Source organism: Coloeus monedula (genome assembly GCF_965178545.1).
Source record: "Coloeus monedula genome assembly, chromosome: 2".
In the NCBI taxonomy this organism is placed as follows: Eukaryota; Metazoa; Chordata; class Aves; order Passeriformes; family Corvidae; genus Coloeus; species Coloeus monedula.
Window position 1 is genome coordinate 25,272,476 of NC_138782.1, and position 143,371 is coordinate 25,415,846.

The 143,371-nt window shown below is 40.6% G+C and overlaps 3 protein-coding genes across 9 annotated transcripts; 1 reads left to right on the forward strand and 2 right to left on the reverse strand.

Annotated features, from left to right (window-relative positions):
* Positions 1-43,530: 43,530 nt before the first annotated feature.
* On the reverse strand, positions 43,531-47,900 carry NENF (neudesin neurotrophic factor). The gene is made up of 4 exons (XM_082277042.1): positions 47,716-47,900; positions 46,540-46,600; positions 45,517-45,620; positions 43,531-44,953 (listed from the first exon to the last, which is right to left on the reverse strand). The coding sequence occupies exons 1-4, from the start codon at positions 47,878-47,880 to the stop codon at positions 44,777-44,779; spliced, it is 507 nt and encodes a 168-aa protein (XP_082133168.1). The 5' UTR covers positions 47,881-47,900; the 3' UTR covers positions 43,531-44,776.
* Positions 47,901-49,461: 1,561 nt separating this feature from the next.
* Positions 49,462-68,802, forward strand: PACC1 (proton activated chloride channel 1). Of its 6 annotated transcripts, XM_082276697.1 has the most exons (11): positions 49,462-49,732; positions 50,377-50,424; positions 50,804-50,910; positions 52,462-52,954; positions 53,362-53,458; positions 54,945-55,154; positions 57,182-57,336; positions 58,169-58,311; positions 63,483-63,627; positions 66,598-66,702; positions 68,145-68,802. In XM_082276697.1, the coding sequence occupies exons 4-11, from the start codon at positions 52,940-52,942 to the stop codon at positions 68,304-68,306; spliced, it is 1,032 nt and encodes a 343-aa protein (XP_082132823.1). In that variant the 5' UTR covers positions 49,462-49,732; positions 50,377-50,424; positions 50,804-50,910; positions 52,462-52,939; the 3' UTR covers positions 68,307-68,802. The 6 variants fall into 6 exon arrangements, with proteins under 6 accessions (XP_082132823.1, XP_082132825.1, XP_082132826.1 ...); XM_082276699.1 differs by lacking the exon at positions 52,462-52,954; XM_082276700.1 differs by lacking the exons at positions 50,377-50,424; positions 52,462-52,954 and having other exon boundaries at positions 50,821-50,910; positions 53,299-53,458.
* A 2,188-nt stretch (positions 68,803-70,990) lies between these two features.
* PPP2R5A (protein phosphatase 2 regulatory subunit B'alpha) lies at positions 70,991-113,729 on the reverse strand. 2 transcript variants are annotated; one of them, XM_082276809.1, is made up of 13 exons: positions 112,903-113,729; positions 95,643-95,839; positions 90,460-90,561; positions 85,424-85,516; positions 83,345-83,475; positions 83,082-83,141; positions 81,764-81,872; positions 79,310-79,363; positions 76,163-76,213; positions 75,337-75,456; positions 75,125-75,252; positions 72,916-73,017; positions 70,991-72,192 (listed from the first exon to the last, which is right to left on the reverse strand). In XM_082276809.1, the coding sequence occupies exons 1-13, from the start codon at positions 113,051-113,053 to the stop codon at positions 72,060-72,062; spliced, it is 1,431 nt and encodes a 476-aa protein (XP_082132935.1). In that variant the 5' UTR covers positions 113,054-113,729; the 3' UTR covers positions 70,991-72,059. The 2 variants fall into 2 exon arrangements, with proteins under 2 accessions (XP_082132935.1, XP_082132936.1); XM_082276810.1 differs by lacking the exon at positions 79,310-79,363.
* Between the last annotated feature and the right edge of the window lie 29,642 nt (positions 113,730-143,371).

A 143,371-nucleotide genomic window follows, 5' to 3' on the forward strand; every position in this document is an offset into this window, starting at 1 on the left:
ATCCACTCATTTTTGTGTGGCAGGGTGAGCACAGGTGCACATTTCCTGGTTCTTTTATTACAGTGGATTTTGATGCTGTCTGAATTATTAGTGGATTGTTTATTCTCGAGAGGTGAAAGTAATTGTGAATATTGGTGAAACACTAATAGCATATGAGTATTGTAAGCAAGTAGCCACACTAGGAATTGGTGGTGTGAGCAACTGACGAGTTGTGTAAATTGACCTTTACCTGTCCTTTAATTTTCCAGTGCCATATCAAGCTAGGTTGTTAGGTTGTCCTTTAATTTTCCAGTGCCATATCAAGCTAGGTTGTATAGATAGGACTTAAATTCATGTCAATATTTAACTTCCAACTTGAGCTGAGATTACAACAAAGCCAAATCTAACATGGAATTTCAAAGTAGCCTGTAAGAGAGTGTGTCTCTTAGATCAAATAGTAAAGGTTGATCTGACATTCCAGTCTCATCCATGTATGGGCCTTTTGAAGAATTAAAGTATTAATTCCAGTAAACATAAAGGCAAAACCTAGGGAAGTGAGGGCACTGATCATCCAAGCATGTTGAAGACTACAAGGAAGTGTAGTTATAAATTTGATTTGTTAATCTTGTGTAAGGATTCAAATTGTATTGTTGTTGTAAAGAATTGTTGTTGTAAAAGTTTCAATTCCATTGAGCTTCCGACTGCCCAAAATAGACCATTTTGCCAGCCACCTCTGAGCTGTGTGCTGCCCCACCTAGATCTCTGCAAGTATCCCAGGAAATTATTCCAAAACTAGAACAGGCATGTCTAGATTATATTGCAGCCAGTGTTATGACTGCATTTATAATTACTGTGAGTTAACATAATTCTTTCCTTTATGAGGACAGCTCTTGGAGAAACTTCTCTTTGATTTTATTGTTTCTGTTGGTGTAAGATAAAAGCCACTCAGACTGAAGGAGTATAAAAGCTTTTTCTTGTGAAAAAGAATGGTATGCCAGTATGAACACATCTTACATGAAACCAAAATGTAAGTCAGTTGCAATTCACGCTTTTAAAATTCTAAGCGATGATGTATACAAGAGGTTGTAAAGTAACTTTAAAAAGGACCTTATGATGCATGCATCTTGTGTAATTCTGGACATTCTAATTACAGAATTATTTTTGCACATACCCAGATTTAGTCATATGTAGATCAACTGTAGATAGCTTTGTAGATGTTTTGTGGTAGGGAGGTGACATAGCAAGCAGTATAGAATGTAAAACAGAAATGGGCCATATAGAATTAATCTTTACTGTTTAACTTAAATTCATAAAGGATTTAGTTACACTCTTAAATTCACTCATTCTCAACAAGCAAGAATTTGAACATCACTATTTACAGTAGAAAAAAGAGGCTCGTTAGAATACTAAGTGACCTGAAGTTTTCTAGTCTAAGTATCATTTAATCTAAATATACCTATCAATGGCTCAAAAAAAGTCAAATGCACACAGCAGTCTGGCTTCATGAGAATGCTCTTCTGGGAGCTATCGGTGTGCAGAATTTCTATTAGTTTCCCATGTGAAAGTGATCTCTCTCTTCCCTTAATAGCTGAGCATCTATATCCATGGCCACCCTCAAGAATCTTATTTTACCTCTTGGCTCTGTGCACTGGGAGGTCCTGTTGGTGTAAGTGAATATAGCTATGCCCGGGAAAAATAGGATTTCTGGATTCTTGTTGTTCCCTGTGCTGGATGTACAGTGCCTGTTCTTTTATTGCTCTGAATGCTGAACAGACATTTTCTTCAAATATTAATCCTGCACAGATAAATCTTCCTCCTAGGTCAGCAGGAGTGTTCATGGACAGGCTCAATACTGTTCTGCACTTCTACTTTTAGTTACTGTTTAAATGGCCATCTATTTTACCTGACAATGTTAATTTTTCACATGAAATCAGGCAGTTCTGTTCCACTGATATCAGTTCGGGATTTAAATATTTTTCTTAACACAATGCGTTATACATTATTCATAATTATAAAGTATAGTTACTTAGTCAAGTACCTCTCAAAATATGTACAGAAATGCTCAGGGTAACCATCCAGTAATTCACCATGTGCGCCCATGCTAATCTAAAACCTTATCTATTCTGCCAGGTTTTTCACAAAGTAATCAAACTCACTGTATTTTGCATAAAAGATTATTTGGGTTTTTAAAAAACCACTGTATTGATATCCATTCTTTACCAAGCTGGTGCTTTAGATGAGCTCCAATCATACAGTTTGGTAACAAGTAATTTATTTTATGCCTATGATATTTTCTATTGGTTGTAAATTAAATTTATTTCTCCCATTCAATATTTTCTATATGATTTCTAATCAAGGGTTTTCTCATGAAGAAAAAGAATCCAGGGAAGTTATTAAAAATCACCTGGCACAGATAATGAATTTATTTCCTTATAGTAGGTGTTGCCCCATATTGTCACATGCAAATGAAACATTTTTTACAAATGATTGATTATTAGAATGGCAGAGCATCTTACAGAAACAACAGTCATTTACAGTAAATATTTAGTTTTCGGTCTTGCGTTTTAGTGAGGCTGTTTGGAAAGAAAACAAGTATTGGGATTTTGTGTGACTCACTGTGGTAGGTAATTCTTAATCTCTGAAGGATATACATTCTACAGTCCTTGGAAAGTACACTGTTGATTGTATAGGAATTGCTTAATGCATTCCCAAACACTTGATTAGTAAATAATGCTCTACCTAAGTGAATGTTGCTTACAGAGAAATTCCATGCTAGGTATGGTATACCACAGACTGAAATGTAAATGAGAATGTGTTTTGTTTTTCTCCAATCTGTGATCTGGAATGACAGCATAGAATGGAGTTATGTGCCAGAAGCTCTTGGTAAAATCCAAAACCCCCACAAAATACATTTAGTTTCATGTTTTGTTACGCATTCTGTATGTGAGCAATGCTCATCCATGCTTGCAAATCTTTTAAGAAGATGTCACTGTTATTACCAATGTGGATGTCTGGAAAATGTATGCTAACTAATGGATACAAACTTGCAGAGGATGTATTTCTGATGTTGAAATAGTACAGTTAATGAAAATGCATGGTTTTGTGTCAAGACTAGCAAAAATGTAATTATTTAGAGGCAGGGTTGCGAATTATTTTGGTGGGTTTTGGCATTAAACCTGAAGTTAAGTTTGTTTCATGAAGCAGAAAATCTGCTTTTGGAGTGAAATATATGTAAACTTAGTCACAGTATTTCCTCTCACTGCCAATCATTCTTATACCATGTGTTCTAAACTAAACAGTCCAGATTCCAAATGAATGCTGATGTCTACAATACAAACATCTGCTTTATCATCCTTTAATACTGGTGAATTATTTCCTCTGTTCAACTCTGAGTTGTCTGTGGAAAAATGTTCTATCTATGAATTGATTATGTCCCATTTTCCTTGGTTACTCTGGCTGCAGCACAGTTCTTCACCATGTAAGATGCCATGTGGGTATTTTAAATCAAGCCTTGCTCTGTTAATAGCATTTAAAGTTGTTACTGCTTTTGACAGGAGTGTTTTCAGGTTTTCATAGGTGAATGTACTAAATAGGTTTTTAGGTTTTTATAACCTGCTTTGTCTAGTTGAATAACACATTAAATATATTTTTGCCTTCTCTGGTTTATTCCTCCTCCTCTAATCCTGTATTGTCTGAAAGTTGGCTGTAGAAACCTCTGCTAAACTTCTCCTAGAGTGACTTTCTTCATGAAAGTCACATCTCATATTTAGTTGCTTACTTCATCAGGCTTACTTGCTTAAATGCTCTGCTCTGTCAGTGCTTAACAATTTAATCCTTTACAACACTTAAGTATTGCATCACCCATGTAAGATTTAAAAAGCCAGTGACCCGGCTGGATAAGTCTAGGAACCCCATTTCTTTGAGTTAATGGAAGTTCTCTCGGACAAGTTAATTTTCCCTCCTGTTTTTATTTATGGTTTGAGCCTTTGAGAGTTTGGAATTTTCTGAAAAGAACTGGAAAGAGGGGTTCTCTGATAAACATGAAGGAGGCAGGATCAAAGTTTATGAAAAAGAGTTCTGCATAGAATCAAATACAAGAATTCTATTGGTTTATTTGTTGAGGTTTTGTATTACAGTTGTGAGATTAAATTCACTCTATCAAATGAGAAATAAATTACAGTCTCCTTTTTGTGCAGATCTGATATCCTTATGTAAGCATAGATCAGGTCTTTCTCTGACCTCATACCCAGTGGTTTTTTGGTCACATTTTTTGTTTTCTGCCCTGATTATATATTGAGAAGGATATCATTACACAGGCTTTCCAAAAGATTTCCTTTGCAATGAACTTGCTGCCAGGCCCCTGACAAAGATCAGTAAATGTATTCAGCTATATTTATTAGTTCAACAGTATGATATCAGTGACACTGTCTGAGCAAAGTAAGGTCTAACACTCAAGACAGTAGCATTTCTGACTACAATGTCTTGATTTTTTTAATGAAGGCACACTGTTTATTCCAAAACTTCAAGGAATATCTTCAGTATAATTTTGAATTTTTCAACTGATTGTCTTTATAAATGAAAAATCTAGTTTCTGTTAAGTTTATTTAATTTTATTTTATGTATCTTAGCTCCTTGGAGCATTTTGAGGTAGTTAAGAAAGTCAGAAGCCACCACACAAAACAGAAAAACAGGGACTTGTGGTTTGGGAATAAGGAATAATGAAAGTAAAGAGAAGTAATAGTTGCTGAAATGGATGAAACTGGGATTGGTGAAATGAGGATTCTGGTAGGATTTTTTTGTTGTTGTCAGAAGACACGATATTTCAAATGTAAAATGTTTTGTTAGATTGAAAAGAATTCTTGTCATCTTCTTGAGAAGCAGATGAGCTGCTTCATTTAATTTTGTTTTCCAGCCAAGCAAGCAAGAGCCTGAGGGAAATATGAGGATACACAGTTATTTCATTTACAAAAGTGCAGCTATTATGTCTTTATTTTCAAGGCCTCCTTGTGCAGGAAGCTTCTGCATTTAAAGATCAACATTCACTGCTTCATGTGTCCCAAACTAGAAAATATTCCACACCGGGTGTCTTGTAACATCTTGCAGTGAGACAACTTTCACATTGCTCCACATGCAGGGTTTCATTTTGCCACTGTACTGTGGGCAGAACTATTGCCAGTAGCCAAACTGTTTGGATCAGGAAAGTGCTTAGAAATCCATTGAGCTGCTTGCAGGTTAGTCGAGAATTGTGGAGCTGTATATCCTGTGAAGCTGCATTCTGCTATTCCAGTCCTTTTTGCCAACACAAATGGTTTTATGTGGACTGGCTTACTGGTAACTCAGTTATGTCAGATATGTTTCATATGTCACATTATGCTTTACTGTTGTAAATAACCCATTTCTGACTTGCTGGGTGAAATGGCTGAAAAATATCAGCTACCTCTGGCTTTAACTGCTTCATTAGTGTCAATAAAAACTTGGATTAGAGGCATCCACTGACTGTCTGTGTTGTGGGAATTGGTATTAGAAATTCAGTATTTGGAGTTTATGCTTTGGGGAAGGTGCAGTGGGAAGCTGTGATACAGAGGTGCCTTGGAAAGAAGCCATTTAGGGTCAGCAAAGATTCTTTTCAAGGTTGTTAATCTCTGTATCCCTGAACTGTGTCTACACAGCTGCCTAAATGATTTCTGCAGTTTCAGCTGGAGTATATTCCCCAACCAAAACACTTGTGTGATGCAGCTGTCACCATTTGCCCCGTGGATGCCCACCTTTCAGTTAGGGCTGAAGTAACCTCCGGCTAACTTCTAAGATAGCTGCACTGGTTAAAATTCTTCATGCTCATGTGCTTCAGTACTAATTAGGCTTTTGGGCTTATTAACATTATGATTACTGCATTTTGTTGAGACACAGGGCTGTCCCCCAGGAAGTCTATCTGTTGCATTACAGTCTTGCCTAAGGCATGTTAGCCTGACAACTGTATTGCTAGAGTTTGGAGAATTTGGTGTAATCAGCTATTGTTGCTAAAATGTTTAATTCTGGAATGTAAATGTGAAGGAAGACTATGAAAGATGCATAGTTTTCTATTAGACATTATTAAATTTCAGTATTTTTAAAAATTCATACATGCAACTAAAGATACATAATCATACCTTGTTCTTTTTCATTTTCTCTTGAAAGTGCTCATGTATTTTCCTCCTCACTTAGCAGTCTCAATTTTTCCATCACAATGGCATGTTCACATTTGAGAAATGTCACATTTTTCAGGAGAGCTTGCTTTTTTTTTTTTCTCTCAGAATACTTGTATCTTACCCACAGTTTGTCTGGTAGCTCCAGAGAACAGGAGTGCATGAGCTAAAACAGCCCATTACAGTTCAGCTCTTTCCAGGGTTCATGTTCTTTGGTGAAGAACCACAACATGATGAAGTATTTTGAGGTTAGTGTGACACTTGAAGGCTGATTTTTTTTGTGATGAATAACAGGTCCAGATTTTACCATGAATCTGCCTGTTACAGAAATCTGTGACAGCCCATTTTGCCAGTTTTTGCTGTTATCACAACCCAGGTGTACAAGACTAGGGACTGATCTCTATCATGCAAGATCTTATGGAGTATGTCATGTGAATTAGGGTAATATCATTTTGCTTCTCCAAAATGTGCACTTGGCTGGAGAGACTTGAGAGAACAATGATAGATGTTCCCTGCTGAACACAAGAGGAGATAAATACTTAACTAAGTGCCCAAGCCAACAGCATAATAAAAAAGGAGGCACTTCAGTTTCCTAAAGCTCAAAATACTTTTAAGAGCAAATTCCAAACTCTGAACCACTGGAGTTTGTGTAGTAAGTGTGACACTGACATTTTGTACTGCCCATGATGAGATGAACCCACAACCTAGAGCATTGGCCACGCCTACTTGTCGTGTATTTTACCTGAATCTACCTATCTTGGATGTGTCTTTTTCATGTGGGAGAAGAAGTTAATCTTCATTTTGATACTCTGTGTAGGCTGCCAGTCCTTTCACGGCCATATTCATGGTGGACAGCTTACAAATAATGGAGTGGCTGTGGGTGATGTTTGTAGGAGGTGTAACATCTGTGGGACAAGAAGGGGTTCATCACCTTGCCTGTGGCAACAGTGAGGTGGTTGCATTATGTCTGTATGCGCTGTGCATGTCAATTTTCCATATCCCTGATTAAATCTTTGTGATTTAGCCAGAATAATTTTAAACTGCATGAGTAAGAACCTTTCTGCAGTATGCATTTTTAAGTTCTCTTCAAATAGAGAGTTATTTTTGCCCTTTGCTTTTTATTTTAATGGTTGCCGAGGTTAATGGGGTGTCTTGTGTACAGATTTTAATGCTGCTTTTATATGGCTGCAGAAAATAGCTTAGACACACAACCCTTATACTTGTAAACCTGAGGAAGTACAGGATCCCTTGGACTTACAGGCCAGTTGCAGTATGTAAAGGATCTTCACTCAGAGCACTAAAATTTTAATCTTTTCAATATTTGCACGTATTGTTAGAGGTGCACAATTTCCAGCTTTTGCCCCTCCCAGCCTTGTTATGATGTGCTGTGAGCTGAAAAGAAGAACTGATATCCCCCTCTTGGGCTCTCTTCCAGCAGTGCTTAGGTCCTTGGGAACAGACACATTTTTCCCCTGCTGTTTGCCTGCCAGTTGTTTCCCAGCTCTTTAAATCACAGCACTGAGATGCCAGCAATCCAGATACCAGAGATTCTGCTTCATTTCTCCCAGGCAGAAATGTGATTTGGCACTTACCTACCTGTTCTTTGCAACTTTTTAAGACACCTTAATTTGATGTATTTGGGATTTCTGTAAAAGACTTCATATGCTGTAAATGAAGATGTATGATCTCAGAAACAAGGGTCACATGTTTAATTGCAAATGACTTGGGTTTACTGCATTCTGGTGTAATTTTGTGATGTCCTCACCCAAGAAACAGCACATGATTATTTGTAAGCTTGCCATCCCTGGGAGGAAATTTGATAAGGCTTTCAGGATCTGCGATGTAAGGCCAGTAATTGGTGTGATCCAATAAGGGAGAGCTCTGTGGTGGCATCACTCGAGAGAGTAAGCGTGGTGTGACTGCTGCTGCTTCTCGGATCATGCTGCCTAATGAAAGATTAATGACGAGATGATGCTCTGTAACAAACCTCTAATACTGCCACCAGGTCACAGGTTTGATTTGAACCAATCAATACAGTTCACTCTCGTAAAGGTAGCTAATGACAGCATGCTTATGAGAAATGAAATGGCCTGCAATCTAAGACAGCCTGCTCGTTCTCAGCTTTAAAGAAACAGTATTCCTTTTATAATGTAATCTAAACCTTGGGAAGAAAGGAGAGTTTAAATTCTGAGGGAAAATGTTAAGAAAACTTTTATTAAAAAAATGGGACTCAAGAAGGAAATCCTTTATATTAAAAATAAATTGGAATTAAAACTCAATGAAACATGTTGGAAAGAAAAATGTCTCATATTCTTAGAGTTAATAGTATCTGAAAGAGAAACGAGTTTGATTTGACTTTGGTGTTTAAAGATCAGATCTACATTTATGTGTGTGTTCTTAATCCTTAGAGTGACTCCCTTGCCTATGAAAAGCAGGGGTCAAGTCCCCCGCTGTGTCATATTGACCCATCTGAGGAGAAAAAGGAAAGAAATTGGAGTATCGTTTTTCTTCAGGGCCAGATAAGTCACAGATGTAACCTAGTGAGTATTTTTTGAAAAAATGATACCAGCTGTATTAATTCCAGAAAATGAGTTTAGGACACAGAGGAGGGTCTGTATTCAAATAATTCCCTCAAAGATAATCCTGTGAGAGACTGAACAATCTTAGAATTAGGCAGAATGAGGAAACTCAAAAAGTTTTTCAAGATTTCAAGATTCAAAAAGATTTTCAAGTTTTTTTTCTGAACTTCTGTCTAAACCCTTTGAAGTAGACTTTGCATTCTTGCTTTCATCTAATTAATAATATGCTGTCAAAGTGTTGGCAGTAAGTTACTGTAGCTACACCTGGAGTACGATACTGTAAAATATGAATAATGGAGCTTGACTTTTGAGCTCTTGATTATGATACTTCAGCTTTCCAAGATGCAGGATGGGAACTCTCTACCTTTCTTTAAAAAAAAAAACCAAACCAAACCCCAAAAAACCCCCAAACTCCAGCTCGAATTCTCTAATGAAATATTCTGATTTTCATAGCAGAGTAGAACTGTTGTCCTCTTGGTATGAGTAGGACCATACTGACCTGGCTTCAGTTACTTCTTAGGTACAAAATCATATACTAAAAAATCATGATAATATATTTCCTAGATGAAAGTATTATTTGCTTAGTACTTAGGATATTTGTCTCTGTGGTACTTTCATTCTAGGTTGGTAGCATCATAACCTTTGTAAGTGTTAGCATTATTATCATTAACAAAGTTACATTCCTAATACCTGAGAACAAAATTGGAATTGTCACCAAAAAGATCAATTTGTCATCAAAATATCAGTACTGGAAAGTACATTAAATGTAAATAGGATTTTCATGCTAACATCATTTCCCGGGAGCACAGATGCACCAAACCACTCCCTTGCAGTGACTAAGCAGTGTTTGGTGCGTAAGGCATATTCCTAGGATCTGAATAGCAATTCTAATAGCAATTTCAGACTTGCATTTGCCACTTTGACACAGTTGAAAGAAAGATATATCTTGCATTAGATGACATTTCTTACTGTTTCGCTTTCTAGTTTTCATCATACAGTAGGGGTGAGGACAAATTAGTCACCCCTCGCTGCAGTCTGAGCATCTGTGCTTCAGTCACTGGAGCTGTATCTGTTCTGTTTGATGTCTTCCCCTCTGTATTGATTACATTTTCTTTCCAGACTGCACTGTGATCAATTCCTATCGCGTTTCTTGGATTAACTTGGATTTCTCATCTTTTCTATTTCCATTTCCTTTTTTCTATTCCAGTAAGTACTTTAAGTTTTAAATGTTTAAATAGAGCCTCTTTCCCATAAAGCCTGGAATTTGCCAGTATCCCTTCTTACAAGAGGAGCATGCTCTAACGGTGAACAACCTGAGAGATGGACATTGCTGTGTTTTTATCCCAGCTGATTTAGTTTTGTGGCCTTAGGAGGTCTCTACCTGCCAGGAGAGCCATGAGGATTAACTGAGCAGGCAAAGTGCTGTGTGATGCTTAACATTGTCTGACTAACAATCAGTGTACATTTACTGCCAGTCCTGAAAACAAAGTCTGTGATGTTAGCAGGTGAAATTGTTTGAGGGGGGGTTTTTTTGAGTGGTCTTGCCTGTAGAATGACAATAGGATTCCTGACTCCAGCAGTACAAATTCATAGTTGCACAGACTTCAGGGGAAAAACTGACATTTGTGTTTCTCCTTGATAACTGGTATTTTTTCTAAAATTGCCTGTAACTCTTAGAGAAAAATATAAGTTTATCTGCCTTTGTGAGGATTCATATTGAAATTAATTTCAAGCTTGTTGCTATCCATAGTCCTGGAACAGAAGATGAAAAAAAAGAAGAAAAATATGCCAAAACTGATGTCTAGAGAAACAAAGTAGTACATAATGCTGGTCATTTTAAATTGTAATAATTGCCACATAAAGGATATTGTAAAAGAAATATTCCAAGTATTGAATTTTGTCAGCTTTTCTTTCATAAGAATGATTTATCTGTATCTTTAGTGTTTATCTTATTTTTATTACTGTGTCAAACTTCTCTGTAATTGCACTATTTTGACTTCATTTTTCTTGAATATGAGTGGCAAGATCTTGCATTATGTTTCATTCTGATTAGCACTTTGTATCCTGACACTGTCTTTCCTGGCAGCATCCCACCCAGAATATCCTACTGTTCTTTGTGCCCCGTCACAGTGATTGCTCACAGTCATCCTCTGATGCACTAAATATGCCCTCTTCTTTCTCCTCATTTGTAATTTTCAGCTTGTCACAGGAATTCTCTCTCCTATATGGATGACCATGCACTTTATCTAATTTCTTTCTGTTTCTGTTACTGCAGAGTTCTCTGCTCTCCTTTGGTGTGGAACACAGTCTTTCTTTGTACTAACAGCTTATCACAAACCTAGTTTCTCTGCCAAGGTCACAAGGGAAAATATTAAATATGTCTCAAGGCAGATACTTGATGAATTACCCTAACAGTTTCTCTCTAGCCTGATATTGAAATTGTTTGTATGGTTTTCTCTTTAACCAGAGCTGTAGAAATATAAGAGCATATAATCCAAATTTTCCTGTTAAGTTTATGCGTGGATCTTAGATTTTATAAATCATACTGAAGCATAAAAATGGATTGCCCTACAGTAATCAGAGAAGTCTCTGAGAGCTTCTAGATGTTCTTCAGGTATCTGCAAAACAGCTCCACTCAGTCCACTGTGCCCGCACAAAGATTTCCAAGCCAAGCATCACATTTAAGAAAGCATCTCTGCAATTGTTGCTTGCTTCCAGTCTGCCCCCTGGGTAACCAGGGCTGTGATTTGGAGCTGCCAGGGGTGGCATGTGATTTTAAGCACCTTTCAGTAGCAGAACAAGCCAGTGTTAGTAACTGAAGTTCAGATTATGGTGCCCATATGTACATACTCAGAGCTTTATCTAGTCAGGTCTGGAATACTGCCAAGGATGAAGCATATGTAACCTCTTTGGACAACCTGCTCCAAAGTTTGACTGGTGAACGATGTTAATTCTGAACCCAGGCTTGCCTGAGAATCATTATAATCATATCAGTGTGCTGTTGCTTAGGCCTGATGTACTTAAGCTAGCATGCTTAAATATCTCTAGCCCTGTGCCCTGATTTATATCTAAAATAGGTAGGCCACCCAGAAATTTGACCAAGTTATTGGCTGTGGACTGACAGTGAGGCCTCTTAGTAACCGGATATTTGAGTCTGAGCACATCTTTAGTTCATATTTTCCAAGGCAACCTCCTGCTTCTATTTGGCACATGATTTGGGAAATATAAATCAAATAGTTTGGCAAACTCTTTTTCTGATGTCATTCACAAATGAAGCGGATGTTTAAATGATCCTGTTTACCTTTGCAATTGTAGCATAAAAGGTGAAGATGGAACCCCTTTAAAACTAGCCCCTGAACATTTTGTTCTTGAGTTTCAGCTGAAGCTGAAACTTTTGGAAAACTTGCCTCTGATGTCAATGGGAATGATATGGGGCATGTTTACAGAATAAAAGCGTTATGTTGGCTGTTATTGGTGCAATGTGTATGAATAAAAAGGGTTTATCTCACTAAATGTTCAGAAGTTTGCCTGAAATCACTTTCAATATCCTTTCTTGTTCTCTATACAGTAAAGTATGTAATTAGGGAACATGTTATACAGCAAACTCAGTTTAAAAAATTGATTTTTAAAGCATAAAAGAGGCAGTGACTGAAGTCCTGCCAGGCTCTATCAAATACTCACATGTATTATATTGTAAACATAATATGGTTATACTGTATGTTGTCATAATAATTGGCAATGGTACTTGAGTCAGTCATTAAGTGCTTTGTTCATGTGGTAATAGATGACAAGGGCTACAACATTTGTTGGCAGCAAAGTTGCTTCCCTATCTCTTTCTCTTCGTAAATTGGTTTCAGAATAGTTTTGTGGTTTTTTTTTTTCAAACTGACTGTCTTAGTATCCAGATGGCTTTATCTCTTTTTAATGAGATTTGGGATATTTTCCTTACGAGTGGTGTTCACTCAGTGCTGCCACAAAGGCTGCATTCTTCATTTTTCTTAAAGCAGAGCACTGTGACGAGAGGGAAGGCTCAGCAGTAACCCACAGCACAGAGGGGTGGATTGAGATTCAGTGGGATCCAGGGCTGAAAGGTAGCCCAAGTCAGGAGAGAACATAAAATATTAGTCTGGAGGCCAGCAAATAGTTTTAGATTCGTGCTAGGAACAGCCTAGTTAGTCCGTGTAGGCTTGATTCCGTGATCCTAACTCATGTAAGCCATGTTAGTGGTTTTCAGCAGGCTGACATGGGATGGGAGCTATTCCTTGTGAGTAACTGGAAAAACTGCCCTATCCATTTTGCAAAGGTTCTAAAGGAGCAGTCAGAATAGAGAACAATTGGGAAATGGGCATTTTTCTTGCAAAAACTCCCAGAGGGTTTTTTTGTTATTTTTTTCTGTTAGTTGCTGGAGTTTCACAGAGCACAACCCTCTTCAAATTATTTCTTTTATGATCCTGACCACACGTAGGACAGGGCTCTGCAGGATCCTGAAAGACAACTTGTGGTGCTTTCAGCATTCACAGTAGGCATTCATTTCAGTTGTAAGGGAGTGAATGTCACCTAACACAGGTTTAACAGCTGAAAAAATGTTGTCTGTACCAGCATTTCACCTTCCAAATTCAGACTATAAGCCTTAACTTTCTTAGCTTCAGACTTCTGTTAAATCTGCACCAGCACACAACCTGTGCATCACCACTCTTTTACCTTTATGCATATCTTTCACTTTTTGCCAGTTTGAGTCAGCTCTTCCTGACTTGATGTAGTCATGTGCCTTTACCCTTTGCAGGCTCTCATGCCTTTTCTTGTGCTGTTTATGTCCCTGTCCTGCTGTCTCTGTGTCAATCATTTTCCATCTCATTTCTCATTGTGTACCACTCTCTGTCTCAAAGCCCATTTGTATCCATTCTCAGTGTCTTTGGACTTCCAGCTGCAGAATTCCACCTGCATGTACCACTAGTTCTGCCAGCAGGACAAGAGTTGCAAAACAATCAGTTCTACAAGGATGTCTTGTTCCTACAAAGCAGACATAACTTGATTATGTTTTGCACTGATGTGTAGGATTTGGCTTTCTCTGTTGTCTACACGGGCATTCTGGATCTGTAAAGCTGCTGCCAAAAAATCTGAACCTAAGGCAGGGCTTATCTGAAGCTCTAACTCAATCCATAACAATATCTCAACAATTTCCACTTAGAAAGCACACAAAGGAACATTGTAATGTTTTTTTCAACATTGTGAAGATTTTATTTACTGGTATCTGATGAAATCGCGGGTTTTTCTTACTGATACGTAGCAATATGTGCATGTGTAAATTCTCTGGCACAGTGGATTCTCATCTTAGGTATAATGATTGCAAACTGCAGTTGTCCCAAGTGCTTTTCTCTTCAATATTCTGACTGATTGTTGACTAATCCATATTTTGAAACAAAATTTTCTCATAAAGAATTACAGATTATGACATGCTAACAGGTCCTCCCCCTACACCAGTGCCCTGCACAGTAAGATATCCATTGACTGCATGGGATCAGAGCAGAATCAGAACAGGAGAGTTTTCACAGCACACAAGGGAGCTGAAAGTGGTTTTTCAAAACCATTATGAATTCTTCTTGGTGTACTTTACACCCTGTGAGGGGAAATCTTCATGCAACAGCGCTCAGTACTGTAATTGGGACTGATTTAGTTTGTACTTTGATACAAAAGTTCTATGTTTGCACATTTTTTTGTGACTTTTGTCCATGCTGCAGCTTTAGCAGTCAGCCTTTATAAACCATGAAAAATCTGCAGGTAGGGCTGTACTTAGCCACACCTCTTACTCTGGAGGAAATGGCAGAATCTGACAGAAAAGTTTCCTGTACTGGAGCCAGTAACCAGAAGTTGGGCCTGTTTATATCCTCTACACTGGAAAATTGAGAAAAGGGTAGTTTTGCCATTCCTGAGATTCTAAGGTGATGTGCTTGAAAGCACACAACAATCTAGCCATAGGAAAATTGCCTCTCCAGGTGTTTTCCAGCTTCATCAAACCTTGTAGCAAAGAAGGAAAGGAGCACACAGATGCAGCTTTTCCTTGATGAGTCATCTTATTTATTACTATTCTCCCTTTGATAAAATTATTTGCAAAGAAGCTTGAAGCTCTTGTTTTCTTCAAAGCAGCACTGTTTATTAGAAAATGGAAAGATCATGTGTTGTCTTGTACATGTATATCTTACATGAGAGATCATGTAAGCTGCCACTTCTTGCACATTGGTGAATTCACACCTACCTTGTTCTGGAGGCCGCTCAAAGGGCAGGTACAGAGTTGGAAGGCATGAATTGGGTGCTGCACCACTTTGGAGGCATGCTGAAGTCTTTGTCCTTCATAGTACCCTACCCTTTCAGCAAGGGCTGTGGAAAATGTTGGCTGTCATCCTTTAAACAGCACAGTGTTTGCATTTCCCTTGATCATCTGTCCCAGAGCAAAGTTCAGTAGGTTGAGGAAGTGTTGTTTCAGTGCAATTGATCTAAAAATATATCAAAAGGAAGACTACTGTATATGAACAAATCATGGAGAGGCTTTGTATAGGCTTGTTGATATCTGTAAATACATAAAACAAGGAAGCAGCAGCTTATGACATGGTTATTTCTGGAAAAGCGGAAGGTCCAACTGTTATTATTAAACCATGCACAGAACCAAGCAGTTGCTCCTGAAGAAATTGTGCATGGAATTAACCCCAAAATTAGAACAATTTCCGCAGGGTTATGAACACTGCTTCAGATCTTGCTGCTGCAAATTGATGTCAAATCACATATTAATGTCAATGGGATCAGGCTTAGGATTTCCACTTGGGTCTACCTTCAGCCTTTACTTTTAATAAAACCCCTTACTTTTCCAGAGAATAACTGTTCTGAAATAAGCGTGAGGATCTGAAAATCTTTAGTGAATTCTGAGAGATCTCAACATAGAATATTCCAGAATTTTCACCACAGGGAAGTGGTGTCAGCTCAATTCTTCAAACAGAGAAGAATATATTTACAGTATCCATGTGGGGAAAAAAGCAGGAAGAAACTACTAGGTTAATTTGCTGTCTGTATCATAGGTCATTATTGCCCAGCTACCTCTGTACAAAGTATTTTATGTTCAGCTGCAGTAGTAAGCAGGCAAATACACGCGCACCTACAACACTCAAAAAGATATCCAGCCTTGAAGACCTCAGGAAGTGAAGATCCCACTGAGAATTTGAGAATTCCTATGGCAATTTCAGCTATAAATAACTTGTTGTTTGATAGGCCATGTTTCCACATGAACTTTGTGTTTACACTAAGTAACCATTAGGAACCAGCATTTTCTGTTCTAATAAGTCAAGCAAGTTAATAATGTTAACAAGTGAGTCCTTTCTTCAAACATGTCACTGTAAGACAGTTTTCAAATAATTTCATCTGCTTTTTTAATGTTTTAATTCTATTTTGAAATCATTCTTTCTAAACTGTGAAACTCGATATGGTGATTCACAGCACGTTTCAGCAGTGAAAAGGCTGGTTTTGCTTTTTATTTACATGTACAAGGAATGTATTAGGACTGATTTTTAGTTTGTTTTTTTAGCTACAAGGTCAGCTGTTTGTCACCTGTATTTCTTGGTACTTTTCAGACCATATGTTTTCCAGGGAGAAGACTTGGCTGGTGGTGGAGCTGTTATTTCTACTCCCCTTGCAGTTTGCTGTATTAAGACATGTTTGATTAGCACTGGCTCAGTTTATTAAGTGTTCAAATTGTTCTACATTACTATCTTCATCTTTCATCCTCACAGTTTTATTGATCTCACAAATCTTATTATCATGGATGCATACATTTATTTTCGTCTCACAAAAGCCCTAGAGTTTATGTTGCAAGTCTCCATTCATTATTACTTTGTTAGATCTTTCAGTTTTCAGTTCATTTAGTACATTTTACTGATACTATTGTGCCAGTGTTCATAATGAGAATGTCACACCCTATTAAGTCAACTGCTCTCCACAGATATATTGCAAATATACAATTACTTTCATCATCCAAATACTTGTCTCATCCAACAATGCAAAGACTTGTTTTACAAGATCTGCTTGCCACAAAACTGGGTTCACTGGGATGATATTAATTATATTCCATCACTTCCATTCCTTATTAAATTTATAACAGCTTTATTACCTGGAAGTAAGGTCAGACTCACTGTCCATTAGCTCTGAGTCATCCTGCTGGCCTCTGTTATTATTGGCACAACATTAGCACTTTTTCAGTCGTATGGGATTTCCCTGGAATGCCTTAATTTAGTAAAATAAACATGATTAGCTCTCAAGTCTTCTCTGTCTTAGTTCTTAGGTGTGAGGTAGGTGAATTGGCTGACTTTAAAATGTTGATTTCTAGTGCATGTTGTATAACATCCTGCTTGGTTACCAGGGGACTGGAAAATAGTTCAACTTCATCACGTGACATAAGAGCAGCTGCCCAAATATGGAATAGAAATATTTCTAAATATGTCTGTCTCTTCTGCATCACTATTAAAAGTTTTATCTTTTCCATCTGGCAAAGGGTTTCTATAGCTGCTAGGGTATTGTAGTCTTGGTAAGTTTGAGGGTTTTTTAATTTTTCATTTTACATTGGTGATGTCAGCTGTGGACTTTCTGCTGATGTTTCTAACTTATTGTTGTTTTTCCCTTTGTAACTCCTAACTCGTATGGAGTGTTACTGTTTATCTTCATTATTATGTAGCACTTTTTATTATGAACTTGTGCTTGCACTTGGATAGTGAAAGAAGACAGCATTTTTAGGCAAAATTACTCTTTTCTTGACTGTGGAATTAAAAATTCATGACCATCCCAAGATTTCTTCTTAAAAAACCTTCTCACTTCTGACTTTTCTACATCAATTTCAACCATGATTTTAATTACTCCAATGGGATTCTGAACTTGCAGGGTGCTGACAACTGCAGCACATATGTACCACTTTATGCAACAGTGTCACACTCATCTTGTCCACTCATTATACCTTGGTGGAGTGGTTTGTTGGGTTTTTTAGCATTTAAATCAAGTACAGCATTGTGCAGTGTTCACCAATAATAATGGCATCATTCTCTTGGCATTGGTGGTAATTTCATGATGTCTAGTTCATTACCTCTTCCAATTTCAGTACATAAAGGACTGAAAAAGCCATCTCTTAACACTCTGCCATGCAAGTTGAAGTTTGTCAGAGACTGAGCATGTACTGGGTTTGCTTTCTTACTAACTTCCTCGGGTGTTGCTACTGTAACATCCTCCTGCCTACTCCAATTTACCTCCAACCAAAAAGAGCTAAACCCTTGCACTTTCCACTTTTTGAGTTTTTCTCAGAGGTAAGGTTACCACAGGGAATGCATTTTCATAAAAGCCCTGTTAAAGAGGTCTTCCCAAGTCAGGCACTTGTTTGTGTGTTATCCATCTGATCATACTTACTCTGAGGATAATGTCATCTGTTCCAGAAGTGATGTCGCAGAAGTGAGATTTCAGATACATTTCATCACAACATTATGTTCTCTATGCAAAATGTTCACCAGCATGCCTTCCACAGTGGTATACCATGGATGTAGAATCTATGATTCTTACTAGCAGAAGCCAAAAATAATTCTTTTTTCTTTGGTCTTTTTATACGACAGACCCTCCTTTCAGTTTAGTGCATTTTGCCTCTGTGGCTCAGACTCCCACATATCTGGAGGATGTATCAGCAATTTGTTCCAAACCAGTGTATATTTTTCTTCTTTTAGAATAGTGTGTAGTAAATTAAAAGGGATGATATAAAGGGTGTAGAGGGAGCTATAGCATCCAGCTGGATTGTAAGTGATGTTGAAGGCTGCTCCCAGGAGTAGAGTACACTGCATATTTTGCAGTGAGAATTCAAATTTAGTCAGCTTTCTGAAACAATGGCTGTTCAGAGGTGATAAACCAAAAATGTGTCTTGGACTTACCTCCTTGCCTTAGTGTTTTAAATCAAATGCCCTCCCAGGTCAGGGCCCAGAGCACAGTTTTCCCCTCTGACTTTCTCTTTCCTTCCTGAAATATAATCATCACTGTAGGTTCTCCTGTCTCCTGTACTCCCAGGAAAAACTGTTTCCTTAATACACATACATTGCAATTAAACCTCTAAAACATCATTTTAGTAATAATTATTTTAGTAATATTCCTGATTAAACCTGCCAATTAGCACAGACAAAGAGGAAACTAGAAGTAAATAATTACTTCTTGCAGTATGTTTTCCAATCCAGAATACTCATATATAATGAGCAGAGGAAAAGATAGTTGGCAAAATTGAATAGTACCTCTTCTTTCATGGGCTTCCAGTATGGTTTCTAACTGAGGAAGGAAAGGAACAATAACCAAGCAGAAATAGGATGTACAAAGACTTTTAAATGCAGGCTTTTATTTTCCTAATTCTCACCTATTTCATACTCTGTTAAAGGGGTTATTTTCTTATACATACTTACTCTCATGTTCTCCAGTGATAGAGACTAAAAACTTAATGATGCCTGAGTGTCACACATTTACCCTGTGGTCTTGATGTGATTTGTCCAGATCATGTTGCTAAGGAAATCTTTAGGGTCTCGTGAGTACATATGAACACTTATTTCCTTCCTGAATGAAGATCACAGAAGGACTTTCCGTGATAAACCAGTACAGTCCTACTGTAGTAGCAGTGTTATGTTTGACATGATAAATGCAGAAAAAGTACTAAGAAAGAGTCACAGTGGTTGAGCCACAGAGTCTTTCTGAATCCAGACTTGTTTGGATGTTTTGAAAGAGAAAATGGAATTGCCACATGGTTGCTGATTACATAGTGACTGAATTGTTTGAAACTTGTGTGCTTTGGGAGTCTGCAGCTGGGAAATCCCCAGCATGTGACTGGTACAGCTGTGTTTGATAGTGTGGTTAAACTGTGCTGCAGGCCTGAGTATTTCACCAAATTGCATCTTCTACCTGCCTGTTGCAGCATTCCAGTAACTGCCAAACATTCCTTGTCTTTCAGAATTTGCATCAGGGTTTGAACACCTGAGCTGCTTGAGCTATGCTGATCTTTTGTTGATAAAGCAATGGGGAAACAGAGTCCCAAGTGAGGCAAAGGCAAATTTCTCATTAAGGGTGAATACAGTCACTTTCAGTCATCTGCATTTGTGCCACACTGCCAGAAGATATAACTCAACCGTTAGGAAAAAGGGAACTTCTGGACTTCTGCTTTTCTTCAAGCTATTTTGGTGCTTATCCATCCCCATCTTGATCCTGTGTTTCATCCTCCTGTGGCATCTTGTCAGCAGTGGACATGGTGTGTTTGGGATGGGAGCTCTTTGTTACTTCCTGGTATAGTGCCAAGGATAATGAGACACAACTCCTTATGGGGTTTTTAGGACTTTTTGTAGCACAAATCCAGTATCCACTACTGGTTCCTTGGTTGACTCATTTTGAGCCACTGTGTTGTACAGTGTGCAGAAGCCTTGGCACTGGGTGGTGCAAACTGCCACCACATTCCCATGGCAAAAGGGAGATGCCACACTGTGGCTCTGAAGTCACCCCTCAGAGGCCCCCAAGACAGGCTTCTAGCTACTTCCCTGGCAATTTGGATCTTTAACTACTGCTAACCATCCCTGTGGTGACTTCCCCTGATAAGTAGTCAGTCTTTTTCACACTTCTGCCACTCCTTGGAGGTTTCCTAACACTCTGTGGGCTCCACTGTCTCTCCCAGAGAAGAACCCATAGCACCTGGTAGCAACCAGCAAGCTCCATGGCATTCCAAAGAACCACCTCTTCTGGAGTTTGGGGTACCAATTATGTGGTCCCTAGAACACTGTGATCATTGATCAGAGCAAGCTACTAAGAAATAACTGATCTGATTTAGAAGAAAAAAAAAAAAGGAGTGAAGCACCAGATGACAAAGTCTTTCAGACTGTGAGGAAAATGCACCATTTTTGCACTGTTTGCAGAATATTTGCAGGATGGTGTCCCTTGAAAATATATTCAGCCTTTGTTTCTCAGATTTACCATATATTTCTTTCACATGTGTCATGTCCAGGTAGAATCCAGTGGGGCTCTGATGTTCCTGCTCTATCTCAATTCTGCTGGTTTGGGGTTTGGAGAAAGGTGCTGCTTTAATCTTTCTGCCAAAGCTTTGCATAACATTTAAAATACATTCTCCTCTTAGTGTGTATCATCTTATGTTTCTAGAGACCAGGTAGTCCTTTTTCTCTGATATTTAATTAATTATTTCAAAATGCCTAATAGAGTGTGATATTGCCAGTAGCTTCCTGGAAGGATTTTGGTCATGTTTAATTTTATGCCTGAGATTTTTCACATGTGGTGGCAAAAAAATCTGTGGTGCAATACTGTAGCATATTAACTTTGCCTTCTCTAATTCTCAGGATAAGTTGTGTTTGTTGATAAAGTTCAATCTTGGTGCTCAGGGTTGCTTGTTATCAGCTTTACACTGTAAAGGGCAGAAAGGAAAGTTGTACATATGTGTTGTTACTTTTTAAATATAGAACAAGATTATCTGCAGACTGGTATATGATTCATATGATATTGTTCATTTTTATGATATTTTCAGAAAACTTATCCCTTTGCGAGGCCTTTAGGTATTCTCTGCCTTCACTCATTTCATAACAAAGAGCAACCTATGCTTTAGTGGGTCTGGTTAAGTAGTCAAAGGGTAGCAAGAGATGACAGAAACATTTGAGAAATGCAGAGCATGTAGTAAGGATTAGCACATTAGCAAAAAAATCATGAGATGAGCTATTATTATTCCCCCAATTTGTTGGTTCCTGGTTTCCATATGTTATTAATATTCCTCTGTATTTTGTTTGAGGAAGTAGTCAGATGAAAGGTCACAACTGTTTTAGGAAAGTGGGTGAATCATATACTGATTCACTGTGTAAAGGCATTCCTCTATTAGTTTACCATCTGTTCTGTGGAAACATAAATTACTAGAGATGAGGAGGGCTGCACATCACTTAAGCAGAAATGGTGTTGCAATATAACCTGATGGACTTGAACGGGAAATTGTGCAGTTCATTTAAATCACACGCTCAGTACAAATTTAGGCTGCATCCCCCCGCCCCTGATATTTGACATGAAATTTAGATGGGCAGGTATTTACTAGGCAGAAGGAGGATGCACGAGCATGCCCAGTGCTTTGGTCACGAGATGGAGAATATGCTCCCTTCAGACTTTCGTAATCATATGCAAGGGTTGTAGCTCTGTAGCCTCCCCAGAGTCACACTGGGGTCGGGGTCTTTGTGACAGGTCATGTGACCCAGAACAGCAGTTTTGCTCTTTCTTTCCCATCACTTGCACTGGAGATGGGAAAACTCCCACAGCTGAGGTCTGAGGAAGACAGAGAGGAGAAAATCACATTGCAGACAAAAATTTGGTGCAAAATAATCACCAAAGATTGTAGTCAGGATGGTGGAAGAGTCTGGGTTAGTTTTGTTTGCTTTTTCTCTAAGATTGTCCAGGGGCAAAGTTGACATGTTTTTAAATGCCAGATCTGCTCAGTCATTTGGCAAACGTGTCTACTTCTGCTACCACCATATGATATAATGGTGGGATTTAGCTGGCCTCACGTGCTTCACCACAGCCTGCTGGGTCACTTGACAGGATGAGGAACATAATATGATAATCAGGGAATCTTGTCTTTCTTTGCTTTCCCCCCTCCAAAGCAGACAATTTCACACTTGTAGGAAGGTGCTGTGCTGGCAGTTTTGGGAAGTGACGCGTTGTCCCCCGAGCAGGCAGCACACACATGGTTACACCACACGCTGATCCTGCGCGGTGCACACTGCATGCCTCCCTCATCCTGACAGGATAGCAGCCTCATTCCCACGTGGAAAAGCAACCTTTAGGGCTGAAAAAGCACATCAGGCCAGCTTAGGCATTTAGCCTTTGTTACTACACCTTCTTGCCAAGACTAGCAAAACTTTCAAACTGGAGAATTCCTTGTAATTTCAGCTAGAGCAGGCAAGAGTCCATCTTATCAATACTGATGGAAATGTGAAGGCCCATCTGTTAGAGGTACTGCCTTTTACTTGAGGCAACAATTCTCATAAATCTTGTAGTACAAAGCTTTAAAACTGGCTCATACAGCTGCAGGTGCAGCTGTGATATGGGCAGGAGGCTGCATGGGCATTAAGCAGTCCCATGACCTGGTACTGCTGCATGGAGTGAAGTAAAGTGAGAAACAGTCCTGATAGAAATGCAGGTGAATCTGCTGTAAACTACTTGGAATCCCAATCCATGTTTAGGATCCTATCCAGGAAAGTACTGTTGACCTTCTGTATAGGACTCAAGCAACAGAAAGCCAAGCAATTTCATTGATACATTTCTGGAGTGAGGCCTGAGTTTCTTCTAAATGACAAGTTTAATTACAGCTCCTCTGCTCTGACCTTTAGTTGGCTTTATGTAGGCATCCAGGCTTGCAAGTTGTACATTGTACAAAGGGAGTTCGACTTTGGTTTTCTCTTACTACACCTACAAGTGGAATGCCAGTCTGATGCACTCAGAAATGAAAATAAACACTGAGCAGAGCAAGCAGAAGCACTGTGGGACCCAAGGGTTCAGTATAACTTCATTTGTATAATGCCATCCTGAAGATTGGTTTGGGGGTTTTTTTGAAGCAGAAATAAGTCTAAATAAATGCACTTTGCAGCCTTTTCTCTTCAGATCATATAGGATTAATTTATGTGGAATTGAGCAAATTTTGTAAGTTTTACAGTGCATATCTTTGGAATTACTTTACAACACGTGTTGAGCATTGCTTCATTCTAGCAGCCACTGTGTTTTCTGCAGCTAAACGAAGGCTTTAAAACCTGATTTGGAATATGAACTGACAAAACTGCGAAGAGAGAGAATGTCTCTGTAAAATATCTGTAACTACTTACCTTCAAATCTGCAGGCATTATGCAATATGGGATCATAAATGTCTTATCCCCTCTCGATAGGCATGGAGCTTATATCTTTTTGAGATCAAAATGTACAATATGCAAGGGGAAAAACTGGAACTGCTTATTCCCCCTCCATTTTTTTTTTTACAATTATTTGTATAAAATCTCCTTTCCTATGACCATTTTAAGCTGTTTCATGTGTGACTGTATGCAAGGGGAAGAAGCAGTTGAGCTAGTGAGGTGCTTTCCTGAAATCAGGAGGTTTTACTGATGCCCTTTATTTCTTTTAATTTTATGTTAAAGAAATGATACTGTGTTTTAAAAGATACTTAAGCATGTCATCAGTTCTGGGAAAAAATTAGCAGAGGCTACTTGGATGTTTGAACAAATTGTACTACTGGGCAATATTAAGTCATCTTGAGCAGGGGAAGCGTGTATGCAGAAGGAGCTGGGTTTGGGAACTTAAACAGAAAAACCACAGAGTGAGTAGGAAGCTTATCTTGGGTAAGAGTAAAGAAAAGCTGAGCAAGAGCTCTCAGAGCAGCATCCTGCTTTACCAGCGGGGGGCACGTTCAGCCGTCTCATTTGTTTGATTCTTGCACAGCTGGAAAAGATCTGACCCTGTAAAAGGGCTTGTTAGTTTTATCTTGAAAGTAGAGCTGATAAATAAATTGGAAGGGGGGAAAAAAAACAAACAGAGTAAAGTCAGTTCTTGTTTCTGCCTTGTCTGTGTGGGAGGTTTCTCACCCTTCGGCTGCAGTGCAAGTACTCAAGGAGGCTGAGTACCTGGAGCTGGCACAGCTGAGAGGCTGAAACTGTGGTGTGGAGCACAGCCTGGAAACAGTGTCAGACGCCTCCTGAGAACAGTCTGGCTTTGAGGAAAGTTCCTGTGCTTTCAGCAGCAGAGCTACATCAGAAGAGTCCCACTCCTTCCCTGGCTGCTCCCTCCTGTTCCTCTGCTGTGCCAAAGGCTGATTCAGCAACCCTTGCAGCTGTGCTGCGAGTGATGGGGTGAAAAGCCCAGTGAGCAAGGTGGAATGCCTTGAAAATTAAATTAATACTAGTTATTAGAACTAACAGTTAAAACTAATTTTTTTTTTTTTAACTTAGTTAAAGCAGCACTCTCTTGGAGTTAAATTCTCTATCAGTATTTTCTAACTGGAAAAACCACCTGAGTTTTGGCGAGGTGCTCAGGTTAAAATGTTGAGAGCTGAGTAGTTTGACTGGTGCCAAAGTTAAATGTGCCTCCTCAGTGATTAATGATCAGGCTCAGCCTCCACGAGAATGTGGTTTCACAAGCCCTTCTTTCTCACAGTAGTGTCATCTGTGTGTCACTTGTTCCTGCCTGCTGCCACCGTCACCTACATATGCACTTGTGCCAGTGTAACAGTTGATGTGACTGCACAGTGAATTAGATTGGGAAGCTAATTAATTCTTTCTAAAAACCTTTTTTAGGGGGAGGAAAAGGGGTAGGAGAGGTTTATTTTCCTCAATACAGTTCAACATGTGCCTGTACCAGCAGTTGTCCTGGCACAAGTAGGGCTGTGGTGTAAGGTGAAAGTAAACAGGAGGGACCGAGTTGTTAAAGCCAGCACTGTTACTGAAATGTTTGTGAAAATACATCTTGTTCTGGTGCAGAGCAGCAGGAAAGAGGATGTCTTCTGGGAATTTCTGGGTTACATGTGGTTATTTTGCCCAGAACAGAGACCTAGCTCTGAGTGCCCGTGGATTCCCGTTCAGATCCCTTTTTTCTGTAGCAGACTGAATGAGAATCACCTTGCTTCTAAATTCTGGAAGAGCATGCTGTGCTAGAATGGAATGGATGTGAGTTTATTCACTGGTAGAGAGAAAAAAACCCTAACCAACCTGCAATTTTACTGTATAATACTGTTGATTTTTGGTGCAGTCATCTCATGTCCTTTCCTCTGCTGTGCCCTGGGCGCTGCTGCCACAGGAGATGGTGCAAGTGGCCCGTGGTGCTGCACAGATGTGTGTCCCTTCCAGGCATTGGCCTCAAACCTGCCTTTCTTTGTGCTGTAAACCAGCCCTCCTGGACTATCTTCTTCACTGCACAGCCTGTGCACTCCTTGCCTGGGTATCTCACTACTTGCCCTGAACTTAAGTTCGCTCAGGTACAGAGGTTCCTTGCCTTGCTTTTTCCCCGTGTAATATAGTAAGATTTTACTCCTTATCCAGTGCTTTCTACTTAGAGTTCTCACAGCTAGGTATGCACCTTCTCATTTCTTACAGAGGAAAATAGATATTGGTGAATATAACAGCTGGATAAAATCACATCCTGCTCTCCATCAGGGTATGGAATAGTTAAATAGCTGTCCTGGCTTCAGGCCACTGCTCAAGTCATCTGCATTTTAACCATTCCTTCTGGCAGCTTGATTTGCTTATTTTTATATTTGTAGATCATGTTTCTGTGGTACGTGTTTTTCTTCAATATAGATTGTGTCATTAAATAAAGTTACTGAGAGACAACCAAATCCTGCTGTATGTCTGCAGGCATCTTGTACTGCATACCTGAGACCACACTCACCCATATCGCTTCTGGTTTTCCAGTCTCAAGTTCTTCCTGTGCTGCTACTGCCAAAGCACACAGTGCTGTCCATATGCAATGTACATAGATACCTGCTAAACCCCTATGACACTGTGAAGCTCCCTTCACCTGGGATATAAGGAAACAGGCTCATCTCAGAGTCAGAAATCAAGAGGAACCTGCATGTTCAGTGATGTGATTCAGAAACCTAAGTGGGATCAGACTTGTGTCGTATGACACAATGAGAAGCTGATGATATCAAAGAATAAAGAACAATAATTATCCCCTGCTATTTTCTGTATTAATTTTATGATGTGAACTCATTGATCCCTTCAGTTGTGTCCATGGTTTGTTAACTGGTCAACTGCTAGAAGCCTTTCTCCAGATTTTCCTCAGTTCTTGGGTAGGCAATTTTCCCATCAAAGTTGATGCCATTTTGCCAGAGAAAAGGACCAGTAAAAAAAAGAGTGAATTTTAGAGTTTGTGCCACGTAGCAGTTCTAAGAGCCTCTAAGACTTCTGTGTAAGCCCCAGGCAGACAAAGCAGCAAAGCTACCCCACCAGCCCTGCCTGGCACTCATCCTCACACGCAAAGTTATCTTTGCTGTGGTTATGTGGATGCGCCTGTCCATGTCCCAGTGAATCAGCAATGTGCCGTGCTTTTCTGCTCCTCACTTGACAGCACGAAGCCCTCTATCTTGAGGTTGCCAGATTCCTAAAGTGGGTTGCAGCCAGGAGCCTCCCCGGCCCGCAGGGAAGCGTTTCCAGGAGGTTGTGTTCTGCCGCCTTCTCGTGGTCAGGGATCTGCTTGCAGCCTTCTCTCCAAGGCAGGCGCTGCCCGGCGTTGCCCTCTCGGTGCTGTCCCTGGAGGGCAGTAGTGCTGTTCTGGCTCTGGAAAGGTTGCCTAAAAGAGACTAAAACATTCACGAAGCAAGTCCAGAAGAGAACCGCGATGATGCTCAGAGGGCTTGGAGCACCCTTCCTGTGCAGACAGGCTGTGAGAGCTGCGGTTGTTCAGCCTGGAGAAGAGAATGCTCCAGGGAAACCTCATTGGCCCTCCAGTACTTAGAGGGAGCCTATAAAAAAGAGGGAGAGCAACTTTTTACTCGGGCAGATAGTGATAGGACAAGGGAGAACAATTCTGTACTGAAAGAGGAGAGACTTAGATTAGATCTTAGGATGAAATTCTTTAGTGAGGCACTGGAACAGGTTGCCCAGAAAAGTGGTGGGTGCTCCATCCCTGAGAGTGTTCAAGGCCAGGTTGGATGGGGCTCTGAGTAACCTGATCTAGTGGGTGGCATCCATGCCCATGCAGAGGGGGTTGGAACTAAATGATCTTTAAGGTCCTGTCCCAAACCACTGTAAGATTCTATGATAAGTTCTTAACGGAGGAACTGTGTAGTCAAGTTGATTTGAACTGTGATACTGGGACTTCTCTGACATAATACAGTTTCAGGTTTAGTTTTAAGGTTTGGTTGGCTGTCTCAGCCATCATTTCTGTTGTTCCTTGAACTCTAATGGCAGAATACTTGTTGGAAAAGTACGGAATATCAATTCAAGGGATTTGAGTTATTGCTCTGTTTCAACTGTAAAGTGCTGATGAAACTTTAGATGTAGCTTTTTTCCTACCATTTTCTGTATGGAGAATGGAGTGACAATAACAGCTCCTTTATCACCATGTTTGGGGGTTGTTGATTGAAACAAGGTCCTCAGTGCAAAGAGTATGTGGTGTAAAAACGAGTAGTATATTTCCCAATAGGATAGGACTCAAGTTCTTTCAGAAAATGAATCCTGTCTGAGGAGTGGTATTTTTTAAATGCTTGCACAAAATCAGGGTGACCTCATGCCAAATATACATCACCATTTTTAAGTTGTTTTTCAGTGAATTCTTACCACAAAGCAAAAGAAAACTAAGGAAAAATATTTACTTTACTTTCCATGTAGGCATATATTAGAATATGTTTTCTAATATGTTTGGACCTAAGTGATTAAATAATTAATTAATCAGTTGTTGATTTAACCTTTAAATAAAAAAAAATCTTTTGGGATAACTAGGAAGTAATAATAATTTCATTACTGTCTGGTATCCATCTAACCGTAGTGATGTACATGTGAAAATTCTACCAATTACCCTCCTGATAATTAATAACTCTTCTAATAGAAGAAAATTCACATGCTTTTTTTCTGCGCTCCTCCAAGGGAGTAAGTATAGAAAAAACGTTCATGAGTATTGTCTCCAGCCAGTGTAACTTTTTTCTGCAGAGGAGCAATATCTGAGGCACTTTAGATCACCAGAGAACAGCAATTATGTAAGACTTAACGATTTTCATGAGTAAAGATGGATGAAGAGGTGCCTCTGGTTTTGTCTCTCTTTTCAGAGGCCACTGTTCAGGACTCAGCAGATGGACAAATCCTCAGCTTAGGTCATTTGAGTGCAACTGGACAGTGAATTTAACACTGATCAAAGCTAATTCGAGAGGTGGCAGATTTGTGCTAAATGCGCTGTAGCTCAGCATGTTGCAAAGTGTTGCTATAAAATCATCCGTGATGGATTTGCTGTGGAAGAAATAGCAGGAATGCAAGTGCTGCACTGCCCAGACAAACCACATCCTTCTGTGCCTGTGCCCTGTCCCAAACAGCTGCTTGCATGGCTGGCTTGCTTTGGGTGTGACAGCTCACTGACATCCAGGGCTTTGAGTCCCTGAAGAGTTGCTTAGCCTTCAATACACGTGTGGTTCCCACCTGTGTGGATGTGATGTCCCACCCTTAAGAGTAAGGAAGCACCTAAGATCCATAAATGCTCGTGGGCAAAAGGAATGACAGAAGTCAGAGGGTCTGCAAACAATCAGAAAGTTTTATTAGTGAGTTGCACACTTGGCATGGAAATTGGTGTGTTGGTCCCTGACCTACTGTGTAAGCCCATGGTTTGGGTTTGGGATAAAGGGGTGGGGAGAAAGGGAGAGATTAATTAAAGAGGGAAAAAGAGATCACCAGTCCTGGTTCCAGCATTGATTCCTGTCTGTTATTAATTACTAATAATTACTGGGTATGTCAGTTTTCTCATAAGTAGCATATCCTGATAATTTTGGCTCATCCTATCATGTTATCTGGTTTTACCCTATCAACTGTGTACAGTTTTCTCCTTAAAAGCTCTTTAAATACATCCCTTAATTGTATTCCTAACACCTCATCCTGCATTGTTACCGGTGAAGTCAGCAATTGCCTGCCTTCACTTCTTCATTAGTATGGAAGACTTAGCCCATTCCCTACTCTTTTCATACAGATCTTTCAAGTTTGTAAGGGTCAAGCCCTTAAAAAAATTCATTACTTAACATGCAGCAGTGACAAAGTTGATTTTTCCAAATAAATTACTTACAAATTAATATTGCTAATACTGAGTAAAAAAAAGTTATCCCTGTTTCCCTTCTATTTCTTCATGTTGTCTCTAGATTTTTGAGTTTACAAGCCCTTTTGTGCTGATTTATACCTCTGAATAAGCTATATTTTTATATACAATAAATAGTTTTGATACAGCAGGAAAGACATGGAATTTTTAATAACAAATACTGTAGATACCACTAATTTCTACTAGTAAAGTTAATAATTTGTTTCTCCTTGCTCTTACATGAAGATCAAACCACTTAATACTAGGGTTTACAACTGATTCTCTGGAATTTTATATCAGTATTAACTGGGAACTCTATTTACTATGCAGATAAAAATAAGCAGTACAAATAGAGTTAAGGTTAAAGAAAATATTTGAATAGAAGATAATAGATGTGAAAAGTACATGTCTGAAGGGCAAAGCATTGGAATGAGATCCTGGGTTGACACAGAACGTTGTAGCTTCATGGAAGTTAATAGACTCAGCCCAATTCACATGTAGAGCTCAGAAACAAAATAATGAAGTTAAGCCTCAGAGAAAAAGGGAGAATTGGGGGTGGGACTTTGAGAATGCAGTGAGGAACTCTGTAGGTTGCATGAAAAATACACAGCAGAGATGAAAACAGTGCTTCAGCCACTGGAATATTTTTTTCTCTGTTTCTGTATGTCTGGTAGTTGGCTCACAAATGTTTTCTTACGCACGCAGGATCATGGACTAGCTAAGAAGGATGTTGAGTTTGTCTGCAGTTCTGTTTTAAAATGCACTTAAACGGTGCAGCCGCTGGATGTCTCTCTTGCTCCGCTTTCATGGGCAAGGACCGGCCTTTCAGGGCGACGAGCCTACATCTGGGAAAGATAAATGGGTCAGTGTGGGAAGCCGGCTGCTCCCTGCTGCCCAGCTGACCGGGGTGATGGGACACAACTTTCAACACAAGAGATTGTGAGGTATCAGCAAGACTAACAGATGAGAAATGCATTTTTCTTCCATTACAAGAGCACTTTTTACCCGCCCTGTTCTTCTCAGTTGTGCTCTGTACCACTGTACTAAAGCTGCTGCCAATAACTGAATATTATTTGAGAAAATAAGTTAAAATTGGTAATGGCTTTTGCAATAATTACCATATGTAAGCAAGTACTCTGTTAGGCTGGATTGAAGAAATGCACCAGGTAAATGTTCTTTTTTCATGCCAGGGGTTTCTGGCCCAGATCTGTTAAGCTGGGAGCAACTTCATATAAACAAGAACTGGATTTCCCTTTTCTGGAAGAGTGTGCACTCTCTGCTTTCCCTGTTCTGAAACAGAATTGAGAGAGACATATACTCAGAACTTCCAATGAAATCCTGCTCTGGAAAAGTAGGCTTTAGGAGAGACTTTTGGTTCCCTGTGTGAGCCAGGGGTACAGGACCAGGTCTTTGTCCTGCTCAGCTGCAGCATTGCTTAAGCAGTGGAAATCTTTCTGTGTGCACATTATCAGCTCTTGTTTGATGGAGGCATCAAAAATACATGAATGCAGCAAAATGCTTCAGAAGTTCTTTGGAGGTTGAGAACCTCAATGTGTCTGACTTGTGTAGAATCAAAGAGTTCTGTACTGCTCCACAGCACAGAGCTCTCAGATATGTGGAATACAGGGAGTGATGCCTCAGGCAGTGCTTTCAGAAGGACCCATGAAGGTGACTGCAGGGAATTTTGTGTTTCAGTGATCTAGCTAGGCTAAGGTGGGAATTTGGGGTTAGGTTGGAATGTAATATCTCTACATTTCAAGGTAATGTGATGACTAGATAATTTTCTCCATTCCTCAATTCTCCATACTGTTTTCAGAAAGTTTCATCTGTATATTGTGAAAGAGTATGTTTCCTTATATTCATCATTTATGTTTAGTTCTTTAAGTTAAAAATTACTTAGATTACAAATTCTTAATGCTAAAAGTCTGATATATTTCAGAATTTTGCTGGATTTTTTCCCTGTACATATTTTTTTCAGTATATATGAAAGGAGTTACATAACTTTTTACTTTGGTGGTTGGCCAATATTTGAGCTCCTCTAGTTTATTTATGTCAGAAATGTTTATACAAAGTGATATATCTTTGTGTACATTCTTTGTAATCAAAGTAGGATTAAACTGAGGTCCTGTTTTCCTGAATGTAGCAGGAAAAAAGACAATAGGAAACAGCTCCTTTGGCTGTAGCCCAAGCCTCCCTTTTCAACCAGGGCTGCACTCAGAAAACCCTCGCTCTCTTTTTTCTCTCTTTGTGGTAATTCAGGATCATTCTACAAAGTGCTTCATTGGTTTGGGGTGTTATCTTACCTACATTTGTAACATTTCTGACTGGGCCACACAATTTTGCTAAAACTATATACACACACTTTTGTGTTTGCATCCACATGGCTCAGATGTTTTTTTTAATTTGCTTGTCTTGTGGCTGGTGCTTGGGAGGCAAGTACCTATTTGTCTTCATCTTCTGTTGGCCACAGTTAAATTTCAAATCCATTTTCTTCTCTAGGACTACAAACCGGTTTCATTCCACTGCATTTTCTGTTGGGTTTCTCTGAGGCTGTTCAGGAAAACAGGCAGGGAAAGAAGTTTTGGTCTCTCTTATTTCCGACAGCGGAATTTAAGGAATATCAAGAGTGTTATTTAACAGTCTAAATTAAGCACTGAACAGGGGAGGTGCTCACTGCCGTGTTCTTAAAGTCTGGGGCAGACAAATCTGCATTTTTCTCTATTGAATATTTAAAGGCCTTTAGTGCTTCTGGGTTTTAGCTTTTCCAGGCTCGTCTTGAGAGAGACATTTGCCTGATCCTGACTACATATAAAAACAATAATCAGAAGTGGTTATTCAATGCAAGAGCCAGATTGCATGGTTGTTATCTTAGACTGGCAGTGATACCCCTGGAGAGCTATTTGATTATGTAAATTAGCATGAAATTAGAAAATTATGTTTACTTTGAATTTTTGGGGGGCTGTTGGGGCTTTTTCCCCAGCAAAATCAAGAATAAGCATCATCAAAACATATGGTTTGTTTCTATAGCTTTTAGCTAGATTTAGCAATTGCTTCAGGTTCATAAGTAGATATCTCATCTGTATGTTGCAGCAATATCTGTCAAAACTCCCAGTAGTGTGGATGTCTTAATGCTCTTCAAAAAGAGAAATGAAGGGAAAGGGATAACAATGTACACAGATGTATAGTGAAGTACAGACCTCTGAAGTTCCAAAGGTTTTTTTTAATCAAAAGTAAATGTCCATTTAATTCTATAATTGTGGAAGAAGAGTGGATCTGTAATTATGTTCATAATCAGACAGGTACTTTGTTGGTGCTTATTCTAAATAATGTAAAATATGTAGGTTTTTGAGCAGCATAGAAAAGATGAAAGTTGATAATGTGGGAGGTTTCTGTGGTCTAGGGAATAGAGGGGGGACTGAGTTCTAAAATAGTGAAATTCAGCATAGCTCAGTTGGAGCTCTGTATTTCTATTGATGTATGCTAGTTGAAAATTGGTTTATGATTTCACGTTGCATAGAAACAAAGCAAACAAACAAAAAAGTACTGTTATGAAAGCATCCATCTAGGAAAACATTTGGGGAAGAAAAATACACTGAAAACAACACTCTTTCTAAATTAAATTTACTATTACATATAATAAAGTTTCCTAGTAGGGAGTTCCTGGAAAATGTGGACTGAAATGTGAAGCAAACTGTCAATGCTCTTTTAGCTGCCTTGGTGGTATATTTCCAAGAACTAAATTTCTTAATTTTTTTTTCATTACTTCTAAAGAAGCTTTCTAGAGAAAAAAAAACATTGCTTCATAACCACCTGGAGGAGCATTTGCTATGATTGTTTCCAAAGGAGCAGCTTAAGAGTTTCATAAATATCAAAGTTAATAGGCTCCTAGAAACACGGAAAATTGCCTGTAGGTGATTTCTACTTATACAGAAACAGCTGCTCTTGGAGCTGCAATCTTCTCTAAACTTTCTCTCCAGGCCTGTTGCCTATTACTGCATAGTTTGCTGTCCTGCTCCTGCTTCCTTTAGCTGTTTTGAATCAACAGTGGGCAGAGCGATACTTATATGAAATGTACTTGAGGGTAAAACATGATCTCACAAATTACAGAAAATAAACAATATTGAGTGTAGCTTGTGGCTATAGGCAGATCAGAAACAGTCTAATGGGAGCACACTGGTTTTTTGAAAATGCAACAGCTATGCCACATTGTATAAAGCCATAGTTATGGCTGGATTTGAAGAAGAGAAAATCTTTCAAAAAGTGGCTTCCAGAAGGAAGTCTGAGAAAAAATGTTTTTCTTGTATTGAGCTGCTATTTGGTATGCAGTAGGAGATGCTTCTCCTTTCTTTTTGCTGCCTTTTTTTTACTCCCCTATAATTATGATTATAATTTTAATGGTGTTAAGGCGCTTGATAAACAGCTTTTACTAAAAATATAAAATCATTATTTTCTGCATAAACAAGATAATATGTATATGCCTCATAACAGTCATACTTGGAATAAGAGCTCTTTCCTCTCCTTGAAGGTGCAGGAAAACCTTATCATTATTAGCCAGCTCACAGAATCATGCTTAGGGAAAGGATGTGCAGTATGAAGAGACGTGCTAGAAAACTGGGTCTTGCTGTTGGGATTTCAGGCTTGGAGTCCTGGTGGGCTTTCTGCTGCCAGAGCCTTAAAGCAGCCTAAAGGCAGTAGAGTTGATTTTACAGAAGGCAGCAGGAGGCTGAAACAAGGGTGAGCAGTGCTGGTTTGTAGCATGGGAAGAGTCTGGTGAAAGCTGCCCTCCCCATCAAGACTGAGCTGGTTCCACCCAGGAAGGGCAGGTGAATTGTGATTTAATTCACAATATTGCATCCACACTTGGGATGCCCATTAGATACAAATGAAGAGGCCCTTGCTCTGTTCTTCTCTATTGTTCCATGTTTTGGTAATGTCATTTTATGTGTAGACAGCTGTTCATCATGTTAGATATTTGTATTTCACATTCCTCACGTTTCTTACATTCTTTGTTGGTGGGGAAGAAACATTCATAAAGTTGTGGCAAGTTTCAGAAGTCTGTTATCTGAAGTTTTAGGTAGCAGCTTTTATACAAACCTTTATTTTTGAAAGCTACCTCTGGAAGTACATCATTGCTGTTAACATCCCTGGGGGACTGGTTCCCTCTAGAAAATAGCTGTATGCCTCCTTAGCAAAGATGATGATGTAGTCTTGATTGAAGAGTGAGCTATTAATTCCCTCAGCCGTTGCTTTTTGACAAATCCATCCCTGATTCTCTGTTGCAGGGTGTAGAGTAAAATAAGGAAAAAACATTTCTCCTCCTTCAGGCAGCAAGTAAGCCTCTCCCTCCTTCTGTCTGTTCAGCTGCAGTTGAACAAAAACCATCTCACGAACTTAAAGGAGAAATACAAGCCAGTACAGATTTCTTCTAATCACTATGTACAATATAAAATAATATCTAATTGCCAGCAGTTCACTCTGAAGCGTGGGTTTCTTCTTTCCCCACCTCACTAGTCTGAAATACCAAGGCAGGAACCAGCCACACACTGAGGCTGGCTCTGCACTTCTCTTATCTGCTGTGGCTGTCAACATCAAAATTTCTGTTATCTCTCTCTTGTAATTATGGGGGTCCTTCTTTCCTCTTCCTCTCTTTTTATCACTGATTCTTCCCTCCTCCTCATGTCACTATTTTGTTTTCTTGATTCTCCAACAGCTTTTCAGTTTGCCCCACACTGGCAGAATGGAGTCTTACTTTGTATTTTGTTCTGCCTGATTGGGGAAGCTGAAACTTAGCATCCCTTGGACTTCTCCAAGTTGCTGTGTGTAATTGAATTGTCTAGAGTGTTAATCATAATTGGATTATTCTGACATTCTTGATGCAAAAAGATGTACATTAAAGTAATAATGTAATTACAGAATTTGCTTTGCAATGCAAAGCATGAATATATTTCTTCTTAGTGACACTGAAATTATTTACTACTCCCAATATTGATATATTGTTTTGACAGATATGCAGTGGGCTGTGAGTAATTTTAAGGTGGCACAGTTGATTCCATGCCGCTTAAAAGCAAGGATTTCCCCCCTCCCCTTTTGCCCCATCACGTTTTATTATTAATGGACACATTTGAATTGTCAGCTTTCTCAAAACCTTGGTGTATTGGCTGGAATGATTAGATTAATTGTTTAACCATGTCATTGCTAACTAGGAGTACTGAACACCCTCTTGCTCTTGCTTTATCTTTTCCCTAGTAGTTCTTCTGGGGTTTATTTATCCTGTTAGTTTAAATATAAGAAATGCATGCCAAAATAGCCAGTAATGTGGAAATGTAGGCTTCCAGGAGCTGTGTGGGCTAGGAGTAAACTTTTGACTTTGTCTGGAGGCAGGATGCTAAGGCAGCTCAGCTGGCAGGTTAATGGTGATTGTCATGAATATTAAATGGCAGAACCAAAACAAAACTCCCAGAGAGACACTTATGCACAAATCTTACAGAGCAACACAACCAGCTCAGACAGCTGGCTCTCTGTAGGCTTTCTTGAAAGAAAACAGTGCTCAGGCATATTAGGATGATTTTCATAAACCGGAAAGCCAATTTGTGATGCACTGTTTGAAAGTTAGAGGCCTTCACGATTTACAGCTTGAGGCAAAAATCTGTTTTCTGAAGTGGATGAATAACAGGTAAATTATATCTGTGCTGTTCTCCCTTGGAATAAGTGCTTCAGAATATTTTTGAGTTTTGTGGTGTCTGAAAATGTGAAAACAAATGTGTACAAGCCTTACTGTTAAAAGTTCATACCAACTCTCTGGTGTGCAGGTATAGTCCCACTTTTCCCTCTGAAGTTCCTATAATCTCTTTTTGTTTTGATTTGGTTTTTTGTTTAGGTTTGGGTTTTTTTTCTCTAAAAAAACCCCACATTGCAGGGTACAGAATAATTAACTACACTTGGGCTTGTTTCTGTTTTGTGATTTGTCCCAGACAGGGTAAGAACTTGCTATTCACAGAATTCCTCCTCTGGCTCCTGTGGTGTAAAGCTACCTCCTGCTACATGGAAAAAATTGCAAAAGAATTAAAATTCAAGAAGCCTGGATTTATTTGAAGTAACACCAACATAGATCTGGGATGATTCCATTAACAGCACTGCAGTCATGCTGTTTCTAAAAGGATATCTAAAGGTGAAACACTCTCTAGGGCTTCGAGACTAATCTTTGTTAAATTTTTAAGTTGGGATCAGATTCTTGCACATACCTTCCTCGACTTTTATGGTTATTTAAATTTATTCTGACTCAATGTGACGTTCAGTGATTTCCATACTCCAAAAGGAATGAGCTGAAATAACAGAGGTTTCCTCAGAGAACTGCATGTAGGCATGATCCATTTTGTGGTGTTATTCTGAGTATAAAAAGATAAAGTAAATCTAAACTATTTTTAGGTGCAATGAGTGGGTCTAAATGAGTTGATGGAAAAAGATATAAATGAAAGGACAGTCCAGTTGGAGGAAGTTATGGAGAGTAATGCTTTTATATAAACATTCTACAGAATTCATTTGGCTTTCCAAACTCTACCTATAAATCAAGTGCTTTCCAGTAGCTCATGGAGACCTCTCAAGTCACACGGTGCTAGCTGTCTACTTCTAGTTCAATTCCATCGAAAACAGAATATATATATATACATATATTTAAAGTAGAATTTTAAAAGTATTTATGTAAATAATTGATGCAGGTATTCCAGTGGTTATTATGTGACTACCAACAGTGTGCACAATGAAAAATACAAGTTCCCAGCTGTGAAGAAAACACATTCAGTGAGATAATTTTTCAGCTAGTACCAGGAACACCCCTGATTTATTTCTGTTGTTCTTAAATCAAACAACCTAGTGGAGGAGTTTTTTTAAGGGTAACATAAACCAGATATATTTCAAAGACTTAGACTAGTTTATATTTGTGTTTTCACAGTACCATGAGGAATTTACACACACTCCCTCTGCAATAAAATGAGCTACAGTATTGTAGAATAATAGTTTGTAACTATTTTCCTATGTATTAAAGCTTCCCATAAATACCTATCACTAGGATCAACATGGATAAACCATACTCACTTCAGCTGAAAGATGAAGCACCACAAAGTGATACCTCCTTGGAGTGAGGAAAGTAAAGTTAAGAGTTCCATAAAGTAGCATTCTTGATACTATAGCCATCTTGGGATCCCACCAGCCCAAACGTCCAGTCAACATTACCTTCCTCAAAAGGCTGAAAGTCACAATAGGGATAAAAGTCACAAGGAATTCAAGGAAAACACCAGCTTATTTAACAGCTAGGAAACCTATCATTAAGGATGGCAAAATTGTAGTGAAGCTGAGAACTGCACCTTAATTTCTGCGTCCCAGGTCACCTCTTCATCGGCTAAACTCCAGCCTTCTTTCTTCAGCTGGAATGGGCATCATTTAAAGGGAAAATGGGAAAAATTGAGAAGCTATGGACTGAATAGCAGCAGTGTGATTTTCCATGAATCCAGGCACCTGCAAGGTATCAAAGCCAAAGGCATCATATGTTTGGAAAACGAGACTGAGGTTGTCAAGCAAGGAGCCAGCAGGATGAGCTGTTTAACTCATGCTGATTTCCCCAGAACTGTATCCAAGGAGGATGTCCCACTTCTCTGTTTTCAAGTTCAACCTTATCTCTGAGTGCATCAGCAACTTTCACCTCTTCTGAAACAGTACTCTCCTGTGATTTATTTATAATCTCCTGCTTCTTCTTGTAAGTAGTTTCACTCCCCTTCCCTCTGCCTCACATCGTTACATTCCACTGCTACGCTGCTGCTTCACATAGAAACCTTTCAGCAGTCTATTTTCTTCCAGCTGCAAGACATGCTAAACTCAAAGGAGACCACTCAGAGGAATGGGAAGGAATTTAGGGACAATATTAATATTTAATGTGTAGAATCACAGAGGCTCAGCACATAGACATCCCTGCTAAGCTCATATTCTTAAAATCCTTTCAAGTTCACTAAAATGGATAGGTTGGTCTTTTACACATATTAATACTAGGAGTTGTTCAGATATCCCTACAAGCTCATTTCTGCCTATCATTTTTGTTGTGTCAGGGTGTTATTTGTGACCTGTTCAGTTTATGAAATACATGGAATACAATATGTTTTAAAAGACTGTAAGAATTGACTTTGTCTAAATTGCTAGATCTCTCTGTTGAGTGCCTCAGGTGCACACGTACATTTGTCTTTGTGTTAACATGAAAATACTTCACAAATGCCTTGAAAGTCCTACTGCCCTATTCTTAAAAAGTATTGCATAACTATTTTAAAGTGCAGAGCATGGTTAAACAATAAATAAGAAAAATCCATGAAATCCATGAGGCATTTCCAAGACATGTTAGCTAAGAATGTAATCTCAATTTCAACATGCAATCCCTCTGATTGCCACTTTTGCCTTAAGTATACTTAGGTGTGCTGCACAGTCCAGCAGTTCACACTTTGCTTTTTTGTGGAACAATATTTATTCTTAATAGTAAAGTTTGTAGGAGTTATGCTCAAACATAAAAATTAATAAAGGTATGAATGAAATGAATAATTTTGAGTTCACCTGGACTTTTCTGTGATCATTACCAAAACAGCTCTGCAGTGTAAAATAAAGGCTATGTAGCCACAGCCCCCAACAAGGCAAATAACCTTCCTGGGATACTCTTGATCTGCCACTGCTATTTTGAATCAGTTATCAGTTTAATCTATAAAGTTACCCTCCAGGCAGTGAATTGCTTGGTAACTAAGTTCTGTGTATCCAATACAAATGATTTTAGAATCCCTGCAAAGCAGCACAGAACAAGACAGGAGGAAGTTTTCAGTCATCACCTAATTCTGTCTGCCCAAACTGGTTGAAACAAGTGCTACCTTTAAGGAATTTTTTTTTCATTCGAAGATTTTGCTGTCTACAAAACAAGGGTGAAAGGCTCTAAGTTTCAGCTCTACTTTCAGACATTCCTACTAGCTTAGGCCTGGTTTGAGTCAGTTCATGTGTTTGACTCTTTGTACTCCACTATCTGTGTTGTCGTAATCTTTAAAGCCCCATGAGATATGCCAAGAAGTGGATTAAAATTTTCACAATGCAAGGGTTAGACTCAAGTCTTTTTCAAGGCTTTATCTACTGCCTTTGCACAGTATGAAAAAACTTTCAGCAAAATCTGGAAGGTAAAATATAGACACGGGGACGATGATTTCTTTTCCTTTTTCAGAGAGGTTTTTCTAAGTAGAGGGAAAATTAGGTCATATTTTGATTTTTCTTGACTGGCTTATCTCCAAGATGGCCTGCACCCAGTTTCTTCTAAACTTTTCACTTCTCAGAAGGATAATATGTCAGAATGATAAAGAGTCATGTCAAGAAGTACTGCAGAACATGGCAATCTGAACATTCATCAACAGTACAGAATTTCTGATGGCAACGGCTACAAATAACTTACAGGAAACAGTAATAGAAATTGTTTATTCAAGAGTACTTCCTGTGGCTCTGCAGTTCATCCAGGTGCACAGGCTCTATTTTTCACAGAACATTAATCTCTGGTTCTCTTAGTTTGGATTTCTCATCAACAGATTACCCAAGCCAAGATCTAAGTGTAAGTTTTGTAAACAACTAAACCAGGACTCACACTTTCTACTGAACAGAAAGAAAAAAGCTAAAGCAGAAGGTGTTATGTAAAGACCAACAGATGGGTAAGGGTACAAGTTTCCATTGTTATCATTGATCAGATTTGACAGAAGCTAAAATAGGAAGCACTGTTATCAGACCTGCTCTGCCATTCTACCTTGCCAGTGTAAATCGTCCCAGTAGCACACTAAGATAAATTCTCATTTCCCACGTATTCTGTTTTTTGGGTTAGGAGTTTTTTTGGACATGCCAAGGTCAAAATCATGCCTATCCTATTAGAGTACTTCTAGCAGTGATGCCCACCTATCATACACTTAGTTCTTTGATACTCTGACTGAATAGAGGGGGGAAAAGTCACCTTTTGATGTAGCACTGATTTTTCTACGAAAGCAGGCAGATAATGTTGTACATTATAATTGTCTGAACTGGCATTCACAGAGCTCTGAGTGAAGTGCTACAAATCTAAAAGTTTTGTGATTTTTTGTTTGTTTCAAAGCATTCACAGACAAGGACTAGTTTGAAAACTGCCATTCTGTATACCATGTAAATAGCTTTCAGGTTATAGGTTCATGTGCATTTATATGAATATTACTTATGGGGCACAGATTTGTCATATAAATTGCATGGTTTGTGTATTTTTCCTGTATTGTCAGGAAAACATTAGGCAAAGGCATAAATGGATGATGGGTAACAAAGTGCATGACTGTCATCACTTACGTCAGTTCTGGGACTTCAAGATATCCAGTGTTCATCTGAAAATATGCAAATACTAATCACTGCTGCTTAGCACATCTTCCTGATGTGCAGCTGAATCCTTCTGAATGGCAGCTTTTTCACTCACAGAAGCAGTCAGATGTTTTTTCACTTTTTTTCCTTTCACTTCAACCAGATCAGCTGAAAAATTAGCATTGGGTTTCCTATGTGAATCTTTCCACATCTCTCCCATTTTCTCTTCAGCAAATGCAAATTACATTGAGCCCATTTCAGATAAATATATTCATCTATAAGAGACAGAATACATATGTGAAAGTCATCTAAACCATTTTTTCTTGTTCTACAGGTTCTTGGGAGTCTTATAAGTGAAAACTACAGCAATTAATACCTTTCCAAACTAGCATTTGTTGAATATATTGCCTGATAGTGGTTTTGAAACAACAATCAAAGGAGGTGATTTACAAACTGTGTTGAGGCTTCTCCCATTCCAAAGCACCATCCTTAAACAGATAAGCATCCTCTTTAAATTTTTACTGAAACATGAAATTCTGGCAGGTCTGACAAGTGCAGTCTGAAATGTGATCCTACATTGATTCCTACACTGATGTTGTGACGAATGCACAGGCATTCATACAGGTCTGTACTATCAAACCACAAAGTTAGTAGCCTAGGCTGCAGTTTTCAAAAGATCATAAGGCCTTTTCTGCAGAAGAAAACTTATACAAAAACTGATTTGTTTCAGTCAAAGAAAGACTCATATTTTGGCAAAGGGCTACAGAAAAGTGGTGTCTATATCCACATTATGTGGAAAAATCTCAGCTGCTCAATCGGCAGGATTCAGAGTCCCTGCATTCTGGTAAGTGGTCTTGTTTAGATTAGGATGCAGTAACTAATAACACATTCTTAGTAGGATTTCTCTTCACTGCAGTCTCTACAGCTGCAAAAAATAAAGATAAAACTTTGATTTGCATTTCATAACCCCTTTATTGAATTTTTGTAGAATTTATCCTGTCACAAATGTGTTAGGATCAAAGTGAGGGACTATTGAAAAGAGTGCCAGGTGGGAAAACCAACGCAGATTATGCATCCTTTAGGTGAATGAACCCATCTGATAATTAACATCCTGAAGGGTAAACTATTACTAAATACTAAAGTAAGGCAATTCTTGGTGCAGCAATTCATTAAAACCTCACACCACTGTTAAGTTAGCAAGTTGCATGCTGGAAGCAGCACAGCAAAAATAATGACATTTGCAATGTTATCTGGAAGCAGCAAGCAAATTGAGAAGAAATTCTACACTCTCCAAAGGAGGTGTGGAGTAGGAGGGCTACAACAGGGCTTTGCACAGCTTGCTTGCTTTGAGTGCAATTTATAGGTCATGAGGGCACCTGTTTCACTGGAATAATACAGAGGTCAGGGAAATTTAGCTGCCTGAACAAAGCAGCCAGAGCAGACAGTTGGCTTTTAAGCAAAATAAATTTCAGGCCACTGGCAAGTAAAACAACCTTAGACATCAAATAGTGTCGTTAAATTAACACTAAAAGAAATACTGTGGTACTCTGAATGCATTTAAAGCCTTATTGTTGTAACACTTCTATTGAGTGGGAAACCCAAGTAAATAGCCTAGGAAGTGATTAAACGTGAAACCTTCAGTTTCCAAATGGAAATAAAACCAAAAAGGAAATGTTTTGCATTCTAAAATGCACTCAGTTGTGATAACCTTGTCTTTAATAACAGAAAGGAAAGACTAAAGCATCTCCCTGACAGACACAGGTGAGAGCAGGTTGGATTTGCAAGGATCTTGCATTACAAGAGGGGGTTTAATATCACCATTTCCTGTTGCAACAGGAGCATTTCCTCACTGAAAAGAACCTGAAATTTAGTACAAGTAGAAGCTGAGCTACCTGCTTTGACATCAGCAAAGGTGACTTCATAGGGAGAACAGGAAAAGCAGGGAGAGAACAGGAACACTGAGTCACTCAGCAGTGATGAGCTGCAGTCGAGCTATAAGGGGTTTCTTTTGAAATGCAGCTGGATATCGTGATCCCAGATGAAGCAAAGACTATTACAGTAATCACAGCAGCACAACGACTGAAGCTGCCCCATCAGGAAGCATGCAAGGAAAGGAGAAGAAGGGCAAAATCAACAGTAGGCACTGAAAAATTATTTCTGAAATGCTGGCAAACAATCAAACCACCATTACCACCAAACCCACATGAATTCCCAAAAAGACAACACATATTATCAAGGAGCAAATTCCCAGCTGCTGTTGGTCTCTAATCAAAAGGTCAGCAGTAATAATAATAAATAATAACACAAAATAATTATCTGAAGCAACAGTCATTTCTTAGATGCTGATTTATTTTTTCTACCCAGAGCACCATCGAACAGCAGGGGGGGCCCATGGAGTTCCTCCTGCAAATGAAGTGGTCTAATGGTAAGACACAAAACAAATCTAGTATAAAACCTGTAACATTGTGAAAGAATGGGCAGATACACAGAAACAGCTTTTCTAGTTATTCAGCTGACAGGCAGCTGTCCCTGCAAACTAGAAGGTGGAGAATCATCTAATAAAATCTTCCATTCATAGAAAATCACCAAAATGCTTAAGAAATAGAACAACACCACAGAATCGTATTTTTATTGTATCTGTATTATTAATACAGAATTGGGAATAGCTGCTTAGTTTTTCCCATATCAATCAAAATGGTGACAGTGACAGATAAATCCACATATGGCACAACTCACATTCTACTTAAGTTAATGGAAGTCAGTGGTTAGTAGAATTTATACAGCTCAGGCCTTTAGAGTCCTCTTGTTGCTGAAATGCTGCAAATCCCCCATAAAGGGGATCTGCTTTCACCCTGCAGGATCTGCAGTTTTATATCAGATTAAGAGGAAGAGGAACATGGCACTGCATGCTTCATTAAAACAGCAGTGATGAAGCCAGAGTAAGAACAAAGAAAAACTAAGAGACATAAAAAATGACAGCTGAAATTGTTAATATAAAAATGCTAACAACATCCACAGGACACTAAACTGCTATAATAAACTTGTGCTGTAGGAGTATGTGGAAAACAGTGGGCTATGATTTCCTCTTTTAGTCAGAGAAAGATTGGAGGAAGGTAGAAGGAAATCATCATAATACAATATAGACATCTTTGATAATTATTTTTAAAAATTAAAGTGTCATTCATCCAAACCTAACATAATAGTCTTATTTTAAATGTCACAGTATTTCTCATGTGGAAAAAAAGATTTCTTTTTCTCGGTTTACAGCTGTAGGCTTTGCAGAAATACTCCACAGTAACTGCATTTGAGGAGACTGAGTGGCTTTATATTCAGTATTCTCAAACCTATCAAATATTAAACCCCATAATGCTTTTTAAAAGGTAAGCCCCTATTGCACCTGTCTGTACTTGTGATACCTAAATTCACATGAAGCACAGAGAATTGATGTTAGCTTGTCCAAATAATTCATTTACACTTTTCCAAGGAGTGGGAAACAGCTTGGGATTTACAAAAAGACCAGTCCTATTTCAATTAGTAAAAACTTCCTTCTCTCTTCTAAGGAATGTAATTTTACATTATACACTTTTTTAAGAGAGAAATCCAGGCAGGAAGAACTTGCAGGTTAAATAATTCCCGTAATTCCCAGCAAACAGCCCAGGTGTATGACACTACTATAGCTCTGTTTGTTTCCTCTATGCTATGTGTGTACACACACCCATTTTCTGAGCAGAAAACTGAGTCATGATAGCTAATTGTAGTAATGAACTCCACAACAGAGGGAATTTATTTAATATTCTGCTGTGCTTCTCCCCAGGCGTTCTCTAGGTACAAAAATGTTCCTCAAAACTCATCTTTAATGCTGAAATGTGGCTGATCTTCAGGTTTAAAGTCCAGATTGGGGCTGCCATCCTCATTCAGAATGCGCCGAGAAGTATAGCCAACAATTGGATACTTGGCTTTATAAACATTATTGAAGATGTCATCCAGGGACTTCAGTTCCTCCTCTGTGAGTCCTGTCTAAAGGAAATAGGAAATTGAAAGTCCTGTCTCAAAGAAATAAAAATAGAGATATTTACATGGGGGTTTTTTTAATGACTACTGTAAACCTTAGGGTCAGCTTTTGGGCTTACACTGCAGAGCATGATGAACAAAACTGATAGCATAGCCTGTAATTTTATTCTTTTCATTCAAATTCAGCCTTGACAAAACTTTAATGTGTGACAAAACAACCAACAGCCCACCACCAGAGCTAGCATCCACTGCCATGTCAGGATACACCAAACCAGCTGACAAAGAAAGGATTTACTGTCTTTGTGAGCATCTTTTTAAAGAGGAGGTGATTTCCCTTTTACACGCTTACAGAATTTGTATTGATTCCACAAACGCAAAACTTTCCTCTTGAAGGCTGTTAGCACCTTTCATGAGCAGTATTTTATGTATCTAAAGAGTACTAATGGATTTTGATTTCAAATATGTGAATAGACTTATATAAATACAAGCAATTTAAAATCATCACTCATCATCTTGCATAATAATAAAAACTTGCAAAATGGAATGAAACTGATGGCTCATTTTCTTACTGTGTCATGTGTAAGATCTGCTGGATCCAGAGACATCTTTGCAACTCCTCTGGTTGAGTCTTTTCCAACCAAAGCATTGTATGGGGCTCCTTTTCCATAAAATTCTGTCAGATTAAAAAAAAAAAAAAAAAATTCCAGTGATGATCTGACAATGTCCAGGGTATGTTCAGCCCCTACCCTTCACCAGCCTGTAACATGTCAGTGAACTGAAAGCAGCAACTCAAGTCTAAGATTCTTCTTTCCAGAACTGACTTTGGATTTCCTACTTTTTGGAGTTATGCAGCTGTTGAACTTCCTAAACTGCATTCTTAAAATTTACCTATTATTTAGGGAGTTGTGCTTTACATTCTCATGAGATGTTTGTAGACTTCAGAATTTGCAAGCCTTGTCTAATTTAGGATTTGAAGATCAGCCAACCCAACGTGTATGCCCAGACAAGGTTAGCATAAACACAGCAACAAGCCATTAGCTTACTTATGATGAGGCAACTGTCTAAGACCCTCATGGTCCCTTCAAACTTTTTATAGCAAATCTGGATTAAGTTGCAGGAGTTCAAATGAAAACATTTGTAGTTCTTAGGGAAGGCAAAAACAGCAAGGGGAGTGAACACAGGCACAAAAGGAACAGATGCAGCTGCAGCAGTGTTGATCCTGTACAGAGCCATTTGGGTACGTCCATGTTAGCTTTGATCCGCTCAGTTCATGTACCCAGGGCAATAAAATGTGGTAGCAGCAGCTTCCATGTGGCCTGACCCCAAATCTGGCAAGGACTCAGGGGTCTGGGCAGGTTTCTTCTGTGTTTCCCATGTTTCTGTCAGCAGTGCCCAAGCTACCTGCAGAGTGCTGGCTTGTCTGTCAACATGTCATAGACAAAACCTTGGTGGGGGTTCTTTAAAAGAGGAAAAAGTGTATTCCTTTTGTTGCAATTGAAGTGCAGGCTTCCAGTACACTGGGAATATTTAAAAACAAATGACTGAATAATAATATGAAAGCAAAGTAGACAACAGAGGAGAAGCACACTAACCTTTTCCAGAGGTGACATCAAACACTACTCCCTTCACTGCCAGGTAGATGGGCTGTCCTTCCTGGAGACAAAGCCATCAATTCATCCTCAGCACTCAAGCACAGGCAAAAAGCAGCTAGTTTTAGCTGTGAAATCCACAAGCTCGCAGAACACAAATTCTCTGTTGTATGTTTACTCTCATTATACCACCACACACATTCCCTCTCTCGACATTTCTTGCTTGTGCTTTAAACTGTCCCCAGCATTCTTTGAGGATTCATCCATAAGCAATGAGAGAATCTTTTTAATCTAAACAGCACAACCATAGAAGACATGTCCCTTTTGCAAGTCACCTCTTGTCTGCACACTAGTCTGCTTGAAAATTGTCAACTGCATCTTTCTATCCCTAATGCAGATGGATATTGCCCAAAATAAAAGGGTGTGTGGCCAACAGCATTATTTAAGAAAAAAAGATAAATACATAAACACACGTAAATCTGATCAGCTGACATCTGCTTTACTTAATAAGCCAGTGCTTCTGCTTTGTCTTTTATACATAAGATGTAATTTTAGTCAGACATTGGTTAGTCTCTTTAGACTATCTAGAGAAGACCCCGAAAAAGTCAGCCAGCAAGTGTTTCAAAAGAGAAGCAGATATGTATCAATACAGGACTTTATCATTTTGAATCTGAAGTTCTGCTGAGACTTTTGAGTCACAGGAAGCTGAACACTGAGTTAAAATTGTCTTGTTATTTTGATAATCGTGGGTTTTTTTTAAAAAAAGGGTCTAAGCACATGGTTTAATGAATTACAGAGAGAAAATTAACTTTGGCTCCAGCTCATGGTAATCTGAAATTCCCTGGCAGGAGCACCTTGCCAAACAAGCAGCGAGCAAAACGGGCACATGGCACCCAATTGTCTAATCGTGTGTGTGCAGCATCAAACGCGGCAGCTGCCAGCCGGACCCAGGAGCACACGGGCGCCTCCAAACTTCTCACGCTGCCCAAAAAGCAAGTGATGCCCAGAACGACATGGCGGGAGGGATCGAGGAGCAGCACAGCAGCAGAGCACGAGAAACCCGAGCCTCACGGCGGTTCCAGGGCACCGAGCGCTGGGGAACGAGGCAGCGCTGGGGCTGCGGGGGCCGCCCCGCCGGGCCCGGCCCGGCCTCGGCGCGGAGCAGCGGCCCGGCCCTACCTGGTGCCCGTCGTATCTGGCCAGCTCGGGCTCGGTGAAGAGCCGTACGGGGGCCTCGGCCGGCCGTCTGAAGCGCAGCTCCGGCTCGGCGGTGGCGGCCGGCAGCCGCAGGAGCAGCAGGAAGGGCAGGAAGGGCAGCGGGCCCCGGGCCGCAGCGCCCGCCATGCCGCGGAGCGCGCACCGCCCCCGGCGGCGGCCCGGGAAGGGAGCGGGGTGGGGCTGGAGTTAAAGGAGCGCTGTGGAGAGCGCGGTGCTGCTCGCAGGAACAGCCGCGACCGCCTACGCAGCGCTGAGGGGATGCGGGCGTTTAGCCGGGGGAAAAGGAGGCTCGGGGGCGAGCTTATCGCGCTCCACGGCTGCCTGGAGGGAGGCTGGAGGGAAGTGGGGACGGTCTCTTCTCACGGGTAACAATCGATGGGACAAGAGGAAACAGCCCCAAGTTGTGCCAGGGAAGTTTAGATTGGATATTATGGAAAACTTCTTCACAGAAAGGGTTGTCAAGCCCTGGAACAGGCTGCCCCGGGCAGCGGTGGAGTCACCATCGCTGGAGGTATTTAGAAGAAAAATGGATGTGGCACCTAAGGACTTGGTTTAGTGATGGACTTGGCGGCACCATAACAGATATCTAATAACAAAAGATTTCTCAATTTTCCTCCTTCTTCCCCTCTTGAGGTTTCTCTGCTAGCTGTTTTCAATGTTTATTCACAAAATCAGCGCACACAGTGCGGGTTTCATGTTAATGACTTTAAAAACCTAGACATTTTTAGCCTAAGAATGGAGAGAATAATTAGGAAATTTTCAGATGACATGTTTTCCCCATGCTATAAATACAGCACGGGGGAACATTCGGGACTGGCAGAAGAATAAACTTGATGTTTATCATTCTATATAGAATTAAGAAAATTAGAAACTTTTTATGGTTCAGATCTGTATATCACATCCCTTGCTGCAGTGGTGACAAGTGAGGATCTGAAGGATTTAAAGCCTGGATGTTTGATTCTGTGGCCTCCAGTCCTTCTGACTACTGTGCTGTAATTCAAATGTAAAATAGGATTGTTATTGTCGAGGACTTCAAACCTTGGTTATTAACTTACTAGGTGTGGGCCTTAGTCAGAGGGAAATTATCTACTCAGCAAGGACTCCCTTACAGTGTTTCATCTCAATGCAAAAAAATGTTGCACGTGCTTTTTCTTGATGATGAAACATTAACTATTACTTCCATGCTGGGGAAGAAAAAAAGAAATAGCTGTGTAGGTATTGTGGCCGGGTGGCTCGTGAATCAGCTCTTTCGTGGTTTTGACTTTTTATTTTCCTGCAGTGCCCCATTGCTGCGGGCACAGCGTGGGTGGGTCATCCCAGGGGTCCTACAGGAGTTCTGTCTGATGGTGTCGGTGTTCTGCTAACAGCCTTGAGCAAAAGAAAATAATAATAAAAATGAAAAAAAAAAATCAAAAGGGTAATACTGCGCAGCTTGGGGGGAGCTGGCACAATTATCATAAACTGCTTTTCCAGTCTGGCTCATGCTCGTGTTAGCAGAGTTGTGAAGCGCGCGGTGTAGAAGACTCCTCTCCGCGCCAGGACACAGCGCACCTCTTGGCGGGGAGAAATGTTCCTACAACCCTCCCAAAAAGCCCCTTACACGTGTGCCGAGCAGCCGGTGTTGTGCTGCCGGACCGCAGCGCCGTGCCCGGACTACGCCTCCCGGCAGCCCCGGCAAGGGGCGGGCACCGCCCGGGGGACGGGAAGCGGCCGGGGCGGGCGGCTCGGGGGTCCCGGCGGCGCCTGCGTGGCCCTGCCCGGGCGGGGCGGCTCGGTCCGGCCCGGCTCGGCTCGGATCGGCCCAGCTCGGATCGGTCCGGCCCGGCTCGGCTCAGCTCGGTCCGGCTCGGCTCAGCTCGGCCGGCTCGGCCCGTGGCTGCCCCGCCCCGTGCGGTGCCGGCGGGCGCTGCCCGGCCCCCGCGGCGCCGCTCCCGCCGATGCTATGCCAAAGCCGGAGGTGTCCGCATCCTACCAGGAGGTACGGGGGGCCGGGGGGGCCGCGGGGCAGCTCGCCGGGCGCCGGTGGCCGTCCCGGGGCTCGGCGAGCGGGGGCAGCCGGCGCTGTCGCGGAGAGCTCGGCTCGGCGCTGGGTGCCTGGGGCGGCAGGCGGCACCTGCACCCTGCAGAAACCACCGCAGGTTCGGGTGCGCGCAGCCCCGCGTCCTACCTTTGAACGTGGTTGAAATAGTGGGCAGCGGTTGTTTTAGGTGTGTGAGGTGGGTACAGCTGGACTGTGTGACCGGGTTTTGGTAACAAGGGGATGGTCTGTCGAGTGTGAGAAGCAATTTGGGTACTAGAAGTCCCGCATCCGAAACTGAAGAACGCTTTATCACACTGCCAAAAGCCTGAGGCAGCGCCTGGTTTGCATATCAATGTACAGGCTCAGCAACCCGACTTCCTTGCTCGTTCCTATCTCTCCTAGTAAGCATACAGGCTATTTGTGCCAAGTTCAGCAGCGGTAGAGAGTTACTGCAGAGCACTTTTGTTAGCATCTTGCAGGCAAAAGGAATGTAGATATTTTCCTTCCCCTGCATGTGACGAGTAGTTCGAGGCTCAGTTTTAATACATTCTAATTTAGTGTAGTACTGTCTGTTTAGTTTCAGCTTCTGGTTTTCTTGCCAGGCTTGGAGGCATTGGAAGGTGATGAATCAGCAGATCGGCTAAAGGCCTGTATGAACAAGTTCTCCTTTTATTTAAGGGGTTTTTATCCAGTAGGAGGGTTTTAGCCCAGGACTATCAAGACGGAATTGACTTACGTGCTTGTACATAGAGGAGGTACTTGAGAGAGTTAATGAAGCTGCACTGATGCCTGAAGTGTGGACTGGGCTATGCATGTTATGTTTTCACCTTGAGTATCAGCCACCACTGACACTGCTCTATATGTTTAGGTTTATCTCAAACTGTGGCACGAGTCAAGATAGGGTGTGTGTGGAAGTGCAGTACCTGTGTGCTCATCCCTTCTCTGGCACCTGCCGCAGTCTTTGTTGCTTCTGCCCCTAGCAGGGCTGCACAAATATCTGGAGTTGCCTTTTCTGAGCTTCTGTTTCAGTGTTTTTCCGTGTGCAGGACTGAAAAAGAACTGCTGGGACATGGGCAGGCTCCTGCAGTTGTTTCTCCCTCAGATGTATGCTGAACCCAGAGGAATCCTGAGTGAAGGTCTGTTTCATGCCCTTCCTGCCTTTGACATCCTCTCCTGTTTCTGCATCTTGTTGCAAGCTTAACCACCCTGCAATCTGTGCTCCTTCTGATTGGCACCACGCTTCACTCCTTTATCAAAAATACCACATAGAAAGAGCTGGCATGTGAGGGTGAATCTGGTTGGCATGCTCCAGGTTCACTGTTGGAGGAATCCCTGAATCTAAGAGGAGCAACAAGTGTGAACTGGAATCAGCTGTCCTGGCTTCCCCATCACCAGGAGACTGTAGCTCAGTGTGTGTGTGAGGTGTTGGGTCTGTAGGTCTGTGCTGCCCTGCCTTGCAGAGTCAGGATGCTGTGTGCTGCTCAGAGCGCAGTGCCTGAGCCATGCACAGCGCTGGCATCTTGGTGACCTCAGTTCAGGTGTTCAGGATCTGCAGTAAAATATAGTTATTTTTAGGGAGCAGGTGTTACACATCAGCTCAACCTCCTCACTGCACCTGAAGCAATGTTAGTAGTCCTGCTCTTGCCTGGCTGTCCTTCTCTGGCTTTATGTGTGTAAAGCTTATGAAACATCATGAACAGAGGTAAGAAAACATAGTTACATATTGTTTGGGGTTTTGTGGTTGTTTCTAAGGAGTGCTGAAAGGTTGTGCTTTCTGAGCTTTTCACAGAATCACAGAATCATTTAGTTTGGGAGTTACTTCTAAGATCATCTTTCTTCTGCTTGTTGGAAAGAATTGCTATAGGTCCTCTTGGAAGGATAAGAAATGTTGCATGTTCTGGGTTTTTTTGAACTTGTGTTGGGATCTCCTTGCCATCGGGAATAGAATTCACTTCCTCTCCCAATAACCTCAGTCAATGAGGTGCCTGTACCTGGGGAATCAGAGAGGTGTGGGATTCGGCTGAGGAACTTTGTACCTTGCATTACATTTGTTGGGTCAGCTCTGGTATCACCATTTTGCATCAGTATAATTGGAACTGTCTTCTTAGCTGATTTAGTGAAGTACAAGAGGTTCCATGAGTACTTTTCTTGGGTCAGAATAGCTTATTTTGGGTCAGGTAAACAAACAGAACCAGCATGTGTCCACAAAAAGGAGCAGAGTGTTAATTTTCCCTTATTTGATGGTGGTAATTGAAAAAGGTATCATCAGTTGGACCCTGGTAAGAGTCTTGCAAGTGAGCTGAGTTTTTAGCCTGTAAGTTACCTGTTCACTTCTTGCCTCATGCTAAGGGAAATCATGCTTTATTTATGTACTAAGCATTTAACAACAACCAGGTAACTGCTTTCATCTTGCTTTGCATGGTGGAAATGAACACAGAAGTACAGCATGATGGAGACTTTACGTCAGACTTTGAAGATGTGAAATGAGCAGACTCTTTCCTAATAGGTGCTAATGATGATCTGGCAATAGTATAATGGTGATTTCAGAACTGAATTAAAGTTGGGTGAAATAAAAGCACTTCCTTATGGATACATGCACGTTGCTGTTGAGTAAGTTAGGAGTGTGATGTTTAATAGCATTCAGTGCAGCTGCTGCATTAACTGTGCCCCCATTTTCCTTGAAACAGGAGCAAAGCTAATGTGATGTGCTGCAAGCTCATGCCCTGATTTGCATTGTTGTAACCTCTGTGTCAGTTCCCACCACGAAAGAAGACTTGGAAAACATACAGGAGATACTTTATATTTATAATGTTTAGAAACTGTAGTGCTTCATGATCTCCTGTGATGCGTATCGGATGTGACAAGCTTCTGACTGACGGAAGTAGCCTGGCAGTTGGAGCCCGGAGTTCTGAATAGCAAAACAAGAAAACATCTGGTCTCTGTTGGTGTTTCAGAAACACTGGAAGACTAATTACTTGCATAGCCACTAATATATAATAATCTGCACAGTGAGATCAAATAAGGACCAGAAATACAGAGATGCTTGACTGTTGTCTCATGATGACCCACCCACCTATGTGGCTGAGACTGTATTCCAGTGGCTTGCCCGAACACCTGTCAAAATGCATCTTGTGCTTTTTTGCACCTCTTTATTAAGAAGTGCTAATGCTCTGTTTGCTGGTATGTGCTGTGGTTTCTTTATGCCTAAAAATATATTCTTCAGTGACAGAACCAAGTTCCTGCTTATTTCAGAGAACACTGTCCTAATTGGGGGTTTAAAGTGTGTTGGAGCTGCCGGGGAAATAATTACTTTGATCTTGAATGGAAAGGTGATGTTATTGTTGAAGCAACAGGGTAGAAGTAGGTTGAATTTGCAGCATGCAAGTCACTTAATTTTTGTCTCTAAGTCTACAGAAATGTGGCTTTTGTCTTGTGAACAAGTGGAACAGATGTTGGGTGCTCTTGGACTGGGGGCATGTTTTTGTGTGTTTGGTTAGTTGGAGCCTCTTTTATTTGTACCATAGAAATTCCAACAATTGCAAGTTGAGAGCATGTTTGGAAATTGAACCACTGTTTTAACTACACAGCTGAGTGAAGATGTGGAGCGAGTATCTGAAAACCCAACAGAGGAGAGAGAAGGAGAGATGGAAGTTCATGAAGATTCCAGCTCTGTTATTTTACCAGGTGAGAATTATTGACTCAGAAATTACTGATTTTTAGGGCCTGTTAGCTGCTGCTCTGTGTGGCTTTGGTCGTTTTGGTTTTCTTATTTTATTGCACTTCTGAAAGCAAACAAAACACTAAATTACAAACACTAAATTACTTATTTTATGTGAGTCAGTACTGACGGAAAGCCAAGGAGGTTTTCCAAGGACTAATAGTAGAATATTTCTTTGTCATGAACTGTGCTCAATCAAAACAGGTTCAGCACATCTGGCTCTGAGAGAGCTTAGTATGTCATCTTCCTTTATGTTGAGTATTAACTGAGTGGCAGTGGGTTGCAGGCAGAGTCTGTGTGAGATTTACATGAGCAAGATGCAATATTGAATAGACAAGCTTTTAAACAGACTCTTTGTTAAACTGCTTTTGGAGAGCGTGGAGCAGTGTTAAATGGGCTTATTGCAGCCCAGGTGTAGGCACTGAGGTTAGCCAGCCTGAAAGGAGTATGGCCTAAGCACCTTGCAGCTGTTCAAGACATTTGTTTCAGCAGTGCAGTTTTATGCATATTAATGTCTTGGCTGCCATCTCCTGGCAGGTAACTTGCCCATGGACCTTTGTGAGTGGTTATGTGTGCAATAGGGTTTACTAGAAGGTTCATGTTCGCTGTAGGGAGGAACAAACACCAAACTGTGCTATTAGAGTTGGAGAGCAGCGTGTGGCGTGGCCTGAGAGGGCCTGACTCATTCAGTGACACCACACAGAACAGTCAGCAGGAAGCATGGCTGCTTATTTCCTTTCTTATATTGAGTTTTAGTGCTCCTTTTGTGTGTTCAGCTGTATATTGCTCATGACCAAGATGTGATGCGTAACTCAAGAGTACAGGAACCTTTATCCTTGAAAGTATTGCCCAGAGAATAAGGTTTGAAGGAAAGGAGACTCTGGGAGAATTGGGTCAGTCTTTTTCTAGCTGTAATTGGAAAAATCCTTCTATGAAAGCCTTTAACATGTACAAGGAGTTATGAACTAGAGTGAAGTCACTTTAGTGACTTCTGCCATGGTGGAGATGCACTGCAGAGAGCTGGACATGAGCATTAGAATATTAAATCACTCCTCTGATGCCTGTGCTGAGTGTGTGAAAGAATCACTTCAGACTGGAAATGGAGGGAAAGGAGTTGTTTTTTCCAGAAGCAAAGAATTGACCATCAACAGACTTTCTTGTGAACTTTAAACTTTGTTTCTGAGTTGTCCTTGAAAACAAACCTCGCTTCCTGCCTGCAGTGGCCTTAAGCAGAGTGCCAAATTCCAGCATGTGAAAAGTCTTAGGATGATTACACCTCATACTTGAGAAGGAAGCATCTGCCTGACTGATCATAAAAACCAGAATTAGGTGTTTTTTTAAGTCAAGCTGAGTTTGAGGCTTACTTTCCCCTCACATGATTGGTCTTTAAAGGAAAATTCAGCACCAGTATCTGTATTTTAAAGTCCCAATCCATATTCTGTTTGGTTCCAGATGGTGAACTGGGTACCACTACCCCTTCTTTGCGTTTCAGCAAGACCTGCCTAAAGAATGTTTTTTCAGTAATTCTCCTGTTTATTTATCTGCTGCTCATGGCTGTAGCAGTGTTCCTTGTCTACCAAACCATCAGTGACTTCAGAGAGAAGCTCAAGCACCCAGTGATGTCTGTCACTTACAAGGAAGTGTCCTTGTATGATGCACCTGGTAAGAGCAGTAACAAGCAAAATCGGTTAAGTTCTCATTCATTGGATTGTTTGAAATTTTTGGTGGTCATTCTCCAGGGCCCAGAGTGCATATGTTACTTTAATTTCCTCTCCTTTTAATCTAAAGTTGTGTTGACTTTGCGCAGAAATGTTAACATTGTAGAGGAGATTTTTGGGAGCTTTCATGCCAATAACATGAATGGCAGAAGCTGTGGAGAATTACGCAACATTTGATAGACAAGAAGTGTTTTCAGACTCTAGAACAAGTCCTCTTTTAGGGGAGAAAGATAATTCCTTTTGGAAATATTCCCCAAACTGTATCATTCAAACAGGGTAACACATAGGATGTGTATCAGAAGCTCAGTGCTGCACTGGGCAGTGAGATGCCGTTCACACTAAAGAAGGTGAATTTCTCAAACCAACCACAAAATAACCACAATGCCACTTCCTACTTCCATCCTGCCTTGTTTACAACATGGTATTACATCAGTAGGCAATGAAAATGTGATGTGACTGCAGGGAACAATGTTGGCATAAAAATGCAGCGTGGCAGCAGAAACTGTTGCAGTTTGCAGGAGGAATGACTCCACAGGAACGTTTTTGAATACTGAGTTCTGTTGTTATTATTCTTTTTAATTGTCCAGTAGCTGTTCATAAGTAGAGCCATGGTAGCAAGTGCAGCTCAGTCAGCCATCAGTCAGTTTCCAGTTTAACAAGAATACTTCTTCTTTGAAGTGTTACCACATTTTCCAAATACCCACCTCAGTAATTGTGGCTGAAAGGTGAGTGTTTTGAGCTGTTGCCATGTTACTGTAGTTGTTTTTCTCTATGGCTAGTTAGGCCCAGCTCTGGAAGTAGTGCCTTGGGTTTGGACCATATGAATCTGACTGTCAGAGCAAGCAAACTCAAGCTTTTCCCCTTACTTGTTTTTTTTTCTCCATGTGAGCTTTTCATACAGCAACAGGAAGAAAATAAGCAGATTTTAAATAAGCAAAGCAGCACACATATAAATCTGAAAGTATTGTTGGAGATCCCTGCAGATCAGAGAACTAAATTAATGTAGTCCTTCAGTTTATTGCTCTGTTAAAATGATGAGATGGCAAGTTGTAAGCATGGAGCTCTGAAGAAAGGGATAAAGCATTTATAGGCTGATATATGCTGAGTGCTTTGACATCTCACATTTTGGTGGACAGGTCCTCTCAGTTGTGTGAGTTAATTATATCTAATCAATCACACTCTTTTTAAAAATAAGTTGGACAAGATTATCTTCCAGCAAGCTTGTTTCAGTAATAAATATGGCATAGCTGGTGTAAAAGGATTTTGGGATCTGATTCTTGTATTTTGCTAGCCTTCCAAAGCTGAGGTGGCTGAGGTTGTTTGAATGACATATCTGAGTTTCCATCCAGGTGGACTAGTAGCCTGCCTACCCAGTGATGTAAATAATAAGGGATGGCAGCAGTGAGTGTGTGTTTGATGGCTTTGATTTCTTGCATGATGTCACATTCAGTTAACAGAAGATGCTGTATTCTGAGGAGCATCTTTTCGCTTCTATTAGCTCAGCCAGTGACCTTTGATCTGTCATGTATGGTATGTACATTATTTCCAATTAACATTTGATGTGTTAAATGCTACTGTCTGAAAACTAAGGCACTGCATGTCCCATTTGATGCCCCCTAACTTATTTTACAGATTCACCTGGGGTGAGAGGGACTGATGGATTAGCTGCTGGCTTGTGAGAAGACTAGGGAGACTAGCTTCTAGGAACCTTGAATTGTTGTAACAGAATGTGAACCGTGGTTTTTTTCCAATGCATCGTGGGGGTTCTGTCCTGATGCTTTTGTCTGTTTTTGCTTTTGATGCTGGTGCTTTTGTCCTGCTCCAGAAAAATGTAGAACTGCATGGTTTAATTTGATTGTTTTGTGGGATCTTAAGGATAGCTCAGTATCCTGTGGAATTAAATTCCAGAATGAAAATCTGTGTACTCAGGAAGGAAATCAGTGCTCTGCAATGTTTTTTCTCCCCAACCAGGTATTGCCTTTTACCCAGGCAAGGCTCGGCTGCTTAGCTGCAAACATCATTACTACGATCACATTCCACCTCTGATAAATCCAGGTCAGCCAGGAGATATTGAATGCACCACTCAGAGGATCAACTACACAGATCCTTTTACTAATCAAACTATGGTAATAACAATATAATGGTACAAAGCTTATTCAGTATGGGTTTTCTGCTCATAATCTTATTGGAAAGTAAAAGTATGTACTGTGCTGTAAAGAAATCCATGGTTCTGGTTTGGTTTTTTATAAGCCATCTGTCATTTTGTTTTCAGAAATGTAAAAGACCCCAGTCAGTGTGTGTGTGTGTGTTATGGAAGATCAGCTGTCTTGTGGGTGTGTGCAGCACAGAAACCTTAATGGGATAAAATAAGGCATTTTTCACAGTGAAACTCTCACTTCATTCTTCTCCTAAATGAACTGGGAAGCATTTTCCTCGATACTGTAAATCTAGTTTTGATTGAAAGCAGTAGCAGTACCCATTAAAGAAGGATAGCTAATCTCTTTTTGTATGTTTGCTGGGAATTCATACATGAATTCCTGCTAGGAATTACATACCATGTTTGTCACACTTGGAAGAATCCTAAATGGCACCAGGTGTTTCATTACACTGAAATGCTGTGAGCCAGCAAGGTGGGTACATTGAGTGATAGTGTGTCTTAAATTACCCTTAGAAGTGCAGGGAAGCTTGCTTCTGTATAAGCAAATGCCCAAAACCCACAAAGGACCATATTTAATGCTTAAATATTAATATTTAAACACTGAATCTTGATGTAAATACCTCCTTTTTTAACTAAAATGAGGGACTTAATTGGCATTCTTGATAGGTATTTTAATAGATGTGTACTTAGTAGCAATCAGTGTGTATTAGATTTCTGTAGAGTATTAGTGCCAGATGGCAAATTAATGAACAGGAAATGAGGATTCCTTTGCTCCTCTCACCATCTCTGTTTGCTTACAGAAGTATGCTTTGGTTGTTCAAGGCCCTCGCGATGTGAAGAAGAGGGAACTGGTGTTTTTGCAGTTCCATTTAAATGAAACAGACCAAGATTTTAGTGCCATTGACTACCTGCTGTTTTCTTCTTTCCAAGAGTTTGTCAGCAGGTATGTAAAGGGGGAATGAGCCTGTGACTGCACTGAACTTGCTGTCACAATAATTGTGAAAGTAGGGCTTTTTCAGTGAAAATCAGAGAGGCTTTTATGTTGTTTTTAATATTTGGACTATGTTGGTGCTCTTTCATGTCTTTGTTTACTAATCTGACCTTTAAAAATGTACTGAGGGCTTTTTCCAGTGACAAAAACTGTTCTTCAGCTGGGCTTAAACCATTTGTTGCTGCACTTTCTAAAAGTTTGGAGTTTGTGCTGGCTTCCTGCTGTCTGCTGCTATGGGTGATCAGGAAGTGTGCTGTCCTGGGTAGTGTGTCAGGAAGTGCACCAAGAACATTAATATTCCTGTACCATTTGGGGGTTTTTAAAGCAATTACTGTAAAGGTCAGATCCCCAGGTTGATTTATTGTGATTTCATTGAATGATTAACTCTGTTTCTTTGTATTACTGGCTTTATGTAAAATTCTACAGAATGATATAAATTTATATATGGAGTTCTCAAAATTGCTTCATATTGGTTTGACATTGGTACCATTGGACTATCTAATCTACCTTCTTCTAATTTTAACAAGAATGGAATTAATCCTGTCTTGAACTTCCAAGAAAGACCCGCTCTTTTTCCCACCTTTTGAGAATGAATTTTGTACTTAATTGTTTAATTTTTACTGTAATTTAAATTCAGGTTCTGTTCTTCCCTCTGTGATCCAGATTAAAAGGCAAGAAATATTAGTCACAGTGAAACCTGATAGAAAGCCTTAATTTGGTAATAGATGCTCAGTGAAAAAGGGACAGGGGATAAAGGACATATGCAAAACAAAATTAGGGGAGGGAGGGAAGAGAACAGATTTTATTGTAGCAAGGCCTTCTCAGGGGCTTGGACATGGTCAGACTGGTGCTTTTCAAATGGATCAAAGACTGGAAGTGTTCAGACATGATACCTCTGGGTGGCCAAAGACCAGTTAGCTGGATTTGCCTTTTACAAAGCATTTCTAAGAGATCCTAAGTCTTTAACTACTCTCTGTAATTGTGCTAAAACACCTCATAAAATGTTAATGCTCCGGATATTTTAGGCATCGATATTTTAGGGTGAGAAAATACCAGTTAAGAGTGGTGGTATAGAAGGTGCTGCTTGCTCCTTACATGTTGTTTTTTTCTGGTTTTATGTCTTGTGCTCTGGTTAGAAATGCTTACAGTGGGACCAATTGCAGCAAGGTGCTCAGCCCTTTCTATATTGCCAGACACAAGCCCTGTCTGAGACCACCCCTGGTGCTGCACCTGGCTTGGGGCAGGATGAACCAGCTACCAAGCCACAGCTCAGTCTGTGCATCCTCAGGCCTTGGAAGCCTCATGGGAAATGGGGAGGTTTGTTTGGGGATGCTTGTTTGGGGATGCGTCCTTTGTGCTTGCTTGGGGCAGGTAGTAGGGGAATGGGAGTTAAAATTAGTTTTGAACTAACCCAGGTGAATGGTAAAATTGGGAAGGGAATGAAGGCTTTAGTGGTAAATGATCTGCATGTCTAGGTGGAATACAGGAAAAGAACCAGCTGTGGGCAAGAGGCCAGTGGTGTCTCTTCTACAGCATCCTCCAAAGCTTGGTACAAATGACATGGCTTGTCTTGCTCAGTGCTGTGTTTGCTGTCCTGGCATCCTGGGGCATGAACTCGGGCTCAGGGCAGGTTGGGAGTTTACATTTCTCCTGACTATGAAAAGTGCATGTGAAACTGCACTGTGTATGTGGAGAGAACTTGTTCTGTCCAGCTTCCAGCAGAAGAGAAAATAGAAACAATTTCTTGTTCATCAGCAGATGCTAAATTTAGCTGATGGGAAGTCTGGATTAAGAGATCTGTAGAAACTGTTGTGTGTCCTTCCATACAGCCTCTAACAACTTCAGTTACTGGCCTCTGTTAACTGCTTTTCCTGACAAAGTGTCTCACTGGTTATGAGAGCCCAGAACAACACTGTGTCCAGCAGTTCATGTACAGTGTCATCAGAGGTACCACAAGCAATACAAAAATGGCATCTAGAGACTTATACATTTAAGAGATTTTTTGTGGTGTAGTAAGTGCTGAGGACTTGAGCAAAGTCCACTCGTTCTGTCAAGGGCTTTATTCTCTGCAGCTCTTCTGTTAAAATTGGATCAGGCTCCATGAAACTGGCACTGCTCACTGGTTTTGTTCTGCTCTCCACAGAACACTGCTGCACTGTGTGCTGTTGTTGGCCTCTGAGCTGGAGGGAGATGCTGCTGGCTTCTTTTCTTTTTCTTTTTCTTTTCCTTTTTTTTTTTTTTTTAAGGCAGTGGCAGCTGCTGTCTGTGCCATATTAATTGGAGGGAGGGAAATAATGAAACCCTTGCAAATTACCCAAAAAGTGTGGCTAGAAATACAAGTTCCGATCCTGAACTGTCATTAGGATAATACATGGCGTTTAGAACAAAATCCTCTGAATATACTCCTGGCAAAACAGTTGTTAGTGTAGCATGTCCCATAACTTACGGTCCTGTGGAATGAAGGATACCAGTTGAACAGATCAGAGATGATTTAAGGGTCTAAACAGAGCTCCATGTTCATATCTCTGATCTGGATTGCTGCGTGCAGAGAAATACAGCATAGAAGGACTTTTGGTACCACACCAGCCTTTATTAGATGTCATGGCTGTTTGACAGTTCGCTGCTCTGGGGAGATGCAAAAGCAATAAACACAAATTAGGTTTGAACCACCCGTGGGTTTGGCTCTTGCTGTTGCATTGGAATCTGCTGGTGGGATGTCGTAAAACTGCCTCTGGCTCATGTGGGGCAGTCCATAGAGACTGGTGTTAGAAGGATCCTCTGCAGCACTACAGCCCAGTCCAGAAATAGGTTAGTGACTCCCACAGATGAAAAAAAAAAGAGAAAGAAAAAAGGAAGGAAAAAAAACCAAACAGCAACAAAAAAAAGAGGTGCAGCCTGTGTGGGTTGTCTGTCTTTGGTGTGAAGAGGGAATTAAAAGAAACTGCCTGGAGAACTGGTTTTTGGCTTAAAATCCCTTGCCTGTCTTGTGTTCACTTGCTTGTATGTGGTTTTAAAGCTTTGTTATTTGCCCTCTGCTATAATTTGTGCAAAGCTTGTGCCTCTGCACTCTGCTCCTCCTGTCCGCCCCCCCTTTTTCCCCTCATTTTGTGGCAGTGGTCTGGATTATGGGCACATGCAAGGAGATGCCTTCTCAGATCACTTCTCCACAGCTTCTCCTAAGATATTATTAATCCTTCTTTTTCAAGCCTACAATTACTGTCGAAGGCAGAGCATACTGCTGTCTGCTGCCATGGGAGTTGTGGCTGTAACACTCAGCTCTGCGTCATGACTTCCTGCCTCATTTTTCCATGTTGGCTTGGAAAGCTTTTCTGGGATGCTGTATTTAGCCAGACATTAGGCATATGACTGGCTGGCAAAGTGCTAATTATGTATGTTCCTCTTGAGTGGCAAAGCACTCCAGAGCTCCTCCGTGCTGTGCCCCCAGCTGCTGCTCTGCCCACATCCCGAGGGGGGAAGCAGTGGTTGGATTAGGTGTTCCCATGTCACTGGTTTGTTCTGGTGAGGAGCAGGCTTTGTCCTTAGGCTCTGCCCACATCTTTCCTAGGGGAGGCAGAGAGGTGCCATCCTGTTGGGGTTACTAAACAAGCACCTGATGTGACAAATAAAGATATTCCTAACTTCCCAAAACACCCTTGGAACGGCGTGTGTCTTGATGGGTAGCAAAGCATGTTAGTTTTTCTTCCCAGAAACCCTTCTCTTTTCTGTGCATGTGCCCAGTGGAATTCTGTGTTTGGGCCCATTGCCTGAAGCCCTGATTTGAGCAATGGCTTTGCTGGGTTTTGCCCTCCCATGGACACGTGTGTATTCATCTGTTAAGTCTGAGCAGGTGGTGTACAGAGTAGCCATCAATGTGATGATATTTGTATCAGTGCAGTCCTTTTGGTCCTTGTAGATAAAGGCATCTTGATTTGCAGGAAGAAAAGGAGCCCTGAGTTTAAAAACTAAGGAGAAAAGACAGGAAAAGTACAAATCCAGTCAGTGCTGGAGAATTCTTCCTGATTGGCCTGTTCTGGGACAAGAACTTGCTTCTTCACCTCTGCTTTTCATATCTACTTCTTTTCATCTTTCTCCTGGAAGACCAAAACACATTAATCTCCTAAAAGACCCAGTCATGCACACCCTCTGCCGTAAAAGCAAAGAATCCTCTTTCCCTTCTCCTAGGTGGATAGATTTAGTCTGGATCAAAACCCTCTCCCTTCTTCTAAGGACCAACATACCCTGGCATATCTCTACAACCTGAAATCTGTCTTTAGTAAAAATAGACTTTAATGATTCATGACTTACCACAGTGGGCTTATTTCAGAGGGATGACATGAAAGTGGCTGAAATCACAGTACTGAGGCTCTCCAAGGAAATAGCATGGTTAATTCACTATGTCCTGTGCAGCTGGTAGAGAAGACATGGAGACCAGATATGCCTTAAAGCTCCCTCTTTACTACTTGCAGCATGAGGGATGTTGGAAGCCTTAAAATGGCTTACAGTCACAGTATTAAAAGACAAAACCCAAACCAAAACACACAAAGCAATCCTGCTGTTCTGAGGGCTGCAAATAGCTGTGATTGCATATTGGGAAAACAGTTATTGCAGGTGGGAGCCTTACACCAAAGCTACAGTCTTTCCAAAATAATAGGAATATCCCAAATGTAAATTTCGAAGCATTTTAAGCATGTCTGCATTGCAACTGGTTTATTTGGCAACCAGAAATGAGGAGAAGCACCCTGTCCTTCCTCTAGGCTCTTCCTTCTGTCTCTTGCTTCGTAACGTGGTGATGAGTTGTTTCCAGAGGTCCTGGCTCTGCTCCTTTCTGTCCCAGAGGTGACAGATGAGCAGAGCTGAACTCCCCTGTGAGGCAGAACAATCCCTACAGGCAGGCAGAACTCCGGGGTCGTAGGGCACCAGGTAAGTCCTCTGCAGCTAAGGATGCACGAATGAAGTGCTGCCATTAATGAAACCATCACTACACCCAATGTTTTAGATACATTGAATTTAGCAGGTGGAGAATAAAAGGAATTGTGAAAGTAGTTTGAAGTGCCTGTAGGTCTGACATTCTCCTGCCTACAGTGCTCAGTTTGGTCAATAAAGTGACACTCTTTTCCTTTTAGTCCAGAAAAAGCAAAATTCATGAAGGACTGTGAAAGTTCATACTCCAGCTGGAAGTTTTCTGGAGGCTTCCGGACTTGGGTCAAGATGTCCTTGGTCAAAACAAAAGAAGAAGATGGTAGTGAGACTGTTGAATTCAAACAAGAGGTAAAAAGAAAAAAGAGTTCTCATAATGTTTTGGGAGTTTGGTTTTTGTTTCATTGCATCCATTACGCCACTTGGCACTGAGCAGTTTTGGCTCTAGTTACTCCCATTGTTTCTCAACAAGGAGGGATTCTGTGAAAGTGTGAATGTCTTGATGTGCTCAGCTGTTGGTGTGGCCTACTGACCCAGCTCAGGAAAACTTCTGCTGACAGGGAGGCCAGAAATCCAGGCCTCAAATGGGTTATGACACCTGAGGTGAGGGTCCCAAGAGATGGACATAGAAATATTAGCACAGCTACCTACAGTTCAAGGTGGAGAACGATTGCCAAGGGAATTGTTTAAATAACAGCTACTGTTGGAAAGAGGTATTGTTTAGATTGCCAGTGATGTTAGGATAAAGAGGTAAATGTAAGTCTTGTATCCTTTGTAGCATTCTCATGTCTGCTTTTTGTTTAAGTTTGGAATTTTTAGCTGCCGAGTGTCCTTAGAAACATGGAGTAACTTCACTTCTTGCATCATTTACAACTAGAAAATATGCAGGTGGAAGATGCAAACTTATCTAGAGAGGAAATGAGCCTGACTTTCATTCCTGTTCTGTTCACATTAATGGACAGGAAAATAATTGTGTTTTGAGTTTGTTTTGCTTCCAGTGTTGGTTGGAAAGGAAGTGTCTCATCAGTGGTGAAAAATGAGGATTTTAAGAGCTGTCCTTTCCAGAGGGTGTCTCTTTCAGAGACAATACTTTCTCTTAGTCCATGGTACTCTTGGAAAGAGTGTTCTGGGGAGAGCAAAATGAAGCAGAATATCCAGTTCTATCTTTAGTTCTCACAGTTAGGTGTTACATGGCACAGCCTTAAGGGAAGAGCAGAGCTGTGACTGTGAGGGGGGTATCCTCCTGCTCCACTAGAGAAGGACAGGAGGCAAATCCCAGTCACGCAAGTCCCAAATTAATGCCTTGGTTTGGAGGAGAGGAAAGAATGCATCAGTCTGCTGCTGCCATGTAAGCACTGACAGTAAGACAATTGTCTGTCTGTCCTTCATTACCTACAGCTCTGTTTCACTTGCCATTTGGTGCTTACCAAGTATAGGATTTTTGAAAGTCCTCCTTTGTGTGCCCAAGTCTAACATGTCTCAAAGTGGAAACAAAAGGCTGGCTCAAATTCAGGAAAAAATGAGCTTTTTGTGACCATAAACACCTATTTAGTCCTGCAGTTATGGACTCTGATCATCAGAGTAAGTGAACACGGTTGCTGGTTTGGGTTTTCTGTTTGTTTTGTGGGTTGGTTTGTTTGTTTGTTTTTAATAAAACCTATGAGCCAGGAATGAGATCCCTATTAATAATACAGCAGATACTGAAACAGCTCAGACATAAATTGCACTTGCTTTGTTTGACAGTACAACATCTGCTCAAATTGCACCAAGAAGTCCATTAGCCTTTCAAACCCAAAACTGGGAGCTGGCATACTGGAAAGATGGATACAAATACTAGGTCAAACAGAACAGTCTCTCACTCTGCTAATTAGCCCAGCAGTCATTCATTTGTATTTTCTTCCTTCCCCATTGCCTTCGTTTGCCCTTGTGTGCTGTTTGTTTTCTGGTGCGCAGTTTTCTTGGATGAGTGTGGTTGGGGTGCTGGTAGCCTGCAATAAGGAAATGAGCTGTAGAAGTGTGGGGCAAGCCTGCAGTGAAGATGTTTGACCAGAAACCAGGGGGTGGGGAAGCTCCCATATGCTCTGAGTGGCCATAAACAGTGTTCTAGCTCCTGCTTCTGCTTGTTCTCAGCCTAAAATCTGTTTAGGGCAGGGACTGGGGAGCAGACTGAGAGAAACCCCGAGGTATTTGTAAAGAAACTGCACCATGGTAGATGGGAGGCTTTTGTAGCAGTGGGAAGGCTTGTAAGGAGATGAAGAAAGTGGTCTGCTTAAAGACTTCCAACTCAGCCTTCCACTGCCTGGGAAACTGGGCTCACAAAACATGGAAAAGTCATGTTCTTCCATCATACGTCTCATCTTCATGTCACAACGCTGATATGAAGTCAAAGTGCTCCTGGATTCATTGCTTCCAGCACAGAATGAAACAACTGCAGGACGAGCAGCAGTACTCCCCTCTGCATGCACCAAGATGTAAACACTTCTCTAAAGGTTGAAGAAGGGAGAAGCCCTTCCACCACTGTGCTTTCCTGAGGTCCCTGTGTGGCTCTTGGGCAGTTTGTGTTGTCCCGTAGGAGCAGCGGTCAGTTCAAACTGTGTTGGTTACTGCCTGTGTACAAACCTTGTGTAGTTCCCCGCTGGGCTGGGGGCAGGTGGTACAACACAAATGTTTTCCTGGGGCCTGATATCTTAATACTTTCCTGGTTGTGGTTCTTGAGACTCTGGTTTCAGGTGGCTGTAACACAGTCTGGTATCCTAACCCAGTTCCCTGTTGGAATTGTGTTACAGCTCTGCTGGGCAACATTAGTTTCAAGTGGTGACCTAGTTAATGGGCAGTACTGGGAAGTATGGGTTGGTTGTTAACACCTGGGCTTCTTTCCTTCCACGTTCATTTGGCACTTGTTGGAGTCTTCTAGTTTATTCTACAGCTGATTTTTCAAAAAGAAGGAATCTTCTTTTTGACCACCATTGTGTGGTTCTCTGGCAAATAAAACTAATTTAACATTCATTCATGAGAACTTTCCAAAAGTTGTATTATTGCAAGTAAATGAATTTTGGAAATTAGTTTTCCCCTCTTGAAAGGCAATGTAGAAATGGTATTGTACTGTGATACTGAGTGAGAAATAGGAAAATCATATGAACATGAGACAGAGGGAGGAAACTGCCTTTGCCATATTTTGGCAGCCCATTGTTTTAGGTAGAGAAAGTCTGAGGTGGAAGGTCCCTAAGCAGTCTGGTATTTTCACCTTCTTACAGGCCTTTCTGTTGCACAAAAGACTCATTGTACGGCTGAAGAAAGTAACCTGCACTTTTCTTTCCCCAGACCAGTGTGGTTAACTACATTGACCAGAGAACTAAACCAAGGAGTGACCAGCTGTTTTTTGTGGTGTTTGAATGGAAAGATCCTTTCATACAGACTGTTCAGGACGTGAGTAACTCGCTAGTCCCTTCTTGAACCACTGTCTGACTGTGCATGCTCATGGTTTGTGTGAGCATGCACTTGCCTCTGTTACCTCACTCCCAGCAGAAATGCAGAGGAAGGGTGAGGAGACTTCTGAAATTTCAGGCTAGGCTCTTCCTTATGTCCAATAATGCATTGTGTGTGGAGGTCAGGACCACCTGAGGCTTTTCTTTGGGCTGATGACACTCAACATTCTGCTTGCAGCTAGAGGTACACGAAGCTAAGCAAAGCACCTGTCCCCTGTGTTCTAGCCAAGTGTAGCTTCAGGTCAGGGCTGAACTTTTTGCTTAAGTAAGTCTGCTTGGGTAATCTGATTTAATTACTTTTTAAAATTAATTTACAAGAAACCCAGGCTGAAATAAGAATAATAAAAATAGCCTTGTGCCATTATTAGAATAACATGTGGTACTGTATTTACCCAACAACCAAGGTCCAGCAGCAGCAAAATCTACAGTGTTGCTGTTTTCTTGCCCAAAACCAGAGTGTGAATGCAGACTGTGTGGGGCAGGAGATGGTCCTTTGCACTCCTGCTGTCCCAGCAGGACCCAGGCACTCCTTGGCCTTTAGAGCCCAGTCCTATTCCCACACCTCCCACTCCTCTCTACCGGGGGGGTTCACTCCCTTGCCACCTCCCAGCTGCAAGCTGCCCTCGATCCAGTGGATTGGGGGTGCTCATTTCCTCTTGCTGAAGGTCCATAATTCCCAAGCAGTGGCAGCTTTCAGCAAGATTAACAAATATGGGAAGCCTGTTCGAGACCACCTGGCTTAGGGGGATGACCCAGTGACACCGTACTGGCCAGCCCAAAGTGTGTCCTGCTCCATTGCTGCCTAAGCCTAGCTCTTCCTGCTCCATTGGAAATCCTTGTGCCTAGAGGTGCAAGGAGAACTCCAAACTACAAAAAAGCTTAACTATTCTTGAACCAAACATAGCAAAAAATACAAAATAGTGGCTGTAGCTCTGCAGCAGCAGTTGTTGCTGTCAGAAGCTGGTTTAACATTATGCTGCTGTCTTGGTAAAGCTTTCAGTAGTTGCTTCTCCGAGCTTTGTCATCTGGAAGATCTTCAATGTGACTGCTCCTTTTTGTAAATACTTAAATAATACAGTAAGTTTAATCTGTAATTTTAACAATTTAACTGTACCTCCAAAGTTTTAAAACAATTCCTTATTCTGAAATATTCTAAAAGGAATTTAGCAGTCAGTACAGTGTGCTTTCTTCCTGATGGCAGGAGTCAGAAAACCATGGTGTGGGGAGAAGGCACTGCAGTCCACCTGTGCAGCATAAAGGAATATGCTGCAAAACACTTCAGTCTGGAAAATGGAGTTGTTTGGTGCTGAATAGGTTTAATATATGTGGAATATAACATACATGGAATCAGATGAGGGGACTAAGATTTGTCATCTCTTTCAGATTATCACAGCAAACCCCTGGAACATGATTGCTCTTCTTTGTGGTATCTTTCTGGCCCTGTTTAAGGCAGCAGACTTTGCTAAGTTAAGTGTTAAGTGGATGATCAAAATCCGAAGAAGGCATCTGAAGAGGACTCGTCAAGTAACAAACCACATAAGCTGAGGCTAAGGCTGCCTTCTAACTGTTGATAGCAGGAGGGATAGAACATAACTGGAATAAACTGCAGTCAGCAATTAAAGCTGCAAACCAGGTATGTTTTCTTCCAGAGAGATGCTGGCTGGAGGAACAGCCTAGCGAACGGCCTTGGAACTGCAGACGGAGCTAACTCTAGGACAGGTCTAACAAACTCATGCTTTTCTAGTCCCAGTTTAACAAGTTTACCTCAGTGTATGGGGGAACCACAGGGAAAAAAGGGAACTCACTAATGTTCAGAAAGTCATCACTGTAGTAAATGGCGAAAAAGTGGACAGTATTTGAATGTTTCTCTAACAGACCCTTTAGTTTCTGCATCAGCTGTGAGTTGCACGTAGCACAGTCACTGCCTTGATGGTGCTTAGTGGAAGGCAGAGTACTCTGAAAACATCCTGGCCTCTCTTCTCCAAAGTATGTTTTAAAACAAAATACACTGGAATTCTATTACGTGTCATTTTTGACTTAAAGTACAACAACTTTAATATTAAAAAATATTTCAAGTAATCCATTGTGTGCCTTCTTTGAAACTACCTGCTCTCAGGTTCAGATGGAGCTTCACAGGAGGCAGTTCAGGGTGTTATGGCATGAGGATAAGGTGAAAACCAAAAAGATTTTCCTGGTCAGTGCAGCTCAAAGAAAACTCAAGCAACAGGACAACCTGGGGGGCTGAGCTGGTGGTCGATTTCCAAGTCTGTCTCAGGCTGTTGCTTATCCCTCTTTCTGGCAGTCTTTCCTAAGGAAGTGAAAAATAGTCTTTCATCAGCATGGGCATGGAACTGTGATTCTCTGTTCTGTGGGGAATGCCTGCTCACCAAGTGTGCTGGGGTGGTGGTGTCTTTTTCTTCCTTATAAGTCCTTTGTTAGTTGAGATGCCTGACTTGGACTTGTGGAGTCTACAGGGAGCAGGGCACCACTGTGTGTTTGCTCTGAAGGCTTTGCTGCAAGGATGCCAAGTCACAGTTTGCTTCTTCCTTCCTCTTCCAGCAGAGTACTCAGAGGAGTAAGTGTATCAAAAGTAACCCCTTACCTTTCTTCGTTGTTTTTGGCAACTGAGGCAGCTTTTGGGACAAAATTTATTACTTTCAGCTGATTTCCAGAGCAAATTAAGGCACATCATTGACCAGACACAGCCTTAAACAGGGGAGCAACAACTCATTGTAGTAAAATAAGCAGAACAGCAGCACTGCCTGTTAGGAGGAAAGTGTTTAGTCAGGGGACAAAGATGTTTGTATGGGAGACAAGTGGTGTCCAGTCCCCACCTTATCTTCAGTACCTCACAATGATGGCTCCTGAACAGCTCAGCCAAGAGCACAGCAAGGGAATGAGATTGAACTGGATGGGAGCAGCAAAGGCCAAACACTGCATGGCTGAAGCAGACAGAGCCACTCCATCCCTGGGCGATGGGGAACAGGACAGAAACCAGGCAGAGGCTGTGGGGGGGTGGATAAAATCCCCACTTAACCCTTCCACAGTAAGAAAACCTCCACTGACTTTGCTACCTAAGAGCCTGTGCTATGAAAACTGACCTTTCTTAATGCCTCACTGCCAGAGAAATACCCAACTGTGCCTTGAACAAATGATATTACAGCAGCTATTTCTAGGATTTTACAAAAAAAAAAAAAAAAAAAAAGGATTTAAACAATTTGAACAGGTACTGATGGATTGATGGAACCTACTACATTTTTTCTTCCTTTTTTTTTTGCTAGTGAGGTCAGAGCAGGCAAGTTGGAAGGTAAGTTAGCTGCAGCTGTGGGGTGAGTAGAAAGCATCATTAAATGAAGGATAAACTCCTTTTTGCAGTATGTACTTTTTTCCCCCCCTCAATAAAATCCCCAGCAGTCCACTTCAGTCACTACATCTCAGCTGTCAAGATGTTTTGTTTTATAAGGAAATGTTACAAGAGCAGGCCAGTGATCCCAGCCAAGAAACCTTTCTTTTACATACCTATTTATAGGAGTGATTCTGACAGCAAGTGTTGCACAATTTGGAAGGGTATCTTACAGCTCCTGTGTTGTTTCTGTTACCTAAGCCTGATGTCCGTATTTGTAACTTTTGGAAAAACTTGTAACAACTACAACTGCCAGTGATTTGTTCCTTGAACCCCTGCAATGTGTTTGATTCTCCAACATTTGTGTTATTTCCTTCAGGCTCTAGGACAGCTGAGCAAAGCTTGTCACACACTGGGAACTTCATTCTTCTAAGGGCAAAAAGGCACTAAAGCACTAAACCGAGGTGAGCTGTGCCAGTGTGATTGTCCTCTCCCTGCAAGAAGGGCCATGAAAGGTGAAGGGGTTTTTCCCCCCTAAATTCTGGGCTGCCAGCTACCATGGAAGTTACTTTGGGCAGCTGATTCACTGCTCTTCTTATGTAAAACTGACAGAGAGGAGCAGCTAATTGGATTGATCCAACAGAGCAGTTGGGAGTACAAGGCCCTTTAGGCAGTGCTAGTCCCACACCCTCTGTGAAACAACTACCTAGAGACAAAACAAAGCAACAGTAAGTGTAATACACATGACTCAAACAGTATAGCAGGGACTTCCCCACTTCTGCCACTCCATGAAAAGCCAGATTGTACAGTTAAAAAGGTTGGTTGTAACAGCCATTCTAATTCTCCTGGTCTTCATAAATACAAAGATGTGAGGTACAGCACTAAATACAAACATAAAGACTTTATTGAATGCTGCTCAATTCCCCAAAGATCTTTCATTACAAAATTTTTCCACACAACTGCAATTTAAGAGATTGGAATGGTACTCTGATAAAAGATGTGAAAAAAATACTTGATCAAGTAAACAGACAAGACTTCTATTGCCAACTTTCCACCTTTAAGAAACAGACTGCATTTTCTTTAAAGAAAACAAGGAACTCTTTCTTGACATCCTTCCTTCCTTACTGAAAAAAAAATAATTTCAATTTTGGTCTCATTCTTCAGTCCATGAGATGCTAAAACTAACACAGAAACATCCAAGATGGGTCTCTCCTAGACTGCACCACTGGAGTGTCCTTGGGCTGATGAGGAGCATCATTGATGGGCTCTCCAGAGGAAGCTCCATCCTCAGCTGTAGCAGGAGGAAATCCCTAATGAGCCCAGGACCCAAGAGGCAGCAGGAGTGGAGGCACTGGCCACCCCAACCTGTTGCAGCTGATTCTCTCCCTACTTCACCTCCTTTCTAAAGTGAGCATTGTGTAAATCTAAATCTGAATCCAATCAGGAATTCAAGGACGGCGCTGTATCCGAGTTCCTTTCAATGCTGTAAGGGGCATATACTGAATATCTCAAGTTACTGGTAACGTACCTTGGTTTTATTTGAGAAAGTACAGCACAACTAGAAGCCTTTTCTATCACCTTAACCAAAGTATGCAGCAATGTGAAAAGCACATATAAAACAAGGAAAATGTGTACGTAGCAAACTATACCACCTATGTGCAACACAATCAAAAATTCAAGTCATAATTCGCACCACTCCCGTAATTATTTCACTCATTAAGGATGATAATTCAGTTCTATGAAACATTGGAAGTGACAGTATATCAATTAGACAAATTTACAATATGTTGTGGTAATGACATCACTTAACTGTATTTAAATTCAAATCTTTACATTTGCCAGAGAAAAAAATTGGCTGTTTCTATTATACTGATGAGGTTTCTTTTGCAAATCCTTATATATTTCAAAAGGGTACAAAAAAAAGAATGTCTGCCGAGTAGAGGTGGTCATTTCTTTTATTTGGCACTTGTATTGTGTGCATTGAGCACGTTGTGAGTGCTGTTCTGCTTTTCTGCCATTGCCTTCTTGAGCTTTAACTCCTCCAACCTTCTCCACAACTCTTCACGTTCCAATTCTTTCTTTTTCTCTCTGTACAAAAGAGTGAAAGATGAATTTCAGATGTGTTTTAAGCACAAGCTGAGACACAGTCACTTAACTGTGACTTGTGTCTACCAATTCCTCTTTCAAGCTTTTCTCCAAAGCTGTATTTAGAGGCAGTTACAGTTTCCTCAATTAAAAAGTGAGCATAACAAATCAGTAATAATGAGTGGTGAAACTGTACCATTGCTTCAGCAAATGCAGACAATTGCTGTAGGGTGGCTTTGCACAGATGGCTGCAGTTTTAAGGAGGTTTTTTTTATCACATGCACACAAATTAAGGGATTGAGCATCTTTGGGAAGTGAAGAACACGGCTACTGCAAGCTTGGCAGTGGTCTCAGCTGCCTCCCTGACTCCAACAGTGCTGCTTAGTAGGTTAGTACAGTAAGAGATGTTTTTGCTGAGCTAGGAAGAGTTCTCCAGCTCCATTCTCTCCAGACACCTGAGGCAGCACAGCCAGCAGCAGCTGAGCCCGATTTCACCACACAGGAGAGAGCACCTTCCCTGCCCAGGCAGGATGGGGAGCTGGGGCCTTCCTGTCCCCTCCCTGGGCTCAGCTCCCCCACGGCACTGCCAGGCACTGCCTCAGGCACGGGACAGCCAGCACCAAACAGCTCCACTGCAGAGCCCTGCAGCCACAACAGCAAAGCAACATCCAAAGTGACAGCCTGGACACAGACTCAGCAGGGGGAACTTGGAAAAAGGCTCAGTACCTTTGCCTTTCTGCTTTGTATGAGCTTGTGAGTTCATCGAAAAGCTTGCCATTCATTTCCATCAGGGTTTTCAGCACGTTGTACACCAGTGCCACAATGGTTCTGAAACAGAAGGAGCACAGCCATTAGATTTACTCAGTGACAAAATTAACTTCAGAAAACAAGCACTTGATTTCTTTTTTGGATTCTGAGCTTCTTATTCAAGACACTACTCTAACGTCAGGGAGTTTCTGAAACAAAATCCTTTCCATTTTATTAATTTACAGAGGAAATTATAGTATAGTTAAACATTTTTTGAAATGGCTATTTAACCTTCAATTCCTGACTTCTGTAATTGCACAGGATATAAAATTATTCATGCTGTGGCTGTACTTCAAAGCCATTCAATTATGTGAACCTTTAATAAACCAAGTTTTAACAACAACTTTGTAATATTTGAGCAATGAAATATGAGAGTCTAGAAAAATAAAACTTCTGGCTCCTAGCTTCAAGAAACAGCAGACAAACCACAGGCTTAGTGTGGTTTAGCACAGCCATGCAAAGCTCTCCCAGCAGTGTTTCTGGGCAGCAAGAGTCTTGCTAGAGAACTAGAATCATGAACATCAGATAATGGATTTGAGTACCTCAGTTTCCTTAAGAAACTCAACAGCTTGAGCAACACTGGCTGTCTGTTACATGGCTGCCTGTATTCCTGCACTGCCCTTCTTTTTGTGAAACATTCATATTTCAATAAACAATGTTGAACATTGTGTTATCTCCTTTAAACCCACCCATATTTATACAAAGAAATAAAAAACCAAATAAAATTAAACATTAAAATGCCTGTCATTGATCTTATCATTAATCAAAAAGCAGGTAAACTGTCTTCCCTGTCTTCTCCCTCCCTGACAGTTCCCCACTGAGTGCAAAGCTGCAGCCCTGTGACCTTGAAAAAGGAGTCAAAAAAACCCCTAAGGAAGTAACCAAAGAAGGAAGTTTGCCTTTTCAGTGCTCTCTGTGCATCGTGGCACTAGGAAACCTCCCAGGTGCTCATCAGAGCCTTGTGCTCATTCAAAATGCACAGTGTCCTTTGCCTGTTACACACTTATTTTTTTAACTTGGTGGTTTTTTGTATCCTGGCTTTCATGTGGTTTGAGGTCAAAAGCCTATTTAAGGCTTTGGTTTTCTGAGAGGAAAAGTTCGATTTTAAGCAAGTAATTGAGTCCGTATCAGACAGCCAGATGGATAAAAGCATGTTTTGCTGTCCTCCAAAACAGATTAGCATCAAAGGATTAGACTTTTTTCCCCAAACTTCCTTGTCCTCAAGTAGGCAATTATCCTATGTCTTTTACTTCCTTCATAAAGGGCAACTTCTGGCTGCAGACAGAGAAAGAGGGACATCCTCCAGATTTGTTGAGGTCCCAAATATATTGATGCTCCAAGGACTATTCCCCAAAGTTTATATTCAGTGTTAGTTGCTACGTTTGCAACTAGACAGACCATCTACATAAACCCAGAATAATTGCAAAGCCTCCATGGGCTTAAATCAGGACATCTGTTTTACTCCAGGGCTGTGGGAGGCTCCTGCTCACCCTCGCTTTTGCCTGTACAAGCTTTACATTCTGCACATTGACTTCCAACTTAATTCAAGGTGCTGGCACCAGCAAGCTTTGCTTTTCAGTATTTCAGTACCATTACTGCTTCTTTCAAACACAGGAATACCAATATTTAACTTGTGGCACTAAATATAAAATGAAGCAGTCACTCATTTCTCAGCCCTACCATCCTTTATAAGCGTTGCTCTTCTCTGATAGGATCTTTTCCCCTTCTTGTCTCACTGGGCAGCAATAAATACTTATGAAGACACAGACAACTGTATTCATCTGAAGTATTAAAGGACAGCAAAGCATAAATAGAAGCAACCCTTGGAAATGGTTTTGGTCTAAGTAACATTAATTTGCATTTTGAAGTAACACATAGGATCAGATGTGATTACGATATGAAGACCATCATTCAGTTTCCTCACACTTTTTCAATAAATTCCAGGTCTCCATCATAAAAATGCAGAACAGTGAAAGCACAATATAGCTGAAAGTGACACTCCATTTAACACCCAGAATGCCATGGATTTAACCTGGTTTAAGTAAAAATGAAGCCACATTTACAAGCTCCCAATCCAAGCCTGAAACAGTGGACAGTTTATTTACAGATGAAGGGAAATGCTACATACGGATTCCAGTGTTCTTTGGAGATCTTGTACAAACTGCCAAACATAATTGGTAGAATTTTATCAATGTTCTCCTCAATCAGGCTAAGAATATATTCGTTATTCCAGAAGTACAAAGCTCTTTCTGCAACCTGAAACACAAAGTTAGGGGTTCATAACAACCATAAAATAAGTTACCACAAGGTTTGTCTGGGGTTTTTTTTATGCTTATTTACCTGAAAATGTGAACTTGACACACTCTTGGATATTTGCTTAAATAAAGGCTCTTCTATTTTTTTGAATTGTGTTGGTTCTATAACATCTAGGATTTCTTCAATTTCACCTAAAAACATGACCTGTTTGTTGAGAAAGAAAAAAAGGATGAGAATGTTTTATATCACCATTGTAAACAGAAGCAAACAAAATACATCTTATACATTAGTCATGAATCTGCAAGGAACTCTGTGTGTCGTTACAAGACATTTAGACATTCACAGGAGTGTTGCAGCCTAAAAGAAGTCAATCTTCACTCTCAGCTACCAAGTTACAGCTCTCCTCTTGGACTTCTTTTGTGTAAATACTGAATGCTTCACCAAACTGCTTCTGCAGAAAATGGGGGATTTTTTTTACAGTTAAAAAGAAAAATTAGGGCATCTTATTTAAAGAATGGTTGCAGAGATTATCAGAGATTACCAAAGTAGCTTTTGAAGTGATAAGTAGTTAATTCCCATATAAAATTGCAACCAGCAGAACTCTGTGTAGCTAGCACATAAAAATTTATCACCACTTGCAGAAACAGAGACAACATTGTTAAGGGACCCACTTTTAAAGAGTTGTTGGGGATGGAATCTGGTGGGATAAATCAAACTCCTGGTTTTTAAACTCATTTTAACTACAGAGAAGAAACTGAGTCACATGACAAAGGTGAGTGCCTCAAGAAGCTTTAAGAACTGCAAGTTTTCTGCAAGATCTCTTGAAGAGCACAGCAGAGAGAAGGTTTGGGAACCTGCCCCACAACATTTTACATCACAGCAGACACTAGAAACAAGACACAAAACCAACCTCTTTCTGACTGCATGTTTTTGGCCAAAATTTGAGCAGTCCTCTGATTACCTGTATGAAAAATACAAACAAGTTAAAGCAGAACAAGTTTCTTTTTATACTTGAGAAGATGAAAGAAGTACTGGTTTGCTTTTCCTTATCCAGTGGTTCAATGAAAACTGAATAAACACTCATTTAAATGTTTGTCTTGTTTAGGTTACCAGAATAACTTAGACCCTTATGGCTTTGTGTGCCTGTGATTATCCACACACACTCTGCTCCCATCCCAGTACTTACATTTGATTACATCAAAGCACCACAAAGTGAAGGTAACCCCCCTGCAGCTAAATCTCCCAGAATATTTTTTGTCTTCTACTCATCCATACTTTGGGGAGCACCTGCCTTGGCATCAAAGGTTTGAAGCCCGAGAGGAAACAGTATCTGCTGACAGGGCTCTACAGAGGAGCCATGGCCTCCAACTCTTCCTTTTCCCTGCTACAATTTGACATGTTAGACTGGAAACTAAAGTAAGAAAGATGTGAACTTACAGAGGAAATGTATTCTAGTATCTACATTTGAAACTACCTTACACAAGACTGGAAAAAACAACCCTTTAGGAAAATTAATTGGAAAGTACAGCCCCCAAGAGGAATGAAGGGAATACAGCAAAGAACGGCTGGAGGCATTTTTTCCTAGAAATAAACATCTCACATGGCATCTACATTACAAAATGAATGCTGGCTTTAAAAAAGGAAAAAAAAAAAGCTGTAACTATGTTCCAGAAGCAGAAACATTCTCAGAGCCTTATCAACTTTCATTCCAAGGAAAGGACCTCTATTTTTTTATGATACAACAGCACCTAACGGATCATACCCAAAGGCAAAATTACTCAGTTATTTGAATCCTTCCATATTTGCTTTTTGCCATATTGATTTTTTTCCTTCAGCTTTCCAGCTGGCTGCTTTATTAACAACTACATGTACTATCAAAAGTGGCTTTCCAGAGAAGAAGTTAATGTGACTGAAGTGCACTTTCCAGAACATGTTACTGCAAGAACTTTTGAATACACTTTGCTAGAGAGACCCATATTCTCAATGAAGAAGTGACATGTTCTGAGTATAACAGTGCACACCTCAACAGGATACCTATTCCTTGCTCCTCCTTGCTGGAGTATCAGTTTCCAGCTTGACTATGCTTTTATATTAAAAAGCTGATAGCTGCACATTTATGTTCATGGATTGCTGCTCTTACTACATATTATTAATATTAATATTCTTCCCTGAGCTACAGGATTCCCATAAAGTGGCTTACAACATAGGCACCTGCTGGAAAACTTAACTCATGTACAAGGACTGCTCATTTAGCCTGATTTCTTCCATGTAAAGGCCACTGCACTCAGCAGGGTTAGGTAACAAACTCCTCTTGTCAGCTCTGCAAACATCAGGCCTGACCTGAGGCAGACTACCATAGCTACAAGAGCTCAGATTGAATGTCCTCCAAACTGACCCTGAGTGACAATTCCTGCCAGAAAAATAACAGTAAGGTATGTGTGAGACAGCCTTCTGATGGAGTTCTTAAAATATTACTTGACCTAAAGCCAAGAAAAATTTCCAATGCTATCTCAGCAGTTGCCCCAAATTTTAACATTTACTTTTCAAGCATTTCAGAAAGTTTCTTAAAGCTTCACTTCTTATTAACTTTGATTCCTTTATAAAGCAACTTTTACTATATATCCAGAGTAACAACCAAACCAAACACAGGCAGTGACTCTGCAGTGAGTTCTTGTGTCTTCTCCAGCCTGAATTCACCTTTAACTGATTAAGAAGCAACCACAATTGTACAGACTACAGTCCAGCCCAGCCTCAGAATTGCACTGTGGCACTGCTCTAAAGTCCTCACAGCAGTTTAGGCTTGGATCCTGCACCACACTTCGATACATTTCTGTCAGGAAGTTCTGACTTTGTCACGCTGTCACTTCATTCAACCTTGCAGGTTTTTATGTAACACTACACATTTTCTGCTCACATGTCAACTTTAACTGTCAAAATGCCTGCGTTGTTTCCTCACTTGGCTTAAGGAATATGGGTTACACAATTCTTTTCTCCTCGCCCTATCCCACAAAACCAGCTTATTGACCAGTGTGACTGGGAACACTGCAGCACGGGGGGGAAACAAGATGCTTCAAGCACACAAGGCAAATCCACAGACATGCTCCACCACCTACAGAGCAACTGGTCAGCTGATGAGGAACATCAGTGCTGAAGTGGCTGTGCTGGAAACAAGCTTCCACTGAAAGACCACTCAGAGAAGATCAATGCTGTTTTCCCAAAGCTGTTTATCTTTTTTTCTTTATAGAAGAAAAATTTAGGTCTTGCATAAGCTCTTCATTTTTCTGTCAGAAAAGGGGTAAAGTATATAAATATCAACATACCCCTAATGGAGAGATTCCTGATTGTCCAGCTAAAACCAGTTTATTTTATAGATGGCCTGACATCACTCTGTGTTCTCATGAGCTGCTGCACTGCCCTGAGCCTCTGTTTCTTCTTCATGGGCCCTGCCAAGGCCTGTGCATAAACCCTTTTTAGCTGAGCTGTCAATACGTATCACAGGAGACTCAGTCTGGCAAAAGCCACAGATGCCTGAAGCACCTCAATTCTGACTGCCAAGAGCCACCCTAGGAACTGAAGAAGCAGGACAGAAACACCACATTTGGAATTTCAGAGGTCTTTCTGTCTAAATGAAGTGTTGTTATTCTTTTCAACTTTTATTTTGGGATTGTTTATTCCCTAAAATATTTCAACTTCATGCAGTGGCTAAGCATAAGCAATCAGTACCAAAAACATTGAAATTTTAATTTTTATGAAGAGAGAATATAGCCATTACATGCTTTCTCATTTGGGGTAGTTTGCATGATACCAGCAGTTCAAACTTTTAGTTAAATCTGTGCCCTATCTTGGCCACAGTTTAAGACACAAGTGCCCTTTCAAACCCAGAATTTTCTTAACTATCCTAGATTTCATCTTCTACCGCCCCTCCCCCTCACCCCAAAAATCCCACCTATAGATCTTTAATCAGGATAGCACAGCACTGCTGTACAATTCAACAGGTTACACTGAAATATTTAATTGAAATTAAAAATAGAAAGACATCCAACTGAAAAACACTTACAGGCTCTGTTAAAGTTGTATCTTTTTCCAGGAACTGTACAACACAATAGGCGAGCTAGAATGTAAGTCATATGGTTATTTAGTTTAAGCAGACACTGTTTAGACATTGCAGCATTACTAAGTATCACAACTTCTAATGCAAGCACTTCAGATCGTGGGGGGAACCCAACCTAAGACACCCTTACACAGCCATTTCATTTTAGTCCAAACTAAACAAAACAGCAATTAAAGCAGCAAGATATACAGCCTGGTCTATCTTAAAAGAAACTTCCTGCTCACCAAAAATCATTTCTTTTCAACCTAGAAAATTATTTTCAAGTTTGGCAGATATTTCCCTAACTCATATCCCATATGCAGACAGATTTTTCTTAACATCAACTCCTGTATTAACATTACAAAGCTATCACTTTCAAACATCTATATTGGGGTAAAAAAAGGGCCGTACTTCCAGTAAAAAACCAAGTTAACACAGGTTTGACTGAGCACACATTGCACATTGCTCAGGTACCAGACATCTACAGCACACAACATTCAGTGGTAAGATTACAAGTGAAAGAATTTTAACATATTGCAAGGCCACAAGAGATCAGGCAGCTGTTGTCCAGCTGAATGTCCAGTCCCAATGCAGCAATGGCCAACAAGTGCCTGTGGAAAGGTGGAAGAAGTGGGGAAGCACAATGTGATGAAGTCACCAGCACTGCTCTCCCAGCCTCTCGTGGTTTCTGTGCAGGGCCTGCTCAGGCCAAGGATATTTGATGTTATATAATCACTTAGAGTTTAGTTACTTAGCACATAGTTGAGTAAGTAAACAACCATCCCATGAAGAAACCATACAATAATCCTATTACTGAACTAGTTACAATCCTAGATTCTATTAAGACTGATTTTAAAAAGTCACAGTATTTCACAATATAAAGCAAAGACAAAAATTATGTAATATGCATCACATTTCAATACTCAGGATGCTTGAATTTAAGCCCTCCCTTTCTTTTTTTTTTAATCTGTTATGCCAAAGCAGATAATTACAATGCTGTAATTGCAACAGGTCTAATTTATTTCTTTTTGCCCATAGGCTACTGATGCATTTGTATAGACTCAAAAAATAATAAATGTCACACATTAATCTCATAAAATCCCATTATACATATATATACAGTACAGTAATGCTTTACTGTTCAAAGACACAGACTCAAGCTTATTTCATCTTGAAGGCTTTAACTTTTAAGGGTAGGCTATACTTTACTCAGCAACAAAGCAACCAGGCCACTTGGGATTGCAATGCAGATTTAACACTGGCTTAAACCTTTGGCATAAAACGAAACCAGGAACACACGGTGCTGTGTGTGCACCTGGCACTGGTGTTTTAGGAAGGGACAGAGTGGCCTGCTCAGCAGGACAAATGCTACTTTCAGGTACAGCTGAATTAATAGAGCCCTTTCAGGTACCCAGGAACTGAATTAAATGTATCCCAGAAAAAAAAGGGCAGCTTGCTGTACTGATCTGTCAGTGAGAACACCTCTGGGAGGTGACTGGGCCCTTTCATTTCACTGACTGATACCATGGAACAGCAAGGCAATAAAGCACGAAGACAAGTGATTTGATTAATTTAAAACTTCATATGAGAATTAGGAATTAAGTGAGCTCTTCACTTGCTCCTGTTTGTAGGCTCTACAGCCATAACGATTTCACTTTAATTAGAAACCCATTTTCTTGTATCTTTAGTCTGTAAGAGCTGTATTAGTGAGCTAAGTTACAAAGCAAGTTTTAATTAGTCACAGCAGAATTACTTCCAAGTTTGCATCAACTATATTCAATACTTGAAGTGCCATATGTCTGGAAAGGATACAGATTATTCCTCAAATGAAATGCTGAATGTCTGTGGCAAGTATAAGAATCAAAGTCAGCTGAAGAACTGCAGCATTCTGACAGCGTGTCATGGATCTACATAATTTCTGGCTGATCCAGAGAGCTACTGTGCATTTTTACCATTTATAAATGGCAACAACATTCTCTCTCCACCCCCACACCCGCCCCCCCCTCCCCCCATCACTGGTATGGGTTTAGAACGAGAAAAAACTTCTGAAATAAATACCTGGCCATGCCCAAGGTTCCTTTACACACAGCATTTGAGTTACATAAAGGAAGTGATAAGAGCACAAGGCCCTGGAATTAAATGAAGCTTAAAGTGTGACAAGACTACAAGCAAAAAAGCTTCCAGCTTCAGTTGGTAAGTCTTTGACTCACTGGTACATACATTCTTTCACTTGTAATATATGCCAAATATTATCTCAAAATCAACATTTAGATATAAGATCTGGAAGACTTTTTAAAAAAGTAACTGAATTTGCAAATGTTTTGGAATATTGATATTTTAACACATAGTGCTTTAAATTTCGTTAGTTTCAAATGTAAATACAAAAAACCCCAACACTCTTAAAAATAGGCAAAAGCTTACCTGTGCATGAAACAAAGCTAATCCCTTTGCAGTATGCATGGGAATCAGAACTTTCATAAGGAACTGTTTGTGTTCTGCTTTCAGTGGCAGTGCAAAACCATTGATAATACTGAAAACATGAATAAGCAGGATTTATTTTTATTAAAAAATATTTTTTTTTCCTAGCAAGTCAAGAATTTCTGTAAGTTCAAGTGAAACTTCATTTCTGATTCAGTTTTTAAACCTGATTATTTTGAAGCCATAAAATAGCTCTACATGTGCACAACCTTTAAAACGCTGGTATCATGAGAGTTTAGACTCTTGGCAGGAATACCAGAGAACCACAGTAGAAGCTAAATAATACTCATTAAATGAGAGCTGAAGTATTTTTATCATGACCTCCATTAAATAAAATCATCTACAGTAAGTCTTGCTGTAAAATTTTAAAGCTTAGACAGATGTATGAGGAAGCTGATCCATTTCACCTTTTCACAGTCACTAGCAACTTGCAGAGAAAAAAGAAGAGATTACACAATTTTAAGAGTGCAGTTTGAACACTTGTTTTGAGATTGTTGAACAACCTTTCCCTTTAAAAACAAATTGTCTCATTGATTCAGTCATCTTTTATTTAAGAGTTGGTGAGCTCTAGAACAGACAAAAGTCCTTCAGGAAAAGGTTTAGTTTCTTTTGCCCCTTACATTTCAGGCAAATCTGAGAAAATAATGGTATCCCTTTCGCTTGATTTTTCATGAAAATTTGTTCCACAATAGCTTCACCATATTTTTATTTTCAGTTAGACCAGCAATACTTATACAATTTTCTACTGTGGCAGTTTTGGAAAGGCAGTAAAACAAACTAGCAGAGAAAAACTTCAAAGTTAAATTGAAGTTAGTGAAATAACATCCAAAAAAAAAGGTAACTAAAAACCCCTAGCACTTACAAGGCTTTCCTGAATAGAACTGAAGGAAAACCAGTCTGAAGATTAGAGCATTTCATTCAGCATGAGGGCAAAAGTTAACATTCATTTCCTGAATCAAAGAACAAGTCATCTATCAGGTAGAAGATAAGTAAGAGTAGATAGGTCTGACAAACAAGGACCCTTGAGAAACATTTTTTGCCAGTCATCTTTAAAACTTGCACTGAAAAATGAATAATTTATTCTCTGTGTCCTAATTTGATACTCATGTGGTGACCCAGACAGTATTAGATTATCCATGACTGCACTTCATCACTCATTACTGTAATAATTCTCTTCCCCCCCTCCATCCCCAAAGCAGAAAAGCTGAAGCAAACATTCATAATAATATTTTATATTTTTTCTGTGTGAGATCAAACTTACCTTCCTAATATCTCAAGAAGTTCAGCAACACCATTGAAGTGCTCTGTTTCATATATAAACCTGTTAGCAAAAAAGACAACCATCAAAAATTGACACAGAGGATCAGATTCCAAAGAAATAACCTTTACTAAGCTTCAAATGTTTGAAAGCCAGATCACAAACCAAACCCAGGTCTTTTATTTCAAGAATAAATCACTGCAGACCCAGACCATGAAGGCAAGATAAAATATTCCTGAAGTTAGTCACACATACACAGAGCATACCTGAGGAAAATGTTGTTTATCTGTTTCCTGATGAATGCTCTTAAACCAAGGAATTTTCCATAAATTCTATGAAGAACTGTCTTTAGGAAATCACGTTCTCGTGGGTCTTCACTGTCAAAGAGCTCCAACAACTTTAAAAATTAAATTGAAATTCATTACTTTTGAAAGACTTGAGATTTTTGTTTTGTTACTACCTGATTTGAATTTTATCTTTAATTAACAAGTTTACATTAGGAAAAAAATAGAATCAGTTTAACTGTACATTTTGTTTAGCTGTCAATAGTAGATTTTCAAAATTACATTTTTAATAAAGATGGTTTTTTTAAATAAACTCATCAACTTCATTCCTTTCCTGTGTACAACAGACACCAAAGTCATTCCAGTAACTATTATACTATCAAATAAAACTGAAATTGCAAAAATGAGATTATCAAACTGTAAGTAAGAGGTTTACACTTGTTCTTTAAGAAATCAGAATGAATCACATCCATATCTTATATTTACGACTTCTTAATTAAAGTCCTTTACTGCTTATCTGAAAAAGGTACTTTTATCTTGATGGCTGAGAAAAGCATTCCTATACAAGAAATTTTACAATTAAGGAGGGGGTCAAAGAATAATCACAAGATATGTAATTATTAACCAATTCCCTATTAATACAGACTAAATGCTGCAATAAGCTAACAAAATTTCCACACACTTTTTTCTTGTAGAAAGTTTTCCAAGGATACAGAAAAGACCATGCTCACTCAAAGACATAAAAAAAATATTCCAGTCCCATATGAGACCACAATTTTTGTTATTTTTTTAACCCTGCATGCCCAAGCAACAGCATATTCAGAAATGTTAGCTGCCTTGAGCAAGTGAGTAACAGCTCAAGCAGTCCCCAGAGTCTCCTGCTCAGGTCTGAGCTTAGGTATGTCTGTACCAAGCAGCACAAGGGACTGGAAACAGCTGTTCAGGAGCTTGGTTCGGGCTCATTTCAATTTTATATTTAGCAGGAATTTCTCAGGGTCACTACTCCATGTTTTTTCCCATATATAGCTAGCTGCTGGTTGCATTGTCTTTATCTTGTACTGTAGAAAAAGATCAAGTGAAATGTCAGGAACAAACTCTGCAATGCTGCTCTTAAGGACCAGAGGTCAATTTGTAAACTGGATACTCACAGCCAATAGTTCACCAGCAGCTTCAGGCTTAAATTTTGTGTGTAAGTTGAATAAAACTGAGAAGAAGGAAACACTTATAAACAAGAACAGTAGAATCAAATAAGTGGAAATTAAATGCAGTCACTGAAGGTAGGGAGGGAAAGCACCCATCTTATGGTTTTATTTTTCATTGCTGTATTGTGATGGCCTGCCAGCACTCTTCACATACTGGGCAAACAAGTATTTTGACAAACAAAATCTGGCAAACAAATATTTCAACATGTTGAAAAAAATCCCCACTGAATTCACCTTGAACGAAAAACTGTTATGGAATTCTACACCGTAATTCCCTAAGAAGTTATATTTAACATGAAATCTCACTTTGTTTTCTTGATCGTAGTTGCTTTGCACGGTAAAGCATGACTTTCCTTAGTAATTTCTTACTTGATTTTCCTTCCATGGTTAATACACAATAGCAAAGAGAATTACACTATCTAGACGCAAGTAAGAAGGTGTTGAAACACATTTCATGTACAATAAGTAAATGAACTTTTTACAAGAAAAAAGCTTGCGGTAAGTTTTCCCATGATACAACTGTGAAGAAACCAAACACATAAGGACTACAAAAATATAATTAGCACATTGTTGATTTGACTGGAATTAAGTTACAAATCATGAAAAACACAACTTGTCTTCACAAATTCCAAATGTCTTGCATTGCAAAGCAAATGAAAACAAAGTGTTTCTGAAGTTACTAATTACATATAGCCCCGGTGGTAGGATGTGCTGTTTATTTAGTGTTTGGCAGAAACCACTGCTGGAACAACTGAAATTTACCCTGTGTCAACATGAAAGCTTTAAGAGTCCATCTGATAAATTAAACTTGAGAGGTGATCTTTAAATCCCACTTTCAACTTTAAAACTCCCCTCTTACCTGCTGCACAAATCTCTGGTCAATGTATCGCTTCGCAATGCTGGGCTGAAAATCTGGGCTCTCCAAAAACCTCAGGAAAAACTCATACACCAACTGCAGACATGGAAATGAAAATTCTGAAGTTAGTAAGTATACCATAACACAGCTCTCAGCCCAAAACCAGTGGGACTATTCACATGCTCAAAAACTAAAAAAACTGAATCAATGCCTAACACATCACTGCTTAACCACAGCCTCTACTGGAATTTACTGAAAGAATAACATTAAGTACATAGAACAGTTTAATTCCAGAAGAGTCAAATGAAAATATCACTAGTGGACAAAAACCAAGTTCTGAATGTTACATTCCTGCCATGTTAAGAATTTATTATCGAGAAGTAAGCTACCAAATATTTAGCAGTACTGAGTAAAATTAAGTGCTCTAACATTACATAATTCCTTAAAGAGATGAAGAAAAATATACTAAGTGTTCCTGAAATTAAGTTTTGACTGAAAACTCTGAAAATGGAAAGTCATATTAAAGCAGCTGAATGAATTCACAGAAACTGAAAGAGTTTGGATTAAAATTAGGCTTCTATATCCTGGAAACTCAATTATAATATCCATTATGGCTTGTAGCATGTTATTTCTATTTAGTTCAAGTTCCCATTTGCTACAATCCCACAATGCCCACAGATAAAAATTCTGACAGAAGATAGAGCTACCGAGGGCCTGGGTAACAGAGAGTGGCATGAAGAGGCCAGAGCACAAGTCCCATATTTTGGGGCTTATCAAAAGTCCGAGATAAAATACTGTACTTCCACAACAATGGCAGGTTATAAAATACCCAGAGGGCATCTCTTAACTAAGACACAACCGAGAGGAAAGAGGCCTTGTGTTTAGATTACATTCAGAGCTGTTTATGTTCTCAATGTCTATGTCATAATTCCATATAATTAAACAACTGATTAGTTGTTTAATTATATGGAATATAATGGAAATAATACTAAAATGCAATTTAGGTACATAATGCCATCACTGACTGTGTTTCCAAATAAAACCCACGCAGAGCTGTGCTCGTACTCACAGGCACGAATTTCAACTATTACCACCCTGAGTACTTAACTAAACGGAGAGCCAACACCTGAGTAATTCGTAATTATAATTAGGAACCTCACTTGAGAGAAATGCATGACAGTAAGTACTTTCATGTAGAACATTTGAACTGACAGTTACTTACGCATAGCCTCAAGGAGGGTGTGCTGTATCTGCAAAGCAGAAGCTCAGAAACACAAGTTACCCTTCACTTTCTCCCCCTCTGAAGAAGAGCTTTTCATATCAGCAGTTTACATAGAAAACCAGAATTGTTAGGGTTGGGAGGGATCTCTGGAAATCACCTAGCCCAACGCCCCTGCCAAGGCAGATTCACCTAGAGCAGGTGGGGTTTGAATGTCTCCAGAGAGAGAGACTCCATGACCTTCCTGGGCAGCCTGTTCAGTGCTCTGCCACCCTCAGTGTAAAGAAGTTCTTCCTCATCTTGTGTTTCAGTGTATGGCCATTACTCCCTGTCCTGTCACTGGGCACCATTGAGGAGTCTGGCACCATCCTCTTGGCACCTTAGTAGACAAGCCAATAATAGAATTTTAAATGTTACCTTACACCATCCTCTGTCTTAGAAAGAGCTCAACCATGACTGTTTAATACCTTCATCAATGACACAGACAGTGGAGCTGAGAGCACCCTCAGCAAGTCTGCAGATGGCACAAAGCTGAGCAACCTGATCTCATGTACCCTGTCTCTTCTCATTGCAGGGGGCTTGGACTAAGGTGATTTTTAAAGGTCTCTTCCAATCTAAAACATTCTGATTCTACTGATCTTTTTCAAACTAGCAACTAGATAGATTCCTGTAGAAATGGGCAACATAAGGCCAGAGGGAAGTTATATAGCACAGCGTCATAGGGATTAATTTTGGAATTTAATTCAAAATTTCTGTAATAAATTCCTATATGAAATATTTCTGTCAGTGACAACAGCAAAGAACAGCCATGTGCGATAACTGCTTAGACAATGCAACAATATTGGAAGCTACCACCAGGGGGGAAAATAGAAAAAAAGAGAAGTATGTCATGTTACCAACAAGAAAGGACAAGTTGACCCTGAAGCCCTAGAAGAATAAATACAGGATGAAACTCAAGGATTGCAAAGTCACAGTTGGAGTTCCAAGAAAAAGCTCTGCTAAGCATTTGCAAGCCCTTAAGCTGAGAAAGGGTTAACCATAGGATGACTAAGATCCATCCTCACAATGAAGCTATGGAAGTGACAGATGAAATCCTAGGATATTCCAGGAAGATACTGACAGCACAGACAGAGATGTATAGTCCTACACATGCTTGAGGGAATTTATTAAAACCTGAAAGGAGACAGAGAAAGAGCCACTAGAATTGTCATGGGACAGAGCACTTTTTAAGAGTGAACACTAGATTGGTATTAGTTTGTTTTCCCTAAAGGACAGGGGAGGAAGGATAATTAGGGCTTCTTTCCATAAACAGATACAGTGACTGCAATAGACATCAAACAGAAGAACTAAGTGAAAAGCACAATGCTGCACCATCTTGTTACAAGCTGTCCAAGATTAAATTCAGGATATCAACTGGCTATCAAATAACTTTGGAAATCCTTGTGAGCCTCGGGAAATACATGAAAGCCCCTCTATCCAGGCCATTTCAGGAAGCAAGTTGCAGTGGCCATTTCTGGGTAAATGAGCTCTGGGTTCTCCTGTATGCTAATGTTTGCAAACTTAAAAGCATAACAACAACAACTATCAAACTAGGGCACCAGAACAGATTCTGGCCACAACAGATCCTACCCAAAGAGACAGGCATGCTCAACTTGAGTTTAATAGAAGCTTTACTATTGGAAATACTAAATCAGGGGAGAGATGTTGGATTTAGTAGTTTTTGTTTTCAAAACTGGTCTGCTTGGGTCGAAGAGCTATGAAATACAACTCCTAATGCTTTAGTGATTCAATCTTGCAGGGACCACTAGAATATTTTTACTTTAAACTACCAATTCTGCCAACTCTGCAACTCCCTAAGCTTCAAAATACACAGTGGCTTTAAATGCCAACCTGTTCGACCTAGTTTGGCTGTTACAAACCACCTTGAGCGCTGCTTTAAAGCAACATCTTTCAAGTGCCACTCACTTTACTGAAGGTCTGCAGTGTTTTGTTGTGGCTACACACACTGGTAACTTACTAAGCAATTATGTCAACAGATTCAGGCAGAAAGGAGTAGAGATTCAGATTTTTTTCTTTCCTCTCCGAGAAAACTGGTTACCTGACTGCCAGATCAGGATAGAACTTGGAATTTGTTTGTAATTGATCAGTCACAAATCACAGCCAGCAAAATATCCACATCTTCCCTCCTTAAAAAGTCCTTTAGACTATGCCAAAAATAATAGTATATTTTGCTGGGGAGGAGAATGGTTGTGTACAGCCTTTCTTCCACACACAAAATCTGACATTTCCAGCAGCTTTGTGCTCCTGAAGGGCAATTAGCAAGTTAGCCAACTCAGTCTTCTATGGTCCAGTAGCACACGAACTGTAAAAGGACAGAGTGGGAAACAGAAACTGTTTCCATTGGGCTGCAAGGAGTGATCTATTCCCAAGACAGGATGAACAAGAGACGCGGGAGGGGGAAATCCACAATCAGTGACCAGACAGCCTGACAAAAACTCCCTTAGAAAAAAGCAAGGAAAAAACCTGAAAATAAAATTTCAAGTAATACCACAGGCTACAAACCTCTTTCAATTCCTCTCAGGCAAGCACAAGGCACAAGTGAACTGATCACAAAATGCACAGGTCTTTTTCTATGAACAGGACTAGAGTTTAATTATGACCTAAAGTGAACTAAGCTAGCATTTACAAATTTTATCTCTGAGACACAGGTATTTAGAAGTCAGATGGTGCTGCTACTGACCACAGGAGACACTTGCTTAGCCCTTGCACCCTCCCACCCAACAAAATCAAGCCTCTCATCTAGTTCAGTTACAGCCATTTCTGCTATGAATTAGAATCAGCCATATGTAAGAAAATAATTATCACAGCCTTTAACCCACAGAGCTATTTTCTGTGGTAACTTGATTCTTGTTTGGTTTAAATCTCAAATGCTATGCTGAAGATGTACTTTTTATAGTCAGTATTAGAAGCCCAGTTTTTAAACAAGAGCATTTGTTGATGCATTGGAAATATAATATTATAGGGGCAGGGTAGCATTTTAGCTCTTGAGAGGAGAGAGCGAATGGTATGCAGATGTGCAGCAGCTTAATCTTCTACCCACGGCAAAGAGTTGCTACTTAACTTCTCTTTAACAGACACTACTTACATAAATCAGCAATGAGCTGATATCCGAGATATGTGCTTGTACAATGACAACTTCTAGGAGCTAACTGAAAATAAAATAAAATTCAGCAGCATTCCAAGTCAATCACGTGATTGATACAGCAGTGCTACAAAAACCACGAGCTTGCCACAGGAGTGCAACAATGGAATAACCACGCAACTGTTACCAAACAACGAGGATATTGTAAAGTTTTTGCATGGAGGGAGGGAAAAGGGTGGGAAGAAGGAGGGGATTTCTATTTGCTCAAAGGACAAATAAAGGCTAGTACTCCATTTTTTGTAATTATCATGAGAAACTGAACTGTTAATATTAACTTATATTTTATTAAACCTACACTAAAAAGTTGCTCAGTTGCACAAAACAAACCTCTTAGGTGAAGAACATAATTACCTAATATATCCACAATTTTCATACATACACCACAATTTAACAGTGCAATCCCTCTGTTTAAAAAATAGTATTTAAGCCATTTAGAAGAGTTAACATTCAGCCATATTTATACATGCTAAAAAAAGCATCACCTTTTTTCCCTCTCAAGTATAAAAACTCAATTGTACTATAAAAGCAATTTTTATGTTCTTAACAAAGGCACAAAATGACTGAAGAATCCACATTTCTTGCCATACAAGAAGGCTTGAAAGTGAAGAAATCACACACCTGTATGTGGGGCCATGAGGCTTCAAGAGTTGGTTCATCTTCTTCTGGATCAAAATCTGGGTTATCACTAGGTGGAAGTGTTCTGAAAATATTAGAACTAATCTGCAAGCAAAAAAAAAAAAAAAAATTGTATCACTGTTTATGCTTCCACACATCACATGCAGTAAGGTACTGCATTTATCCTAGAATCAAATGAAACAAAACCATCTAAAAGAAGTAACATAATAAATCACTTCTTCATTTTTTCAAAACTGCAAAATACAAGCAGCCAGAAGTCTGAAACAGGTCAGTGAAAATAAGAAAGTAACTTTTGTCTCAACTGCTTTAGAAGCTTGTGGCCAGACATGGTCATATTCCAAAATTTTCCCTGAAACTACGGAAGTTAAAAAAAAAATTCAGCTTTCCTATAAAAAACAATTTTTAACTATGTGACACCAAGAACTCTTTTTAATAAGACCACAAATAAAATATAACTAACCAATTATGATTTAAAGAGATCTCTCTCCACATGTAAGGCAGACAATCCCAAAAACATATCTTATTCTCAAGTTCTTCACTTTACTTGATTTCGGGATATTTCTGTTTACATTTTTCACTTTTCACCTTTGAAAGTTTCAAGATGTTTCAAGGTTTTGGGAAGTTAGAAACGTACCCATTCTAGCTTTTCCATTTCACACCGTAGCTATTTTTTCTTGAAGTTACTCTAAGTTACTTTTAGTATGATACAGTCTCATCAAACCGATTTCAAAAGGACAAGTTTAAAAAAGGTTTCTTCAGGGATTTTTGAAGTATATTAAAGTCTGGATAGAAGACCATTCAGATGTCAAAGGAAAAATGTCATCTCTTGCACCAGATATAATGTACTGGATTTAAATCTCTAGCACGAACAAAAGAGAACATGAAGTTCATTTCATTCTGCATTTTCTGCCATTCTTTCAGGAACAAGTTTAACCCAATTTTTCCAATCACCTTTTACACTCTTTTAGTCTTTTTGATCAAATCTGTTTCAAGTAGCTGCTTATCACTCAAGCCTACTAAACACAAAAGAAACTGTTTGACAGTTTGTAGAAAATCCTCCTGCACATATTCCATGGAGTCTCCAAGGTGTTTGAAGAACCTTGCAGAAGGACTTCAGAAAGATCCTGAAGTCACCAGCTGGCTCTGCACAGAAGAATCAGCTGCCTCATTAAACAAGATACACAGCTGTTGCATAAAATGACTTTTCATTTCCTCCTATGCCCTTCGTTCTGTGTCCTGTCACTGTCTCCTGCTGGGACACAGCAAAGCTGTGGTGTTGCTGTCCTGGACTGGAAGGGCAATGATGTTCTGTAGGGATGGGCACTACAGCTGTCTCCGAGCTTAATGCACAGAAAAAACAACAACAACAACAACAACAACACCAAACCAAACAAAGCCACCCAAACAAACAAACAAAAAACCCCATGAGAAACAGTACAGTTGTCCTTTAATGTTGTAAACACAAGGGACTTGGGATTCCAAAGCTCAAGAACAAAAGGCTGGGGGGGAGAGGACAGGGAAATAGGAGTCAGAGAACATTAATCAAGCTCAAAACCCAATATTGCAATCCTGGTTCTCTTATTTGTTTTCTCTGCTCTTAACTAGGTGTTCAATAAAACCCTCCAGCACATGAATCAGTCTCTTACAGACAATGTTCTACCTCTGCTTGCAAGTGCTCTGGTAACATCTCTTGAAAACGCTTCTTTTTCTTTCTACATGCATCTTGCTGAACTGAGCTGATCAGCCTTCAGCACAGAACCTCAGAGTAGTGAGTCAGTTTCATGTCCAAAACAAAGGTAATAAGTACTAAATACACTTCTGTAGCAGAAACAATTAGCAAGCCTCTCAGCCAGGCCTTTGGAAAACCAACTGCATGATTTTCAGAGTATTCAGTACTGCCGCTAGCATTAGTCATCTCCTGAGAATATATGAAACTTAAAATAAACCTTGCACCCTTTTTATGTACTAGTCTGTCTCACCCCAAAAAAGTTTATTTACTTTATTATGTTTGCAACATTTTTGCAAATTTTTCTCTATATCCTCTTCTATTATTTAAATAATTCTTTTTCTTTCTTTAGTGTCTTATCCCAAAACTGTGATTTCAGAAACACAAATCATAAAAGGTTTTTAAAGCTGGATAGATTTCCAGATAAATCCATCATCAGCTTTCTAAATTAAATCTCAGTTTTCCAAAAATGTGCCAGTTAATAGACTGAGATTCAGCAATTATATTTTATTAAAACAAAACAGAAAAAAAATCCCCTATTGTCTGTACACTTGAGCTAAACATGTGAAAGATACTAAGTTCAATTCCAATTTCTGAGTGTACAGATTGAGGATATCTGATTTCTTTTAAATTCTGAATTCACAACTCATACAGCCTGTTAGGATAATCTCATTACACTGAAGTTTTATATGCTGCTGGGGAACAAGGCGAGGTTGACAGGCACAAGGAGATGAAGAGTAAAGTGTACTGAAGAGACATTTCTGTTACGCTCCCCAAACTGATAAAAAGTAGAACTTTCTAACTTCCCAGGAAGTTTTAAAACTTAAAATAATCGCAGCGCCAAACCTTAATTTCCTGTTAGCTTCAGAGTGCTTTTAACAGAGAATTTCCAGAGAAGACACTAGTTTCAGATGACCTAGAACAGAGGTGCACTGACTGCTGTGCTACACCTTCAAAACTATTTGTAAGCATAACTCCTCCTCAGCTGAAAGAAAATCAGGTTGCCCAGGGCACCAAAAAAATAACCTACAGTGTGTCCTGCACATCGGTTTAAACAAAGACTTTTTTTAATGATGTTGTTCCATCCTTGGTGGCTTGAAATTGTATCATTTCAAGCTCCCTACCTCAGGATCCAAGCAGAGCAGAAACAACCACAGGAGCCTGTGTGGTACTGGCCCAGCAGCTATCCTGGCAACAGAGACCAGTGAAGGAAAGGAATACCAGAGACCTCCTCACCTGCACAGACCTTGCCTATGCACTGGTCAGAAACAACATTTTATTTCCCCTCCTGCTATCTCTAAGGCATTGTTGACTTAGCCTCCCCATGGCTCAGGCGACTCCAAGGAAACCTGTTTGAAACCTGAGGTTGTTTCCTCTGCAAGCTGGAGGAGAGGTGTCCCAGGCCTAGGGAAAGACAAGGGGCATTGGAAAGAGATTGTCTCTGCTTTTGCCACTGATGCCACTCTGGTTTTTTCAGGGAATTTTTTAGTCTTCCTATCCTCTACTACCAGCCAGATGATAGCTGGGTTTCATTAAGGCCACTTCTATTTTTTTTGTCTCAAAAACACGATCCTTCAAACCCTGCAGTAAAACCCCAATGTTTTTTTTCTTTTAATGTAGGAACACCGAACAGCCTAAAAACTTCAAACCCAAACAAAACAAAAGTGAAACAGTAACTCTTCAATCTCATACAAGTTTTGCTACCAAGACAGGCCTCAAGCCTGACACAGGTGTTATCTGGAGGGAGAAACAGACCCATGCAGATTTTTTTCTGAAAGCTGGTACTTCGTCCTAATTCACAGCAGAGGCCTTTTCTGCTGCCAGTTGCCAGGGAGATTAGAAATACTATTCAAGCTTGGAAGGATCTTTTGTCTCAAGCTCTCAAAAAGCTCTCACTGAGCATTTAAAGCTCTCACTGAGCTTCTTCACTTTCTGTCATTTTAGGGGAGAAAAGGAGATGGAAATTTGTTATGGAAGGAAAAACAAGCATCCACAGAAGCCAATCATTTGCACAACAACAAAAACCTCAAAAGACCAGCTCAACACCACCTTATCTCCAAGAAAAGAAAACAACTCCCATATAAAAGAAAACCTCCCTTCAACAAGTACTATGGGCTAGTTAGTATATTTTTTCTCCTAACAAGGGGCTACAGAGGGCACACAGAATAAGAAAATACTGCAAGGATTCAGGCTTGCTGCCACCAGCAGCAAGAAAAAAAAAGCCTAAGAAGAGGTGAACATACATTGTCCTTTATTTTCTTACATAAAAAATATTTAGGACAGAAAACCAAGTCCTTTAAAAAACAAAACTATACAAAAACCCCCAGTGTCCCAGATTTTTTTGCAAAACTTAATAAGCATCTGCTGAAACAGCCAAAATGATTAAAGGGGTTCCAATAATCCTAGCCCTTCAGTATAATGGCAAAACTTCCACGGTTATTTACATTAAAGATCTGATCTTCCCTATCAGCTGCCCAGAAGAAAACCCCAACCAAACAACAAACCACCAAACAACAAACAAAACAAACCTTAAGAACAAACTAGCCTGTACTGTACAGAGAACTACAAAGGCTGTAGGCTGTGTATTTGAACTGCTCTGCTTACGTTCCTGAGAGCTTTTTTAAAGTCAGCATTTTATCTATGTAAACTTCACCAAAGTTTAGAGAACCATTAGCATAAATTCATAGGCACTAAAGCCATTCTTTTTACATTTCACATTTCTAGGAAGAAAAAAAACAATTTCAGATTATTCTCAAGTGTCCTTCAGTTGCGTTCCCTGTACACAGAGTACAGGCAGATCAAAACCATTACTTAAGCAGCATTTTAAAATGCACATAAACACCTGGGAAAGTCAGCAGATAACAACCACAAATATTTTGTTCATTATTCAACAAGCCATTAGTAGAAATTGCATGGGACAAGTCATCCTACAGTTTATAACCTCAGCAAACCACTTAGGCTACTCTAGCACAGCTCTCCAGGGCCAAAATAATAACAAACAGTCATATAAAGTATTTACAAAGCAGAGTTGCTTTCTTATACTACAAACCTTTCTGCTGTCACCAGTACCTGCAGCAATCACTACCAGAAAACTTCAGCCTAACTCTCCATTGCCACTAGTAAATAAAGATAGGCAGCACTGAAATATTGCCATTTGCTGAAAGAGAAAAACTTTAAAGCTTATCCAGACTGCAAGTATCTGCAGTGTACTGATTCTTTCATTTTAATTAACCTGAATGCATCATGTTTCAGCTAGTAATTAAAACTTGAAAGTTGTTTGTTTTTACAAGCCTTTCTAAGCCAAGTTATCATTAACAAATTATATTATATTGTATAAGCAGAAAAACCAACCACAATTCTGAGTTAAATGCCATTAAAGTAATAAACTGATTAAGATATTTTATTAAAATTCGAACTGTAACAAGAGCATTCTACTTACCATTTTCACTATGTCAGCATAAGCTGATTCAACAATCACTCCACGATTTGTTGAAACATATTCAACCAGTTCATTCAGTGTTGCTCTCTTGATTTCTTTGCTTTTCAGGTCTGAAACAGAGTCCATGAAGTCAAAGAGCACACAACACTGTTGCAACTTCTGACAGAAAAGATCCTGCTGTTCATTGAAGGTGGCATCTATAAAAGAAAACAAAAACCCAAACACTTAAGTCTGTAGAAGCAAACACAGGATTTCTAAGTCTATTTTGTTGACAGGAATTTGCATAGCTATGACTTGTTTTTTCATGTGGAATGCTGTGCTTCATAGTCAGCAAACTAATAGCAAATTAATAAGCAATTTTGTCAAAACTGAAAATATCTGTACATTGGAATGGAACACCCGCCATTCCCAACTTTTGGTACATGAAAGAAATAATGGACAAAGACACGGCAGTAAATGTATTTACCAACAATGAGTTCCTGAATTAACTTTATTTGAAATACAGACATTAATGAGTCTCATCTCTCCCTCACCAAAAGTCATATCCAGAAGCATCGTACTAACCTTTCATTCATCCGATTTGTCTCATTCTGTTCCCTAATCCTTTATTATGTAACCTGCTTAAAAGCTGTAAAATCTGCTTTGAAGGAACCTTGTCTTTTTACCCCAATGCAAAATGCTTCACATACTTTTGACATCATGTGATCAATGTTTCTCTGAAGAAAGAATTCCAATATTTCGAAAGGATTAATCCTGAGTTTTAATGCTTTGGTCTAAATAATTTATTACAATCCCAGTCATATAAGGGTTTTCCAGATGTTTTGGCCTATTAAGACAATGTGTTTGGCTGTGACTTAGCATTTTCATTTTAGCATTCAGTACCTCTGTAATCTGATAAGCAAAATTCCTCCATTAGCATTTCACATTGACTCTAAAAGAGATGGATTATCAAGCACTACACCTCGAAAATTTAATAAATCCTTAATATATTGTAACTGTTCCAAAGTTGCATGATCCCAACAAAAACAGGCATGGCATTAACTGAAAAATTGCTTTAATGTGCCTTTTGCTCTTAACTGTTTGTAGGGGTTCAAAGCCACTGCAGCAGTACAGCATCACCTCATCTATCAGCCAGTTGGGATTTCACTCACACTGGTGAAAAAACTGTATTCCCAATTTTATCTCCAAATGAAGAATGCTCTCCCCTGTAGAATTTTCATGACTTGTCTACAGCCTGACTACACCCCTTAGCATCATTCATTCACTGCAGTATTGCTATGAGCACTGCTGTTTCATCGCCAAAAAAATTATCCAGACAAGAAAAAGGCAATTGAGTACTGAAAAATCTTAAGTCTCACTTTAAAACCTGAACAAATCACGAAAAACCTCACACTTCTCTTTAATGTTTTATAATCATTCTAATGAAACAAACTTCATTAAGTCTACACCTTCAACAGTTCACTCTGTGAACAGAATGCCTGTTTCTCAAGTTTCATACCAAAACACCTTTCATTTTGTGGCTGGAACAACAACAGTCAACAGTAGGTTTAATATTCAGTAGTTATCTGGTAGAATTGTTTTGTTCCCATAAGCAAAAAGTAATTGCTGAAATGAACTGACATGCCTCCACTGTCATCCATACTGCTCGCTCTGCCCTGGAAATTCAGGCACCAGAATACTGTATTGTGTTCCCTTTCCCCACCTGACAGTTCTGATCCTATTAGCTGAGCATAACAACTTCAGGGAGCTTTTGAACAAGCCAGCAATTACTACTCCCTCATGAAGAACAATTCACACTTTTGAATGTCAATTCTGCAGTTTTAACCATTTTTCTTTTGAATAAAATCCTTGCAAGATGCTTATTTTGCTCAGATAACTACAAAGACATGAATTGTTACACTCTGCAAAATAATGAACATCAGCTGTAAAAACATTTGTAAGTTACGTAACATTTCAGCTCAGATCTTCTAATATTCTACAGCGGATTGCATGAGTAAGTATTGTATCATAGCAACAAAGCAGCAACAGTGACATGCTGAGGATAAAATCCAAAAAGCCTAATTTAAGGATCGGACACAGGGAGGGCAGGTTTTTTTTGTCACTAGCCCCAAGCTGATAGCCAGACTAACACAGGAATCGAGCCTACTCTTATTTTCCCTCACTACAAACTCAACTATACTCCAAGTTACAAAGGTCCACAAGTGTGGCACAGCGAATACAATATAGTTAAATGATAAAAAATTACAAAAATTAAGAAAAAAAAATTTTAAATGAAGTATTACTAAGCAAAATTTACCTAGAAGTTTCAAAAACCTGAATACTTCTAACCATGGTTCAAACTGACTTAAGATTAAAAGCCAGTAACTAGAATTCATACAAAATAATTAAATCACTTATTACCTTCCCTAGGATACCAAATAAATTCCTGCATTAACCACTTTCAGTTACACACCAGAGTAACAGGGAATCTCTCCCCTACCATGCATCACCAGTCCACTTCATTAGCAACCTGAGCTCTCTCAATTTTCCTCAAATGAAAAACCTGCCCATTAATCTGTTTTGTTACTATTAAAACTTTTAAAGTAAAACCAAAGGAAGTACCTTCTTCTAAGCATATGTCCTTTTTTCATACTTACAAGGGGAAACACAGTTATTTTATTAACTTACTACTCTAGTCATCTTCAAGAGATGAAAATTATGTGCAACCATGGCAAAAAATAAGGCAACAAGAAAGCCAGTTCTGTTATACCAGCACAACCTGTGTTCATGTGCTCAATCCCTGCTTGACACATTGCACATTTGCCCCAGGAATGTTATGAAAGGTACCATGGGAACCACCAAGTGATTGAGGAAAATTTGTTTGGCAGACGGGGTTCTTAACTTTTCAAAGCCTTGCCTTTAACTATCCCAACACAGTAAAAGTTAGACAACTTTATACCACAACAAAATAATACCACAATAGTTAATTCTAGTTCTAAGAATAAAATAAAGTGTGCCACCATAACTGCATAAACACTGGAGCTTTTAGCTTTAGTAGTTGAACAACCCATGGCATGATTTTTGAACTAGCTTCAATCTAATATTCTATGAAGATTTACACTGTACATGTGAAGTGCAAGATAATTGTTACTCTTCAAACACCCTACATACCATAAAGACCATAGAAGATAAATTAGGTTCAAAGTAGACAGTGGATGCCTCAATGAAACAACCCTGAATCAAGTATGATGATGGGAAATCCTGAAGACAAAAGCTTAACATCCAGCACCAAAAGAATTATTGCAAATTGTGATCCACTTTAATCATGACTTGCCTCTGGTCATTTCCATGATAGATAGTAGAGATCTTGTACCTGATTAAAATACTTAATTTGATTGTTGCATTTCATAATACTTAAATTCTCCACAGACTACTTCTACTGTTTACAAATCCCCCTCATCATTGACAGTAGCCACAACATTGAAGGACAAAAAGTAGCAAGCAATATGACTTGGAAGTTCTTCCTGAGCAGAAGTTTTAAAACACTGAAACTGTATGATTGTACAGATCTGTCTCTAAATTGAATGCTTTCAGATTTGTAAGGGCATCAGTGCAAATCTGATCATAGAATATTGAGTTAAGAGACTAATCTTTCTGGGGAAGGCCCAAGCAGAATATGGAAAGGGAAAGAATTCATAAGAGCTACTTCACTGGTTCATAACTGGAGACACAAACACACTACAACAATGTCTTCCTGCAATATATTTCTCTCTTATGTTTACAGCCTTCCTCCTGGAAGGAAAAGAAAGATAATTCTCCTTTCTCAACACAATTGTTTACTTAAGACCTTCAGTACAAAGCCAGAGAACCTAACATAATCCTTGATTCATCAACAGAAACCAGACTCTAAATCCACAAAAACTCTCAAATACACAAATGACAAGTTCAAAATTCATAGTTTCCCTGCCAGTACAAAATAAACCCTCTCAAACATTTGCAAACATTTTCCATTTTTTTTAAGTCTCTCTAATTAAATATTTCTACTTTTTCCTGAAAGAGCTACCCCAGGAAGATGCAGAGGCCAGGGAAACAACCGAGGAGTTTTTGTCTGACAGACACTTAAAGCAGTCCATACACAGCATTTTCAAGCACTTAGAGGACAATGGTATTATGGAATAAAGTACCACACATCTCCTTAGAACCTGGTGACAACCCTACACTTCTACATAATTTCCTGACAAACTGGATACATGAAAAGAATCATGTCATAATTATGCTGCATTCCACAGTGCAAAGTTTAGGATTTAGTCTCTGCTGTCTGGTTATCTTTACCGCACTATGTTCAGCTGTACCCAGTGGTGGAGGAATCTGCTAGAGCAGAACAAAGCCTTAACACTGACATGGAGAGAGGATCACATGGACTATGAGACACCAAAGCTCTGGTTTTGGTTTTGGGGCTTTTAACTTAAAAGACTCAATGTTGTTGTACAGCCCGCTCCTTTCAGAGACACCATTAGTCTGAAAAAGAGGCAGTGTGATAAACTCTGCCCCACTTACATAAACCAAGCACAGGGAGGCCTATTTCACCTAAATTTCCTATTTGCGTTTGTCCTGAAGAGCCCTCATGTACATGATTGGTGTGATCTCTCCTAGCATGAGTGTCAGCACTGATGTCACAGGCATGCTAAAGCATTGTTAAGAGACACAGTTTTGGTGAAGTTGATGTTACAACAGGGCACAGAGCGTTTCCATGGTCTCAGAAGTCTCCATCTGCAAGCCTGACAGGCAGCAAAGTCGGTGGCTGACCAAGAGATTGAGGAGAGAGGTCTCACTCCCTGCTACCCCCTTTCCCATTTACTCCTCCCTTCCCCTTCTCTGTTCCAGTCACATCCATCCATCAGCACCGGCTCTGGAACTTGTCAGGCTCTTCCTAAACTGCTTTAACTCAATAACACAGTCATATTAGTGAGGTTAAATGGCTTCTGGAGGGGCCTGATGTGCATCAGCTCAGGCACAGGATTAGAAATGGGAGCAGAAGCTCTCTGCAGTGAGCTGCTAAGTTAGTTTACCATCTCCTCTGGAACCATATCATCCAACTATTGAGGCATGAGATAATGTGCAGGTAAAATTTTTCAGTTAAGTTAGACACTTTTGAGAATAACACATTTTGGATTTTTTTGTTTGTTGTGGGGTTTGGTTGTTTGGGGGGGTTTTGTTTTGTTTTAAAACACTTTAAGCTCCTTTTTAAAGAAAAAAATGTATAGTGTATACTTGGCTACACTGGTAGTGTAGAACATTCCCCAGCAACTCCATACATCCATAAGAGAAGCTCCCAAAATTCCAGCTGTTGGTAGCTCAACAGCCCAGGTGAAACTGATGGGGCTACTCAGATGAGCTCTGTGCAGCACCGTAGGCATCCAGGGAAGTCTTCATCAACAGCTTCAGGTTTTCCACATAAAAAAAGCTTTGTCATCCTAAGGAATAAGTACTATTTTTAGTAGACCAGAGTTGTAGGTCTCCCCTCTGCCCCCTCCAATCAGAATCCAAAGAATGTATTTTCAAAGTACCTGTTACCCCAAAATCTACAGCTGTTGCTAGGACTCTGGAAGGGGCTGAGTGAATTTTTCTGCATGTTGTCAGTAAACAGAACTCTGACTTTCCAGGACAGATAAAGGAGTCAGGATAGAATTATGTATCCTAAAAGTTAAGCAGCTCCTTATTCAAAAGTAAGTTTGTTCACTAGAGAAGGAGGTTTGGAAGACAATCAAGAAAAAGGGCATTTTCAATCATTGTTGAAAGGAAATTCATACTACCTATAGGAGATAAACAAAAAACATAACAAAAAAACCACACAATACAAACAAAAAACGTACTTGCCAAGAATTGCCAAGTTGGTCAATCCTGTCTAGGACCCATGTGCTCATACTAACATTTAACTTCATTTCAGAAATCAGGACTGCAAAGGAACAATCAAGGTAACAAGCTGAGCTTCTCCTGTACTTCCACTTTTAAGTAAACTATTCCACAGATGGTCATCAGGCAAGACTTGCACACGGCGGCACCCTCCACATGATAAGTCTCCGTTCTCTTTTGAAATAGTTAAAAAATCAGAAATTTTGCTCATTGGGATATTCTGAATTTAAGATTAATTCTGTGATACATGCCAGGGAAGGAAGAAAGAAGGAAATCACACATTAGAAGTAAAAGTAGATGAGAACAACAATCAACAATTCCTTTTATTCACATACAGCACTGTGGTTTAGAGAGTTAGTTACAAGTCTAGGCTACAGATAATTTTTAAGTCATTTAGTAAAAAGTACTCCTGGAAAGCTGTCTCCCACCCAATAAGACACTGTTTGTTCAGAGAGTCTCATCTGCTGCTCCACGTGGCCAGCAGCTGACCTCAACAAATCAGTCCAGAAAATCTGAAAAGCCCACGCTGATCTAACAACATCTGTCACAATTTCTGTGACATGGCTTCTTGCAATGACAATAAACTGCAAGTGTCTTATCTAGATTGTTTCTACTGTCTTCCAGGCTTTCTTATAACATCATATAGTTAAGAGTCTCTAGCTACTACCATGTTAAATCCCTTGATTTTAATTAATATTTGAGTCAACCAAGATACTGCAGAGAGTAAGAAAGTACCCCACTGAAATGCTTTCGTATTAGTAGCCCTATTTCCTACTGTTTAATTACAGAAGACAACAAGCAGTTAGATGCAAAAAGTAATACGAATTATCCTCTTTGGTCCTTAAAAAGTTAGACTCCAGTAACTTGGCCTGCCACAATTCACCTTACTTCTACCACACTTTTTAAAAAAAGGAGACTTAAACCACCATTGATTCTTCAAATAAAAACTCACCAAGCATACCAATCATTGGAACAGGAGCAAAAACCACCTTAGAGTCACCCTTAACAAAATGTACAAGTTTAACAATACAAAGGTTACCTCAAGAGCACGCCAGCAGTTCAGAATCTAGCTGAAATTCAGTTCCATGCAACAACAAGGAAAAGCAGGGGAAAAAATTGTTCAATGGACTGACACAGTTGAATCAATGTTGTTTTTGAAAGTACTGAGAAGCTGAAGAATTTGCACATGGCTAACCATATGAAGTTTTGTTCAGAGTGATAGTGTATTTATTGCAAAAGGCAAAGAAGTTTCACTTCTTACACAGCTGAAGTGCTATATTTTCAAAAAACAATAACTCCCCCACTGATCTTGTACTTGAAACAAGCTTTCTCCCACCCAGTGTGTTCATTTATGGTTTTGACACACACTGCTACTTGTATTTGCTGTCTTCATTTGAAACCCATAAAGCAGTTTTAGTGACTGATCATATGGCAGAGTTAAGCCTTTTTTGAATACACTCAGAGCCTCTAAAAATTAATTTAAAACACTAATCTGCCTCTTTAAGGAAAATACTTCTAAATTTAAGGGTGATAAATCCTATCACAGAATTCACATGCACAGTTCAGGTCATTCAATTGGGAAAAGGAGAGAGTAATTAACTACTTGAATGAGAAATTGTTTCTCAAAAGATGTGAATATGGGATAGATAGCACCTTTAACTTAAAATTATAGAAAGTGATACAACGGCCCAAGAATTAAAACTGCTTTCCCAAAGAGAAAAGACAACTCCCAAATAGCTTTTTTGATATTGAAATGCAACGAAGGTTTTTGTTATAGTAAGACAGAGATGCTTTCAAGAAGTCCTCCTAACAAGAGGGCAAATAAAGGTCAAGGTAAAGCCCTGCATATGTAAACAGGTCTTCCCTTTAAAGTTTAAGTCAGGTTACACTGCATGAACCACAAGGTGAAAGCACCCAGAGAGGCTGCACACAGCAATTTGTTACTCCAGGTAATTCACTCTTGTGCCAGGAAAATTAACCACCAGCAAAACCCAAGAGACTACAGAAATGGAAGGACACTACAGACCAAGCTTCTCAGAGATCAAATCAAAAAGATCAGAAGGGACAATTGGTATGATGCTCCATGTTCCCAAAACAGGAAATAATTTAGACTTTTCCACAAATGGAAGCACTTGCCCTTAGAGATACACTGTTTATCAAAGCATAATGGTTCTGCAAAATTTTGGATTTTCCCATGTAATTTTGAAGATGCAATAAAGCCCTTGAGGGTGTGACAAGGCAGACTCAAGAAAGCATTTTGCTCCTACCCTCCTAAGAATTAAAAGAATAATCTGAGCAGTTCTGCTCCCTATTTTATCCCCCAACAGCTGTAGTGCTGTCCACAAATTTTACCAGGGCCCACAGACAGCTGAAAAGCTGGTGACAAAGTTGTGTGCCACACACGCTTAGTAAAAATTTCAGCTTAATACCTATTATCCAGGACTGCATTAAAACCATTTTCAATTAATAGCAACCCAAACACTTTGCGTGATGTTTGACCAAATCAAATTGATTTGCACCTTGTAAGCCTGGAAGGACAGCAACTGTATTTACAACTTGAGTAAGTTCCCTTTACATTAAGTCAACTGCAAAACTCCTGTCTGACTGACATTAAGGTTGTTTATAATGATGTAATTATGAAGTATGCCATAAGTGGATCTGGTGTGGCATATTATTAACAGATTAAATATCTATTAACTTGTATTCTTCCCCATCATTTCCTCACCATATCCAAGTATAAAACTAATTTTGAGTAAAATGATGAAGTTGCTCCAGTTTGACATCACACTAGAACATGCAAGTCAACAAATCAAGTTTGTTTATTTATTTTCCCAGAAACTGAAGAAACACTCATGTAATTTTCACGTGGCAATATTAGTGCTAAACAAAATATAAAAATACCCTTTATTGAAACCGAGTGTAGCTGTTAAACACTATTTAACAGAAGTACAGAAACTCATTTTGCAGTTAATTTAGCACTTAGCTTTTAAAGGTGAAGGAGATGTATAGAAGAGTCATTTAATAGGAAATGTGTGCCAGAGGAAACAGTCAATCTAACTTCTCAAAAGACAAGGAAAACCCACCTCTTCCCTTGAATTCCTGTGTAAATTTGTGTGGAAGTTGCAAGTACTGGATTAGCTCCTTGAATAAATATGTACTTCACAAATTGGCTCCACCAGTGTTTCTTACTTTTCCAAGTCTTCTGGGATTAATAATTTAAGGAGATATTTTATAATTGTGTTGCAGTAACAAGTATGCAATGTTTAAGTTAGATGGGGAACAGAGGTGAAAACCTGGTCATGTTGCATTCAGTGACCCAACTCTCACTACCCGGAATGAGAACAGATCATCCTGAGCAGACAAATACCAAACATTGTGGCATTTCTTTGCTTAATTTAACTGAAGTAGACATTTAGCCTCATAAATAAAAGTTTGAGATCATTTTTTTCATCAATTTTAAGCATCCTCTAACAGTTACACACTCTCTACCAAAAACTGTAAACACAAAGTGTTCAGATATGAGGGATCCTGCACTTTAAGTACTCTCCCATTTGGCAAAATCTCTTGGCTATTTTTAAACTCAACTTACACCACTTTGATTTATTTGGTTTATTTTGATCCTGCTTCCTACTCTTAAGGGAAAATGAAGAAATATGTGTTACCAAACCTTGTCCTTCCTGACTTTACTGTGAGACCAAACCCATGTCACTCAAGAGGGTTCTGATAATCACATCTTAATTTTTCTTCTCCAAACAATAACAACTGTTTGCCTAGAGAATCCAACTATGCTGAAATACATAAGTTTATTTCCCATACATACTTCAACACCTAAGCTCAGTTCTCACCACTTGTTGTTTTTACATACATGTGGAACCAAAATTTTTGCTGCTTAACAAGACTTCAAGCTTACACACGTCATATGTCAAACACAGAATTTTTAATGGAAAATATGGTACACTTTTGAAAAGTTACACTAAATTAGAACTCTTTTTTTAAAAGCACTTCCCCCCCCCCCCCAATACTCTCCCATATAATTTTACTTGGGATGATATTAATAAAATAAAATCTGTGCTTTTGTATTTTGAAGTACCAAGCATCTACAGAAATAAACCTATTAAATCACTTCTAAAAGCTCACTTGTTTATGCAGTGATGAACTCTGCTAATCCTTTAATACAACTGTAGCAGAAAAGAAGCTGTTTCCCCCTTCATATTTAGACATGTTGCTGTGACTCTTTATTCCTGCTCTTCTTCAGCTCAGCCTTCCTGCCCCATGCTATACTGTCCTTCTCTAAACTTGCTCAACCCACCTCCTCTTTCAGCTCTGAGAAAATCTACTGTGTCGCTTTCATTGTCTGTTACCCACAGCCTGCCAACTCTCCAAGTATGCAATGGTCTCAGATACAAACTTCTAATCAGTAATTTGAAACTTGCATAACATGTGGAAAGCTTTTCTCTTATGGTAGGGAGTAACTTCACCATCTTTTAAATTCTCAAGAGTTTTAAAAAATTATTTACTAGAGATAGAACATCTTCCTTTTGCAGCGTAGTTCTTGAATATACATGCACAAATATAATTTTTGCTGTTACTCTCACCTTGACCTCCCAACTCCAAAGCAAAATTTGTATTTCTCTTCTAAACCCTATCATATCAAGAAAGCTGACAAAACCCATCAATTTCACCAAAGCTTTGCTTGGTAAGGTCAGGAGAAACCTCTCTCAGAAACCTTGGTAAGGGCAAAGAAAAGCAGCTTAAGATGAGAATGAGACAGAAATCTTTTCCCAACAGTAAAAAGCAATGCAACAGCACAATTTTTATTTTTTTAATCTAGAGCCTTTTCTTTTCACCACACCCATTGCAGCAATACATGCTACTATTTTAGCAGGATACAGGTCTGCTGAATTCTGATCAGACTGCTGTTTCTTCCCATAGCCTCCAAACCCTTAAAATACTGCGGCCTAGTATTTTACCCAGAATCCTGCACTTACATCTCACCAGTCTTTCCCAGCTTCACTTCCCACCCCCAAAATGTACAGTTATGCTCTCCTCCATTTTAAATTCTCAAGAAAAAAACCTTATATGATGAACCAACTCATCAGCAATCAATTCTTGATGTACAGAACAAAAACCCTAAGCCTGTAAAGTTCCAGGAAGATCATGGGATGTTCAAAATCGACAACTGCAATGAAAAGTTACAAAGAAATTAGAAGAGAATATGGCAAGAAACATTTCCAGAAAGTTTCACAGCCAACAGGAGTGATGAGACTCCAAACACTAAGCTCCCTGCAGCCACTGGAGAGGACGTGGCTTCTGCCTCCTCTTCCCACTTAAGCTTTTCCATCATCTCACCAGTTCCATACCATCCCTCCACCTGTAATGTACTCCTGGGCTCTTACCTGTAGAAAATAACAGGTTTTCCCTACACGTCTTCTGCTCTAGAAGTACCACAGACAAGAAGCCCAAAGAAAGCTACACAGAACACCTCAGAGCACGGCAGATGGGAGCAGCACAGCAGATCCTGAAGGATCTGTACGTAACAGCTTAGTAAATACCAACCCATCAGTCCTGCTGCTGAGCTACAACAGCTACAATGGGACCAAAAAGAATTTGGACCAAATGAGAGTCATTTGCATTAAGAACCACGTGCTAAGCTCCAAAGTACTGTAAGCATTAAAGCTCACAGTTTGTTGGCTTTTTTTAATATTGACACTATACAATTTATTTTTCCTCTAGTCTTCAAAGTAGTCTGAATGGGTTTTGCTGAAACTAAGAAAATCAGCATGAAGAACAGTTGCAAATAAAATTGTCCATACTTGGCATGGAAAACTTCAGTCCAAACAGTTCAGCAATGTTGTAAGCAGCTGAGAATAAGGCCTTGTGAAAGAAAACTGAAGGCAACCTCAACTATGATGAACTCTGCTTTCAAGTCAGAAATATACTATGAAATAAGCGTCTTGTAGACAACATTATTCACTGGCTACAAACTCAGCAAAACTTGAGAGAAACTAATCCAGTAATTCTATCATAGAATCAATGATTCAGACATTAAAAAGAAGCTGTCACCATCCAGTTTCTAGTAGAGCATTTTGCCAAGAGAGTCTTCTAAAACAGGTGTTATTTACTACCTATTCATCTAATTGGGCTGCAGCTCCAACCCTCCAAATCCACATGCTGCTAAAAGCCATAATTTTAACCTGCTAGATTAAAACAGGAGTCAGGACAACAAGGGTATAAAAGCTAAATTTTATGGCCTTCTCAATTGAAGTGTCTTTTTTTCATCAGAACACAAAACATATCCCCTTTGTGCTTAAAAAGAATATCAATCTGTCCAGAACTGTTGGTATGACACCTTTTCAAAAGCACTGAATGATTTCAAGATAGACAGATGTTAAAAAAACCCAAATCTATAGACTGAAGTAATCATCTTTTGATCAGATAGCTTGCAGCAGTAACTAATTCCATTAGTATTTCCTACAGTAACTAACATTAAATTCAACACCCGCAAAACTACTATCTGACTAAACCAGAAAGCAATGAATATGGAAAAAGAAATCTGATACTAAGCTGGCACATAGAAGATATGAAAGATTTAAATAGAAAAGTTCATGTGAAGACTGTCAATAGGCTCTATATTTAGGAGTTGCTCTTGATGGAAGTATATTCTAAGACCAAAAATTCAAGTCTACGGATAAAAAAGGTCAATTTGTTATGAATTAAAGACTAAAACGTTCCGCTCCAAAAACTAGGAACAGTTCCTTAATATAGAAAAAAATTCAAACAGCTCATTTTTCATGCAACTACTACAGCTTTTTCATCTATTATAGGTTGTTTATTTCTCAAGGTTGTAACTTCACTAAAAAGGAAGTTTTGACTACTTCACAGTGCACCCTGCTGAGATTATAGTAAGAGTTAAACATAAATTCCTCACAGAACATCCTTATTCTTCATCTGAAGTAAAGATTCTCACTTTTAAGGAAAAACTCATCCAAGATGATCACAAGTTGCAAGGGATGTTGAATAGAAAAAGGTGGAGGATGGGGGACTACAGAAGAGGAAATAACAATGGATCATGAGGGATATAAAAAAACAAGTGCAAATCTGAGAGAGAAAACTGTCCTTTCACTTACAAATATTTATTAAGGCTGTAGTAAAAGTAAACCATTCTAAAACTCTGAAGCACATTTCCCCTTGGGGAGCGAAGGCAACTTAATATGACAAGAAAATTCCTCTCAGCTGTTTTTAATTCCACTTATTTATGTCACTCTGAAGTACTCACTATGTGACTCAAAGTTTGAGGCTTGAACTGATCCTCAGATTTAGTAACATTAAAATTTTACCTATCCAAGGTTACTAGGTCTCCCTGTAACATTGACACAAAAGCTTAGCTTGAACGCAGCAACTGGTTTTCAGCCAAACCCAAGCTCTCTCTCAAGGGTTTAAGTAAAGAAAAGACCAGACTTAACACCTATTTTACACCGTGTATTTGAATGCTGACACTACACACTGGGAGGTCTTCTTAAAAACGTCTTATTTCAGCACACTCCACCTCTAACTCTCAGCCCCACAGAGATCCCTGTAACTATTGCTAGTCCACGGCTAAAAGATTTCTGGACCACTTTCCAGTTCTTCTGCTGTGTGGGTGAGAGGCATCAGGAAATGTTTATTCTTTCCAGCTGCAGCTGACATGTTTGGTACACAGAAAAAAAAAAAATCTATTTGCTTTACAACCTGACAGGCCATATTAACTATACCAAATAAAAGCAACAAGTTGTGTTTTCTATTCACCACCTTTCACCCGTATTTCTACATGCTTCTTCAACCAAAAATGACAGAGACAAGCATGCATGCATCTACTGGAGAGAGTCAGATCGGGTTCCAAGGTCAAGTTGTAGCTCTTTTTCAAAAATGAAGGTAAATGCCATATTCTATTGCAGTCTCTTAAAACAATTTCCTATTGGGACAAAAACATCACTTATTAAGACAACAAAAATAACATTCCCTTTGCCAGATTTTTTTAAAAGCAACACTCTCAGAATTGTCCATGAAATGACAAAATTTTGCTGTGTTCCAGAACATTATTTTGGCTGAAGATTCTTCAAAAGACTTATATAATGCAAACTTTAGGTAACAAAATAAAAAGAAGATTGGGGGAGATGAAGCTATTTTTTTTTCTTTTAAATATAATCATGTCTTCAGTATTCCTTATTCAGTTTTTAATACAGTAAAATGGACACTGTCCTGAATAACAAATGCTTTAGGAAATCTCCTAAATTAACTCAAGAACAAAGTACTAATTTATTTTGAGTATCCTGCCATCAGTCAGGTTTTGCTGAGCTTTCATCTAAACAGGATAGATATCACCACACACAAAAATAAGGTGAATGTTAATCACAACACACAATCTTACCATCCCTCCTCTCAATCTCACTCCCCCAACACCTCTGAAGGGAAGAGTTCCTGTCACTGGGGTACTACTCAGGACTGTTCCCCATTAGTAAGAGATGCGATGTATCACTGCTTGGAGAAGAAAGACACAGCCAAACTACAGAATTTTGGTAATTCAGAGCAGCAGTACAATGAACTGCAGAAATACATACTTTTAAGATTATCTGTCTAGAGGCTTTGAAACAATACAACTCTGAAAGTGTGTCTCACCATCTGAGCTGGCCATCTCAGTGGCAAACAGAACAGCCCCTAGAGAAAAGGAAAAAATACCACAAAACCCTCTACCCAAGAAGGTACTTTCTAAAGTGATAGGTAATTTCTGTTCTTCTTCTGGAACATCTCTCCCTCCAGTAAAATAGATGCAAATGTAGGCCAGTCTGACAAACCTATTGGGGAGTTTTAGAATACTGTTTATTTTAGAATATTTTCTCTTAAAAGTGATGAAATGAGACAGTACCTAGAAACAAGATGAAATATTTTACAGCAGCATAATACCAAACTGCTTTTTCATCTAACAATATCCGCTTTTCTCCCAATACAGGTTTGAAATACCAGGTTTAACCATTTATTTGAAGAGGTCTGTAAAAGAAAAAACGTATTCTAATTACATAAATGTATGCTGAGCACCCGTAGGCATCAGTATAATGACCGTACTTTCCTTTTCCAGCCCCTCCTTGGGAATTCTGGCTCATAATTCTGTAGATGATACTACACTGGCAGCATCAAAACTATTACTGAATTCCATATCAACTTTGAAGAATAAAGCAAAGCCTCATCTTCCCAAGACATATGTGATTAGAACAAATAGTTTTATAAAACGATCCATTTATAGAGAGAGAAAAGTCTTTCTAGAACGTTTTTTGGTTTCAGGGGCAAGGAAGGTTTAAGAGGAAAAGGGAGAGAGGGAGCATCAACAGATAAAAAGAAACCATCCCATGTCCATGGTTATGTTCAGCACAAATCAAGCATCACAAACCTAAGGGAGAAAAACAAGCAAAGGAGTGCTGCTTGACTTTCTGCAAACTAGCTACTTGGGATACTACAGTTCATAAAAGTGTATTTTGCCCACAGTTTCTGTTCTGAAGCAGGTCTCCAAGGCAAGACTTTACATCTGAATCATAAGCATAAAGACTGATGGGATTTTCCTTTTAGAATTTAAGGCAATAAGGCAATCCAAACTACTATAAAACCCTGCATAACTGAAGAAATTCCTCTGCTGGTTTATGGCTTCAAATTTCCAAATATCTGAGCTGCTGATGCCATGCAAAATTTCTCTGTGCTCTAAGTAAAAAGCTGTAAAATCACACTCACAAAACAACAAGACTTAATAATGCACAGTTAAAAATTTAATATTAAAGTCCCAGCTCAGCAAAGAATGTAAACTTGGACATTTTGCTGATTTAAGCTGGAATTACTCCCTGCATAACACATGTATGTTTAACTGTTTGCTGGACCAGGACTCAAACTTTCTGAAGTCTGCCACCTATGTGCAATATTTACCAAGGGCCTTTACAAGGTCTCAACTGTGGTTTTCTAAAATTCATCTCTAAGGAAAATGTATTATCTAAACAGCATGGGAACAGCAGAAACTGGATCTTGATTTCAAGCAAATTATCCAGCTTATAAATCCCTCAAATCAAACTAGCACACCAAGACAGGACACAATTTCAGAGAGAAAGGAAAGCCCAAAACAAGCAGCAAGAACACCCCTGCTGTTGTTAAAACTAACACCCAAAACCACTGCAGCAAACATGCCAAAACCAAACAAACAACCCTCCCCCATGTTGCTCCCCTGCCTAAGCTTATTTCTAGTCAATAACACTTCTGCTAAGAGCCAGATTTATGATTCATGTACATCTGCCACTCAAAGAACAGGAAAAAGGGATTGTCTTGAAATACTATAGACACAATTGTAAATGCCATAAAAATCAAACTGAAAAAAAATACCGAATATCTAGGAGTACTTTTAAGTTTGCTATATCTCATTCAGATTTTGCATATTTGCTGCAAATCAGATTTTTTTTTCCCCTCCATTATATGATGCAGCTTCAAAAGCCTTAAGACTTTAAAGCCAGTGGAAGCAAAATTAACATGCTAGGTCAATTTAGAGTAATCGCCCTCCCTTATTTTTCAGGTCCCTGACAAATGCTTTAATAACAAGTTTTGTATTCTCTGTCCCACAAGTACTTTTTGTAATTTTTGAAATACACAGAAATTTATTCTGATGTTCAAAGATGCAGAAGGTTGCAACGAACTTCGCTTCATTTTTGTAACCTAATCAACTGAGCCTTCTCAGATTTTAGCTGCAGCGCAGTGGATAAAACCTGCACGGTCTATTTTCAGTTGCAGCAATGCCAGCATCCAGAGTTTTCATTCACTTGAGAGTGTTTCCACACAGCACTGTGTAGGAGAAAGCCTCCGAAGCAACTCCTGAAGAGCAGCAAAACGTCGTTCAAACAGTGTCCAAGAGCGGTGCGAAAGCACCGAGCAGCCGAACGCAAACTCTCTCCGGTAACTCAAGATGTTATGCCACGGGCAGAGCTCCTCTTCGCAAAATCCCCCGTGGGAGGAGCCACCGCTCGCTCCCAGGTTTTAGCGCTCAATTCCTTGATCTCCTGAACACAACTTATCGTCTACATTTTCCTCAATAAGACCTTAAAAACCACGCGAACCAGGCAAAAAAGGGGAGCGGCGAGTTAGTGGGGTCAGCGCCCGGGACAGCGCGGGAGAGCCGACCCGTGCGGCCCCGGTTTGTGTGAGCAGAGGAGGAATTCCTGCCGCGGGGTCCCTACCTGGAAAGCACCGGGGGCAGGGGAGGACACGGCTAAAGGGCAAAGGGTGCGGGGCAGGGGCCAAGCCAGGGCAGGCGGTGTCGGCAGCGGCACCTGCAGCCGGAGGGGAGGGCGGGAGGGCAGGCTCGTACCTTTGAGCTGGGGCAGCGGCGAGAGCTCCACCGGGCTGCCCTGGCTGCGGAACTGCGAGGAGCCCTGCGAGCGCTTCTGCCTCTGCGCCTTGCGCACCGATTTCCGTGTGAAGCCATCCACCTTCTCCGCGGCAGAGATGGCCGCCGACATGGCTGGGCGGCGGGGCGGCTCTCCACGAGCATATATTGTACCGGAGGGAGAAGCGGGCGGGCAAAAAAGAAAGTGGCTTAAAAAAAAAAACCAAACCAACAAAAAAATACCACCAAAAACGAAGTCCTGGCTGCTCTCACACACCACACCGACGAGGAGAGGAGTGGAGCGAGTTCTGCCGGGCGCTGGGGAGGCTCCCGGGTCGCTCCTCAGTTCCTGCTTCCCTCGCCGTTTCCTCCCCGCGCGGAGCCGGCGGGGGAGCGGAAGGGGGGAGGAGGAGGAGGAAAGGGAAACCAAACAAATAAACCCAAAGACAACTTTGCCCGGCGGGGCGGGGGCGGGCGAGCTCCAAACTTTCCCTCCCGGGGTCCCGCTCTCCTCAGGGCAGGCGCGGCGCGACCCGCCGCGGGACGGGCTCGGCGGCGCCGCTAGCCCGCTCCCGCCTCGCTCGCTCCGCGTCCCCTTCAGCCGAGCCCGCTGTCATCGGCCGGACTCGCCCCCGGGCTTCAGCTGCTCGCTTCCACACGCCCCTTCTCCGCCTTCAGCCGCCGCCGGGTGCTCCCCGCGCCTCCGCCGTCATCTCGCCCCGTCACGCTCCGCCGGGGGCCGCCGCGAGTACCGCCACCAGAACCCCAGAGCCACCGGGCAGCGGCCGCGCAACTTGGCGGAGCGAGCGGAGTTGAGCGGAGGGTGGGGGGAAGGGGCGGGACGGGGGCGGCAGCAGCGGCCGCGGTTGGCGGTGCCGTGAGATTGACGGCTCAGAGCAGCCAATGGAAGGAGAGGACCGCGGAACACCCCCCGCTCGGCCCGCGGCGGCCGGAGAGGGACGCGGGAGTTGGGCCGCGCGCCGGGGACCCGGTGATTGACAGCGGGCTCCTCCAACCGGGAGCGGGGAAGGCGGGGTGGGCGGGGTTTCCCGGCGGAGGGAAGGGGAAGCGGCGGGATGGCGGGCGGGGCGCGCGCCGGCCAATCCCGCGGCGGAGAGGGAAGCGGGCACGGCGGGTCCCGCGCCGCGGCGTTCCGCGCCCTGCGGAGCCTGCCTGGGGATGCTTCTCACAGGGACACTGCCAAAACGGTGTTTGACCGGGAGCCGAGCGCGCCGGGACTCGCGGCAGCGCGCGGATGCGCTCCCAAGCGCATCTCCGTGCCATCTCCCGAGTGCTCCTTTTTTTTTTGCCCACCCTCCCGACGCCTTAGCACTTTATGTCCTCCGTCCGTCTCCGCGTGGACTCGGGTGTTTGACGATCAGCGTTGCCGCGGTGTTTCCTCTCTCGCAGCGAGCCGCCGGCTGCCGTGTCGCGGGCTGGAGGCAGAGCCTTGCCTGAGCCGAGCACGTGCTGCGCTTCCAAGGATGGGTGTGTAGGGAGAAACCGGTCCTGCTGCTTTGTGCGGGTTCTGCGGGTCGGGCTGAAGCCTGGCCGTGAGAAAGGAGAGCTGGGACTGCCGCAGCACGCAAAAGCCGTGACCGTGCGTGCGCTTCGGGGCTGCATTAAATCTCACTTGGGCTGTCCCGTTTCCATGTACAATTCCCCCCTCCCCCGTTTTGAGCTGCAGACACGTGGGATGCCTTACCTTGTAGCCATTCACGTAGAGCTACGTTTTACGCACATCAGCACATTTCTTTTTACTATCTAGTTTTTGATACCAATTCAGCAGTAAGTGTAGTATTTCAAGCACACACTCAAGTTTCAGTAGCTGCGGTAGGGCATAAATACAGTAACATCACTGTAAATGTTTGTAAAATGCCTTCATGAGTTTGACTTTGATCTTTGTGTCTATAAACCATAAATCAAAAGCCAAATGATTATAGCTTTACGTGAACATGAAAGGCTAAGACTGTGGAAGCCTGTTCAGTAGAAACTCTCTGTTTCCTTCTGTCTCTTTTCTTTTTCCTTTCCTCTGTCAACACAGTCTCTAACTTGTGCACTTCCCATCCTTTTTGCTTTTGGTGAAATAATCTTTAGCAGAGAGAGGGAGTATGGGCCATTCACTTAAGAGTGGTCCTTGTGGGTCTTTTCCAACTCAGAATATTCTGTAACTCCTATCTGCTGAGCTGAGCTCAGAGAATCCTTTTCTGTACGCTTTAGATTCAGTTCTGGATACATCATATCTAGAAATTATAGGGTGCCAGTGTAATATACTTTTTTCTTTCTTGTGGGTGTGTAGACTTTTTCATTTAATTTTTAAAAAATATATTAGAAAATCCTTTTTACAGACAACATAGCAGTCTTCAGGCGCTTGTCCTTTAAACTGCCAGCTCCTGTATTGTTTGTAGTAAAGGAAATCCTTGCATTCCTTACCTGGTTAATTCACATTTTACTTCAAGGCCCACAGCTCCTACTGAGAGATCACTGGGGCCAAGCCCCTGTATCCTCTGTGTTCCTCTGTTCCTGCCTGCCCCCCAACAGCTGTCATTTTCTTCTGTGGCCATTTTTAGAAACTGACACTGCCCAGCATGTCCTGTGTACTGTTTATTGGCAACTCAAGCCTTGGTGCCAGTTCCCAGTGTAAAAGAGTCTACCTTAGAGCTTCATCAATATTTCAGAGTTTGTTAAGAAAGCTTGCTGCAAGTTCTAGGTAAGGTAAAAATGTTTTTCTGAGGTTTAAAATATTTTCTTCAAGGTTGCTTAGGCTTAGAAATGCTGTTTGAAACTGTGCTGTAAAAATCTGTTGGCAGTAGAAATCCATGACACAAAGACCTCCATAAATAATAGGTGTAGCCTTGCAGAGATGGGATTTTCATATTGACTGCACTGGAAGATATTTTCAGACTGCATCTTCATGTATCATTTGTAAAAGAAACATTGGTGAACTCTGAGTCAGCCACACAAAACGAAACTTCTCTCAAATAAGTGAGAAGCATCTTTAGCCACTGAGTTTTCTTTCGCCTTTTTAATAGAACTCTTCTGTTTCAGAGAAGAATGAGCAGCATCTCTGGAGACCAGCTACTGTTTCCCAAACTGAAATGGTAATGTTTGCATTAAGTTATGCTTGCAGTTAGTGGAATTCCATGGATGCATGAAACCATTGGAACATACAGGCCTGCAGGACTGGGATATTTGGAGATAAAAAATGAAAGTGAGAGCTGTGAGTGGCAGTCTGAAATAACTGTGTTTGAGAAGGCTGGAGATTGCCCTTCCCCGCTTTCTGCACATACTGCTTCCTACACAGCTGTCGGAGCTGCTCTGAGTCAGCTTCTGAAGCCCCTGGTTTTCAGAGTGTATTTAAAGGCACACAGGGACCCTGCCAGGTTACAAGCTGCTGGCTCCAGATTAAATTCATCAAAGTCCACGGTGTCCACAGAGAATGTTTTGAATAGTAATTTTATGCCAAGTTATTCCCTAAATTAGGGCCCTCAATATGCCCTGAAGCCTTGATTCTGCAAAACCTCTCCCATGTCTCTAACTTGGAGGAAGTCTCATTATCATTCATGATCGTTATTCAGAACACAGAAGCAACATTCTGGAGCAGATTTTACTGAAAATCACATTTACAGTTCTTTTCATTTAGTCACGGAGGATTATTTTCTGCACTTTCTTAGCATCTTTTTACCCAGAAGAGAAACTCTTGGAAAGGTGAACATGAAGCATCATTAACTTGCAGAATCCTGGCCAAGTTGGCTTGCAAGCATGGTGCTTCAAGTACCAGGTTGCTGCTGGGTTTTTGCTGCTGGGAGCTGCCTGGCTGCCAGCAGATGAGGAGTTAACTACAGCTCTGCTTTCCCATTCTTCTATACAGATGCTTGGAGGCCAAGCTGCCAGAAATCTAGCTCTTCTCAGAGACAGTGGGAGGAATATTTTAGTAAAGAGGATGCCCGAAGTGGGTGAACTCTCAGCCAAGAAGGTTTGTGGAGAAAATTTTATTTCCCTCTCAAAATGAAAATGAAAAGCCCCGTTGACTGCAACTGTGCTTATGTTTACTACCGCACAACCCCAGGAGTTTTTCAGGGTATTTCATAGAATCATAGAATGTCCTGGGTTGGAAGGGACCTTAAAGACCATCTCATCCCAAACCCCTTGCCATGGGCAGGAACACCTTCTACTAGACCAGGTTGCTCAGAGCCCCATCCAACCTGGCCTTAAACTCTTTTAGGGACGAGGCATCCACAGCTTCTCTGGGCAAGCTGTTCCAGTGCCTGACCACCCTCATGGTGATGAACTTCTTAATGATATGTGTTCTAAACCTACCCTTTTTCAGTCTAAAGCCACTGTCCCTTGTCCTGTCACTACATGCCCTTCTAGTCAGTCCCTCTCCAGCTCTTTTGTAGACTGCCTTTAGATACAGGAAGTGCTCTAATTTCTCTCTGGAATCCTCTCTCTTCCAGGATGAACAACTCCAACTCACTCAGCCTGCCTGCAAAGGAGAGGTGCTCAGTCCTAGCTTAAAATACTTCGTGGACTAATGCCCCAGTAAAAGCAAGTGAGATATTCACCTAGTTCAGGTTAAATTGTATGTTTACATGTTCTGTAGTCCGTGTTGGGTAGTTGCTGTCTAGCATAAGTGTTCCCGAGCCTTCTGCTTGATAAATCCTTGAATAATACAGCATTAGTTATCTCAGGGCCATCTGTCACCTTCCTCCCAGAGCAGAACTTGAAATTCAGGGATAGGAATTCAGAGATTAGTTGGCAAGATTGTTTTTGTAAGGGTCCTGAGTTTGATTTCCTTCAGCATACCTATGAATACCTCATTACAGTCTTTCCAGGCAAAATTATGTGTATGGGTTAGTGCAGGCAGTAGATTGTTAAAACTAGCTCTGATTCTTGTTATTTTAAAAACCTTTAAATTGAATCCTCTGTCAGACAACCCAGTGTGATTGTGTTGCAAATGAAAAATGTATTTTAAGAATGTTGTATGCACAGGCACAAATACACTGATTATTGTAACTGATTGTCCAATGAAAATGTATCCCAATTTAACTCCTTAATTCTGCCTGTGTCTTGAACTGTCATTTTGGGTGTAAACAGTGCTGTCTGAGAATTCAACAGCAATCTTTCTGGCTCAGTAAGATGCAAAGCATCCCTTAGGGATATAGGTTTACAATGAAGCTTTCACAGTCAGTTAGCATCTTTGCCATAATGACATTTCCTTAGCAAGAATCTACAGAACATGAGCATATGTTTATTTATTAATCTGTTCTCTGTGCTGAAGATTTGTATTTTACATATATAAAATGGGTAAAGATCTTCAGCAAGAGGAGTGGATTCATAATATTTTTAAATGTAACAAAAGCTATCTGTATTCACTGAAATGCAAAAATGACACCAAACCCCACCAACCAACTGCCACTGCCAACAACAAAAACCACTGTAGCCTTTCCACTACCACTTTCTAAATGTTTTTGTCTGTGGCAAATCAGACCTCTGTAAATGCCCACGAGCACTACCTTCAGCTTTACAGTCTTCTGTAAAGATTGTTCAACACAGCATTAAGGAAATAAGAGGGAACTCCTTCTGGTATGAAATGTTTGCATGTGAAAAAGAACACCTGGAAACCCGAGTTCTTTCAGAAATAATTCCTAATGCTCAGTGAAGGGAATTAAACAAACAGCAAGGTTTATTCTGTCAGCTTCATAGCAGGCTAACAAGAATTACTGCGTGCTAAGAATCAGCTGCTCTTGGAAACTTAATGAATGTGGCAGCCAGAAAAGTACAAAACGTGGCCAAGAGTTGCAAATCAGATATATATAGGCTGTAGTGAAGAAAAATGAAGAGGATAGGCAAAAATCTCTCCCTAAATCCAAGCTGGAAAGGCTTTGCTGTACCAAGGTTTCCAAGCACTTTGATGGTGTAAAATACTTTCTGTCAGGAATTGGGTCTGCATCTAGGACTGTAATTCTATTCCCTTTTAGTTCTATTCTCCTTGGAAAGTAACAGCAGAAAAATTTTTTCTATTTCCATGTGTCTCTACTGTGATTTAGCAACTGGAAAGAAAGAGCCAAGTCAGCCGAGCAGCCAGTTCTCCACGGCCCACTGGTGACTGGGCTGGCACCCATTGCCTGCAAATTTACCCTCAAACCAGGCTCAGATCCAAAAATACCTATTCAGCAGCATTGTTTAACCTCATTTTGCAAAACCAGAATGAGTGATACTAGTAAGGAAGGGTCCTAAATTTTGATTTAATTAAAATCAATTCTTCCACTCCCCAGTTAATGAATGAAATGAAGTCACATGCCCTTGTGGATACTACTGATTTGTTGTATGGGCTACAAAGGTTTTGTGTGCAGTTGTTTCACATTTTGAAGTGTTTTTAGAGCTACAAGAGACTTAAAAGAGACAGCTGTGGCTTTTATGTAATAACATGATTTCCAGAGCTGGACCTTTGAGGAAAAAATTTTAGAAGTAAGACTTGTAATAGAGTCCTAAGTGTGGGCAAGCACACAGAAGAGATTGACACGAGCTTTAGAGAAATGGAAATAATGTTTACAGTAATTTAGTCATTTGTCCTTTTGTCTGTAACATCCAAAAATATCTATTTTTGCAAGCAGATGCACTAAATGGTCTCACTGGTATTTCAGAAGCCTGTGTCTCCATGTTAGGACTTGTCTACCTCGGGGAAATGCTGCCCTTCCTACAGCACCAGAGCCGTGGTGGTTGAATTAAAGCAGCGCAGTAGTGCCCGTGATTTTTCCTTATGTAGATGTGCTCTGAGTCACGAGGGGAAAGGCAGTGGAGCTCGTTTCTGCCCCAGTGAAACGTGACATTACAGCAAAAGCTTTCCCTCACAAGTCACCGTCTGGAGCAGGATCCCGGCGTTTCCCGGCTTTTGCTGAAGGATGGAGCACCGTCGGTGACCCGACTTGCTCTCCTTGCAGCGGATCTGACACCACAATCACTAAGCACAGACCGTGCAGCAAGCTCACTTAATCCTACCCGGCGAACACATGAGCCGCAGTTTGCCTTTCAGTCTGTAAATTGTTCTTTTGTTTTGCAGGCTTTACTGAACACAGTTTTATTTCATGTGACTGTGCTATTTATGGAGGAGTAAATATTGCCGGGGGTCTATTTAAAAAGGCCAATGACCTGGATTTTTTTCCATTTGAATTATCTCCAAGAGTCAGACATGTTTAACAACTGATTTTTTTCCCCCCTCCTTGTTTCTGCAGTCATTTCTAACATCTTAGATCAACACCAACTAAAAAGAAAAAGATTTTGAGTGAAATAAAACTGCTTGTAGTATGAATGTGATCAGACAGTATGTGACCTTGCCATTTTTGGAAGAGCTGAATTCCATCCTGATTTACCAGTTAACAACACAGCATGTTTTTAGCCTCTGAATATTAGCCTTTTTGTACTGTTGTAGTAATTTGAGTTCATAACTCTGGTTTGTTCCTTTTATTATTGTTTTTACAAAACCAGTTATCAAGTGTGTTTTCACAAATTATAAGTAAATAAATAGACAAGCCATGTTTTCAGAAAGGGAAGATTTGAACAGGCAAATGTTCTTGCTGTTCCTGCATCTAAATAGCAGTATTCCTTTGCTATTTAAGAATATCAAACATTGCAGGGGAAATAGGGCTATATTTTCACTTTCAAGAAAGAGCTTTGTAAATGCCAACAGGTAGCCAAATATCTGGAATATTAAATAGATTTGAGTATTCTTAGAAGTTGAGCCAACCATATCTTTTTAAATATATATATTCTTAACAGTGCACCATGAGTTGATCACAGTAAGTATAATGGGCTTCAACCTGAAATTTTGCTGTAGACATATTTGCCTTTGCCCAGTCCTGTAAAAGCATGAAAAGATAGAATTTTACACTGAATGCTGTTCAATGTATGTTCTAAAGTCTGAGGGGTTTACCATGTCATTGAAAGGCACCCTGGCTTCAGTGCAAAGCTGGCTTCAGAAGTCACAACCCACTTTTCCCCTGGAGGGGTGGAGCAGGTGGGCAGGGATGGATTCCCTCAGGCTGGTCTTACTACCATCACACCTGATTGCATTTCTTCAAAATTTCATCTTTCCTGGGGGAGGAGCACACTTGACAACACTCAGATAATTCAGTGCTCTGATGGTGTAAATGATGAGCACATCTTCAGCATTGTTCTGGCTTAAATCACACCACACCGGGGAGCAGCCATGCTGTACAAGGTGCCCCGTGTATACGTACACATTTATATATACATACATTTACATAGACAAGTTCTACCAGTCGTGCTTAGCCCTTTGGGAAAATGCTAAAAAGCAATGGCAAATCTTCTTGTCCTGTTGATGTCATAGGAGAGACAGTTAGTTCAGGGTGTTGGGAAAAATATTCCACACGGCTAGTCAAACTTTCATTTGATATTTCGTCAAATGAAACAAAACTGATTCCTAGGAAAAGATACTTTACAGAGAAAAAAGCCTTTTTTTAAGGTTTTCAACTTAAGCCCACCACTTTTGACTTCACCATTCTAATTTTTAGTGGCCCTTTTCAAACACTGGAGTTTACCAGCAGGTTATTTCGCACTTTAAAAAGATGTTGTCTTCCTTGAGTAAAAATTGTTACTGTGAAATGAACTGCAGTCCGTGACACCTACAGCCTCCACTAAGATGAGAAGTACAACTGCTGTTTCATTCTCAGTTGTAACAGGTCTTCAGTTTGTGTTTGTATTACCTAACAAGTGTTTTCAGATTCTAACTGAAACCATCTTTCAAAAATAAATTAGCTAAAGCCTTAATTAGCCAGCAGTGGTCAGAACAGATCACATGGCTGCATATGTTACTCAGTCTGTCTCTTTGTTAAAAAGTTGACAACTTAGAAGAAAAGAAAAAATTCAAACTATTTTCTGTCTTAATAGACCTCAGAACTGTCTGAGGTGAAGCAGAATAATTATAGTATGACTATAGACTGCTCTAATTCCTTTCCAGATTATTTAATTTTATGCATGCTCTCATACATGGCTATTCCCCTTCCATTTTTCCTTTCCTTTGAAAACTGGTGGCCGCATTATTCTCTACTCTAATTTTTGGAGACCACAAAACCACCAAAGTCATCAGATTTACATTGACATAAAATGTACTAATTCATGTCATTAAGGACAAACTTTTGTAATTGGAAACATAAGTTTCCATTTTCTGAAATTAATTTCTTTTTTAAATATTCATTTTTCCATTAAAAAAATAACATGGGTTTCTGAAAAGTAAAGCCATGGTAGGCAGCAGAAGTATGAGCTGATGTGTAAGTAAACTCAATGCTGTTCTAAGAAGATAAGTTCTAAACTGATTTCTATAGATTCTATAGTTAAAAAATGTCTTCCAGTTTTATTCAGTACAGGCATAGTCAACTGTCTTTTTTCTAGATCATTCTAATGGATAGAAGATGGCATCTCTTCTTATGGTAACTTTTATTAATATTCACCACATTTCCAAAATAATGCAGACAAATTGATACACTAACCATATATATTTGATTTCTGTGGTTCACATCTCTGAATATATATGCTAGATAAAAAATTGTTTTCTGTCTTCCACAATTTTACCACAGAGATTTCAGAGGATGTATGACTTCTTGGCTTTTTGAGATAGAAATGTCTTTGCTGTAGTCCAGTGTTGAATGTACTGCTGTCTACACACATAATTACTAAACATTACAAAACTATTGTGACTGGAATGTCTTTAGTATTTGTTTTCCCTGCCCAACAGGGCAGTGGGGATTTCAAACACTTTTGTTTCTGCAGCTTTATTTTTTTTTTTGTGAGGGAAAAAGGGAAAAATTCAAAATCATTGTTACCCAAGTCTTACTTAAATATCTGTGTTAATTGACTTAGCTGGTCAGCTGCTGTTTGGAAGGTTAAAGTAGGCCCAGTCCTGCACTCTGTCTTAGAAAAAAAACATAAAATATCTCTTTTAATGAAATTGAAACTCTATTTGATCCCAGACATATGGGGTGGCCTGCATGTTCTACACATGTGATGGATTTTGGACAATGTTATTGTAAATGTCGCATTTTTAATGTGGAACAGGCAGTTTGCTGCTGGGTCTGTACCACATATTTGTCAGAGTGATGGAGAGGCATTAACTTTAATGGCCTTACCAGATAAAGTGGAAAGTCCTTAAACAGGAAGAAGGAACAGGGATTAAAAGAATACCAGTTCCAGAGGGTCTCACAGAGGGAGCAAAGGGGAAGATTTATGAGTCCTTCAAAGGTTTTGAATTGGAAAGAAAGACAATTTTTTGAAGCAGGAGAAAAGGGCATTTAACATAATATGAGACACTGCAATGACAAAGAAAGGCACTCTGATTTTGAGGAGACAAGGTGAGATGCAGGAAGCTCGTGGATACTCAATAGGAGATCTGACCTATTGCCAAACAATACCATGGAAAAAACTCCTACAAAGCTGGAGCTATACCAAAGGATAAACAAAAAAATCCTTATCCTGAACCACAAAACCCATATGTGCTTTGCTGCTCTTTGTCCAGCTGATCTCCCTTCGGATAGGGGTGCTTCCTTCTTTGTTTCTCACACTTTAGAGCATGGTTGCCACAGCCCAGCCACTTTATGCTTTTCAGGATTATTTATGCAGGTTTGAAGAAATTTGGAAGTCTGCACAGATCACAAGAAGAGACTGTCAGCAGTACTTGGAAGAGTGGGGTTATTAGCTTTATAAGTAAAATATTGGAAGGTTCTGTTCATCTGATTAATAGTAAGCACATAATAAGCACATTATTTAAAGTATTTTTTCTTTTGTTAGATAATGCAAAGTGAAAATAGTTTTCATTAATTTATGTTTTTCCCCCTGCCCTGTACTTTTGTGACCGTCCTAATTTCTAGTAGTTGCTTTGGGCCAGTCTTTTTAGCTCCATTACATTAAGGAAGTTCATCACCTTCACCAAAGATATACTGATTGACATTAGTTGAGGATCTGGCAATTTCTTCAGTCTTTTCTGAAGAAGTTTCTTTTTTTCTGCCCCCAAGCCATATTTAGTTTTTTACATTTGCTGTTTCCACTGACCACTGAACTCTTTTAACTGCAAACACTCTGTCTCTGTAGGAACAGTGGTGGTGTGTGTTTTACTGTTGTTTTGAGCTCTGCAGACCAGAGTTGAAATTCTTTGTAATAATTTTGTAGGCCAAGTCATGCTGGGTGCCTTGAATCAAGATTGCATGCTGCTATCATTTGGCTACATCTGAACATTAATTAGGCATTTTGAGGAGTAAATAGTTTTAATACATTTAGGTTAATATTAATAACCTGGTAAGAAAAGGGATCTTTTATGGACCAGGTAACCAAAAGAGTAGGAGCTGCTTTCCACTGTTCAAGCGTATGCAAGTAAAGAGGTTTTACTGAGTACAGTTTGGTAAGTGTTTCTGGTTCTGTGAGGAGGGGCAGAAAAAACAGAAGCTGAGACAGGACAGTAAGAAAGGGATCACTGCAGCCACAGAAGCACCAATAGTCTGGCAGTGTTAGAAATAATTTGAAAAGAAAACCTTTGGCCAGGTTGCTAGCTAAAAAGGGGCTTTGATTTGTAAGCAAAGCCTGCCTCTTCTGCTGCTTGATTGCTTTTGCTTTCAAGGACACAGGATGATTTTCCTCCCTTATAAATAAACAGAACTGAACAAAGTAATACTGGTTCCAATTTCTTTGTCTATGGAAAGTAAATTTCACATTACCAATTCTAGTTAGGAAATGGTTAAAAGAAGCAATGTGCTATTCTCATGGTTGCTGTCCAAAGTCAGAAACTTTCCATTTCCCTTCCTCCTCAGCCAATCCAATTGGTGATCCTGGGCTTTCTTTCCCAAGGGCACAGACCACATCTTCCTGTGGTTGGTACCATAAGGTGTGATGCTTTCCAGGAGATTAGAGTAGCTCTCTGCAGAAAATACTGGTGGGTATAGAGAAGGCAAGGAAATACACATTTTTATGATGCTTTCAAAGTTAGAAAGTGTTATTGTCAGCTGACTGCAAACTGGTGCTAGTGTACTTATCAGATTTCCCTGACTGCTCCCTTCAGTGCCAGGAATTAGTGGTTTCCAAAGATGCATGTTCATCTCCACAAGAGAAAACACTGGAAAAATGCTTAAGTTCTTTGGTTTTCATTCATTGCTGCATCTGAGTTACAGGTCTAAAAGTCTAGTTCAACATAAAATTCCAAATAATAATAAGGCAGTAGAATTATTTTTTAAAATATCTCTCAGAATGGTAATCTCCAGATTATGTGACCATCAGAAGTTACATTAGAATAGTGTAATGTCTCCATGCTATGTCAGTGTGATGCACTTGAAACTATCAGACATTACAATATTGGCTTCTTGACAACACCTTCTTGCAAACTTACATGTGTTGCCGTGACCTTTAACTGGGATTTTTCTTCTGTAGATTAATACAAAGAAGGGAACAACAAGCTGTGCAGCAGGACCAAAGGGGCTGCACAGCTTGTTGTTCCCTTCTTTGTATTAATCTACAGAATAATAGGTCCTGCAGCACCTCACCAACCACAGATAATCGTGGTTAGTGAGGTGACTCCCTATGACCTCCCTGGTGTCCCAGTGCTCCTGTGGGCAGGGCACAGGCTGTGCCAGGCCTGGCTCGGGGGCGTGCTGCACTTTGAGCAGAAGAAACCCCTGTATAAGAGCTGTAGAGCTCTTAGAGCAATTCTCTCATGCTGGAGCAACTGCTGTGGAGTCCCCACCACAACCCACGTGCAGATTTGCATGACATTCAGAAGTTGCTTTTATCTTTCAGACCCCTGCCCTTCTGTGGTTAAACTTGGCCAACAGACTCAGGATTTGTTGTAGGGTACATCTAACAGACAGGACAAGAGACGGTGTGATTGCATAACTCCTACTTCCTTGAGAAAGCAGGAAAAGATGTAGCTGCCATTAGGTTTTGGTGTGAGGACTAGCACGACCTGCATTTTACACACTAGCACATCAGTCCAGGTGGGACTGGAGGTGGCACCACCACCCCATTCAGGCCCACAGAGCCCTACACCTCCAGCCTGACCCCTTGTGTGCTCAGCCCTGGCAGAAGCTGTGCCCCACCCTTGGCCACCCTGGCCACCATGCCTGTCCTTGTGCCAGGGAACACCACGGGGCCTGTCCCTCAGCTTGCACAAGCTCTGTCCCCGTGGATCCCTGGCAACTCTGGGGTCACATATGAGGCAGGTCCCAGCTCTGCTGCTTCTGTAACTCTCCTTGTCTACTTCCCAAACTCCTCCACGGGAGCCAGGAAAGGTCCTTAGTCTGTGGTTAGTCCTTACTGTGTTCCCAAGAGATAATGACCTTCAGCACTAATATCATCCCGACTCTCAGATTTGTCCCAGACCAGGTCACCCCCTCCGTGGAGCACAATGACCCTCTACTCCAAGACAGGATAGGAACATGATTTTCAAAATGAAAGGGCATTACCAGTGGTGGTTTTGGCTGCTTTGCTGTAGTGCTGCTCCTGGTCTGAGGACAGAGAAAATGAGTACGAGACAAAAACAATGCATGATGTAGGGGGAAAAATGTAATATTGTTTGGAAAACAGGCTTACAAAACTTGCTCCTCTGTTTACATAGTTAATTTAGTCTACCAGTGAACAAATTGATTTTTCAAATTTGCCTCTACAGCTCTTTCAGTTGTTACAAATTCCTATGCCTCTTTATCAGGTAAATTGTTCAGCTTATAATGAACATAATTTTACTACCACTATGAGTTTTGCACCAGTCTTCTCTAGCATGTTTTTTTTTCTTTATGAGCTAGTAGAGATTTTTTTTCGTAGACAAAAAACTTTGAAAATACAATTGTACTTATTTCTTGTCAAGATGAAGTTGCCAGCTAAATGGAGTTATGGCTTTTGCACAAGTTATGAGACAACACTCCTCTGAAAAAGCTTGTTTCACTTTCAAGGAGTGTGTGCTCTTAAGTCAGACCTGCTGGTTGTTTTAAACAAATGCAACTGATTTAAGAAGATACACATGCTGCATACCGGGGATATCCCTGTTTTATGGAGTTGCTTTATTTCCACTATCTGAATTGCCAAATGTGTTGCAAGGTCAGCAGTATTTGGTGAAGTTTCTAAATGAGGCAGTGACATGACATGCTTGACTTGTGGAATGTGAATGCTTGCATTTGGTTTTATGCATGACAAAAACCTCAATTTCATATTGTAAGGGATTCATCTACATGTGTTGTGTGTTGTGGGAAATTCTTCAATCTAATCAGCTTTGGCGGTATGGTATTAGACAGCTGCCTATGCAAAACTAGATAGAGCCACTTAACAGTTTATCTTTGGGTGATATTTCTGTTAAATCAGACTTCCAGTGTGGGAAACTTTATGCCTTTTAGAGAAGCCATAAAATATGTGGTAATTCTGATGTTAAAATCCACCCTTTTTTATTTCCTCTTGCTTTATCTCTGTGGGCAGTAAGAAGATAACATCTTTCTGTGCTTGCTACTGCCAGTGCCATTCAGGACCAAAGACAGGCAGTAGTAGTGTTCCCACAGTCTTACAGCAGGAGACAGAAGTCAGTCTTACAAAATGATTTTAAGGCAGGAAAATTTCAGGGTAATTTACTTCTAGATTCCTGTCATCATGTCCAGGCAACGCAGAAGTTAAGAACTGATAGCTCTGAGAAACGTCTGCTCGAATATCTGTCCACGCCAATCAGTCAGAGCTTGCATCACATCTCTTTTGAAAAGGGAAGGGACTGGTACCTTCACAGCAAACCATCACTGGCTGTGAACTGTTAGGATGGGTAGAAATGGGATTTTAGAAACGGCAACTTGACTGTATTTTTAGCTATTAGGTCATTTTGTCCAAAGTCCAGAAAATTTAAATGCAGATAGAAACTCACTGTGATTCATAGTGTGCAGCCAGCATTAGTTCCTCATGTTCTAACAAGGAGCTGCAATGTTTAATATTAGATCCATTTTTATAAGAGAAGAATAAAGCAGCTGGACTACAGTGTTGCTGTGTAGTTTCCACTGAATACTGCTGCTCTTATTTGAGTATTTTTGTGGCTTCAAAGAGTGTTGTGAGCTCTTGTACTTCCTTTTGCTTGCTTTTTTGTTTGCTTGTGCTACCGCCTTGCACTGTTTTTATTTTGCTTTTACAGTGGCCCATTTTTCTTTGTCATTTATTTTGTTTTATGATATATCTCTCTCTGATAATCAGCTGACCTCTCTTATGTGATATGTCATCCCAGAGTGTTGCTTCAGCAGTTGAAAAGAAGTGTGAATTTTAACACCTCATGGCTGCAAGCAGGTTTTAAACAAAAAAAACCAAAATCCTTGGGCTGTGCTGGCTATCTTACTGTACAATAACTGTACAGAAAAAAATCAGATGTGACTCCAGGGCTCAGAAACACAGAAGAATGTAGTGCTCCTACCGATAGTGGTGAAAAGACTCCTTCATGTTGAATACTGACATCCTCTCACTATTGGTGATGGGGTGTAGAGGACAAGTGCTCTTACCAAGTGCTCACTTGTTTGCTCAGGTAGGAGAATTTAGGATCCAAAGCCACCCATTTTAAAGACCTGGTATATTTGTTTCCATGAAGCCTGCATCTGATGGTGGGGTTCTGAGATGCAGAACCTCAGCCTGCCAAGCACCCCTTGTTAAGGGCAGTTTTCCTACAAGGACTTGAGACTCTGCACTTCTACACAAGCCAGGCAACTTCTGCACACTGTTATTTTGATCTGTGTTCCAGAATAGCTGCAGACCCATTCTCCTGGGTACTGGAAAAGCCCACAGAAATACAAAAATTATTAAATAACATATGTATTTCAGATGGATTCATATAAACTAATCTTGGACAAAAATGGTGCCTGAATTAGGGATCTATGCTCCCTCTACAGTCAGTGGAGATGCAGCTGATGGATGTGCTGAAGTTGCGTTCTTGCAAGCTCTCAGTGTGGGGATGATGAGGCATTGATGTTTAAGAGGCTCAACCAACTTTTGGAGTGAAACTGAGTTAAAGTTTCCACCTGTGAAAGATGCAGTAAAAAGAGAGCGAGAAAGGTAACTGTGTCACATTGGATGAAAGGCTAATTTGTGTATGCACAGTCATGCTAGTGCAAACCAGGAATGTCACTGCAAAACTTGGAGAGAAGCAGTACAGGTAGGACAAATGGGCACACAATTGTATGACAGGCCTGCTAGAGTCATGGTCAGATGAAGGCAAAGAAAAAGACAATATGCCAGAGAAAAATGTGGTCTGGGTTGTTCAGCCAATGTCATGTCTGAGGTAAAAATTGTGGTTTTGTTGCTGCTGCCTCCTGGGTTTGAGAGATGATAACTGGAAAGTGGTTGAAGGGCAGCCAAGTAATGGATTGGGAATACAGTCTGTGGAAGGATCAATGGGGGATGGCCAGTTTGGGAAAATGTATAAAGATAAAAAGCAGGTCTCAGTTCTGAAGCTGAGGTGAGGGCATGAGAATGGGAGGCCTCCCAGTTCTGCTTGTGCTGGGACTACTGGGGCAGCTGGGGAGTCTAACACTTGTACAGGTGCTGCACCTTGGCCTATTTGTGAGGCTGGTGGGGCAGGTGAGCTGCTCTAGAGCATGACCAGAGAGGCCAACTGGACCTTGACATGCCTTTGTTTCTGCTGCAAATACAGACAAGTACATATCATGCCTGTTTTGAATTACCGAGTATCTGAAATGTCTGCAAAGCCCTTGTTAATAATTGTATTAACTCAAAATAACACACTTGATAATTGCTGAAATTGTAGGCAAACCATATGTTTTGGTTATGGTTTTGGTACAGTTTGTTCTGCTCAAATTTGAAAGGATGTTATTTTTCATAAACTCTTGAGAACAAGTGAGCACTATGTGAACATAAGAATGAAGGAACTGATTCATAGGTTTGGAAGTAATCTTCTGCTGCTCAGGTCTGTTATTGATTTTTTGTATTCTTAAATATTTACTCTTTTTATCTGGGCTTCTCTGGTGTGTGTGTTGAAGTCCACTGCAGCTGAGTGATTTATGGGGTCCAAAGGCTTTGCAGAGACGATCATCAATGGCTGACGTTTCTGAAAGCTCAGGTTCTTTGGGTCTTTCACTGGGCCAGCCTTTATGAATAATGTAGGCTCTCTCCATTTTTTATATTCCTTTATTTGAAACTCTGAATAACATTCTCTGAGTCTCATTTCTGAGCAGTCATTTATTTGGGTGATTGGAACTACGGGGACATTCTGTTGGACATTCAAATTACATTCAGATGAAGTAGTTTTCTTACCTGATTCAACGTTTTATCTCTTAACCTCCTAAATCCAGACTGCAAGTTTTCAAGGTGAGATGAATTTTTTCTGTACCATGTATTTATTCTTGTAACAAATTTCTGTGGGTGCAGCCAAGGTAAGGCTTCCATCTAGAATGCCAGATTAGGTTAAATATTCTAATAAATTTTTCCTATGCAAAGATGAACATGAACTCACCCTCAAAATTAGGGGGTTTTGCATCTTAAGGGATACATAAGATTTGCAAAGTGTGGTGGATTTAGTTCCTAGATCCTTGAGACCCAGTTGTGAACTGATGCATTTGCAGAGACAAGCAGGCTGTTGTCAGCAGCAGCTGGTAGAGACCAGCCATCTTCACTCATGAACATAAGCAGGGTTCTCTTACTTTGTGGTTTCTTCTAATTCAGATTCTAATTACCTTTTGAAGCTCAGCTTCTTGCAGCAAGGAAATTTGGGTTTAAAGTGCATCCTGATCCATCTGACTGTTACCATAAATAGCAGCCCAAAACACTGGTGAGCTGTAGCTGGGAAAGTAAGAAGAGCCCAGGAAAAGAGAGCCCCATGGTGCCAACAGCTCAGGAATTGCATTGCAGACCCCTGGCCATCCACTGTGCTCTCAGGTGTGGTATTAAGCACGGTACTTTAAGGCATGGCCTTTAGTATAATAAAGTGCAGGTTCCTCCACAGACTGTCTTGGCAAGACACTGTTGCAAGGCCCAGGCACTGCATAATTTTCCCTTTTTATGTACAATAAAAAGACAAGATGAAACCCATCAAGGATGAAGCCTTCTGCTCTGTGGCTCGCTAATTTCAGTTTCCAGGCATCTCTGAGTTAGGAAATGAGTCATATGGTTATTATTTACTCATCAGCTCTGCAGTTTCTGGTGTCTTAATCATTTTTGTTGTAACTGGGAGTGTTACCTTCTTCAAAATAAAGGCTTGAAAGATGAGCAACTAATTGCAGTCTTCACTCCTCTGATTACAAAACAGCAGTATGTACAGGGCTGGCAGCCATGTTAATGCCTGGGATGAGGTACTTTCCTGCAGTGTTTAGAGGGATCTCCCAAGTAATTAGTCCGTAAGGAGATTTAGAAGAGATGCAGACAGTAATACAGGGATATCCAACTACAAAGCCATTGCCCAAGGCCTTCCAGTGCCCCTGTGCCTGGGTGGACCCTGAGCCCTGCCACCTGCTATGCTCGTGGGGTTGGAGGTGTCAGAGCTGGTCCACAGAAATGCTCCAAAACTGCCATCCTGTCTCCTGTGAGTTAGATGGCCCTGCTGTGATACATTGTTTTCTGTGATTTGTCTCTTCCTAAACAAAATTGTGAAAAAAAACCCAAACAAAAAACCAACACTTTTCTTGTCCTTTATGGTCTCTAGTTTTGACAAGCAGTCTCTCTCACTGCATGACATCCCTTGCAGTCTCGTCCCACTCACATGAAAATGGATCAAGAGTTTCACAGTGGCTGCTCTCTATGAAACATTTATTAAGCCTGAGCTCGCCTGTGGCAGCCACTGTTGTGGTGTCTGAATACCTCAAACACCACTGCCACGAGCCCTAACTGCTGCTGCTTGCCTAGGCATAGGTTCAACAAGTGTGGTATATTTCGGGGCTATCTGCAGTTTAAAGTGACCCACGACAATGTCTGATTTGCTTGTGTCATCTTCCTTCTTTGTGCAGCAGTTGGGGAGCTCAAGGTCTCCTTTGCTTTTGCTGGCAAAGCAGTGTGGTGGAGGCACAGGCTCTTCTACAGAGATTTCACACTCACCCACAGCTGCTGGTGCTGTAATTGTTCCTTTGCTAACAAGAGCTGTTAGTGCTTTATTTGCTGTCTCTGTCACTGCCACAGAGCTGTACTAGATGTCACTTATCCATGGATTACTGCCCTTTTCAGTAATCATTAGACTTTCTCACTGCACTGTAGGGCAATCTCCATGATGGATTTTTCACTTTACTTCTTTTATGGAAGCACCTATGGGTTCTCCCAGCAAAATACAAGAGCTGCGGTTTGAATCCTGTATGCAAATCCATAAAAATAAGTTGTCCCTGCCCCAGTTAAACAGCTTAGAGTGTAAATAAATAAAAAAATAGCCACTGATTGGAGAAAGTTAAGCCATTTCTGTATTACTGCATTTCTGACATTCAGCATCCCTCTCAGAATTGTTGGCAGGATCAAGACACTCTGAGAGTGTGAGTGCTGGTTCCAGAGAGGCTGAGAAAAAGGGGAAAAAAAAATTGATCAGTTAGCCAAAGAGTTCCTCTTTACTGCAAAATGCACACAAACCATAACCCAAGTATCACACAGTCATTAAGTGCTATCCACTTACCTACTTCTTTAGTTCAGGGATTGTGTTGCTTTTAATCTTTGTGATCTGGGTCATCGCAGGATTCAGGCTGATGTTTGAACCAATGCGGGGCTTCTGTTTCCTACTCCTAGAACTGTGTTTTGCAGTGTGTCCTCACTCAAGTGCAGTAAATATGAAGGAAATCACATTTTGAACCTTGGCTTTTTTTCTTTAATAGTCACATCAGTTAGGTTCTTTCCCTGTTTTGTCCCTAGGCTGTTTAAATGACTGACATGAAGTAACCAGGGATCAAACCCCTACCATACTCAGTACTGTGCAGTCCTTTGCTTCCCCAGCTGCTAGAGAAAAAAAGCTTGAAAGTGTTGAGGTGAAAGTGAACTTTCACGTCTGGAGTTGCAGGTTAGTTCCTTGAGTGATGTTTTACAGCAGCCTGGTACCTACCCCATCTGCAAGGAGGACATTAGTGCAGTGCAGGCAGCTCTCCTGTGTCCTTCCCATGCTTCCCTTTTGAAAATAGAACTGCTTCTGCAGCTGACACGACCAGCAGAGACATCATCCATAAGTTTACAAGTCCAAAGAGTTGCAGGACTTCTTCCTGGACAGTCAGGCTGTAGTTAACATAAACAGACAGTTCTCCATACCAATTTGTAATAGATGAGACTGGGCTCTCAGACTTCTCATCAAACTGCCAGTTCCAGCTGCAGCATGGAGACGTGTCCAGAGCTGGTGGCTGTCTTTGCTTCAGATGGAAGATTCTGTCCCTTTTGCCTCCAGCTCGTGACTGCCTCAGAGAAGGACAAGTTGATGTGTGCACAGGGGCTTGATGGGATGCTGACTCCCTTTGGGAGGCATGGAGGAGTTATTCCAGTAGTGATCTCCTGCTGTCAGGACTAATTCTGTCACTGCTACTAGAGAAGTAGGGAAGATAGACCTACACATGTAGGTACCTTACCCAGATTTGTGGGGTGGCTGTTAATTGCCAATTCAAGTGTCTGATAAACCTGAATGTGCAAGAGCCTCAGAGAGAACTTACATGAAGAAAAACAAGATCTGCACTTAGGTAAACCTCTTTGCAATGGAAAATAGGCTGGTGAGGCAGTCTGATGTTAAGAAGAAAACAACCTCTCTCAAATTGTATTAGTTCCCTACCTTTCTATATGAAAATGCAGGAATAGTCAGGTAACAGTATTGCTTAACGTCCACCTGTCCTGCTGGACTAACCAGGCTCATGCTGGCCTTCTGCTCCAGCTGGTTTGTTAACCCAGCTGACAGGAAAGAAGAGGAAGTGAAGGTTGTCAGGAAAAATGGAATTTAGATGATCATACACGTAGGTTTGATCTGAAAATGTGGCAAGAGGACTGGGAGGAGATAAGCCTGGAATCAAACCTGGAGAGAAGTTTGGCAGCTGCAGCAGCACACAGAGAAGTGCAGCAGGGAGGGCAAAGGGGTGTCACTGTTATCCCCAGAGAACAGTGAAATCACGACATAAGTCCAGGTCAGATGATATGGCCGAAGCAGAGCTGAACCATTTAATGAATAGCCCATCTTTTATAGTGTGGTTTGCAATAAAGAAATTATATGATTGGCCTATTCACCCAGCACCTCTCAAGGTGATAGGCTGAGCAGTAAGACACCCATTTCCAAATATTATTCTCACAAGACTAAAAACAATTCCACTGTTCTCACAACAACCTGCAGGTGTAGAAATGGTTTACATTCTCTCAAACTGTTGTCCATCCAGTTTGCATGAGAATGAAAGCTTTCACAGAGAAGCTGAGAGAAGCTGGATTTCTCTAACTGCTCTCTCATGAGAAAGAAAAGTTTCACAGGAAAATTCCCCTGCTCCTGCTTTTTAGCATCCACAAAGGGGGGTTGTCATAAAGAGATCTCCAAAGAAAACCCCAGAAGAACTGATAGAGGAATAAGCAAGTTCAAGTAAAGGTGAATTTAGTTGGGGCTTATACCTAATTGACACAGAGGTTTTATTAACAAGCATATGATTTTTCTTTCGAGATTTATATATATATATATACACATTTAGGCAGTAAAATCTGCACTCTGCGTACGAAGGTATAAAAAAGTATGCCAGTATACCCTGCTTCAATGTGTGCAACTGGACTAAACTGTACCAGTGTACTTGCTACTGTGCCAGAAAGGCATTATGCTGCTCTGTGTTAGCATAATTAAAGTAGCAGAACTGGTAAGCATAGATGAATCCTTGAAGACCTTGGAATGTTGCTTGAAGTCACGTGGAGCTGCTGGCTTCATTTGTATTTCATTGCTTTTTTAAAATGTTTTTCTGTTTTGGTGTTTCACCCAAAAATATTTCCATATTGCCATATAATCCCACTGAGAGTGCTGTATGCACTTAACAGCATATACTGGTTTGTTTCTGAAAGGTTTCTTTTTCAATGAGCAGGGCTGCTGAAGCTTTGAAGAGAAATCCTGAATCACTTTTTTAATGAGGTGTGGAAAGGGAACTGTGGGAATAAGTGGACTTGGCTGGACTGCAACTTCCCTAGATCCCCTGGGAGTTTTGAGTGTCTGAGAGATGCAAGAGTCCAATGTTAAGAATATCTCAGAAACATGAAGTTCCTGAAGGAAATACTAATCATCATCACATGCATTCTAAACCCTGGCAGCTCCTGAGTTTTGAAGCATTTACCCTGTACCTGCTGCTTCAAAGGAAGTATCCCTGAAGGGAGTAGTAAGAGGGGAGTAGTAGCTTTCACAATAAAGTTCAGAAATATTGTAAGGCAGTAAAAATATGTTCTAAAACAATTAGTAATACTAGTAATTAGTAATAACCTGTCTCAAATACTGTAGCTTCAATAAAATGTATGGGGGAAGATTTAGACCACCACCACATTTAGACCTCCCTCATCCTTTGCAAAAGGCAGAAGCGCCATTCTAAACACCAGGGAGAAGAACAGAGAAGGGCTGTCATACCTCAGCCCTTGGGAAAGATAAGCCAGATTCAGAAGGTATGAGAGACATTTCGACACACGTCAGTGAAGAGAGGGGACATTTCTCTGAAGCACTTGAAATATTTATCTGTTTAGGAGGAGTTACAGCAACAGTAATCAATGAGGTATTGGCTAAGAAACGTGTGAAGTAATCTGGAGGATTTTAGATGGAGACAAAATATCCTTGGGGGCCTGGAGGTGTACGTGCAACCATCTTTCTTTGAAGAGAATGAGAAATGGCTTTTTTTTCTGTGGTTCAAGCAGTGCTAAACGCTAATGGGCCTTGTCTTTGCTCCAACTAAAAGGATCTTGCTTCTCTAAGCAGGAATATTTGGATTCTGTCTGGGAGGCTGGCACAGCTTTGCGTGCTCTGTGTCTGCTGAGTGCGCAGCTGGATACCTGCGAAGTGCTGGGTGACCACAGACTCATTTCCATGTATACTACAGCATTCCTGTGGGAGGAGAGGCTCTTAATAAGCCTGCTCATAATGGACGTGTAAGCATGCAAGCTTTATTACCTGCCCCTGCCAGCTCACCAGGAAAGTATGCCATTCCTGCACCAACGGATGTGTAACCAGGGCTGTCTAATTATCATGTGCTGCACTGCCAGAAGCACTGGCTCGATCTGTCCTTGGGCTTTTCACTGATATACACAAAGCAGGAGCCTCTTGCTCACTCCTCTGAATTACCACTGGTGTTATTGCAGCCGCTGGAGAACGGAAAGGACATACCAGGAAAGAGCTGGGCTCACTGCTTTATGAAGAAAATTGAGGAGACGCCGATGTCGGTGCAAATCCTTGACTTAAAAAGTCTGTGCCTGCAGCGTGTATGACATTTGAGATACCCTAAAAAAAATGTATTTAAAGGACTTTCTGCAAACATCATCCATTATAGTAGTTTAAATGGCAGGATTTAGACACAGAGGGTTTTTCTCTGCCTCATCCAATGCTTGCAAACTAATGCTCTGAGACAGACCTGCAGTGTTGCCTTTTCAGAAGCTGTGCAGAAGTGTGATTACAGAAACACTATAAGGAGCTTGAGGAGCAAAAATAAAATGCAGCAAAAGAAAGTTGAGGGATTAAGAAGAAAAAGAGAGTATAAACTCCAGCCAAACCAAAGCCACAGGAAATGGAGTTTGAATGTAAGAGCAGGATCTAGACAGAAAGGGATTTGGCAGGAGAGAAATTGTTGCAAAGTGTTCAAGGAGAAATGTAAGGCCCAGTCCTGTAAAACTATGCTCATGATGAATTTTTATCTCTGCAAATGAACCCATTTGCATGACATTGCCATCATTTTGTAGGTCTACGATCTCAGAAAAATATCATCTGTTACAAAAGAGTAGCAACACTGAAAAGATAACGGGGTAAGAAGAGGGCAATGTATAAGGTAGGGGGATTGCTTGCTTAAACCTCCCTTTGGCTGGGCAGCAAGGATCATATCCACAGAGACAGGTAGTGGCTGTTCTTCAGCAGATGGATAGGGTGTTTGTTGGGAAAACAGTGCCTCTGGTTGTGACAAAAAGGGGTACATTTCACATATGCTTATTTGCCAGTTCTTCTGTTTCTGTCAGGATACTCTTTGTGATGCTGGATTCCTTCCCAGCCTCCTGTAGATTTTGGAAAGCCTCCCATTCAGCTGCCATGTAGAAGGCTTCGAACTTAAAATGAGAACAGCCGAAAAAATGCAACCAGTGCTGGGGGGACCCTCACAATCCTTGTTCCATTTCTTTCTTCCTCATTGGGACCACCAGGAAGGTGGCAGGCATCATCCTGGGACTAGCACTGTTGGCAGTGAGGAAAAGTGGGGATTGCAGCACAAAGTGAAAACTTTTGAAGATGGAGGATTAGATGTTTAGTTGTAGGCTAGTGCCTGGTTAGTTTTTAGGATGAAATTAAATCTCTTTGTGGACAGGGAGGCACTTGCCCACAGCTGGGCTCTAGCTGCACAGGGTCTGTTGAAGGGACACCTATTTCAGAGCCATAAGAGTGTGTGTAAAGGCTGAAGAGAGAGGTATTCCCTTACCATGGAAAAACAGGTATCGTTAGAAATTTTTGGTAGAAAAATCAACAGACTGCCTTCCTTTCAAGGAAGACACTGATGCCTTTTCCTGGTCTTAAAATCAAGAGTCATACATGGTTAGAAGGGGAAAAGGGATTTTACCTTGGTATTTATTTTAAGGATCCTTAGGTGCTGAAGAAAATGCCATTTGTGCATGAACTCCCCTCTGACAATAAATGTGTCTGAGGTCAGGAGAAACGGAACTGCAAACTATGTAGCTGATAAGGACAAGCAATTAATTTAGCTGTGGTGTGCAGTAGGTAGGTCTTACACCAGTGAAAGTTGTGTGCAGCTAAAGCTGGCTCATAAAACAAACATAACTCTGGGCAGCTACTCGGCAAAGTCCTATCCAGCTTCATCCCCTTTGGAAGCTCAGTCACGGCACTGATATGTAACATTTTCATTTGTTGGTATGTCTGATGTTTGCATATAGGGTCTGAACTGGAAAGACAAAGAAATACCCTGAGATGTGATTAATACTGACCTCGATATCCTTGATACACCCAGAGCTTTTTTTACCTCTCACAGCACATTTAGATCCCCTTCTCACCAGCTTGAGGAGCTCCGGAAAGTTGTTGATGTGAGTGAGACAGCACAACAACCCACTTTCTTCACTTCCTTCCTCACACTCTTGCGTAAAACTGTGGTCACCAGCACTGGAGTAAAAATAATGCACACTCTTTTTGGTCCTTCTTTTTAAAGGCCTTATCAGGTTTTTTGCCTGAGGCAGCAGAATTAGGCTTCAGTTCGCTGCAGGGACCCTCATGGTTGCAAAAGATGGTGCGAAGTGCGGCACCTCACAAGGGAAGGTGTAGCCAGCCCACACGTGCCTCTCTCAGCTTGCCTTGGGATGGAGGTTAGAGCACATTTCAGCAGTGATGTAAAAAAGTGTCCCACCATTTTACAGGGATTTCTTGCAACTTCAAAAGTGGCTGGTCTGTGATAAAGGATATCTCACTAAGGAGGAGTTTGAGCCACACAGGAAATTTAGACATCACAAGGATGAGTAGTCCATTGTTGTGGGGTTTGTGGAATTTAAACATAGCAGATAAGAGCTTTGTTCCTTTACAAAATACAGGGAGGGGGAGCAGGATTTTACACATACAGCTACCCACCTTTTTTTTCCTTCAATGCATTTGAAAAAAATATGCTTTTTGTTTTGTTTAAAAATCAGGTTTGTTGTCGTGGTCAGAAAAATGCCCAGTTACTAAAATTATATCACTTGCAAGATATAGATACCTTGCCCTGAGATAACGGGCTAATTCACAGATGGGAGGTACTGAGCTTTAAAAATTCATCTGTCAGAATTAGCCAGGTTTACTGATCCAAGCCTAGTTTAAGGAAGTACGCTCTAATCTGTCTTTTCTTTCAATTATGTGGAAAAATTAGTAGATTTTAGACTTGAAATGTTCTATTGTTTTGCTTGATAACACCTGTCCAAGTATCTGGGTGAGGGAAGTATATTGCTTGACTTGGCCAGTCCCAGTGTGTTGTCCTGTTTGTATCTCCCATCAGTTCATAGTTGTTCCTGAAAGAACACACACACCCCTGGCCAGATGATGCAAAATTGGGGTGACGAACACAAAGCTATCCAGAGGATTCTTGAACTCCTCTCTTACTGTGCATCTTGAGGATGCATTTCACTCCATATCCTCTAAAAAAATATTTAGGTGTTCTACCTCACCCACCCAGGAGAAGAAATTTTGGCACAGTGAGGAGATGCTAAAGCAACTTGGGAAAGGAGTATCACCTTCAGTAACATAATCAAATTCAGCAGATTACCTGGGATTTATATTTTTTCCTGCTGAAATCTCCTCTGCTTTTCACTTAGATACTGTACAGTATCCAGGAGGAGACAAAACTCTCCCCGAAGAGGTTTCTGAAATATAACAGGAGAGAAGATAATTTACTGAGAGCAGTCATGGACAGAAGTTGCAGTGTAGTGCTCTGTTTTACTGGTATTTAACTTTTTGTAATGTGTGTGGGCCAGGAGCTGGTGGCTGTAAGGATATCCTCTGCTACACCAAACTGGGAATTGTTGGAGTCAGCAGCACTGATTATGCTTTATGCAAACACAGTAATATCCCCTAATATACCATGAGGGAGAGGATGATTTTGTGATGACAGTGATGCAACAGGAATATTTTGGTGCTTCCAACCAGAGAGGAGAGCCAGACTGCTGCCGCCTCTGGACAGATGTGTCAGAAGTGCCCTTTGCTTCCCCAGCACACCTGCCCAGGAGAGAACCATCATGCTATGGGCCAGCTAATCTCACTCCCTCTCAAGGCTTTGCCTTAAAAACAAGTATTAGTCACGTGAGAGGTTTGAATACTTGTGTTGGAAGAAGTGCAGAATTCAGGACTTTGTAAACCATGCTGTGTATCCATTTCAAACTACAAAGCATTTGAAAGATCAGTGGTCAGGGATTTATGAAATGATTTATTGAGTCAGTGACCATTTAGATACTTCATATTGATGGACTGCTTTTCTCACAGGAAGATGTGTTTTTATCTATGGGCAAAACCTGAAGTCATTATTAATTTTACTACTTAGGCAAAATTCTTAGTAAAGACTTAAGCATTTGGCTTAAGACTCAGTATTTCAAAGGAGAATGTATTTAGAATAGAAAACAGAAGGAAGATCTCTGTAAACATCTGAATGTCTCTTTAAATTCATTCAACAAACACATTAAATCTTTTGCAGTGCAAGCAGAGAAAGTTAATTCAGACGTAATTCCCACCCTTCATCCCTGCCAAGAGATGGATCTGTTTACTCCTTGTGGACATAACTTTGTTCATGCTCTCCCAAGATAGCCTTAGCCTCTCCCCTTGTAGCACCTTCATCAGATGTGAGCCCTGCTAGGCTGCTTTTCAGACCTGTGTGATGCTTATCATCCTGGCACCTGAAAGGATCTCAAATAGCCTCTAAGTAGAAACAACTCGAGCGATAGAGGCTCTCAAGTGTGCTGTCAGTGGACAAATGATGTGGTCACTGAGGAAGCCTAAAATGAAAATAAACAGCGTACAGATTTCAGATTGGCCCAAGGGCCCCGAGAGAAAGATTGAAGGAACACAGTGCAAACCTGTCAGCAAGCATATATGGGCATACGTATTCTCTCCTAAATCAGTTGGAGAAGCTGTATCTGTATAAATACAAGGTACCAGCAGATTCTGCAAGTATGTTTTCAAGTTTAATTGGATACTTCTAAAATATGGAAGTGGTTTACCTGTAATAGGTTATACTTTCATCAGTCAACTAGATATGATAATTCCTTAGGGCAGGAATTATCTTTGGTTGTGGTGCATATATGGACGACAATTAAAAATTTAGTAGTGTGTGGTAGGAGATCTGGAAATGACTTTAACTTGCTTTGTTTTTCTGAAGAGCCTTAAAACTTCTGCACACTGAGACTACAGTAGCTCTCCGTTTGTACAGTGGTGAGCTATCAGATTTCAGTGATCAGTTTTCAGTGTTAGAGTTTCCTCATGTAAATTGTATCACCTGCCATCCTAAGAACACATTCTACCTCTCCATCCATGTATCAAAGCGTAAAAAGATATTTTTTTCTAAATTCTCAAAATTGAATTAATGATCAGGAATTGTTTAGGAAGGAGTGACCTAAGTTTCACTTAGTCCAGCTTCTTGATAGCAAAAACAAAGAATGGTTTCCTTGAGTATCCAAAGCAGCATGAGGATGAAGCACCTTCACTTGGTACAGCTTTGATATTTAGAATTCGCACCTATTGTCCGACAGCTCAGAATGCTGTTTGATTATTCCACGGTGTATTCCCCTTAGTCCAAACATCATTACCTGAAATGACACTCTTGGCTGTTCATCCAGAGATAAATGAGTATAAAGACTAATTTAACCTCAGCTGCAGAGTGAATCTGAGCAGATCTCAAACACTGGTGCGCAGATGTGAGGCAGATCTAGCATTCAAATAAAATGTGCATTTGTTAGGCAACCTGCTACTCAGAACCTTGTAAAAGCCATCCACTGTGTTCAGATGAGAATTTTTTCCTCTCTCATATTCACCAAACAGTTGTTATGCATATGGACAGCTAATTTGCCTAGAATTTATTAACCTGGACAACACTCGCATATTTCAGGTATTCCAAAATAAGTGTTTTCTATGTGATCTGGGAAAAATAGGTAGCAGATAGAGATTAATGATCTTCAATATACAATTGCCATATTTAATGTACACCACACACCGAATATTTAATGTCCTTTTACTCATTCTTGTAAGTTGCAAGGGCAAGTGCTCAGGGCTGTTGAAGTGCCAGACATATATACATGTTTTAACCATCTGTAATGCATAATTCTGTCTCTTTGTGCATCTATTAGCACAGCCTCCAACCGCTAGTTTTTGGCAAGTGATTGGGCCTGTTTGCGACATCCAGGTGCATGAAAGGGATTTGCCCACTTGGCCCCAGATGAGCCTTTTGGGAATAGGGTATGTGCCCGTGGGGCTGCCCAATGGCCGTGTGAAGATGCCAGGCGGGCAGCTTGGCGTGGCCTGGGAGAGCCGTGCCAGCGGCAAGCGGGTGACCTCTGGATGCAGTAAAGGCGGCCAAGGTCAGCACTCTGCCACCTCATTTGTGTCCATGGCACAGGGCACAGGCAGGGATCCTGTAGCTCCCAAGCATGCTGTGCCTGGCCTTGCGCTGTGTGTCCTCAGTGCTGCCTGAAGGAGCAGCCTGGGCAAGCAGCACCAGCCTGGCTGGGAGCAAACACGTCCAGCATGCTCGGTCACTGCCTGTACCGAGGGGCTTTTGTGAGCTTGGAGGAAAGATAAAAAGTGAATTTGGTTTCCAGGGCAGCCTGTAGGTCACCTGTAATAGGTCACCCTTAACAAACAGCGTTGACACAGAGCTGGAACAGGGGCAAGTGAATGAAACTTAGCTCTCTCCTATTTGAGCAATGGAATTTATTCCCAGCTCTGACCTTGTGCAAACTCTGTTACCATATTTATCCCATGGAAAGAATGACCATGGCCTCTGCCAGCACCCTGGGCAGGAGGTCTCCTCAGCCAGGTCCTGGACACCACTGAGGAGCCATATGACCCACAGTGGTGCTGGGGGATGGAGGGAAGAGGGATGTGCTCTGCTCTCCCACCTGAATCTGGGGATGTCACAAAAGGCTGCTGAACCCAAAAGGCACACGGGGCTGTGCAGGAGGACTCTGGGCATTGCTGCTCCCCAGAGTTTCTCTTCCCTCTCCCTGGGTGCCTCTGGGTGCAGGAGGGCAGTACCCCAAGCTTTGCCTCCAGAAAGGGGGTAGGAGAGCTGGCCCAAGCGCCTCTCTCTGCAGTTGAAGGCAGCAGGACAAGGTGGTTGTGACCTTCCTTTCACCCTCATGTTTGAACTCAGCAGCTGCATCTCTGAGGCACGAGTTTGCAACAAGAGATGCTGTGCTCACTCTGCCAGAGCCTCAGGAGGCCTGAAGGGAGGGGGATTTCTGCATGAAAAAAAATTCTTCCCTTTGAGTCCCCTGTACTGTCAGGGGCTACTTAGCTGCTTATACAGAAACTGCCCATCCTGCACTCCCTTCTGTTCTCTATTCCCTTCTCTTCTGGGAATGTGCTTTACCAGAAACAGTGACTGACCTCCCTGAGCATACAGGAAGCATCCTGCTAAAAAAAGAAGGCAGATCATGTGAACAGAGCTAAACTTCCCACAAGGTGTAATTTCTCTCCGTTTGTTACTTTTAAATGCAAATGCTTCATGGCAAAAAGATACAGAGGAAGTATAAGAGAGCAGGGGAAAGTTGTTTGAGCTCTTGGGATTCATCTGCTTTGCATTCAGCTGTCCTGAGCCTGGAGAGACATTTGTGCTAAAGG

What these genes read in the sequence shown, in the direction of transcription:
- NENF (XM_082277042.1), bottom strand. Translation starts at nt 47,880, where the DNA reads ATGGCGGGCGCTGCGGCCCGGGGCCCGCTGCCCTTCCTGCCCTTCCTG. An exon ending in CCAGATACGACGGGCACCAG is followed by an intron (nt 46,601 to 47,715) that starts GTAGGGCCGGGC and finishes CTTTGTCTCCAG; the next exon opens with GAAGGACAGCCCATCTACCT. An exon ending in TGATGTCACCTCTGGAAAAG is followed by an intron (nt 45,621 to 46,539) that starts GTTAGTGTGCTT and finishes TTAATCTGACAG; the next exon opens with AATTTTATGGAAAAGGAGCC.
- PPP2R5A (XM_082276809.1), bottom strand. Translation starts at nt 113,053, where the DNA reads ATGTCGGCGGCCATCTCTGCCGCGGAGAAGGTGGATGGCTTCACACGG. An exon ending in ATGCTGACATAGTGAAAATG is followed by an intron (nt 90,562 to 95,642) that starts GTAAGTAGAATG and finishes TTTTGCTTGCAG; the next exon opens with ATTAGTTCTAATATTTTCAG. An exon ending in TACAAAGCAGAAAGGCAAAG is followed by an intron (nt 72,193 to 72,915) that starts GTACTGAGCCTT and finishes TCTTTTGTACAG; the next exon opens with AGAGAAAAAGAAAGAATTGG.
- PACC1 (XM_082276696.1), top strand. Translation starts at nt 49,697, where the DNA reads ATGCCAAAGCCGGAGGTGTCCGCATCCTACCAGGAG. An exon ending in TGTCCGCATCCTACCAGGAG is followed by an intron (nt 49,733 to 53,361) that starts GTACGGGGGGCC and finishes TTAACTACACAG; the next exon opens with CTGAGTGAAGATGTGGAGCG. An exon ending in CTGTTGAATTCAAACAAGAG is followed by an intron (nt 63,628 to 66,597) that starts GTAAAAAGAAAA and finishes TTCTTTCCCCAG; the next exon opens with ACCAGTGTGGTTAACTACAT.